The sequence below is a fragment of the Ptychodera flava genome, chromosome 13 (assembly GCF_041260155.1).
Source record: "Ptychodera flava strain L36383 chromosome 13, AS_Pfla_20210202, whole genome shotgun sequence".
NCBI lineage: Eukaryota > Metazoa > Hemichordata > Enteropneusta > Ptychoderidae > Ptychodera > Ptychodera flava.
Genome location: NC_091940.1, coordinates 30470700 through 30614878, shown reverse-complemented (window position 1 = coordinate 30614878; position 144179 = coordinate 30470700). Strand labels below are relative to the sequence as shown.

General features: G+C 38.7%; 4 protein-coding genes and 1 long non-coding RNA gene across 7 annotated transcripts in view; all 5 read left to right on the top strand.

The window, feature by feature from the left end:
* Positions 1–3251, top strand: part of LOC139148561 (cartilage intermediate layer protein 1-like) — a 3494-nt gene extending 243 nt beyond the window's left edge. Inside the window, exons 2-4 of the mRNA XM_070720046.1 lie at positions 1414–1743; positions 1936–2044; positions 2588–3251. Coding sequence (XP_070576147.1) covers positions 1414–1743; positions 1936–2044; positions 2588–2774 — 626 coding nt within the window. The 3' untranslated portion in view covers positions 2775–3251. The remainder of the gene's footprint in view (positions 1–1413; positions 1744–1935; positions 2045–2587) is intronic.
* A 568-nt stretch (positions 3252–3819) lies between these two features.
* LOC139148560 (cartilage intermediate layer protein 1-like) lies at positions 3820–5610 on the top strand. Its single transcript, XM_070720045.1, has one exon. The coding sequence runs from the start codon at positions 3820–3822 to the stop codon at positions 5608–5610; it is 1791 nt and encodes a 596-aa protein (XP_070576146.1).
* Positions 5611–27377: 21767 nt separating this feature from the next.
* LOC139148136 (uncharacterized) lies at positions 27378–31797 on the top strand. Its single transcript, XM_070719446.1, has 2 exons — positions 27378–28636; positions 29403–31797. Exons 1-2 carry the CDS (start codon positions 27581–27583, stop codon positions 29511–29513), a joined length of 1167 nt encoding a protein of 388 aa, XP_070575547.1. The 5' UTR covers positions 27378–27580; the 3' UTR covers positions 29514–31797.
* Positions 31798–44332: 12535 nt separating this feature from the next.
* Positions 44333–134514, top strand: LOC139148132 (metabotropic glycine receptor-like). 3 transcript variants are annotated; one of them, XM_070719440.1, is made up of 12 exons: positions 44333–44467; positions 91303–92312; positions 112012–112138; positions 115269–115435; positions 127576–127747; positions 128756–128824; positions 129220–129329; positions 131024–131238; positions 131680–131818; positions 132337–132442; positions 132552–132731; positions 133854–134514. In XM_070719440.1, the coding sequence occupies exons 2-12, from the start codon at positions 91420–91422 to the stop codon at positions 134073–134075; spliced, it is 2400 nt and encodes a 799-aa protein (XP_070575541.1). In that variant the 5' UTR covers positions 44333–44467; positions 91303–91419; the 3' UTR covers positions 134076–134514. The 3 variants fall into 3 exon arrangements, with proteins under 3 accessions (XP_070575541.1, XP_070575542.1, XP_070575540.1); XM_070719441.1 differs by lacking the exon at positions 44333–44467 and adding an exon at positions 91009–91146 and having other exon boundaries at positions 133854–134230; XM_070719439.1 differs by lacking the exon at positions 44333–44467 and adding an exon at positions 91010–91151 and having other exon boundaries at positions 133854–134230.
* On the top strand, positions 48478–56409 carry LOC139148131 (uncharacterized). Its single transcript, XR_011555885.1, has 4 exons — positions 48478–48814; positions 51969–52091; positions 53341–53410; positions 55614–56409. It is a non-coding gene; the product is annotated as an uncharacterized lncRNA (long non-coding RNA).
* Positions 134515–144179: the final 9665 nt, after the last annotated feature.

The following is a 144179-nucleotide window of genomic DNA, read 5'->3' as shown; positions in this document are numbered from 1 at the left end:
TTTTACGACAATTATGGTAATTCAATATACTATTTAGAAATCAAAAACAAACACACGTGGTGTGTATCCAATCATCAGGGGTGTGTTTCTATTAGACTTTTCATGTATGAATATTCATAAGTAGAGTCCTTTTAAATCTTTGCATTGGAGCAAAGGACTTTTTCGTAACTGAGTGACTCTATATATTCTCTATGCATCATGGACACTGGAAATAGATGTCGAGCTTGATGCAAAACCCGGATCCTGGAGCGGACCAATCACATTTGAGTTAAATGGACCAATTAGGTTACTTTACGTAATTAATTAAGGACCATTCAGAGCAAAGCTATATTCTGTGTAGCAATTTTCTCACGTCGCTTTCGGACAATTTTCCCGCGTAACCGGTCAGAAGCATTTTTAGAGAATTCACTCCGGGAGAGTGCAGAGTTTCAGTTTTCTGTTTGTCGTCACTAAGTTTTTTATGCAATAAAACCTCAAGTGTTTTATTTATATGCTTTTTCTGCTGGTGTCCAAGACTCGTGATTGCCAACAGGCAACCTGCTATCACATTCCTCATAGGCTTACCAAAATTTACCCGATTAAAGAGATTACAACGTTTTATGAGACGTTTTGCGCCACTGATCAAGGAAAAGGAGTTGGATTTCGTGGCTCGATCGAGTAGTATTTAAAATTACAAACAATTCTCTGCATTACATAATATTGAATTATTTTCCAAGGATAGACACTTGCCGCATATTTACATGATTATATCCAATTTCTTGAAGAGATATCTTTTTTTCAGGGAGCACAAGTTGGTTGACTTGGGGTCAATGGTCAGCTTGTGATGTCACTTGCGGCGGAGGTAGTCAGGCACGTGCGAGGACATGTCATTCAAGTGACAAATCGACTCAGTGCCCTGGAAGACCGTCTCAGAGTAGATCATGTGGAGAATGGAATTGTCCGCGTAAGGGTGTTTCAATACTTTACTTAAATTGATTTTCCACAGAGAACGTATACGTATTTGCTTGGCCGTAGCCTGCGGAAAGGGGAGGGGGGTTGAGTGATAGCTGCCCACCTTGAATTTTCCATACTGCCAATATGTAAATTTGTGTACATTTCCGAAATCGTAGCAAGCCAGGTTCTGTCTCTTTGTGATTTCATCGGGTACAACCCTGATTTTGTGGGAGATCGAGAAATTGTGTTACAGTACAGTTTTAATTTTATCGCCTAGAAAATTACTGATTAATGCAAGTTCTTATAAAGCGGAAAACGATCTGAAAAAGTCATAACTCCAGCAGAATGATTTTATTTGGCTCCCAAATGTTAGAACCAAACAGCAGGATAGGGTCAAAACGAATTTATTTGACTTCAAAATTTTATTACTGAACAACAGGATAAGGTCACAACGAAATCTTCTGTGTCTTACTTTCAAAGATTGTAATCAAACATGTGCAGACAGCACCCTTGACGATACGTGTTTGTTCTGCGTATGTGAAAACGACGTAGTTTCTGGCAAGGTCACTGATATCTCTGGAGCCCCGTTGAAAGATGTGAACATATACCGTGCAGAGAATCCCCTGGCTGTGATTGCCACCACTGACAGTAGTGGCTACTATGAAATCCACGATGTCTGCGTCAACGGAGCTGACTTGCTGTTCGTAAAGGAGAAATTTATCACTGCGACGAAGACAACGTCATCTTCTCGAAGAAAACGGCAGGCATTAGGACGTCTGGTTTCAATGAGAGTGACTTTGGAGCGACTTGGTGAGTAAAATAATGTTACGACGGTATTTGAATAATAGAATTAATTAGATAGGTGTAGCTGATAATAGCAGTGCATTGCATGTGCCCTGACCGAATAGGCCATGATTTATTGCGTCTGTTATGTTGTAACAAGTCATTCAATTTTTTGAATTTACGTCGCCTTATTTCAATTTTATAATTTTTTTCAAACAGAACCACTTGTAATGAGTGAACACCCACAAAATAAAGTGAGATACCGAGGTCAGAGTGTTACATTCTGCTGTACGGCGAAGGGAAAACCTGCGCCATCATATTACGAATGGTAAGCTATACATAATTCACGCTCATGAAGATTTTATCTGGTCTATACTAGCCTCATACTCCCACCAATATATCGCAAACGACTTCATTATGTATGTAATTAATCTCCAAAGACATCTGATCTTAGAATACAGAAATTTTTCACACACTGCAACCATCTTGAAACAGGTTTTCCTTCAATTAGTAAATATCCAAGAATGTATATACTCAATACTATCCAATTATGTCCCGGCATGCACCTGTGGAGTAATCACGTATTATCCAGACTATACCGAAAGATACGTCGCTCGAGGGCGCTCTCTACGCTCCCCTTCTTACGTGGTAGGGGAGCGTAGAGAACACCTTCGAGCGACGGATCTTTCAGTGTATAACCAAACCGACGTACACTCAAATTGCAAAATTGTGCTACTATCGCACAAGTGTAATGTTCGGATTTGATAACAGAAATTTCGACCAGAAAAGCCAAATGCTTGACTTTTTGCTTAATGCTGTATGTCACGCAATAACATCTCATTTCATGAAATGTCATTTCATCGGTGAACAGGTTCAAAGATGATGTCATCCTCGACGACACCATTTACGGCTATAATAACACATTAACTTTGTCGGACTTGAAAGACGAAGATGGCGGACGATATAAATGCCGAGCAAATGGCCAAGGAGGATCCCAGTACTCCCAAACTGCATTATTGAAAGTTTTAGGTATGAACAGTGAGTTTGCAAACCATTGAGGCTGCATTGCTCTGTATGTATCTGAAGAATTATCACTCAACTGGAGTAAAAAAAGTAATATCGAAGATGAAGGGCGCCATCAGTGTTTTCAATTGTGAAATCATATGCAGCTATTTTATGAGATTTTCGACAAAATGTCAGAACGTAGAAAGAAGAATTAGTGATTCCGAGGATCAATTTATTATTGTGCGAAGTCTAGAGGAAGCTACCTGTATGTACAAATCTAACAGCAGTTACTGTATTTAATTCAGTTAAGCTCTTTCTCTTAACCTGGTGTGATGCTTGTCGTCCGCCTGCCAGTTCTGTGGGTTTATTATGATGAATTTGTCTAGTTTGCTGATCAGTGGCAGGTGATAGATTAATGTCCTCATACAATAACATTTAAAGTAATTGAGATATTCAAACACTAGCAGTCAGGAAAATAATAAATGATGACGATGAGTACTTGGAACAAATTACAAGTAGGATAAGATAACCTAGTGTGAAATATAGGTTAGATCAATTCACTGTTATCGTGTTTTGATGAAGTGTATGCGGTGAGCGGATACTTTATGTTATTTAATACCTGAGCACTGTAAGAGATTCTTACGGACAAAGAACCCCAACATAGTGCCAAACTAATATATTCGTTATGAATCAAACAACAAAATCATTGTCAATGCTCAAGACCTGATACAATTTACATAATAGTTATAAATACCGTCGTCCAATTAACCATCAACACTGTATCTTTTTTGTCTTGCAGAACCGTATGACCCCATTGTATGTTCTTCGAAGCCAGGGCAAAAACTCTTGAAACTGCCGGATGATTGTCCAGCACATAATGATTATTACTACTATGGTAATGATTATTATTACAATGTTGGAAAGTGTTCCGGTATTTGTCCATACCAAAATTCCAATCAACAATGTATAGACCCTCTGAATTGTTGTGGTCCCCTTTCCACTGAAACAGTCCATTTGTCGTGTCCAGCATTTACTCTTACAGTTCAGGTTATTAAAGAGTGTGGTTGTGTCCCCTGCGGAAGACTAACCATAAATGTTATGGGCAGAGCCAAAGCTGCAGACGATGGGACTCCCGTCGATGATGGGGTTGTTCTTGTTGAAAATGAGGAGGTCGCCAGAACAAATAGTAAAGGCCACTTTAGCTTTGAACTTCCAAAAGGGAAAACTCGCGTGTCCGTAACATTTAAATCTCTCGCAAACGATTTCGTAACAACAACTAAGATCTTCACCCTAAGTGAAGAGACAAGCACTTATCATACAGTGTATTTGCAAAGACGTGCTCCCTCGGTAACACTAGATGGCAGTGTTGATTCCACCATACCTCTTGGTGGTGATGAGGGACAGGCGAATGCAGAGCTTTTCATACCGGCAGGTTCATTTTACAAGGAAGACGGCACACCATACACTGGTAACGTACAGGCTAGCCTGACTCCAACCGATCTAACTGATCAGTCTGCTGTTGACACCATCCAAAGTGACCTTTCCACTCGTGACGCAGAAGGTGAACAAGTACCCTTGAAGACGTTTGGAATGTTTTCAATGCAATTTACAGATGACGACGGTGACCCACTCAGAGTTGATGGAGACATGAAGCTTTTCATAGACGCAGAGAAGGCTAACATTGACACATCTGCGGCCAGTTTGCCACATCTCTGGTTCCTCAACCAGCAAACTGGTGAGTGGGAAGACATAGGGGGTCTGGAAATTTCTCAAGAACGACGAAAAAAGCGGCAGTGGGAGACCCAGGAGTTTGTGGTCGGTAACATAAATTTGGTTGGGTATGATCTTACAAATTTGCCCAGTTGCAACATCGATCAAATTGAACGTGGATACAGAATCTGCCATCTCAAAGTGAGGGCGTACACCGATGATTCATTGACAGAGCCTTTGGAAGGTGTAACAGTAACCGCAATTACAAACGACCTCGTTGTACGAGATAGATACGCACGAGATGTACAATCTGGCAGATTTAGTTTTTTCTACACGGCAACAACCGGGCCAGATGGGAGTGCCTGTGTCTTGACATTTTGCGCTCGAAACGATTCACTGTTTTCCGTGAATGTCAAGGCAGAATATGAAGTGACCACCTTGACAGCTGTTCATCCGAATGACGTGCCACACGACAAACACCCGGGTCAGTGGCCACAAGACCTACTGCAAACGTTTACGCTCCCTCAGAGTGCAGGAGACGAGACAGGATGGGTTACAATGAGAGGGTTGACTCCACAGATGGCTTACACACTGACTGAATATGCAGAGAAATTTTGGTACGGTTGGGATTGGTGGAACTGGTGGGACGACGACTATGAGTGGTATGGTTGGGACTATGAGTGGTACGACTACGAGAGAATCGAATCCAGAGAGTTGGGTCCTTTCTATTGGCAGTGGTGGAATTACTACACAGCAAAGGAAAGATGTATCGATGCAAATCTAACAGAAAATCATTTGGTATTTTTCTCTCCGACTAAAGTGGGCAGCCTTTATGAATATGAATTTGAAGATTACGACATAAATAGTGTCAAAGACCAAGAGAGAAACCGCACAGTGTATTCATGGTTTCCCTTCGAAAATGAAGACAAAAGAACCTGTTTTATAAAGATACTAGTGAAAAGCGAAAGCACTGAGCGTTTTTCAGTTTCCAGCTTTTCCGGGGGCCATCCACGAGTCGGCAATAATACTATGTATGGTTTGAGAATAGATGATTCCAAGCCGACCCACCTGTCGCTGGAATACCGCCAAAATCAGCGGCTTGCATTGAGTTTAAATGCAGCGGGTATTTGCGTGAAGGTGATGCATTCGGTGATGACCACTTACCAGATGCCGACATGACTGTGATAGAAATCGCGCCTTCATCTCGTTCCCGGTCAAGTTGTTACATGAAGGTCGACACCCAAGTCGGCGCAAACGCATATGGGGCCAACGCGCATCTGGTCAAATTCATCACAGAAAATGGTTTGCTTGAACAGATTAAAGTCGATAGCCAGTTGAAGACTTTGCGTTTCCAGATCCCCTATGTTGATATTCTCGACTACAGGACAGGCATCTATGTGTCCAAAGGAGAAGGACGAGACGGGTACGATGACGCATTGAAGAATTGTCAGGCTGGAAGAGACGATGCGTACCTGGATAAAGATCCAAAACCCGATCCCGATGCGGCATGGGCTCTCGCCTACGTATGTACATAGATGCTACCAGGTTGAAGTACGGTACTCATGTAACATGAAGAAAATATACTCAGGAGTGAGTGAAACGCCCAAATACTCGTAGCCATACATAACATAACCATATCAGCTCAAATACCGAGCGTGTCTCATTGCTGTATTACTGTCCATTGCGCGTGCACAAATTTGACTTCTTGTACTTCCTTTATCTCGGCGAACCAGGCCCTTGAGTTGACGCCACTCAAGGATCCGTTAGACGCAAAACCGTCCCTTTGGTCAAGGGAATAAAGTGCTGCAGTAAAACGGATATTCCAGTATACGAGGAATTCTACGTAAACTGCCCTAGCCTGTTCATTGGCTTATGAGCTGGTCAAAATTTGTCTCAACAACTTTCCATATATTATAATGAGGAAAGGAAGGGTGCTATCATGTAAGCCCTCTTTCTTGTTCTCCTTTCCCCTCAAGTCTGGAAAGTTATTTAATCTCTTGATCACTTTCTCTTCTTCCACTTTCTCTTCCCTTGGATGCTAACTTCATGTTTACTCGACTTCAGTCGTCATGTTACCTCGATAGTTGCTTCCAAGAGTAAATGATGACAGAGGGCAAATGCTCATTGCAGGTACTCACACGCAGGGATTGAGTACAAAAATGTTTACACCAGTGTAATAAGCGAGCGTGCAAAAAATAAAACACTCGCGTTTTGACTTCTTCTTGTATGAATTCTCATACGATCCATGTTCCCCTTGAGATTCACTTCACTAAAACTGACCTCTTCCTTGCTGGCTTTTAGCCTGATTTTTCCACCTGTCCATTCCCCAATAGGAGAGACTGTATCCACCAATCCATCTGTCCGTTAATCCAATGATCTTGCCACTGATTCACCCATTAACCCACCCCCACCCATATCAATACATTCATTGTTCGTCCCTTCGCGTCGTATTCCGGTCATCCATTCAGTGATCTGCTCATTTTGTGCTTTCTCGGTGTTTTTATCGGGAACAATGTTAACTACTGTGGATTTTATCTTGTCATTTAAACTACTGTGATTTTTATGTCGGCATTATAACTATGTGAATTTTGTCTGGCTATTCGGTGAATTGCATTTTTCCGCATTTATATTTGGTTCATACTTATAGCTGAAGTTTTGTTTCTGAAAATTGTATCTGGTTTAGAATAGGTTTGATGCAGTGAGAATATTTGATCGTAGCGAATTTTGCCTGTGATTTTGACACTGTACTTTATTCGACCACATTGTGTCTTACTTGGTACTTGACACAATATGAATACAATTATTAATCTAGCGTATACTGTGTGATATTTGTTTCGATTTGGTTCATGTGCAGAGAGCTAAGTTTTATCATGATGTATACACTCTGAATTGTATTAGAACTTGCTGCGTTATATTGCATATTTTGCTTGCAAGTTCAAGTAACAATTCTCACAGTTTTTACATCATATATTTGTATCCAAATTGACATGGTGAGCGGAGAGTTAAATTCGCTCATCTTAAAGTCCTTGTATATAGTGAATAATATCATATCATGTTTATGTTTTGTCATCAGTCATGTCATTAGCTAGTGTTTTTCCATATAATTCTGTATTACATCGCACTGTATGTAGTTCACAGATATTTGCATGAACCACTATTTTATGGTGCTGTAATAGTTTTATGGACAGATACAGAGCACTGTATCTAATTATCGTCTTGTGTTTACTTTCAGAGTTGACACAATATTACATATTTCAATTTGTAAATTGTCTTCAATAATATCTTTGAAAATGGTGTGAAATAAAGTTTTAATATATATATATATATATATATATATATATATATATATATATATATATATATATATATATTAAAACTTGATATATATATATATACTAACTTAGCATTTACGCATATAATTGTCACCTAACGAAATCCTTAAGGTAGAATGCGCCTCAGGGACAGGTATTCAGACTCAAATATTTTCAAGACTTTCTGATCGACCACTCGTTGGGGGGTTCATTATGAAGATCTTTGAGTGTAGAATAGAATTTTCACTGTCTCCGTCCTTTGAAAATTGGAAATTTTATTTTTTTCCAAGAGTTGTCATAGAGATGGCGGCCACTCTGAATTTCAAATATCAGTAATTTGTTTCTCTTGCACCAAACTTTGCACAGTGACATCTGATTTTTATTCATGATTTGACACGACAATTATTGAAAGCTTCATTGAGGAAAATTCGACAGCGAAAGTTTAAGTCTTTTACTTTCAAGGCGCATACTTTATGAGCTGTTCAAGCCGTTCAGTAACCAATGATTTGTCTTATCAATGTTTTCGTATTTTATGTCTTCTTCATTAATATTGAATATTGAATAGATTGCATTTTATCGGTCTATAACATTGCCTTATAATTATTATTCCAAAAATACCTGCTTTGCCTTAGAGCTGAAAATGAGTTTTAATTTTTTTGTCTTCAATGACCGAATATTATAGGGAAAGATGCATTGTGTCTATTTACTCAGATTTTCAGAACATATCTCAGATACATTATTTTTCTGTGGATGTAAATAAGTAGAAAAGAAACGTTATCATCTACAATCATTAATCTCAATAATGCATACTCTTAATACAACATAAATCGCTTTTTTAGTATTTTTGTCCACGAGAAGAATTTTTGCGATCGATGATAATGGGTTGTCGATGTAGGTGATACTTTCATCAATTATAATGCGTTTGTAAAAAAAAATTATATGCGATATTATTTTCAAACAATGGTTTAAAAACGCACCCTCCCCCATGCTAGGAAACAGAAAAAAACCCAACAAGAACAATTATTGATTCAGTTTTGGATAAAACTTCATTGCATTAAGTTGTTCCGATCCTCGTACAGTATTCAGCATATATTGAAGCCATCAACAAACTATGTCTAATGAAACAAATGATATTCCTTTTGCCTATCACTTGGGAGGCCCGGGGGCGCATTTAAAAGCTCTTAGAGTAAGAAAAATTTCACCGTCTTAGTTTTTCGAAAATCGAAAATCTTTTGTTTCCTCATAGAATTAACAAGGGGAATATTATGTATTTGTTTCTATAATACCAAAATTAACACGGTGACCCCTCATTATCATTGTCGATTTGGTATGAGAATGACTGTTATCTTCATTGAGGAAAGAATGAGCAAAAGTTTAAGTCTTTCACTTTCGAGGCGCATAAAGCAAAGAACACGTTTTACTTCTTTGTTAAATCAACGTGTGCACAAGAATAACATGTAACACCATTTAAGAAAATTCAAAGTTTCTCCTCTGGTGTTATCCCAAAGCACAATTTTGTACAAATGCCGCCTAATCTGATCGCACAGATTCGTAAATGGCCAGAAAAAGATCAACAATGCCTTACTTTTGAATCAAATGACTAATAAATTATGATTTCATAAAGCAGTACTGTGCAGATTTTTCATCGCCTAATGTTATATCTCGCAAAGGCCCAGTAGAACTGGGCGACCAAGGCATATGCAGTACTTCTACCAAAGGGCTAGTGCGCCCCAGACAATGGAACTCACCCAAAACCATACGACGTCGCTCCCGTCGCGAGGCTACGTACTGACGCTACGCTGTTTACAGATACGATTAAAAGATTTAACAATCACCATGGGTTCTTGCCTTTTGGAAATACTGCTGTATGTTTAAAGAGGTGTAGAGAACAACAGACAGTAAAATACCAATGACTGTAAATATCTGATATTTTTTCTAGGACAAGAACACATGTAAACAAGCAACGTACAATCTTAATGATGGAAATAAATGTGTATATATTGAAAAGAATGACAGTGCATTCCATATGTATAGATTCTGTTTGACAAGCTAAATAGGTGATTTCTCGCTGTGCTTTAGAGAGTAGAACAAGGAATTGCAATTGGCATACAAAACAAAGCGTGAAAAATGCATTAAAATTTACAGCTATTGGCCCTTTAATTGACCGAGGAAGAAAATGCTCACCCGATTCAAAACGTGCTGCCAAAGAGTAGCTTCCTTAAACATGCCGCTTTTCGTTGGAGGCGAATTTTCGTTTTGCCCATCACTACACTCGGTTGCTCGCATTTTAACATGTCCTTGATCGTTTAATGTACGCAGCACAGTTCCCCAGCTCATGTCTCATGGGCGGCCGGTAAATTATTGTCATGGTTTCCGTTGCCTATGTGACCTTTTTCTGTTCAGACTCTGGGTCGCGTGTGAGCAAGTTTGCAGTACCTGTTACCGTCCCTTGCCAGCTAAGTATATTGGTACCGAATGGTATCAGTTGTGCAAAATTTGAAATTTGCTTTTAAACTTTGTTGTAGATGAAAGTGATGTATAGGCACCAGAGTTTAGCCATTTTGGTATTGCAACTATCGCTTAAGGTGGTATGCGCCTCGAAAGTGAAAGACTTTCGCTCTCGATTATATTGTGAATGTCTATGACAACATGCTAAATGCCTAGGACAGTTTGTTGAATGCTTAGGACAACATTGAAAATGCCAAATAAAACATGTCGAAAATCCAGGACAACATGTCAAATATCAAAGAAAGCATTGTTAATGCACACAACAACATGTTGAAGGCCGAGGACAACACTGTTAATGACCAGAGCAACATTTTAAATGCTTTGGAAGACATGTTGAATGCCGAGAACAACATAATAAATGCGCATATAGACATGTTGTAAAGCCAGGACAACATTGTGAATGCTTAGACCAACATTGCACTATAATGCAACATAATAAATGTCAAGTACGGTGTGTTGAATGCCATAATTGACCCATGACACACTTTAAATGCATGGGGCAGCATGTTTAGGACCCGGGACAAAACTGTGAATGCCTATATTGTAAATGCCTAGGACAAATTGTGGAATGTCAAGGACAACATTGAAAATAATATCCAGGACAACTTTGTAAATGCTCACAACAAAACCCCCGTAGAGAACTATCACAGTTCATTAGTTGATAGACATGGAGGACTGACTTCTCCCTTGCCTTGGAGATCACTCCTTTGGCTTTCTCATAGATACTCGGGTTGAATGTACGAGTCATTCAGATTCGATTGGTACAACATAGTATTTGTTTCGTAGGAGTCAAGTTTACAATAGCCATCGCCAACGATACAGCTTCTCCCATGGCTTGATTGGCCTTGGTATAAAGCGAGGGCTGGGATCGTCTTTCGTCATCACCTTTAAAGCGTGGTTTCAATAATACAATAGAAATGAATTAAAGATAAAAGATTCGTCTAACCACATATACATGCAGTGGTTATTATGCAAAAACGCTAAGTCATCATGCCATCCTCTGTTTGTGAAGAAAAACCCAAACGTCTCATAGTTAGTGTCCCAGGTAGTGAAATGTTTATGGCCAAGTTTCCCGTCGATGGCCAACAGAATAAAAGATAATGCAAATGTTTAATCATTTGATTTCTCAGAGTCCGTATTCCTAATGTAAATCGTTCACACTGCTAACCTGACTTGACTTTTACGCAGAATCAGGAATGAACGGACGCTATTCAAGGTAGAGAACTGTGTTTGTAACATAACACGAACAAAAATGCTTTCTTTTCAACTTTTAATACAGATCAGAACTTTATTTTCACTAATTTCACCTAACGTTGTCAGTATCTTGCATTATGCATTGAAAGAAGCGCTATATAATTAGGGTCAGTGGCATTTTGTATTTTTGTTCCTTGTATCTACTGTAACTCAAAATTCAACGTCTTGATAGACATAGTCAGATTTCGTTATCCCTGTCATAAAAAATGAAAACTTCCTAATATTTCAAATCCAATAGGAGTCATGTTGTGAAACGGTGAAAATCATACGTTTCACTTAGAAGCCTTGATTGACAAAACTATTTTCTTCGCATGACCGCATAAATACTGGCGACATGGCTTGGAGACCCCTTTCAAAAATGTCGGCGAAAATTACTAAACGACAGACAACGTCAGTTTCATTTAAATTGAAATATAGTCGTTTTTAAATGTGAAAAGACAAAATTTTGCACAATTTTTAAAAAATCGAAGGATTGCATTTCCCTTCTTCTAATGACCTCGAAACTGTTTCAAGGTCATTAAGTCAAGTTTATCCACAATCACTGTAGTAACCGCACCAATGCCTCTGTGTCAACCTTGATGATGGATGTTTGTTACTGTTGCGTTCGGCACCGTACCGTCTCAAGTCTTCCCCTGCAGCTACAGTGACATCGCATATTAGCCTTTACTATTATGGTACAGTTTATGGTACAGTCAGTACAGAGTTGAACAATCTTCGAGCGTCTGGTCACACTGACACCTGCGTGAAAGAAAGCTTAGAGGGTGACTTATTCGCGCCTGCATGATGGAAAACAGCAAAAATTTCGCCGATACCAATCGTTCCGTTGATACCGATTCAGCAGGAGGACGTAAGTGTGTGTGTAGAGTGATTTTATACCTCGATTGTAGTTTCGTCATTGTCGTCATCGGTGGATTAGTCGTCGGCTGCTGGTGGAGTACTTGGTCGCTTATGGACCACTTTGTCTTCCCCGACGATGCAAAACTTAGCAGCTGGACTTCATTCTCCGTTGGGGTTTTTTTCTCATTCGTTTTCACCGCCTTGCAGGACAAGCTTGTCAAACTCTGCAAGGCAAAGACGGCAGCTTGGTACGTAGCCACGCGATTACACGTATATCTTTACTCGGTAGCTGTGATTAAACTTTGGCGCGGTAGCTGGGGATTGTTGTGGGAGTATGCCGGCCAAACGCTCGAAGTTTACGCTGTCACCTGGATAGTCACTTGTGTTATTCTGTGGATCTTTCGAATTAGTTACTCTATGGTAACCGCACCACTGGCTCCTCTACCTCTCGACTTGGATGGTGATTATTATTACATAAAAACCAGATACAACAAAGGAGACGCTGGAATTCTTTTTCGAACGCTTGAAATTACAGCGAGTGTTCTACTTCAAGCAGTTGTCGCCCTGGTCTGGTGTTCTGTATGGGGTATCACTGACCACATACTTTACCCCGATGACATTACAAAGTCAGCCTTGGCGTCGTTTACAGCAGCAGCGATTCTTGTTCTGGTGCTCTTCGTCTTCCGTTACCCGGCGATTCTCCTCTCCAAGCACGCCAAGAACCCTGTCGCGCGACTGTTACTTGAAGATACGTGGTTCCTGCTACAACATCTGGCCGTTGTCCAACACTGGAGAGGTTTTTGGCTGCTGTATGCGATATTCATACTCCCAGGGATTCCTCCAGCCGGGCCTGTGATCGGCCATTTGGTTGCCTTTCTAGTTTTGACGTTTATGTTCTGTGGCTATGCCATCGCCATCGCAGGAATGACATGCGTCTCTAAAGACGGCGAAAATGTCGACGGCAGTGTCTTTCAACTTCCGATTTACTTCACGCAAATGGTAGATATATAAATACTTAGTAATGGTGATGGTGGGGGGATTTGCGTTGGGATGATAGTGGTACACTGAATAAGTAGTAATGACGATGATGACGATGACGTCGACGACGATGATGATGATGATGATGACCTTTTTGACAAAAACTGAATTCAAAATGCATCTGTACGCTAAGCGACAAAATATAACACTGAAGCTGCTAACTACTGTAACGTAGCCCGGTTGCCGTGCGATCGCCGTTGCTATCATTGCTGTTATTTCCTAAAGGAAACTTTCAACCATACTCTTTCTAAACCAAAGACAAAAATCAGGGGTCATTGTGCAAATTTTGGTACTAGAGATACCAATATTAAGAATTCAAAATGGTCGCCACCCCACAAAACATATGTTGCAATACAAGTAAATTGAACTCGCCTTGCCATCACAACACACTTTGTTACTCTCTGCAGTGCTTTTGTTCGTTAATGAATTCTAGTCCGAACAATAATTAAGTTGTCAACGATATTATTGAACATTGGACACATACAGGCCGTCACAAAAACGAGGACAGTGATCATTCCGACATGGTTTTGAGAGTCGAACAAGAACATACATCTTCACGGTGACAGACAGAGGACAAAAATCGATAAGATTAATTGAGCTTTAACCAATATTTTCCATCAATACTTAGTACACTCCAAAATGACCATGTTCTCATGTATTCATGAGTTAGGGTTCAACCCCGAATTCGGCTGATCTCCAACCTTGTAACCTCCACCGTAAGATGACATTCTAATTTTTTAACAACGGATATAATCTTTTCTTATAGGTGAAGCGGTTCACATCAAACTCGGAGCCACGAACAGCTTCAATGGAAATAGACGGCATACACATACGTCACACAGACTGAAATAAATGTCAAGTATGAAGCAAACGATGATATTACGTTTCGCTTTTGAAAATAGCGAGAAGATTAAAGTTCATTTGGTTCACATGTTTCAAAGTTAGAGACTAGATTATTATGACAATAAAACATTAAACTCTGGAAATCTGGCCCTGAGGCGCATACTACTTTAAGTTGTAAAAGTTCAGAATGTATCTGTTCGAGATAATCTCAAAACTTTATTATATTATTCCAGCATATTGATGGCCCAAATACTGTGGTCTGCTGGTCGGAAAAAGCACAAGCTCTCAGCAAAAACATTATTTTTACGTTTTAAGCCAATCAAACCCCCCACCCTAAATAGTAGTACAGTCTGTCACTGACCAAATGTGTTAGGAAAAATTGAGCAAAAAGGTGTTTGAACATTTTCAGTGCTCAGAAGGAGCAAAAAATTATTACTTATAACGCAATCCGGACTAATTTCGGAAAATCCGACCAAATTTCGGAATTTCCTTTTAATTTCCAAAGATTAATGTGATCCCCCAAAAATTCAGCTGAATTTTATGCTGATCACGTACTTTTGGAACGGTGTGGCACAAATTCTAGGATTACAAATTTGTACCCCTCCTACAAACATACACTCATGACTCATGACATAATATGGATTCAAGTAAGAGTGGTATTATTTTTCGGACTTCGGAACTCCGAAATTAGTTCGGATTCTGTTGTATGCATACTATTTTATAATATATATTATTTTTGCCTCATTATTATTGTTCAAATATCTAGGGGCGTTTTAATGCGAAAAAAGTTGATTGAATAACTAGACTAAAAATAAATGTTACATCTTTAGGTAGGATTTCTCGTGTGACTTATGTGCCAATTGAAAGTATTTAAAAGACTTTGTAAGAGAAAGTTTTAAACCTGTATTGTTGCTGTTGAATTTGTCTGAATTTTTGCCTTTTCTGTTTGTTTTTTTTTCCCATAAGTTGTTGTCACGTTTGTATTTTGTATTATTTAACGCGGTGCTTTAACTGTTTTAAGGGCTACTGGGAACATTAGTTAGCTAACAGTGCCACCCTTCCTATATTATTTCAAAAAATTAAAGGCAAAAGTTCTGTTTTCTTATTTTCGGATGATTCTAGTTTGAAACAAAAAGTATGTTATGATATTTTACTTGCCTAATGATGTATAACGATCAGTCACTGCTCTTGTACGGTAAAAGGAACATCCTGTCTCATGCATATAAATCTTTACATAGCTATAACCAAGAAAATGATCGTTAGACCCGCCTAGTGGCGTTCATTGCGCGCGCCGTAGGCACGTTTGTGATTTTGCCCACGCGCATATGAAACTACGCGGATTCTAGGTTTCTTCCACGATGATAATGCTGCACCGTAAAGCGGCCAACTTTCATTACGTTTTAACAGCTCTTGTGGCTGTGCCGGTAGCGTATTCGGTGAAGCCTATAAGTATAATCAGCAAAAATGAGAATTATATTTAATTTATAAATCAAAATAAATATAAATTAATAATAATAAAAAAATACAAGTTCCTTATAGCTTTTCCGCTTATAACATACTATGTTCTCTCCGTTTAAGTAGCTCGCGGCCAGCGCCAGGAACTCAAAAGACCCGCAAGGTTACACTGACCTCGCTATGTTAGGCTGTTCATCTTTTCATCAGTAAAGACAAAGATGGAAAATCATAAAAACCGATCGAACTTTTCAGTTTTCTCCCGGCGGGAATACCTAAATTGGGAAATAAATGCTGCTGCTGTTGAGCTGTGCGTATTGTTGTCTTCTGCGTAAATAAGCTGTATATCTATGAGACGTAACGTTTGAACGTGGTGGTTATTTTGAATTGACGGCTTCACGGGGGAACTCCTCTGAAAATCAGTCAAAGAATGACATTAAAGGCTATCTACAGGAATAATGAATTAATGCGGGAAATTGAAAGGATGTTTTAGGAAAATTTTATGGTATTTTTGGAGCAAAAAATACTCCAAAAATCCTGGAAACAGAAAGAGCTTGTGCTGTTGATGATTAACAAATATTGACAAGTTCCGTACACATACGCTCTGTACGACGCAAGTTGTCCATCCTACCTATAAATAGTTTCACACTTCAAAAGCTGTACCTTGCAGTTTGGCAGTTCGACTCCAGTCTCTGACCTGTTCGGATGTTTTACCCATCAATTTTCATTAACTTAAAGGCCAAGGCAGACAGGTTAAGACGTTTAGTTTCATGTAGTGAACAGTGATTCATAAGAAGTTAAGTTGATCCGTCAACCATGGAAACACTTAACTTTTGCTACAGGCTGTCGGGATTTAAATTTCCACTTCTTCTCGATTCAGTTGAGGTATACTCTGTTCAAAATCACTGCGTGACCTTACTGTCAAAGGTAGTCGTTGCGCTCCATAGGCCCTGTTTGTGAGGAATTACAGACCATAAGACGGCTTTCACTTGAGCTGAACCCCATTTTTATCTCTCCATTCTTTATGACTCGAAACGCTGTGTACTTTTAACTACTTTTGCCATTGTTTTGAGGAGCCACGCCACTCAACGACGTCGACATGTACAGCTCAGTGAGCATTGAAAATGTTATGTTGTCTTTGATTGTTGTGTGTATGTAGTACACGCGAACAGAGAGCAACTGCAGTCTACTCTACGCTAATGGGCATTTTCTAACCAGTCCAACGGAGATATGAGCATTTAAGCTCCTGGACACCCCCGAACTATTTTCAAAGGAAGGTAATTGTCATTTTTCAAAAATGAAAAAAGTCTATATAGGGAGTATTTCGATTTATTACCTTCATTTTATCGGTCTTGACGTTGAATTATCTTCAACTTCCTGTTGTTACCTAATTGCAATGCCCACAAATCATATGCTTTAATGAAATTCGGTCACAGTTAACTTTTAACAACCATTGAATTATTGACGATCATTTTTGGCTATACCAAAAGTGCGCCGCCATAATGCTTAGTATTGTTGCTACTATTATACAAGTAAATGTGGCTAACAATTCTATGCTATTCATTCGCCCCGGTCAGTAAATATTAAAGTATTTATTAGAATAAATACATTTTCATAGAAATTTCATAACCTTCAAAACACATTGGAAACTGACCGAAACCATAACTCGTTTGGATTGACCTCTACTGAGTCTACGCATAGGCATTAGCAAGACCAGTTTGTGCCCTTGACCCATTTCTACAGCTGGCCGCGCTGCTAGAGAAAATAAGGTCAGGTATGGGCTAATGTGAAAATGGCTTTCACTGGTCAATAGTAACGAGCGCAGTGGTTGCATTAAAGTTATTTTCAATATGGCCTTACCGTGGAACTCAGATTTCCGAACCAAGTATGCTTTGTCGCCCTTCATAAGAAATTATTTGAGATACCTCAGGTGCCTTTTTGTCCTGATGATGACTCTGGTTGTCATATCAAAATTATTTGCTATGTCTGCTATACCAACAATGGCGCTTGTAGCTTTCCCTAAATTATTTTCTTTTTTTGTTGGACCAAATGTGTTTTATATTTGATTTGATAAGTTTTATAATGTACTCCATCTCTCTATCTACTGGTATGAATGAATTAACCTCACCCTTTTTGTTCACAAATAAACATAGAATTCTTCAAGTGCCTGTCGTTCTGATAATATACATATTTGATCGACTATATATCTGAGAACAGGGAGCGACTGGGACATCCTTACCGGTGCAATATTGTAGACATAATAATTCTCTGTTTATTCTTTGCAGAAGAATACAAAACTTTAAAGGGCAATAGCTACAGTAATAGATCATACAAATTTATCACAATCATGTATTCTTAGATAGTTCCAATATTAATATATCCATAAGTTTATTTTCAATATCAATTTTGCCCAAATAAATGGACACTATTTGTAAGGTTTGGTCATTTTTTTCATAAATTCTGGTTCTACGTATTACACATAGTTACCCTTTTCTTCAAGTCCCTGTATTATGCAAAATGCCCAGTATTCTGCTTGTCAACACGGCCCGCATGTGTGTTATGAAACTTGTTATGGTTGAAAGATGAATTCTTGAGCTAAATTTAGATTCAATATTCAATATTATATTACCATGCCCTGTCCGTCGCATTTTAATTGGTCGAGCTGAACCATGTGGCCGACCACAAATACGCAATTATAATGGTTTGTTTATGTGCCCGTGAATATGAATAATATCATAAACATCGCAATTTGTACAAAGATCATAATCAATCACAAAATAAAACGGAACACTTATGGGCCAAGTCTAGACACTTTTGTTTTGAAAAAAATCTCCGAATTTGCAAAATTTTTACAGCGCGTGCACGACTAACTGACAAGTTCTGGCGCCCCGTTGTCGTTCGCGTGGGAAATTTTCGTAAATTTTGACTGTTTTTAGGTTCGTTGATAATATAATGAAAATAACAGACTCCGCGCTGACCATTAACGTTTATTTATGGGCGCGGGCTCTAGGAAAGGCAAAAAATAACGGGCTCGGCAAGCCTCGCCCATTAATTTTTGGCTTTCCTCTGGCCCTTGCCCATAAATAACGTTAATGGTCAGCGCGTTGCCCGTATTTCTATAATAACAATGCCAACTGTACACAGCCATTGTCATTGTTGAAAGATGAATTCTCGCCCTGACTTATATTGATTTATCAACAATTACAATACTGACTGTATAAATAGAGGCTGTAGTGAAAAGTCAAGTATCGTATATATATGTCAGGGATTTGAACAAATTATTGCAGCTGAAATACAGATAAAATACTGAAGAATAGCAAAACACTTAGACTACAGGTAATGGAACTACAATAGGGTAATGTTGCCAAGTACCATGAATGAAAATGAAAGTCGTTGACATATTCAGCAATCCTGATCATTAAAAACAAACACCAGATATGATGTAAAAATGCTCACCAGTCTCAGTATATATTGCATTTGTCTGTGAGTTTAAATCTTTGCCACATGTTTGCAACTTCATTGAAAGTGTTATGATTAACATCATGAATCATATTTACCACAGATTAATTCTAACTATCATTAAGTAGAAAATATGTAATTAGCTGAAATAAAAACACTGAATTTCTTTTACTGCTGCCATTGTATCACCACTTTGTATAGCAAGTGTAATTGCCTTTGATCAAGTCCTTCAAACTATATATGTCAAACTGTGAAAGCTCATTACATATACAAATAATAAATAAGCTGACATGAAAATGTAAAATACCTTTCACATATACAACATAACTATCCTATCAATGTAAATAACGAATTTCGTAATTTTTTAGAGTCCCCCAGTCTTATATACCCCATTGGGAAAGTTGTTAAATATATAAATTTGAGCAAGTAATTTCCGTAATTAGGAAAGGTCGTTAAATACGTTAAATAATGATGCTAAATGACTTCAGTAATGTTATATCGTATTTATATACACAGCACGTTTTATTTACTATGATTAAGCCAATCCAGATATATATCTCTCTCATTAGCAAAGTACGTTGAATATCCAAATTTGTAATTAGATGTTGTAAAATATCTAAACCAAAAATTGGTCATTATAGCTTCTTCAATGTATAGAGCAAGTTTTGTCAATTTAAGCCAATCATCAGTTCATATATTGCAAACAAAAAGAAACAAGCTGATTGGATATGATGATGTAAACCTTGAAAATCAACGAATCAAAGTACATGATGCACGAGTTTCAAAGTAATGTGTCAATCGCTGCTCACACGGAATGGCGATGAGTTTTGAGGAACTATGCTGCTCAATTATCTTGGCCTGCGAACTCTCCCGGGTAAACGAAGAACGCAAGAGGAAAACTCACGGGCAAATAGAGAGTATGATGCGACTAAACTTAAGAGATAAATTGTTCAGTCACTGCAATTGAGTTTAGAGATTGACTCGTCACTGACGATGGCGCCCGCGAGCAGGAGACTTGTAATTACGGTGAACTGTGTTCACGTCCATGGCTGAAAAACACAACTTGTCTACAAGTACAAAAAATAGCGAATGCTGCATTCATTAAAGGCTCTAAGAATCTCAGACATGAACATCTGAAGACACATGAAACTTCAGAGGGACATTAATATGCCAAGCAGTACTCCACAAATAAAGTTATTTAAAAAGAATGATTATTCCTTCCCATTTCATTTGTTCACAGACAAGGTAATAGCCTATCAGGATATGTAACTCCTAGTTGTATTTGATGGCGTCTAATTGCAAGGAGTAATATCAGTACTGGTAACTTTTGGCATGACAGGCAATTTATTGTAGTTACAAGTCCTGGTGACTGGTTGATATTTTCCAGTAATTTCGAACATGATAATGTAGTATATTCAATGTACATAGCAAGTTTCATCATCTTTGGTCAAGTCCATCAAGATATATAATCCGCCATGAAAGACATAAAGATATGACTTGATAGTTAATTGCTAATTTATATATTTGATGAATTTTCTTTATTAGGGATATATATCTGAATTGACTTAATCAAAATTGACGAAACGTGTTATGTATATTGAGGATACTATGATTTAATATTACTGAAAGTCATTAAGAACTTTTACTTCAGCCAATTCCTTATTTACATATTTAATGAACTTTCTTTTTAAGGAATCTCTGGATGGCCTTGACAAAAATTGATGAAACTTGCTATGTACATTGAAGATACTATAATTTAACATTAATGAAAGCCATTAAGCACTTTTACTTAAGTCAATTCCTAATTTGCATACTTAATGAACTTTTCTAATTAGGGATATATCTTGTTTGACTTCATTAAAGTTGATGAAACCTTGTATGTACATTGAAGAAATATGATAAATATTAATGAAAATTGTTTAGCTTTTTACATCGGCAAGTTAAAAATTTGTATATTTAACAACTTTCCCATTGAGGGATATAACCCTGGAAGGACGCTAAAACAGTACATGAAACTTGCTATTTACATTTATGAGACAGTTATGTTGAATAAGTGAAAGATATTTCAATGTCAGCTAATTCATAATTTGTACATGTAATGAGCTTTCACAGTTTGGCATGTATAACTTGAAGGACTTGATCAAAGGCAATTACACTTGCTCTATAAAGTGGTGATACAATAAAAGCAGTCAAAAACTTTATTGTCTTTATTTCAGCTAATTACATATTTATATACTTTATGACCTTTGGAATTAAACTGTGGTGAATATTTTTCATGATGTTGATCATAACACTTTCAATAAAGTTGTAAAAACGTGACAAAAGTTTAAATTCACCGGCAACTTCACTATATACTGAAACACGTGAGCATTTTCGATTCATTTCTGGTTTTTGTAGTTGTCATTAGAAGAGCAAAAATGTCACTACGTACAGACAAGTTTTAAAACCTAGCGATGAAACTGCTAAAATCAACACGTACGAATAAGCAGAGAATACAGTAATTTTAATAGTATATCTTCTACAGTTTCTTCTGGGTCGAATGTATGCATGTTCTACTAGGGCCAAACAAACTGGTCAATAAGACAAAGAAATGTTGAATTCATCCACCTCTGACGACCATCAATACTTGCAAGATCAAGAGGTGGTAAATTCTTTGTAGGAGTACTGTTGGTAGTCTGCATTCCAAAGAATTCAAGCAGAGCTTCACTGATTTATGCGGTCGAATGAAGTCGCAAATTCTGCATATTAAACACTCTTTACTTCGGCCTTAACACTCCTTCTTAGGATTCGTTACTGCTCAGATCGCATGGTGCCTTTTCCGTGACTATTATCTCCCTTATACAGAACCTTATAGAATTATTCAAGATAGTTCATTTGCACATAGAATTATGCAAACGTAATTGAGCTTAATTGGCCAAATCGTTCACTAGTGGTAGCTCCTCCGATTCTTAGGCGTTTGGTACCAGAAAATCTATCCCAAGTTAGCTGGTCATCACCAATCCGTACTTTAACACTGTCGTGGAAAGGTATCCCGGCCGTGGTGTATATTTTCATAGAACTCCAATATTTGAACACCACCATTAAAGTTCTGCCCATTACAATTTGTCATGACTGGCAGTGGTACTACTCTGCTTTTCATTGCTAGCTGTTTACTCAATTGATCCGGAATGTGTTGTGGTATTACATCCTTCAAAAAATTAAAATCAAACGTGGCAACATGCATACCGTTACCGAGCTATATGGATGGCATATTCTATCTGTAGTTCTAGAGACTCGGCATCAGTCATCAGAAGTGCTTTATGATTGATACCTAAATCGTCGTGTTGTGGTGAAATTTCGCTGAAGTCATTAAAACTCATTAACTGCACCACAGCAGCTGATGCTAAGTTATGTTGCGCATGCGTAACAATGTGTCTGTTGAGACGTTCATCATGAACAACGACCCTACAGTTGCAATTATCTCCAACAACCAATCGTATGCATTTGCCAGTTTTTACGGCATCTTTCAACCCAGAGTTGAAGTGGCCACCAATTTCTTCTAAGACAACTTGGCTTTGACAATAACTTAGGCACACACCAACTTTCTGCAGTCTGTCAAAAATCTGGAAAGAAGAAATACTAATATTGTATCCTGTCAATTTTAACAAGGCGATAATGGAAATCCTCCCACCAAATTGTTGTCCGCATCCTAAAATTGCAAATTACATGAAAGCTTCGTGACACCCGTTACATTTTGTTGCAAATTGTTTGAAATAATTCACACATACGTGGCCATGCCTTTTAAATGCAGAACACCTTAATTTAAAGGGCCACTACAGCTAACTTTTGGTGACTTTTGCAGTATTTTATTTTTTATGTCAATTGCAAGTTCTGATTCTTTTATTTTAAGTAAGTTTTAATACATGTCATAATATTTAGCAAGTCAACAAAGCCTCTTGTACACGTGTAAAATGCACTGTTATTGATCATACTTGAATTCTAGTCCAGACTAGGATACACTTGTTGAGTTGAAAAACTGAATACTGTGTATATGAACATGCTTTGGGCAGTAGAATGAGAAATTATAATTGATATTAAAAAAAGATTAGTGAAAAATCATCAAAAGTTAGCATTACTGGCCTTTAATGGAAATAAATCACTGTTTGCAATTTACTGTACATGTAGCAGACATACATGTACAAATTGGTGTATCATTAGCAAGTTATTCTTTGATACCTTATAGCTGACACACTTGTATAAAATATCTGTCTGTATGTGAAATGCCCATAATTCCTCAAACTGTATCATGATGACTGTGGTATAATGAGAGATACATTGTTTCTGTAGTTAACTTCTGGTCAGTCAGATAGTCCTGTAACACCATTTACACAACACGGTGAACTCTGCTAAGCTGATGGATTCTACTCTGTGCATATATCATTCAAGATCGTGGAATAAATTTCTTAAACGTCTCAAGTACAGATCTTTTTTTCAAAAGGCACTGAACATGATACAAAAAACCAAACCAAGCCAGTGATTTGAGGCTTGTGTAGTCTCTCTTCATTAGACAACTTAAAAAACTATATTTACGGTTTCCCGTATTTCTTGCAGTATCATTTATCTGCTTGAGCAATATATCGATTGATTGGCCGCTACATTTGGAATATTCATTGCAATAATAGAAAGTGATTCTGCAGATTTCATCTTGATGGCAGTACTTAATGCAATAACATCACTGTCTTTCAGAACAGACTGACTTGGTTTAGGACTTGAGCACAAATCTCTGAGTTCAAGAAGAACATCATCATATTCTTGTTTAGTCTTGTTTTTGGTTTTTTCTTGATTCATATTTGCTTTATCATGTACCGATGAATCAATATCCAACTTGCTGCTTGATTTACAATAAGTATGATCCGAAAAAGTACCGCAGGGTGTAAAAATGTCCTTTTCAATATTACTCTTTCGACTTTTGGATGTTGAAGTTAGTGAAGGTTATGTATCGGAAGGAGAAATTCCACGGGGTTTTATATGACGTGGCTGAATTGATGCGTACTATACCGATGAAGTCGGACAACTGATACTGACGTATCGTCTACTTTGGGAACTTGTGCGATGAGGTACTGCACGATCAACAAAGCAGAGGCTCACAAGGAGTTACACTGGTATGAGGAGGGTTTATTGGCTTGATTTTACCTTACAGTAACGTGCCCAGCAGGATCGTGTTCTGCTCTTTCTCATAAAATTCTCCCTTAAAAGAGGGCAATTGCAATCTAATCGTACTGATTTACTCGAATGGTCGTCCGTTGGGCACAGATTGAAATATATTTCCAAACAATGTTAAGGTCTCAAATTTACATCGAGTGATTGGTACGCACTTAATTAAAGCCGGTTTTGTAACAGTCCTTGATTGTTCCTTAAGATATACTTTCTATTTAAAGCAAATATATCTCCAGCAAGATAAACGTTTTGCTGAATTACTGATACTCCTTGAACTCTGCTCATATTGAAGTCCGTTTATGTGAAAGGTGATTGACCTATAACAATAACTAATAAGAGTCCATAATCATTCGATACATAAGAGTAAATAAATATGAATATAGTGACTACATAATTCTTGCCTTGTAACACAACACATCGTCCCTATTCTTGGAACATAACAGTTTTCAGGCTCACTGGACTTGTTAGATGCCGAAGTCCTATCAGGTGTGATGCCGACTATCTTCATTGAACGTTGTTCTTTTGCACACATTTGGGACGTCGTATACCTTTCATCTTACTTATTACCCCGTCGATTTGCGAATATGGTCAGCAAATGTCGCTCGCAGTTCCTGCACATCAATCTCTCAATAACATCCACTTCACTATATCAGAGGATAAGTTTTTGTAAGCTGCTATGTTTCTTCTCTGCGCTTTCATGATTTTTTTCCTTTTCTATCCAACGTTGCAACCAACAAAACATCATGAAGTGTCGGTGCGTACCTTTAATGCTGAGTGGCCCTTAGAAGCAGCCTTCTTTCTATGGATTCTGATCACACGATCTTGTCAGGTCAATCTGCTCGTTAATATGCATTCAAAATTCAGACTGAAATATTAACCCATGTATATCTAACCCTATTTTCTTTAGCAGCGCAGCCAGAGGTAGAAATGGATCAGGGGACCAGACTTTAAAAAGACAACGCAAAAGACAGCCAAAGTCATTAGAAAAATAAAGGCAACTGGTTTATTTCGTGCAATTGTTCGTCCAAACTTCATAGCGCTGAGGGATAATATAAGTCAATTTAGCCCTAAGAAAATAAACATACTAGCATGTAAAATATGTCATATTTTTTCATGAATATTGCTCATCACTATTATTGAGCCGTCCATCAATCTGGGAAGTCTGGGGAGAACCATGGGATACAATGGCAGGAATATGTGTTATTATATCATACCAGTATATTGATGGCGCAAATGCAGCGATCTAATTAGTCGAGACGTGAAAAGAACCGTGGTATATCCACGATATACCACGGTTGGCACACGCACGAGCTTTCGGCTTGAGGAAAAATCCTTTTTTTGAAGTTCCATGCCTGAATTTCATTATACTGTTATGATATAATAGCAATAAATCACACTTAGCGTTGGTATACCACTCGGTTTTGACCAGTTCACTTCATATATACACTCGCTATCGCTTATGGATATATGTCGTAAACTGGTCAAAATCTAGTGGTATACCGCCGCTAAGTGTGCTTCATTGCTTCATTATGATAAAGGGAAGACTGTCAGCCGAACAGAGACCTGGATCGCCTTGGGTTATAACCAATAAGCCACTCTTTAGTAGTGAGTTATGGCTATAATCCATGGCACTATCCTCGCGTGTTTTAGTTGACAGGATGCTGCCACCTGAATAGATGGTATGCAACAGACCATAAAGTATTCAGTTTTGTACAATTTCAACTTTAATTCAAACGATATATCTTCCTCTTGCAAAGTCTCGTACAACATTACCGCTGCAATTTGCGATGTACCTGTTTTCAGCCTCGTGGTCAATCCTAGTATCCTTATGCATGTCCTTCAGGTACTTCCGGAGTGTATTAACGCCGAGAGTTTGCTGCGAAGGCTATACTTCCAGTATCTCGATTTGGTTTTGGTCTTCGATAAAAACGAACCGGAAAACCAATGTAGGCAAGATATTGTTCATATATTAACACAAAACAGCGCTCATTAGTTGGAGCATAACATTGTCTGATTACATTCGGTTTGATTTTCAATCGATTTTATCTATATAATTCATAGACAGCCTTCCTTCATACGGCAGAAACTTTCGCCCGTTTTCATCCAACCCAATGTGAAACTGGTGCGCTGCGAGGTTTGTATGCTCATCCATAGCTCTCAGTCTAAACATTTTGCAAGTATAAAAGTAAACGATATATGGCAAACCTCGTGCTATGTAAGTATTGAATACGCCACGATCTAAAAATTCTCTCCGTGTCGTTTTCTGTCGAGTGAAGGGATCAGTATTTTTCACGTAGGTGCCGAAACCTTCAGACTCCAGCTCTTTTTTCATTTTTCCAGAGCATTTTAAAAATGTTTTGAAGGTTCCATCATGTCTATGTGGTCACACGCATCCAGTAGCTATATTTGTCAATGTGTTCGGGCGATATGGTTTACCATCATTTCGTTTTATTTCGTATATGAACCTTGAAAACCAATAATCAAGGGGCTGCAATGAACAGGATTAAAGTTTAGGTACTAGGCCGATCATGATCAGTGACACTGCGAGGTTGAACGGTCAACCAGAAGATCCATTCGCTGCATAGCGATACAGCCCAACTGTTTGCTTACCTTGTGCTTGTTCTCAACGGTACTCTTTCACACAGACTTTCAAGGGACTTTAAAATCGTTTATCATCGATCTGTGACACCATTACAAAGCTCCTGTGTTGGTATCGCATCCAGTTGCGTTAATGTGACTTTCTTCCACTCAAAAGACCATGGTCACGGTACCTGTTTCAGTGTAATTTACTGGTACAACTGAAAGTATTGACGAAAACACAAATATACAGAGAGTTCGAGGTTGTCATCTGGCAAGGGAAATCAGCATAGAATTCGAGTCTTTGGCTTAGGCCGAGTGATATGTGACATTATGGTCTCGTTATGTCGATAAGGTGTGAAAAACCCACGACTACGACCCCTTGTCTTATATAACAAAAGACGACGAAAAAAAGTAATCATTCAAACTCGTCATTATCTTGTGTACAGAATAGATTAGCCACAGCGATCACACCTGTAATGTGCGAGTCCGTGCAAGGTCTGTACTCTGCTATAGAGTGGAAAGATTCCAGAGTCTTCGCCTGCGGCTAAAGCGTCTTTGCGTCGACTGCACTCTTCAAAATCGCTCCATATAGTTTTCAACAATCTTCGAGCGTCGGGTCACACAGCAGCCACCTGCAGGAAAGGTGAGAGGGTGACGTTTATCTCGTCCGCATGATGGAAAACAGCGAAAATTCCGCCGATGCCAATCGTTCCGTTGATACCGATTCAGCAGGAGGACGTAAGTGTGTGTATGGAGTGATTTCATACCTCGATTGTAGTTTCGTCATTGTCGTCATCGGTGGATTAGTCGTCGGCTGCTGGTGGAGTACTTGGTCGCTTATGGACCACTTCGTCTTCCCCGACGATGCAAAACTTAGCAGCTGGACTTCATTCTCCGTTGGGGCTTTTTTCTCATTCGTTTTCATCGCCTTGCAGGACAAGCTTGTCAAAATCTGCAAGACGAAGACGGCAGCTTGGTGCATAGCCACCCGTTTACACGTATATCTTTACTCGGTAGCTGTGATTAAACTTTGGCGCGGTAGCTGGGGATTGTTGTGGGTGTATGCCGGCCAAACGCTCGAGGTTTACGCTGTCACCTGGATAGTCACTTGCGTTATTCTGTGGATCTTTCGAATTAGTTACTCTATGGTAGCCGCACCACTGGCTCCTCTACCTCTCGACTTGGATGGTGACTATTATTACGTAAAAACCAGATACTACAAAGGAGACGCTGGGATTCTTTTCCGAACGCTTGAAATTACAGCGAGTGTTCTACTTCAAGCAGTTGTCGCCCTGGTCTGGTGTTCTGTATGGGGTATCACTGACCACATACTTTACCCCGATGACATTACAAAGTCAGCCTTGGCGTCGTTTACGGCAGCAGCGAGTCTTGTTCTGGTGCTTTTCGTCTTCCGCTACCCGGCGATTTTCCTCTCCAAGCACGCCAAGAACTCCGTCGCTCGACTGGTACTTGAAGATACATGGTTCCTCCTACAACATCTGGCCGCTGTCCAACACTGGAGAGGCTTTTGGCTGTTGTATGCGATATTCATACTCCCAGGAATTCCTCCAGCTGGGCCAGTGATCGGCCATTTAGTTGCCTTTCTAGTTTTGACGTTTATGTTCTGTGGCTATGCCATCGCCATCGCAGGAATGACATGCGTCTCTAAAGACGGCGAAAATGTCGACGGCAGTGTGTTTCAACTTCCGACTTACTTCACGCAAATGGTAGATATATAAATACTTAATGATGGTGATGGTGGGGGGATTTGCGTTGGGATGATAGTGGTACAGTGGTTAAGCAGTGATGATGATGTTGCTGCTGCTGATGATGATAATGATGACCTTTTGACAAATAAGTGAATTCGAAATGTATCTGTACGCTAAGCAACAAAATTGAACACTCAAGCTGATAGCTACAGGAAAGCAGCCCGGTTGCCGTGCGATCGCCGTTGCTATCATTGTTGTTATTTCCTAAAGGGAACTTTCAGCCATACTTTTTTCTAAACCAAATATAAACATCGGGGGGTCATTGTGCAAATTTTGGTACCAGAGATACCGATATTAAGAATTCGAAATGGCCACCACCCCAAAAAATGTACCTTGCAATACAAAGTACATTGAACTCGCCTCGCCATCACAACACACTGTGTTACTCTCGGCAATGCTTTTGTTCGTTAATGAATTCTAGTACGAACAATAATTAAGTTGTCATCGATATTATTGAGCATCACACACATACAGGCCATGACGAAAACGAGAACCGTGATCATTCCGACATGGTTTTGAGAGTCGAACAAGAACATACATCTTTACCGTGATAGACAGGACAAAATACCGGACATCGAGAGATAAGATAAACTCCAAATGACGATGTTCTCATTTCTTCATGAGTGTGGGTTTATCCCAGAATTCGGGACATCTCTAACGTCGCATTGTCCACAAACAGATAATATTTAAATGTTTTGACAACGAGTACAATTCTTTCTTATAGGTGAGGCATTTCACACCACACTCGGAGCCACGACAAACTTCACTGGAAATGGATGGCATACGTCACACAAACGAAATAACTGTCGAGTATGAAGCAGACGATAGTGCTTAACAAGTATACAAGTATAGTAAAAAGACAAATTTAAAAACGTGAAATGTGATAATCGACAAATGAACAAGGCAAAACCAGAATTCACTTTTACAATAACATATGGCATTTCTCATCGGAAATCGTTTTGCATAGTTTTGAATAAGCGTTTCAATATAATTTTTTAGTAGGACGAGAAATTGTAGCCTTTACAAACAAGAAAAAGCCAAAAGAAACGTTGCAGCTTGTAAAATTAGTATTAAGGGGTAAAGTATAATACTGTGGCAACTCTGTACACGATTTGTGAAACTTGCACAACAGACGACTGAACCAACGATCGATGGTTGCCATCGTCCTTGGCATCAGTCTGCACGAGAACCCTGCCGCTGGAGGCGTGGCCGCAGGGTACCAGTGATTTGATTGCCTACTACCTACATGTAATCACAGGCATTTCTCGAATAGCTTGTAAGTGTATGATACCATTTTTAGGGTGGGCCCACTCTTTTAACATTTGGATAATAGTTTATTATTGTCATCAGATGAACATACTCCATCATATTTTGATACTTTTTAAAGTCTATATGGAGTAAAGTTTTTCATCGACCAAGCTATTGAGACATTGCGTAAAAAGTTGATTCAAAGATTATCGGTGCTCAGAAAGAGTAAGATATTATTGGTAATGCATACTAGACTTCTCTTTTACAATGCACCGGTATTTTTGCCTCATATAGATTATTGTTCGAATATCTGGGGTACTATAACAACTTGATTCAATAACTAGATTCCCCAAAATCGGGCAGCGAGACTTATTCGGGATGTTATATCTTTATAGGTAGGATTTCTACTTATGACGTCTGTGCCGATTTAATAGGTTAAATATTATCTAACGCACAATATTCAATGGAGGTACACTTCTGTGCAAAATGTTTTATAATCAAATTCCTATACACACATGTACCTTTGAGGGTTATTTACAGGTCACTAGGCACTTGATACCAACTAGAGCAAGTTGGAAAGACAGTTTTGAACTTCCCAGAATGGTGTCATTTCAGAATTCATTTTTGAAGAAAATTTGAAGACCTGCTTTCTCTGAAACAAATTTCAACGACTTTTAAAAACTTTTTAAGGGAAAAACTTAGCCTGTCTTTTCATTGATGTATGTTTTTTCTAATTAAGTATATTTGTCTGATTTTCTGCCTATTTGTTTCTTTACCAATGATTTGTTGTCACTTTTTGATTTGTTTTATTTTTAATGGATTTCGGCGCTTTTACTGTCATTGAGGGCAACTGGGAAGATGAACTTTAGTTAATAGTGCTACCCTCGCTATTGTCCCGGTAATTTAATCATTTATACCTTGAAATTACCCGCTTTCCCCGGTCATTCATTGCTGTCAATTTAACTTCGGAAAGCATGAACCTAACCTAAGAGACCGTGAGCTTAGTTTTGGCCGGCATTTCGCCGAATTTTGGGTCGTTTCTTCTTCGCCGAGTACTATAGTCGCTATGCGTGGGTTGACCAGACCACTAGGAACAGCGTGAGTTTCACAAACACATCTGGAGGGGGCTGCAATTGATAGGGGACTTGAAAATAGCAAGGGTATATGTTGGGGCACTTGAAATGACTTTAGGACTTACAGGGGGACTTCAAACAAAATGTCTCTGCTGGATATGGAATATGTGCTGGGTTGTCAATTCAAGCTATAATGTTTGGCTGATTTTCTAGTGGTTTTGATTTCTGTATCCACTGCAGTTTCTTGTTCTGCTCCTTGAAGCGCGATGAAAAGTCCATCGCAGCTAATGTGTACAGTTTTAAAACTGAATTCATGTTAAGACTAGAATTAATTAGGGCAAAATTCCGAAATCATATTTCTGTCCGCATCTGATCAAATTTCAAACAGCCCATTTGAATCAAGTTCGTTTGTATCATGTGTCAAAAACTTATCAAATGACTGATTTAGCTAGTTTAGTATTGTAAAAGATATTCGTACTTTTCTCATAAACTCCAATTTATAGAGAATCAAAAAACGGTGAATTTCCAAAGTCAAATTTCTTGTACACATATGCACTTAAAGCCACCTTTTTTCTAATAAAGCACATTTATATCAATTATCCAGGGTAAATATGCACAAATATTGCAAGTTTTATATTGGGAAAAGTTATTCAGTTTTGTCATAGACTCGAATGTATAGTGGATCAACGTCTTTGGTGAAATTCCAAAATCAAATTTCTTGTACACATATGCCCTTGTGACCACCCTCTTCCAATAAGTACATTTGTGTCAAGTATCCAGGGTTTATATACGCACAAACTATAGAAAAATATTATTCACCAGTTCTGTCAAAGACTCCAATCTATATTGAATCAACATTTTTGGTGAAATTCCAAAATCAAATTTCTCGTACACATATACACTTGCAACCACCCTATTCTAACTAAGTTCATTTATATCAATTATCAAACACCTATGAATGCACAGATATTGACATTTTTATGTCGGAAAAATATTGTTCGTATTTTTATCATAATGTACCATTTATAGTTAATTAGCGTTATCGATAAAATCCAAAAATCAAATTGTTTTACACAAAAACACTTTTACCTGTCATGTCAAGCAAAGTTCTCCACATGAATTATCAAACGCACGTAAATGTAGAGATATAGCTTGGCTTCCTTATCGGCAAAATGTTTATAGTTAGCTTGATAGAATCCCATGTATTATGATTTGATATTTGTGGACGAAGCACTATTCTGGCCACATTTTGCCTTCAGGAGGACTTGAACGCATTGTGACTTTGTTAGGGGCATTCTAAAAAGTCTCAGACCTTTTTTTCGAAACCCCCTCAAGAGAAGTTTGTGAATGCAGCTTAATCTTACAAGGATTTGATCGAGCATGCAAGGCAGTGTGATAACGTTGCGTTTCGTGTTTCAACAATCTTGGTTGCAACTATGAAAAGACTTCCCTTACCGTACGAGTACAGTAATTGGTTGTTATACATCATATAGCAAGCACAATAACATAATGTTTGTCTAAACCTAAAATCATCAAAAAATAAATAGAAAACTCAGAGCTTGTGCCTCTAAAAAGTTATTTTGAAGATATAGTACATATAAACATACTTTTGTCTGTTTTTTATATTTTGTTTGAAATGGCATTTTCAATGATAAAAAGTACATGATAAATGATGCTGAATCGCTCAGTATGTACGCCCAACCAGGTTTACACTCATGTACATTTATAATAAAATGAGTGATAGATGAATTCTTGTCCGGACAGGAACCCCGAGAACTTCAAGCGTGGTTAATCGCATGCGTTATGTGTAGTTGGTGATTTTGCGCATGCGCATATGAAACTGCATAGTTGCAATGTTTCTTACACGATAATAATACCGATGACGAGAGACTGAACGGCGAACTTTAGTGACATTATAACTGCTATGGCTGTGACGGCAAGTAATCATTGTAATCTGCAAGTATAACAAACGAAAATCGGAATAATTATTGTATTTATGAAACACAAATGTTTTGAATTTCAAGCAATATAGGTTTTGCCAAACTGAGGTTCCTTACAATTTTCCCATTTACAGCATACTGCTCTACGTTGAGTTACTCGAACCCCGGCGCCCCGGGACTTGCAAGAACTGCAAGGTTACGCTAACTTCGCTATGCTAGGCTGCTCACCTATTATCAGTCAAGAATAAAGAAAGAGCAACATTAACACAATTAAAACTTTCGACAGTTTTTTGACTGAACACCCTAAACTGGGAAATATATTGCTGCTTCTGTTGGGTTGTACGTTGTTCTTTCGTCAGTATAAATGAGCTGATTCACTTTGTGACGTATGTTAAGACCTAAAACATGTCCCTGACCGGACATGCCACACTAGCCCTCCCCGTTATTAATTCTGTCTCATGCCCTAATCTTACATTTTTGTATCCAACGTGAAGTAATAAGAAGCAATAAACATAACTTCAAAACATGCAAAATGTCCTTATGACTTCAAATGCGCCCCGGTATAGGGTAGGTAATGTCAGTCTTGAGTTTAATCCCCCATCTTACTGCACTGTTAGCAGCGGAACATGGTTGGGGTCTTCATTTATATCAACAACTCTGTGCGCATATTCATCTTGCAACTAATATTGTCCACCCTACATATGAATGGTTACACTGCAAAAGCTGTACCAGGCAATCAATACCTACACAATATCTCTGTATGAAAGCCCGTAAGGGACATTTTTGTGGAGGAAAACAAATTATTATCTCGTGCGCATGAAATACTATCTTGTGCGCACGTGAAAGTATCAGGTGCGCACCAGATAGTATATCGTGCGCACCTGATACTTTCTCGTGCGCATGAAAATGTCCCTTATGGGCTTTCATACTTATGGGCTTTCATACTTATGGGCTTTCATATCTCTGACCTATTTGAATGTTTTACGCATAAATTTAATTAACTTGCAGGTCAGAGCTGACAGGTTAACAAGTGTCAATCATGTAGCGACCAGTGGTTCAAAAAAAGGTCTGACCTGTTTGGATGTTTTGCGCAGAAATTTTGATTAACTTGCAGGTCAGAGCAGGCAGGTTAACAAGTGTCGATCATGTGATGACCAGTGGTCCACGAAAAGGTCACCCGTCAACCATGTACAAACTTACTAGCGCTACAGGCTGCCCGGTTTCAAAAACCGACTTCTGTTGAGGCGTACTCTGTTCAAATCACTGCATGACCTCGCTGTCGAAGGTAGTCGTAGCGTTCGATATGCCCTGTTGGTAAGAAATTACAAACGGCCTTCACTTGAGCTGAACTCCGAGTCTTTTTCCTCGCAATTGTTGTCTCTCCATTCTTCGTTACCCGAAAAACAATGTGTTTTTAGGAACTCTTACCAATTTCTTTTGAGGAGCTACACAACTCTACGATATTGACATGTACCTCTGAGCAATGGCGCTGTTATGTTGTCTTTGATTGCTCTGTACAGCCTATGTCTTGACACGCGAACTGAGAGCCACGTCGTTCATCAAATGCAATCTGAAATGAATATTTTATCACAAGTCAAACGGAGAAATCAGAATTTAAGTTCCGGGACATCCCATCCCCATTTTTAAAGAAGACAATGGTTATTCTTCAAGTTAATTGAAAGCCATAGGGAATATCTCGAGTTCTTACCTCTATAAGGTCTGCTTTGACCGTGCATTATATTCGACTTCCAGTCGTGACCAATTTTTGATCCCCATAAATCATGAGCTTCAAAGAAATTTGGTCAAAGTCACTTTAAATAGCCATTAAATTATTGGCGATCATTTGTGGTTTTACCAAAAGTGCGCCGCCACGATACCAAGTGTTGTTGATATAATACAAGTAAACGTTACCCACACTCTCAGTTGTATGATGTTCATTTCCTCCGGTCACGAAATATTGCAGCATTTATTAGAATAAATAACTTTTCATAAAAATTTCATAACGTTGGAAAATGCACTGATCGCAATATCACTAATTTTGTTTCAGTGGACTATAAGTCGTTTTTGGTGATGATTAACCCTAGAAATCATGTGCTTATTCAAAGTGAGGTCTTTGACCAACAGTTCGATTCAGAATGGTAAAGATTGCGAGTTGGGTTGAACTATCTCGCGCACACCTCCCCGGTACACCTGTACCATACAATTCTGAGTAGAGTGTGCGCCCTCGGACAGTTGCTAACAAGTGTAGAACCATGCCAGCTAATCTGCAGTGTAGTCTCACTTGTCAGACCTCGAACCATGAACATGTTACACGCATGAAGGCGTTTTGGGCATAGGTTGCGAGCGAACGTACAAACTAACGCACTAATAAACAAACAAACAAACAAACAAACAACTTACAAACAAACAAGAAAAATGAATAAATCATTAAATAAACATATAAATGAATCAGTAAAATATAGAAATTAAAAAATTAAAAAATAAGAACTAGATAAATAGATAAATAATCAATTAATTAATAAGCGAAAACAAAAAATGGCCACTGTAATCAAGGATCCAAGTTAACATTTTTGTAATGAACTTGGATGAATATGGGATTAATGATACCTCAAAATATCAACCCTGTGCAGTTGTCGCACGCAGCCTGGTCCAACAATTAAAATTGCTTTCAATAGTGCTGTTTGCAAATGAAGTCGTTGCTCTCTCATTAATATACACAAATAAATATTTGTGCGCAAATTAAGATTCCATTTTTGGAAATTAGACATGCAATAACGACGAAAATGCAGTTGAATAGGCGACTGATAATGATATTAATGAACACTACACAGAAGGATATGAACAGCCCTGACCACACGCTGTTACAACAGCCACGCATTCAAACTGACGGAAATTTGTTGGCATTTCAAGGACCAGTGTCCGATGTGGCGCATGCTTGCAGCTGTACGAAGGTGGATGAAAAGTTTTGACCCTAACTATGAAGGAGCGATGCCAGATCAATGTAGCTTGGTTTGCATCTATTTCAATACTTCAGATGACGAACTGACTGTTTATTTTCAGTTTGTTGCGTATTTGACTGCTGATACAAGACTTACGGGAGGCTATGAAAACAAACAAACAAAAAACCAACAAAAAACAACGAGGAAAGTTGAGAAAAAAGGTGTCTCATTCCATCAGGACAATGCTCCACCCCACAAGTCACTCATTGCAATTGCAACAGTGCGTGACTGCAGCTTCAAACTCGTTCCACACCCACCATACTGACCTGACGTAGCAACCTCAGACATTCATCTCTTCCCAAACATGAAGAAACAGTCAGCTGGAAAGCATATTAACGACGATGACGACGTCATATCCGCCGTTCAGGACTTTTTTGACGACCAAGGTGAAACCTTCTACAAAGCAGGGATCCAAGCGCTGCAGCACCGCTGGCAGAAGTGTGTGGACCGCAAGGGGGACTATGTTGAAAAATAAACAGCATAGAAACTCATTCCAGTAGGAATTCATAGTTAGGCTCAAAACTTTTCATCCAACTCTCGTATTTAGTAACAAACCTGTTTCTGCGAACAGCGCCATTGTTGAACGTGAACTTCCTACAGTGTATAGCCCCTCCCCTAAACGCTGATTATATACTGTAGAATTGAGTAATACGAATTACTATATTACTAACAAGAACTTATCTCATAACACGTGATTCGGTCAGGTAAGCACATTTTAAATAAATTAACCCAAACGCCAATTAAGTGACATTCATACAAGTACAACATGCCATCCGTTCCTATTTATTCTTCGGAAATTATGCAATCAATGTCAATTATGCGGTTCATGAAAGTACCTGACTTCGTCGTCAATATTGTATAATTTATGCTGATCGCCTCCAGACTCTACCTCTACGCTCGCATATGAATATATGCGTGGACAATTGAGTTTGATAAACTGCGAACAGTGCCACGTGCATGGTACCAGCCACAGACGTGTTACTTCAGTCTCGAGACAGTTTATCATCTCCACTTTACAGCCCATTACTGAGCACATGTAAACAAAGCGGGTGCTTCGTACAGTGAAGTGAATCGAGCCATCGCCCATAGATATCTACCAGTGCATCCATGATGCATCCATGATGCCCGTGTAAGACACATAGAAGGGAAGGTGAAAACTGACGCAGTATTGTGAATGCACATCAACTCACGACTACCAACTCAGAGAATTTCAAGGTGAAGAGGGGCTAGGTCGAATGCGTATATCGCTCTTTGATGATATTGCCGAATTTATCGGTGCAAATTGATATATAGTGGCTCTGTGCATGTACATGGCCTATGTCATCAGCTAGCCTTAACCTTTACTTAATCGATTAATTTTTATGACGTCATGACACTTTCACTTCAAAGAGTAATTTGTCTTTCATCCTTCCTATCACCATATGCCGCATTGAATAAAGTGGCACTGCGCAAAAAATTGAAACAAAACATTTCAGATCTGTAAATGTTAGCAATATTAATCATAAATCGAAACATCTCCTGTTCCATAGCGAATTTTTAAGTTATTTGAAAACATGCATTGACATGGAGTTCTTCAACCGGTGGGTTTTCGATTTAATGCGCACGACTGAATCAAATTTCAGATCAGAAACAATAACCAAAGCGGAGCGGATGAGTGTGCGTGTCCATCAGTCATACTACATTGCGTACATCATGATGTAACATTTGACGGTGAATTTGAATCTATATCTTTGCAAATTTAAAAAAGATGATTATAACCAACCCTCCACAGGTTAGTAAGTATACACGAGATATGTATACGATGTACGCCTTACGACACCAGTCACCGGATGAGTGATTTATGGAGCGAATTTTACCCAAATTGTGTGTATACTCGGCGCCTGCAGAGGGCGTTTATGCTACTATAATGTTATATCAATATTTGTGTCTCCATTGCATAAAAATGGGTCTCTCCGTAGTTTTTAACTTTGAAAAGAGAGAAGGCACGTTTTAAAATTCAGCGAGAGTCTTCGAATGAAAATTCTCCGCCTAGATCAATACGTACACGTGGCCTCAGGACTGTGAGTTGAGATAAGAGAGACAACACGTCATCAACATGACAACGCTTGTATGGTGAAGTTCATGGCTAAATGTTCTAATAAAGGTGGTTCTAAAAGAAGCATTTCAAAAAGTTTACAGGGCCTTTTAAAATTATCTCTGTGTATTAGTCATAGTTCTCAATGTCTACAAATAGTCTTTGGTAATGGCCGACATTAACATAATATCTAAGGTTGTTCTTCATTTCTAGTTGAGTAACTCAAGCACTTGTATTATTACTATTCGATGAAGTACTATCATTTATTTCTATTCACCACACTCGGATTGGCGCGCATCAAGCGTGTTATAATACAATACGGACTTAGTCTGATAGACTATATCAAGCAATTCCTTGACATAGCATGTCACCCGTTTTGTCGCTTTACTTGTGTACCACGTCTGTCACAAGAACGACAATTTCTTTCATTTTTGGGAAAGATCTCCTGAAACGATTTCAACGGCAAGAACTCACAGATTCAGCAGTATGATCTGATGGTTTTGTGATTTGAATTGTAAATACTGCGCACACATAAATTGTGTTTTCGTAGATGAACTCATCCCAGAATTACCACGTGTGGCATTAGTGTTAAGTAGAGAATATCAATAAAAATGGGTGTTTAATCGCTTCAGCTGACATGTGTTTCCATCGTTTATTGTGACCCATACATGTACAAAGCGGGTGTCGTCGTTGACATTGCCAATGGCTCTGTGAAAAATGTTGACTATCCACCCTAGAAATTCTGAATGCGGTACGTGTGCGTTCGCCAAACGTTAACTGAAGCGACTGTAATGTATTGTTTTCAGTTAACTCGCAGACATGGGTAGACTTTATGGGGTTGGACTTTTGGATCTTGGGGTGGGGTAATCAGAAAGCCGACATCGGGTTTTCCGCGTTCCAAAATTTGATAATTGTGCAGATTTTGCATGGCGTACATACATTTTCTTTCGAAATAGACCTACTAGGTTCAATCTTCTCACGACCGACCTTCGTATGAATGCAAAAGATTGGCAACACAATTTCTGACACCCCTGCAGTTGTCAAACCATAATACGGTATTATATTTACACATCTTACGCACTTTTCTCACTCAGTAAACTTTATTTGGACTGTGATTTCTCGTACTTTCTTTGGAACACTGTAAGGATCAATAATAGAGGGCGCTATTCGTCGTAAGTCTCAGCAAAAGTACAACTGACATTAGTACAATACAATAGTACAATAGTGCAACTGTGTGCTCTTGTAGGCTTCCTGTTCATTTTAATATTTAGCTTCTATTAAAATGTTACCATATAAATTTATTTTTCGGGCAAAAACGTAATACTCAACTTCAAATAACCTGATGACAGTCGGCACGAACAGGAGTACTAACACCTTGATAAGTGCTGTTATGTCTGATTATATTAGAAAAGACTGTAAATGGTGGGAAAAGGCCTTATCTACGGTTTAATCGATATCCTCGGTTTCTCTAATCATTTTAGAACTGTTTTCAATGCCACGTTTGACTTGATCTGTTGTATTTTTTTCTTTCGATTTGTTGTAAATTTTTTATCAATTTTTTTTCTGAGCTGGTTCTCGAAATAAAGATATCATTATTATTATGTATCTGTAGTCTGCTCACTATGATAGCTGTACCGTTTTATCCGGTAGACCGAAATCTGAAATGAATTCTCATCCACCTTGAATACACGGCTAACTAGCAGGTAGTTCATTGTCAATCAGTTCAATAGATAACCTTCATCACCAATCAGACGATTTGGATGATTGAATTCGGATAAGGTCGTGTTCAACTACGAATTGTTGTTGAAACATTTTCGATTGGCAAATAATACTCAGAAATTCAAGTTTGTCAATGTTAGGCAAATTATTTGAGGCTTTTCAGAGGGTTGCCTCTTTCCTACACGAGAGTTTTGCTTACCACTAACAGTCATTGTACATTTGATTTTGTGTCAAATCGAGTTTAGTAAAATAATTCTGCATGGATCCATAGTGCCACAACTCATAACTATACACCAGTTTAAATTCAAGCTGAAATTTATAACCGAAGATTGGCGTACGTTGGTGCGTTTATCAACTATGGCTACGAATGCATTTGAAAACGAACATGATACAGATTGTGTTTTTAATTTCGTAAGTATGTGACATTGCACATTTTGTTCAGCTGTAGTCATATCAATGCGCAATCCCGGAGCTCAAATTTATCTCGCTGGAAGATGAGTAATTATAGTGCATTCATTAAGGGCTGGTACTGTTTGGACAAGCGAATTAAATGCCAGATGCCACTCTGTGACGACGCATCGAATAATTTACACCCATATTGTGTGGACTCTCTAATAAGATTATGATGTGTAGTTTGAATTACTTTCATGGCTGGTTGAAACACAAGAGGAAAGAAACTACACACCCAAAACACAAATAACACAAATTCTGAACACCATGGAAACTTTGAATGCTGTCTGTTTGATGGAAAAAGTTGCGGCAATGTAGTGAAGGAAGCAGCTAACTTTCGCCACTGTTGCCGAATTCCGGGAGTTTACATTTACCAAATTAGATAGGGCAACATAATTGCCTGAATACATCCATTTGATTTATGTGCCATCCTTGCGTCGGGCAAATTGTCTCCTGATGCGAGGGCACATAAATCCGTCTATTCAGGCAATAATATTTTTATTACATGCCTCTTCACAGTTAACGATATATGACATTTACTTACATGCAGGGTATTCTAAAACAATTTTACCATTATCGACCCGCATCAAACAGATTTTAACGAATGTTAACAAAGCAGTGGCGCATGGATATTTACATCTAGCGTAAAGCGTCTTTATTACATGCCTCGACGTGAGTGCAAATCATTGCATTGATTCGAGTAAGTGTATGAACGATATACGGACCGGTTTCCATAGTTACCCGGCCCGGTGAAGCCCTTCGACGGTTCAACGTTCGACGGTCTTTTAATTTCAAAGCGACGAAATGTGTTCATTGCCAAATGAGTCACTTTCGCAATCCATATCCGCTTGGACATGCTGATATTGTCATTTCGACAGATGGATTTTCAAAGTTGTCTGGATTACTGACAAACTTGTTTTGAACCAAAATATTACTATGTTTTACAAAATGATGTAATAAAACAATGTTCCCTTATCCTGGTCTTTAATTATCAGGTTGTACCATTCCGCAAGCATTAGTTGTCAAACCCGTACACATCGCGAATGACACCATCTGTTACCAAATTAGAACTTTCCTATTAAATGGGCAGATTGTATGTGTCTCTTCTCGGGAAGACGTGAAAAGTGTCAAACACCTGAACTGGGCAAGTCCAAGTACATATATATGACGGTCAACTCAACTCAATGTAATCGCGCGGTAGGGCTTCTAAGATTAAATACGATGTTACTATCGAGAAAGGTGCGGAGAAAGGCTTACAAAACACCCACAGCACATGCGTTAGAAGGTTTTTCGGGCGAGTTCGAGTGATAACAGCGACTATTTTGCCGAATCTCAACGTCTGTCTCCACATTATCGCTATTCAGACACATTTCCACGCAAACATAAGCACATTGCTGAATTGGTCGAAAACAATCGAAAAAGGTCGGGGTTGAACTAGATTATAGATTGCACGATTTTCCCGATTGAAACAGCGAGTAAAAATGCAAATATGGAGCAGAGGGTGTGAAGATAATCCTCATATACTACCGTAATCCCGTACATTGTGTTTCTATATGTTTCTGACACGGGTGCGAAGATTTACTGCACATGGCATGCCCTGTGACATTTCTCCCGTCTGGTCCAGCATTGTACGAACAGTATGAATTATCGTGTTTTCTCGACTCTTTTCTGAAGGTTTGATTAGGTTGTTCTGCTGTGCAAGCCATTATTAGGGCTAATGGAATGGCATTTACAGCTGGTAAACTATCAATGAATACCCGAATAACCATCCATAAAGATGATGGTATTATCTCCAAAATCACAGATGGTGTTTTTTATATCTCTACGCTTGCTAATTATGGAATGTTCGCTAAAATGACCCACCGTTCGGCAACATCCACTAATCTTAGAAAAAGTGGAGTACCACTTTATCATAATTGTGCAATTTTGAGTTAGTTTAGTATTAATAGAAAGTTTACGACTGTGGCATTATGTCCTCGGCCGTCCTTTCTGTACCTGATTAAGTTTACATGATGAACGTCCGAGTGCAAAATAATTTACCACACTTTCAATGACCCCAATGAATGTTTTATGTTAAGTCTGTCACCCAACAACACTTTTTTTTCTCTCCCAAAAGGTACGATCTTTCGCTTATTAGTCCTCGCAGAGTTACTCGCAAATGTAATTATCATTCGAAACATCATAATCCGAGATAGATTTTACTGTAACCGACTTCTGTAGCATTTTGGCGGCTGTTTAAAATAAAGTTTCACGTACAGCATTCATTTGAAAATTCTAGAGGGTCACGGTAGTACGATGGGACTTGAAGATTTTGCTCTAGGTATTAGGGGAGATTTGAAAATATTTTGGTTCCTTTTTTCAGATTTTCAGATTCCTTGCGCAGTTTGATTATGTAATTCAGTAGAAAAATTAATAACATTTTATGTCATCCAACGGTTGTAATATTAGTAATAGCTGAACCCTTTTATCGCACTTCGTGACTTTTATTTCGAAAATATTAATCTAAAATATTGTGAATGCAATTAAACTTTCATACAAAAACCCTAAACAAAATTAGTATCTTGTAATTGGACAGAATCTGTCACTGTTAATAATTATTTTCAATATTTCTATGCAATGTATCAAATACACTTTCTTGTTATCTCCCTACAGCATGCTGAAACACACAATATTTATTCTGTCAACAAAGCCTGCACATGTGTAAAAACTATTGTTAATAAGTGAATTTGAGTCCGGACTGAAATTCATTTAACAATGATACAAATGCACAGTACACATACAAAGCTGTGTTTGCAAGTTGAATACTGGACATACAGTTCAACTTGATGTAGGGGGTAGAACAAGAACGCAGGTGATAAACTGAAGAAATGTATGTATGTATGTATGTATGTATGTATGTATGTATGTATGTATGTATGTATGTATGTATGTATGTATGTATGTATGTATGTATGTATGTATGCGCGCGTGCGTGTGTAAGTGTGTACACCGTCCCTCCACGTGGGTGGAGGGACGGTGGTGTGTATGTACATGTATTTATGTATGTGTGTATGTGTGTGCGTGTATGTATGTCTTTACTGTGATGTTATTTAATACCACATTAACATTAGTTACAAAAGTACAACATAAATATCCTAATATGTCACGATATGTACTTAATCGAGGGATACAATATGACTGTATTGAAGCAAATAGTACCATATTGGACTTAAAAACTACTATGAAATATTATACTACATTTCGTGTTGTTCATTTCACATACGTTCCGCGATGAGAGGTATCTTTGTAATGGTGTACAAACAGCTTGCGACAGATGTTCATATTTGGCTGTTTGTCTTTATCCGCACAAAAATTCTACATTTTTTGGTTTGCAGCGTGCGCGACCCTTGACTTTTGTCTGGGAAAAGGCTGGAACGCTGCACCATGCACCGCTAATCCCCACACAGTTTTAAATGTCGTGCACAGAGATTTCCAGCGGTGTACATTGAGTTCGACGTTCGTTCGTTTTGTCTTTAGTAATGATGACGCAAATACGTGTACATAATTTTTTGTTTGCTTTTACTAGTTACACGAACTATCTGGTAATAAAGAAAGGAATTTAAAAGCAATTGTTTAAAATTGAATTTCATAGGGACAAAGTCGCTGTCGTTTTAAATCATTTCGGCTAGTTTTGTTTCTTGTAAGAAGTTATTTATGTTGTTCTATCAACTGAAAGATGTTGAGTTATATCTACTCAAACCTTACATGGACACACAGCATAAAAGTATGCCGATGACATAATTTCTGGTATGAACAATAAATTGTAATCGATTCATTATTGTTATATCTAAAAGCATTAGGGTTAGAGATCGGACAGTTTATAATTTTGCAAGTCCGAGCAAGCAGAACAAAATGACTGAAACAACAATAACCAAAATAAAAGACAGCGACTTTATTAATAATTTTTTTAATAATTTCACTGATGAACGGAAGAAATGTAGATCAATTTCGGTTCTGTCTTTGTCGGATTGATTGGCTTTAAGTTTTTTTGACAGGGGTAAAATGGAAAAGTTTGTGTGTGAATCATAAAGATGCGACCCTGAAAGCTACTGGTCGCTTGCATGCAAATTAAGTGTACATACGCGATTTATGTAAATACGTTTATACTAGCCGACCAACACATGTTGTGTGCTCTGAATATACTGGTATCTGTCACCTCCCGTGAACAGCGTGTACGAGACGAGAGCTCATCTCACAACGACACCCGCAGCGTGAATAATCGTCCTGGAACGACTGATAGGACCCAGGTGAGCTTGAAACCTAATGTTTTTGTTGTGTACATCGAACGTGTGAACGGGTGACGGAAACTGAAAATTCCCACGGCGTGTAGAGTGATATTGCGGAGCCGTGAGCTTACAGATAGTGAACAGAACGAACATATTATGAACACTGGCTTAATCCTGTGTAATTGCCCACATTCTTAACAATTCGCAATCAGCGGTAAAGACATAGGACAGTGAATTTATGTTGCGTACACGTTATTAATTTTACAGCTCTTTTGGTTCGCGCGCGGCATCATTACTGTTGATATGTAATTGTGTACCAGTACAGTATTTCGTTCAAAGGTATTATTATAATGTGCTTAGTATTTCGAATGGTAAGCTGTCCGATGATGAACAGTCAAATTATTACGTCGAGTAGTCGAATCGAAGTCGTGTCTTCCCGTGATGGGGGCAATATGTTAGAAACTGATACTTTTTCAAGGTTGTAAAATTTATCAGCGGCATTAGCCATGCAAGAATAGATGAGTATTACGTAAAGATTGCTTACTCACTCTTGTTACCTAATTAAGGCTCTGTAATTATGAACGAACATTGTAATTAAGCATACACGCCGGTATTCAGTTTTGTTACATGAAGCATAGTCTCATCAGCAGAGGTAGAGGGACTTGCAATTGAACGGGCGACATTGACCTGTGCCATTTCTCGCCTGACCAATTAACGATTGCAAAGTAAGTAATGAAAGCTCTAATGAGATAATCATGTTTCGGACGGAATGATTCATCAAAATGTTGCTGAATTTGTTAGATGGAACCTATTAGTGCTCTTGAACTCTGTAGTTTTCTTTCATCAAAGGTTGACCTGCAGAATACGGATTTTAATATGAGGAATGATTGTCCTGGAATTAGTGGAGTAATTTAAAGTAATTGAAGAAACGCTAATGCTGAATTAAGGTTCCAAGACAAGAAATTGACCTTTTTAAGCTAACAATTCTCTAGTGGTCAATAAGCTCAGAACTCCCGTAAATTATATATTTTCGGAAAGCTAGATATAGAGGAACATTTTGGTTACCATAGTTTCACCATTGTTTACATAACTATCACGTGACAGATGTTTTGCATAACCTTTCAAAAATCGGTTTTCCCTAAGTTTTGTTTCAATGCTTTGAGATATTGGCTGAAATTTGTGTGAGTGCAAGCTGTCCTAAGGATCTTCCAAAGCGTGTCTCAGAATTTTTTAAAACTTTCTTAATCAACTTTATGCCTTAGACAGCTGTGATACATAACTATCACGTGACAGATGTTTTGCATAACTTTTCAAAAATCGGTTTTCCCTAAGTTTTGTTTCAATGCTTTGAGATATTGGCTGAAATTTGTGTGAGTGCAAGCTGTCCTAAGGATCTTCCAAAGTGTGTCTCAGAATTTTTTAAAACTTTCTTAAACAATTTTATGCCAGGAAAACTTAGACAGCGGTGAATTTGACCCTAGTTGAGTTCTTTAAAATTGTGCTCAAATAAAAACTAAGCAAGATATAAAAAATCTGAGACAATCTTTTGAAGAGCGTCGTGACAGCTTGCATTCCAGAAAGTTTGAGTCAGATATTTTGAAGTATTGAGACAAAACATAGGGAAAACCGATTTTTGAAAGGATATGCAAATTACCTGTCACATGATAGTTTTGTAAACAATGGTGACACTGTGATTACCAAAACCTTTCCCTATATCTAGGCTTTCAGAAAATATATAATTTACGGGGATTCTGAGCTTATTAACCACCAGAGAATTGTTAGATTAAAGAGGTCAATTTCTTGTAATACGATTGGAACTATTTTGGGATAATTGGATCTTCATATTTTTCAAATTTCTCAAAACGCTTAGATGCCCTATAGCTGAATGTCTCAATATTACAAATTTCTCATAAAAACAAGTGTGTAACGTAAAAAGAAAAGCAGGTTAGCTTACATTTGCAGATTTTAAAGACATTACTTCACCATCCAATTATCCCAAATAAGTTCCAATCTTGTTTTGTCTTGGAACCTTAATTACGCAAGACACGACTATCAAATTCCGCAAAATATCCTCTTCCGAAAGCGTTAACGCAGCTTACAAGATAAGGACTTTAGCAAATAATTGATTTTGATGCTATCTATATTTAATATAATGTTCATCTCATTGCACGGACGTAGATTTAGCAAAATGCTGAAAGCGAATTAATTTTTGATCAAGACAGTTTACGATTTGTTAAATAAGTAATGGTTTTTCGAACGGGCGATTTCCATTGGTCGCTGTGAGCATGGATCCATTCGTGTGTGAATAGACTTGGATATCTGTACCCCATTCTCATTGGACAGGTAGTCAGTTTAGATGCTAAAAATAATTTTGATTAACTTTCATATCGCTTCCATCTCGTTCAATTTGGAATATCAGTTCCCAAGGAGTCATTCCACTGCCATGGGTCATTTTCACGTGCGAATAAATTCCGAATAAGTGTTATCACTGACAGTAATTTTGAGAAGCGACGCCGTCGGTTTCTTTCTTTTGCGGGAATAAATGAGAATGACATGGGTCATTGCCCTTTGTAATATTTCAAACTAAACTAAATTGAGAATTAAACAGTATCGTAAAGTCGGTGAAATGATGATCCTCCGATGACATTCCGGGAATATAATTGGAGCTGCATCAGTTATCTTTTATCCATTCTCCGTTGTTTCTGTATGTAAAGGATAATTCCGTGCCCTTCTTCCGAAGCCATTTCATAAGTGGCTTGTGATCAGTATGACAACGCAGCCTACATTGGTATGATGTCCATTGTTATTGTCGACGACTCACTAAAATTCAGTCCTGACTAGAATCCACCTGTCTACAATGGCATGCCATACTGGGCACAATGTCTTGTGTTTTTCAAGTACTTCAATACACTTTAGGGAGAAGGACAAGATGTATTTGGTTTTAAGAGCAAAATTATTAAACAATATTATCAAAAGCAATTACCGCCGTCCCTTCAAATATGGGTGAACCAGGTTTCACGAGACCATAGAGAAGGAGAGGTTGTGTTGCCATGGTGACTGCTTAATGTGATAGCGGCTCTGACATCAGTTTAATTTTGACGTTTTTACGAGTTACTGTGATGAATCGGGGGAACCTTCGAATGGAATTAGATATAGCAAGTCATTTCGCTCTCGGTGTCATTTTACAACATGAACTAGTTAGTTAAGACGTTGAAGTAAGACCTAATTACGAGGCGAGACCGTGAGGTGTACAATTAACACCTCGGGTTCAATTTGTTGAGAAAAACAGAACAAATTTGCGAAGATCAGGATTCGTTTACAGCTCATAGTCATCTATGCCATCCATGTACTAGCTCAGCACCTGGGTGGCGAATGATGAGCTGTTACGGAGAAAATTCCAAAGTTACGGAGAAAACTTTAACTGTTAGAACCAACAGCCCTATGTGTCGAGGGCGACATAGTTAAAACAGTGACATGTAAATTACGAACATCGACACCTTGTGAAGGTGATAAACACCAGCCTTGACAAACAACATTGGGTGGCATAAAAGTCACAAGAATTAAGCAGATGAGATAAGCAACGATAGCATATAGAGTCAAGTGGTTGCTTTTGGAAGTTAGCCTTCTATCATCAGCGAGTCCTTCTGTAAAAGGCTTTGTTAAAGAAATATCTTGTGAATCATCCAAAAGCTATTATACTCTTATTGATATCTGGTGTCCCACTCGCAAAGAGACCCGTCAGAAAACAGCTGTAACAGAGCCTCACATACGTGTTGTCGAGTATACCTCCATATTGTTTCTTTTCATTTTGTCCACAATTACCAGACCGGTATATAGACTGACAAACCATCATATTGAGACATTTTAGTGTTCTCGCAAAAAAAGATTTAAAAATGCCCCTTTTGTTTATGTTTGTAATGTCATTCTTGTGAATACGATAGCCAAAGTGATATGAAAGGGTTAATACAAAAGTCCTGGTTGAAGGTCAAAATCAATTATTGCATAATATGAGGCACGATTCATTTATGCAAATGAGATTTTGGGTAGCGAAGGGTAGCGGAGGTAGCGGACCATAATTTCAAAGTTTCATCTATTTTCATCTACTTAGCAATTGTTTAAAAATATAGTAATTGCTAAATGTCAAACAATTACACCAAACTAGCAACCTTTAACGTGTCAATCAAGCGCAACACGGCACGCACTACATTCTGAGCTCGTATGGTTATGTCTGCCATGTGTGAGTAACTAGTGCAAACAACTTCAGCCAGCGGGATCGACTGTACAGCCACGGTCCCGGAGAGACGTGGTACGTCTACCGAACACTAACTACGTTCCTGGTTTTCGTTCAAGTTAGAGAAGGATATAGTGGTAAGTGCCCACTGCTTTGTATTCCTATATGACACTATGCGGCTGTTATGAAGCTATAACCTTTCCCCATTTTTGTCGCGGGTGACTTGTGAGCTGCAGCGGCTTCTACAAGTCACTCGACCCTAGGCCTCTGACCGTCTCGACCACTTCGGTATGAATGAAACTTGTATCATTATCATCTCGAAATTATGTCCTCAGAGTTGTCGATGCTAATAGCACTTTGAAAGACTTTAGTTGAATCTTGTAACGTCTGGAACGCACCTGAATGGGCTCGACAGATACATTGTATACGGTGGGACGCCGGGAACACACAGCACGGTATTCAGGGCACAGTGTGTGGTTAACACAGCGGCCGCCGTTGTGCATACCACGGCGGCCGCTATGTAATTCTTGATGCAGGGCCAGGCCGGGCCGAATAAAAAAGAGGTCGGCCAGTTGCGAGTTCGGCCATTAGGAGTATGGTTATATGATGAGACTACAGTGTTCTTCTATTTACTAGGTCTCGCTAAAATTATAATGTGAAAGCGATGTCAATGTCATTCAAGAGCGCGATGTTTGCAAACTTCCTTCCCCATGGAGGTTACCTCGCTTCACGCTAGCTACAGGATGAAAATCGGCTGCGCAGTGTATGTGGTACATCGTGTTTTGCTTTCCATTAAAAAACTCTACGATTTACTACCATAAAAACCATAGCATAAAACGTTATTCATCCAACGATCAACGATTAAGTCATTGTTACTGCTTGCTGCGAAAACGAGCCCTGCCAGTCCTTGGCATGTTCTTTTGGGAATGACCAAGCTACCCGAGTGGCAAAGGCTACGAATTCGCAGCAATGTTTAACTGCCAATTTGTACCTTTCGATCGTACGCCCTACCCGCGATCTGCTGAAAGGCTGAGGGCCACCAATGTGTTTGTCAGAGTGGAACGTCTTTTCGTTGTTTACTGAATGTTCAACAAAATAACATCATAACATCACTGTTGAATGTGAAGAGAAAATGTACCCAATCATATAAATGTAAGTGGCCGACCTCTCCCACTGGCCGAGTTGGTCGGCGCGGGCACTGGCCGAGCTCGCAACTGGCAGACGGCCGGTCGCAGTCCTAGCCCAGCGTACGACGCTGTTTGTTCCCGGCCTTATACGGCCTCCCCGGTCCGTATAACTCTGGGGACACACAGCATTGTACACAGGGCTAGGGCCGGGTCTATCAAAGTCACCAAACTCTACGAACAGCTGTCTGCGCGCTGCGCTTGGTCGTAAAAGTGTCTGAGCTCTGCATTTGTGTATCGAAACAGCTAAATTGTTTGTTCAGAAGCCAATTTTCCCAGGAAAGATGCATGATATATTCAGTAAAACGTCATGAAACAAGAAAGATATGACAAGGTAGAGGTGAGCACAATTAGCGACAAGAGAGTGTTGGGGTCGAAACGGACAGGTGTCGAGGTGACTTACTCCGAGCCCGGGACTCAGTCCTACTGCAGCTAACATTATGAGCTCTGTCTCCAAATATCTCTAATCTTTCAGTGGAAGCGCAAACCGTGCGCGTCTGGGCCATGTCAGACATCTGCTTCCAAAGGAAATCTGGAGATATTTTGAGACAGAGCTCACTCTTCTTTTGTTCAGTTGTCCCTTGGTCCTTCGCTATGACCCTTCGTTTAGCCCTTTCCCAGTGAATGTAAGCCTTTACCATTGGCGTCACATTGCCTACATGTGCATTCAAATCCAGCTTAGAATACCTAGGCCAGTCCAAACATTCAATAATTGTTGTATCTTAAGGAATGCTCTTTCCCCTATATATTTCTCTTTGCACATATATTGAAGTTTTTCTATGGGCGTGGGTGAAAGAGATTTTATTATATTATATCATCAAGTGAAGTAAGAATACTTAGATTATGTGTTAATATTATAGTTGTTTGAAACTAAGTCTTGGCTTATAAATATAAAGTTCACGAGCATATCCTTTGGGAAAAATTAATCAGAAAGTCAGCAATGCTGAAGGGGTAAGCCTAATTTATGTTTCACATTCCATAATCATGTACCAAGTTCCCATGTCTTATGGTTTGCGATTCACTCAGAATTTAATTCAGATGCGTGTCTGACTTTGCTGAGAATAAATCTACATGGAAGCATGAACAATCTTTATTTCCTGGCATGCTGTACTATCAATACATTTTCAAGATTTCAGTGTGTTAACGCTCATGGCATGTTTCAATTCCCAATAACAATCAAAAGCTATGTTTCTTGTACCAAACTAAACTAAGGGAGACTTCAGTGATTATGAGCAATGGGTCGGGGGTTGATTGGTATGCATGAGATTCAAGGAGACACTCCGATCCTTTTTTTCTCAAATTCTGCCCTCCCCAAAGCTTGTATTCACAAATCAAATGAAACCGTCCACTTCTTAACATCAAGGTGGCAAATTCTCTGACATATTGGGGAATAGCAATTCTGTTTACATAGTAATATAATAAATCTTGCAAATTGCAACATCAATGGTCTCCACGATTGGATTGAAAAATTGTGCTGCCTCATTTCCACATTTTAGCATAACAATATTAGCATACTATTTGCATAAAATTTAAGTACCTGTCACAACTTTCCTCAATATGTCACTCTACACAGTAGACATGATGATCACATGATAAATACACTCTCAAAAAGCAATCGAGAATACTACATGGAACTTCACTGTGTATCAAGTGAAGTTACATGAAGCATAAAACCGGTCAGTTGTCCAGAAAAAAATGTCCTTTGAAGTTGAAACACTTCGTAAGAGTATTGACAATGATAAATACTGAAAGGTTTAAAAATACAGAGTTGAAAGAAGAGTCACATCCCAAAGTGGCCTTACATGTCTTATACAGTATTTTGTTACATGTTTTTGTTTTGTTACATGTAAGTGGGTAATTCCAGCACGCTGCCACATTTAATGGGCCTGTGGAGAACTGTGATTATAAATACAATTTTATACTCTTTTAATGGGGTCCAGTAGCTAAATTAGTGACAGAAGTTGCAGTTTAGGGCTTCATCAACTTGATTTATTTTGAATCATGGGGGGAAAAAGTGCCAAGGTTGTAGAAGTGGTGATAAAGACTTAGAGTCACAAGCTTTCATTTTGAACTCACTTCGGTGTGTATGTGATTTGTTCTTTTAAAGCTATAGGAGTTGGGTGAAGATGTTGTCATGGATACCTGTCCTAGGACACTACCATGGATCCCAGTCCTGAGGTCGCTGTCATGAATTTCTGTCCCAAGGATGTTGATCATAAAAGTGATAATTGTAAGTTATGAATAATTTTCCTAATGCAGTATAAATATATGCCAGATAGACTTAGATGGTATCATGCACCTAGAAGTCATGTTATCATGGTACAAATACTGGGCAACAGTATGTGTGTACATATAGGAATAAATATGACCATTTTATGCATTTGTTGTTGTTACTTCCTTGTTTTGTCGTAGTTGAGCAAAGGCACTTCTGCAGTTGTGGACTCAAATAACCATTGGCTCATTTGCATATCAACCAATCCGATCACTTCAAAAAAAGATAAACAAGATCAAAATCAAACACTCACATGATGAACTACATGTATACTATACATAAATTTCATTCCAAAGTATCACTTTGTTTGCTTTTCAATCTTTTAGGCCAAAAATGAAGTTGGTTTCTCATCATCAATTTATTAATATAGACCAACTGCATCAACCTCCCTCCTAAAATATCAGGGGCTGTACGTGCCATATACATGTACCTGAAACTATCAATTGCCAAGAAAAATTGCAAACATGATAGCGTGTGCATGTTTGGTAAATAAACTTTTTCCCGGTGCCTGGGATTCATCAACTGTCTCAGAATGCTGCACATGCTCTTGTTCTTGCATCTTGCAAATTTCTTGGGGGCATGGTGCTCACAGAACATGAAATTGATAGACTGGAAGATCAGGCTTCATTAAAGTCTAGAGTGTTTTAACTGAAGGATATTTGGCATTGTAAGTAGATCAAGTCTCCCGTTCAGTCATTTGAAATATGAGAATGAAAGTTACTTTGTTTTTAAAAGCTTCTCATTTTTAGCCTTCTTTTTCCTCTATCATGATTTGGGAATATTCTCCTTCTTAATTGTTTTTTTTACCTAAAAGGTAGTAAAACTTGTGAAGCAAAACATGTCCCATACATTGCATTTTAACATAGACTTGAAGATTTGAAGGTCCCTGAAGACAGAGATACTGTACACATGATTTTCAGACTAAAGCTGTTACAACATATAAAGCCAAGTGGTTGAAAATACATATAGTTATGGCTCAATACTGCTTTTTACTGACTCTGCAGGTGGGAAAGTGATACTGTCTGGCAGGTGTTCCCAAGTCATGATTGAGTAGTGCTCATAAGTTATCTCTTCTTCTGCAATGTCAAATACAGACAATATTCTGCATTTCTAAGATGGATATTGAGTTACATGACTGCAGGTAAAAATATTTAGTTTTGCTAAATGATTTATACATGGTGTATGCTATTTTTTGCTTTGCTTCAAGGGAAAAGATGCAAAGGAAAAGAAAGCACCATGTTCTTCTGAAAATGGGAAAGAGAAGCCATATAAAACTGGTCAGTGAATTGTTAATGATATACTGACGCCTTGCCAGTGTACTGAGTGGTTGTAAGGACAACACAGTACATGTACATGTGTTTGCCTGTTAAGTTGTGAGTTACCTGAAATTAAATAATTTCCTTTAATTCTTAAGTTAAGGGGAAATTATTTTGGCAACTTGCAGTCATTAGGACCTACAGCAAGTCAGTATGTTTCTAGATATAGACCTCATTTATGCACACTAGAGGGACACAGTACAATAATTACCCACAATACTCTTTGATTTGTATCCTTGAAGGTAACATTTCTAAAAACTTTTCAGTTCTGCATGTAAGTACTAGTGTGCAGCATCAGAATAATTTTTAAATAATATCTAGTAAAAGTATGTTTAGATATTTCAGTGAAATTTTGAAAATAACCACTAAACAACCATAAATGTCACATTCTGCTGCGGGTACTACAAATGCCATACTTTTTAGGTAGCAAGTTATGACAAACTGAAGGAGTCATTCTCTCAGAAATCTTAGCATGCAAACTTCTTTTGTCATTTTCATTGCAAAAAATCAATATCCTTTTGTTTCATAAAACAGGTGCAACTAGTCTCCCTACTTTCCATCACATTATTCTGTACGGCTGAGGACAATCTCTGGCAATTTCACAAAAATGCTATCTCCTCTCTCAATTATGCATAATTTTCCAAATTATTTAAATGAGAATTGAGAAGAATGGTGTGCATAAAAGTACGTTTTCAAAATTTTGATAGATAGTCTGTGAATTTGTCTACACATGGGAGACATAGTAGACTTCACTCAAGTATCTCCGAGGATACAAATCGCAATGAATTATGGGAAATCTACAGTACTGTGAGGGATGAATGATCATCGATAGGCTTTCTTTGTTCCTCTCACTCATGGCAGCTTGGATGTGGCCTGACGTTGAAGTAATGGTGATATTAAACTCTGGAATTTTATTCTCCTTCCCAGTTTTCTGCAGTAATACCTCTTCTTGACCTTTATCCTGTCCTTTCTTCCTTTTTAAGTGATCCTTTTGTGAGGTATAAACTGCTTTTGTGAAAAGATCTCCACCATCTCTGAGTCTGATCCTGTCACATCCGAGTTCCATTAGATATGTGTATAAATACATGTAGGTTGCATATTTCATATTATCAAAACCAGATTCTGTGGTATCCAGGGAAATTCAGTGAAACCATTTTTATATTGACCATTTTTCAAAACAAACTATACAAGCCTAGTTGACTGCAACCTATCTATTCAGAACAACTCTCAGACACTGTGTTTGTTCTCTCAGAACAGTAGCTGTAAGTTTTGATGATTTATTATTAATTTTGTTCTCAATTGTACCAACTGTACTGTCTTCTTCTGTTGCGAAAAGCACGTTGCATGTCCAGTGTTCAACTTGTGAAGACAGCATACATCATATATTAAATTGTGATTGTTAGCAAATTAATTTTAGTCCACACCAAAATTCACAGTGCACTTTGATGAGGTGAAAACTTGACATTTCAAGGGAGAAGAAAAGATAGTTAAGTTGGTACAAAACAAAATATTTTTACAGGTGTATTGTACTGTTTTAAACTTAAATTAGACTGTCTAATGATGTGTGTTTTTGTGATGTCTACACAAATGTGTAGTTTATGTATTACAGCTAATCAACCAGTCTCAAAGTGGCCTTTCAGTTAGGATGTAGTGGATGCTAAATGTAGCTTTTATCTATACTGTATTGCATTATTCAAGTTAAATTCCATAGAAACTATGTCAGTTAAGCAAGTGATCTCCCTCCATTCAACCCCAGTGCTTCAAAATCTGAGACAGTACCACAGATTTCTTCGCTTTAACAAGGTATATCTGTGTGATTGTTTGCTTTGAATGGGATCTTTAAAACTGGTTCCTTTGTAAGAGTCATGCCATGGATTTTACTTGGGAGGGCTTGGGAAGGAATTATCATGGGGTAGATAGAATATTAGACAATGTGAGGGGCTAATACTCAAGTGTAGGCTATCATTGAACAACACTAATTTTGATGCATGGCAGTATCTTGAATCCATATAATCATCTTTCTACCAGGCTCCATAGACAAACCATAGAAATAAATACCACCTGGGAGAAAGAGGATGAAACAAACTGACATCCTGAGCATGTTCAGTGTCCTCATGTCTCTAATTTTAAATTGTTCAATTTCTCATTTCTTACCTTTCCATAGGAAGGAAGCATGCTACATTCATGGATGAAAAGTACCACTGACTGAGGCTGCGGAAGAAGCCATTGACAGGCATTTTTGTCACAGTGACAAAGTCTGAAGCTGAAAATTACCTAGTACAGGGAAAAGTTTTGTACAACAGGGACTGGAAATAACTGAAATGGCATGTTAAAAGCTGAACCATAGCATTAGGAAAGCAAACATTTACAGGAGACTACAATTTCACATAGACTACTCCCAGGCAATGCAAATGCAGGATCATATTAATTATCACACTGGTATGATTAGTCCAACCCCATGTGGACTGCATCTTCATATAAATGATACATACATGTACAAAGGAGTAAAATTGATATGATGATGTAATTCTCACAAACTTAAATAGCTTTTTAATCCCTAGACACAAGGACAATGTATTTGAGCATACATATATGCAATGTTACTTTCTTTCTGATATTATCAAAATTTGCCAGCCATTATTATTTTATGTCTGGAAATATTACTTTGGCAGGTGTGAACTGAGGAAAGTGCACCATGACCCACGTATGTCCAGTAATTTTCTTCAAATGTGATAAGATCTGAAATGTCAATGTGATGGCCTGCTATCAGTTTCACTTTTTATCATGCAAAGGGCAATACAGAAAAACAGCAACTTTGTTGGTGATTTTGAGTCTTCTCACTGAATTGCAAGCACAAACATTGTGAATTTCAAATAAGATTTCATTCAAACATATTTCTTTTTATCACATGCAAGAGGTCTCTATATATTTCAATTAAAGCACCTATTTACCAATTTGAACTGTATCATCTTTTGTGAGTTCTTTTTCAGGGGGTGTCATAATGTTAGTTGCATTATGGGTGAACAAGTTCAACATCATCTTAGAGTTTGACGATGTTGAGTATTGTGACTTTTGATGGAAAAATGCCTTTACAGATATTTTCTTTGCATGTGTGTTTCATCTTTCATGTAGTGAGAACCGAGAATCAGTGCTATACAATATCTTCCTTTCACACTAATTTTGCTCCTGAAGCACAACACTTCTTACAGACTGCTTCATAAGTGAGATTTTAGCCTGCTGTCAATGACACAGAGCTTTATTCAGATAAGTGGATTGTCTTCAGTCCTCCATCCTCTGTGTTCCATCAACATTCATCTTCTTTTCAGTAACTGCTAGTTCAGTTGCAGGTTCTTAAGGATAACTGAAGTTCAATTTTGGATATTTGTATTTTCCAGCAATTTCGTTGGTTTTTTGTCAAAAAATCTTCGCCTCTGAAATCATTTGTGCTATTGGTCTGAAATTTGGTATGTGGTTTGCTGGAGGTAACAAGTTTGTTCGAACAATTGTGGAATTTGTAAGTCTGGGACAATTCCCATTTTTGGTAAAAAATCTCTAAAAAGAGTTGTTGCACAAGTTTGAAATTTGATGTGCAGGTTGCTAGGGGTGACATGTCAGGTTTGTCAAATTGCAGTGATTTTGCATATTTTTATTTTGGGTCGGTTTTTTCCTGTTTTTGGTCAAAAATCTTCGCTGACTACCAACTTTGAGCCAAAGGGATTTTTTGAGTGACAAAATATTAGAAACCTGTTTCAAGCTAAATGATATTCGAGAGTATGCAGCTCCAAGATTTCATTTTTTCTGGAAATTTTGTTCTGTTTATCACCTGCTCTGTTGGCTAAAGTATGTCAAAATGTTTGTATTTATCTGTTAAACACAGCCTGTATGTATATTGTCAACATTGTTACTGTGAAAAAGTGAATTTCAGTTCAGGCTATCCAGACTGTTTAGAAAGCTGAAAGCACTTCAGCATAATTAGTGGCAAGCAGGTGCAGTTGACTCTCACCACACTATAAATATCAAAATTATCATGAGTGAGCTATTATACCTCTACTAATCTTCCTGTAATCTTCTTATGTCCGTCACATTCTTATTTCAATAATGAAATACTTTTCATTGAAATTATACCCTGTAGGTGCAAATTAATGTTTTTATTTTTGTTGTTTAAAATAATTTGCTTGATTGTTTGCTAATGAGAGACAGATGTCTACAAATACACCATATATACGGCTTAGTTATCTATGTGAGTTAAGCAAACTATGTTGACATCACTGACAAACATCTAGGCTCCTGTCGTTATTACAAGTAAATCAGTTGCATAGAAAGATGGTATTTGAACATTTTCCATTGCAGTGTATGGCTGCGTTCACAAAAATGAGGGGGAGTCGAAAATTTTTAGGGTAGTAGAGGGGGGACTTGAAAATTTTGCTCTGCCTGAAGGGGGATATAAAAATATTTTGCTTCCCTTTTTTTTACAATTCCAAGGTTTGGTGGGTAATTCAATGAAAATTGAATAACATTTTAATGTCATCCAATTGTTCTAATGTTAGCAATAATTAAACAAGATCTGGAAGCATTTTGTCGCATTTCACTATTTTTGTCTTGAAAAGATGTACACTGTACATGTATGTATTTTCATAAAAAACAAACAAGTAGGCCAATTAGTATCGGAGCACTGCTGCACCTGTTAGCACCTGTTGATAATTTTTTCAATATTTCTATGGCTGTCTCCCTACAGTATGCTGAAACACACAATATTCAGTTTGTCATCAAAAGCCTGCATATGTGAATATTTGGTGGTAATTGAATTATAGACTCCAGAGTAAAGTCATTTGTCTGTGATACAAATGCAGGATACATATTCACAGACTGTGTTCGCAAGCTGAATACTTGACAGTTCGAATTGCAATATGCTGTAGGAAAAAGAGCAAGAATGCAGTTGTATAAACTGAACAAAATTATTGTCAGAATTATCAAAGTTAATACTGCTCCTGCCCTGCTGCTGCTGCCTATGGACAGTGTGACTGTCACTGCATACCAGCAGTGACAGAGATAGCTCTGACTATGAAATAGCTGAAGGAGAGTTTGGGTCATGTGACGCTCATGGCAGGGAAACATACTTGTACATAAGATCAGGCCAGAAAGCAGCACATGGAAGAGTAGGAGACTTGAAAGTTATCAGGGAGTTTTGAGTTCTGGCATATGAGAATAATCAGATATTAAAGAAAAAAGATGGGGGTTACCATGCTAAATTTTCTAAATTTTCACATTCTCATAGTAAAATAAACACAAATTAAAGTAAAACTTTGTTCAGTAAAGACTAATTTAAATGAAAAATGTGACTAATTGGTTTGATTTTACCAAATTTACCATTGTTACACCACGTTTATTTGATAGAATATTTTTACCTACAGTATTGTCAATTTTGTAAAACCTTTAAGCATATAATGTATGCAGAAATTCACAATTTGCATACTCTCATGATCGTCATTTTGTGTGTTCTTCAGCAGGTGCCATTGGCATGGCCAGAGTTGGATTTAGATAAAGTTGACTTGGACTGATAAATCAAAAAAGTCCACTGATGTGGTTAAATATTAGAGAACTTGCCTTAGGAATATGGCTCTACAAATTGCTAATAACAAGCAGTGTTGTACATCTTTGAGCAGAACTGCCAAATAAATGTTTTTTTTTCTTTGAGTGCATACCTAATAAATATGTGGCTCTACGAAATTTTTTTTTTTGGGGGGGGGGGGGGTGAATCAGAAAAAATAAAATTTTAATCGCGATTCCTCCAGCCCCCACTAACCGTTATATGTGAACCAAGCCTAAGGATAGTCAAATTTAAATGCATCATTTTAGCTCATGTGTTAATACATTAGCTTATGTCGCAGCGATATCTGTGTGTCTATTTATCCATCTGTTGGCCGTATATCTCAAAAACGGCTCATTAGATTAGAATCAAATCTGGTACATAAATTTAGTTAGCAAATGGCAAGACTGATTAGTTTTTGGTGGGTGTGGCTTGCATACTTTTTGCTAATTTGCATAATTAATGATTAAAATAACTGATATACATTGAGAATGACTGTACACAATTTGATTAGATTTGCTACAAATGTTGATCACACAAGGATATATCAGCTCTGAATGATAGTAAGGGGTTACATGAAAGATTATAGCCAATTTGCATATTTAATGAATTGTCCTAATTAGGTATATATAGTTATATGGATTGACTCTACAAAAGTTAACAAAACTTGCAATGTATATAGAAGATACTATATAACATTATTGAAAGTTATCAAGCATTTTTACTTCATGGCAATTCCTAATTGCATGTTTAATCAACTTTTTAGCTCCGCTGTCAGTCAAGCGGAGCTTGTCAAATAGGTTGATTTTCCGTCATTGTCCGTCGTCGTCCGTCAACAATTGCCTCCTCCTCTGAAACCGCAAGTCCAATTGCTTTGAAATTTTATATGCAGTTTATTTGGGGTGACCTCACTTAAGTTTCTTCAAATCGTGGTGAAATTTGCATATTTGTATTTTTGGGGCATTTTTGTGTGTTTTTGGTAAAAAAATCTTCTTCTCTGGAACCACCTGTCCGATTGCTTTGAAATTTGATATACAGTTTACTTAGGGTGACTTCAGTCAGATTTCTTCGAATCGTGGTGAAATATGCATATTTGTATTTTAAGGCAATTTTTGTCATTTTTGGTAAAAAAATCTTTAAGAATCTCCTTCTACAAAACTACCAATCAGATAGCTTTGATGTTTGGTACATATGTCCCTTGAGATGATCTATTTCAGATTTGTTCAATTTGTGCAGAAATATGCAAATTTGCATTTTTAAGGCAATTTTTGCCATTTTTGGTCAAAAAATGTATTTCTCAAAAAGTAATGGTCTGATAGTTTTGAAATTTGGTATACAGGTTTCTATAGATGAACTAAGTAATACGTATTGAATTTCTGATGAAATCTGTAATTTTGTATTTTTGGGGCAATTTTTGCCATTTTTGGTCAAAAAATGTGTATTTCCAAAACTACTCATCTGATAGCTGTGAAATTTGGTATACAGGTTCCTATAGATGAACTCAATGATATTTGTTGAAATTATGATGAAATCTGCAATCTTTCTTTTTGGGGGCAATTGTTGGTCAGAAAATTTTATTTTCAAAAACTACTCATATCAGATAGCTTTGGTTGGCATGTTCCTAGGGATGATCTGATGTGATATATTCAAAGTATGATAAATTTTCAATTGTGTATTTTAGCAGCTATGGCCACTGAAATGAGCTATCAAAGATTTCCACCTTCTTCATCAACATGTGTCAAAAATAGTTATTCTCTACATAAATACAGCGGAGCTATATCGGCCGCTAGGTCACTTGTCTAATTAGGGATATATATCTTGATTGACTTGACCAAAGTTGATGAAACTTACTAAATACGCTGAAAACACTATGATTCAACAATATTCAAAGTCATTAAGCATTTTTACTTCACAATACCTAATTTGCATGTTTAATGAACTTTCCAAATAGGGATATTTATCTGAATTGACCCCGAAGTTTACAAAACTTGCTATGTACATTAAAGATACTGTGATACAACATTATTGCAAGTTGTTAAACATTTTAAATCAGCCAATTCCTAATTTGTATCTTTAATGAACTTTCCTAATTAATGATCTATATCTTTATTGACTCAACCAAAGTTGATGAAACTTGCTATGTACATTGAAGATACTATGATAAAATAATATTAAAAGTCTTTTAGCAATTTTACTTCAACCAATTCCTAATTTGCACACTTAATGAACTTTCCTAATTATGGATAGTTACCAGGATACTTGATCAAAGTAGGTGAAACATGCTATGTACATTGATAATACCCGGTTAAAACAATATTGAAAGTCATTTCGCATTTTTATGTCATCTAATTTGCATATCTAATGAGCATTCACAGTTTGGCATACGGAACATAAAGGACTTGACCAAAGGCAATTACACTTGCCATATAAAGTGATGATACAATGAGAGAAGTCCAAGACAGTATATTTCAGCTAATTATACATTTGTATACTTAATGACCTTTAGAATTAATATGTGGTGAATATTATTCATGATGTTGATCATAAAAAAACTTTCAATGAAGTTGCAAACATGTGGCAAAAGATTAAATTTACGCAAAACTGCAATATGTAATGAAACATGTGATCAGTTCATATATGGTCTGCTATGACATAAAGATGCATTAACACTTGTCTCATGTCGAGCGGTGCTTGTTGATTATTTGGTCATTTGAATATCCATTCTTTGGGCTATATGTCCAGAATTGTTTCACCTTTTTTTATCAGTCTATCATCCAACGGGCGTTAGCCCAATTACAGGATGAGCACAACACTGTGTTATAGACTTGAACTCACCGTTCTCCAACAGTGAGTCATTTACTCTGGACCTACCCGCTCTTGAACCGGGTCTCGAACTCACCATCCTCAGATAGTGAGTTCATTACCCTATCCACTTGTCAAAAGTGTCTCCAACATCGAGGTAACCTTGCATTTCACATGTACTCTCATCATACTGTAGTAAATAGTACTATACGTACAGTTTTGAGTGCTGAGCCTGCTATGTAACTGTCCATTTGTATCTTTAATGGATTATCATTTTTTCCGCCAAAATCAATAATTACTCAAATTAAAATATTCACCGTATACTACTAGTATTAAAGTACTAAGTATGGTTTGTGGAGCACAATATGCCATATTTCAGGATTTGCTCAAGAAGATGTCATGTGCATGACTTTTCAGATCACAGTCATACCTTTCAAGATGTGCACCACACCATATCTTTCAAATGCATGCCCATTGAACATAGTGACCACATAAGTCTACTTTGATTCATCAATTGAGTGTCTGTTTTTCCTCATTCAGCAAATCGTGTGAACAGCATGGTTAATTCTGTCACTTTTGGATTTTTTTCAAGTAAAGCAAATGTATTTAACAACTTGTTCATCTGTACGTGTAATTACTTAAATAAAAAACCCTGATATCATGAACTTTGGACTATTTTTAGCATTTTTATTCCTTGTAACAAATACAGTCACTGTGTCTTTTTCAATTCCCTCAAGATAATGAAATCCGGAGAATTTGTCTTCACGACACAGTGTGTACAATCAGCACTGGTATCACTACAAATTGAATTGAAATGTGGACTTGAATTTGACAACAATAAAAAAGGTTATTACTAATATGGTCGCTGTGTTGGGATACTAAAGAATAGGTTTTTCATAGTGCAGTAGGAAATAGAAATCCAAACTTGAAACACTGAACAAAATTACTGAAAATCATGGCCAACAATCACAATTAATACTGAATTCACGATGGTTGAATTTAGCACTGGTTCTTATTGTGCAAGCAATCGATGCTGCACTCAACAATTGAAAAGTACTCAACATGATACTTTGTGAACGTAGGAAATTTCGCCTGAAATATCAGCAGTGCTTGCCCTTTATTTGTCAGCACAAGAGCGAGCTGAGTAAGAAGAGCAAGTTTGAAAAAATTCTACTTGTATGACTTATCTCAGAGTATGCTTTCTTCAATCAATTGCAGAGTGTAAATCCTCTTGAAGTATCTCTTTTTTCCTTTAGTCCTTAGTTAAATACAACTTTTCTTGCAAGGTCTTACTTTGAACTATATTACTGTATGTATGTATGTATGTATGTATGTATGTATGTATGTATGTATGTATGTATGTATGTATGTATGTATGTATGTATTATAGTATGTGCGGATGTGTGTGCATCTACATCAAAAACTCCAAAACCACATCACCTACCATCTTATTACTTGGTGTACAGGTGCACGCGAGGGTGGAGATGTGAATTTGTTGACATGAACATGTCAGTATCAAATATATGCAAATAACGTAGAAAAAGGGAAATCCTGTAGTAGTATTCTACCTACCTCATCGTACTTTCACTGGGTAAAATATACTCGATATACGTTCTTGTATATATACATATATGAAAGTATACGGAACACCACATTAGACTTTAACGACTCATTAGCTGTAACTTTGGTCATTTTTTAAATTTTGTTTGTTCTGTGTATCATCTGCAGTTTCTGGTTTGAATCCCTAAACCATGGGGAATTCCTAATATTTAGCTCATAAATATACCCTATATGAGTATAACCGATATCTGCATTGTTATTGTTTAAATTGTGTATTCAGCTAGATCCGGATTACAATTCATTTATCAACAATAGCAATGGTCATTTCACATATACAAGCCGTGTTGGCAACCAGGACACCGAGTATTGGTCATGATGATCGGATTATAGTAAAATTCTGTAGTTGATACATTGAAACAGAGTAGTGAAAAATTAGTCAAAAGTTACAGCTAATGTCCCTTTAAGGTAAATTTTGTCAATTTTGGTAAAAAAAAATTTTCACCAAAATCACTTGTCTGACAGCTTTTGTATTTGGTATACAGGTTCAAAGGGATGGGCAAAATGTGAGATATTCAAATTATAACGTAATCTACAATTTTAGAGTTTGGGGGCACTTTTTGTCATTTTTGGTCAAAAAATGTTTCCTAAAAAGTACTTGTCTGATAGTTTTGATATTTGGTGTACAATTTTTTACCGGGAATATTGTTGCATTGTCACAAAGGATTTTTAAAGGTTATTTAAATTTTCCGTAACATGATACTTGAGTAAGCACTTGATACAACATAAGCGCAGTTGGTTTGGTTAATATATAAGCTTTCGAATATTAAATGGTTCATATGCGTTTCTAGTAATTATTTATCAGAGATTCTTAGTGTGAAAGGGGGCCGTTTCCTCTCAGCGACACTGAAACACTGAAATACCTCATTGCTCATGTACTTGTCTCTTCTTTCATGTGTTACAGCTCGCTTTTTTATCGTGGCATGATCTTTAAGTTTAGAATTGCGTCTTAAAGTAATTCAACGCTTAGTGTTTCTCGTCCTTAATCGTGGACTACAATTTGTTTCGTCGGGGCGTCATCTGTGGTGATTTTTTTATGCCTGTGTAATAACGTGATCCGTCATATCACTGTAGCAGTGATTTCGTCAGTCACAGTCGCAATCTCATTTTTGTCAGTCTGTCCTCTCGTCATGGTGACTTCGAAGACGTCAGTATATTTGGCTTGACCAGTCTGCAGATCTCATTCGCGGCTTACAGATCCACCTTGGCATATTACAAAGGGTTTTGGTTATACTCGAGGTTTATTCGAATGGAATAAGAATGGGGACAGATATTTGATGTATAACTTTTGCACCGTGTTACACGAGGCACAACTCTGGTTTCGTGGAAAATAGTGAGACCTTCCCCAATCTTTTGCATGAAAAATAGTGGCCTTGCCCTAAATTAATGACCCCCACCGTCCCGATTTTAATGCCGGTACATATACAAATAAAGTGTTAATTATGATTTTCTAACAATTATTATTAATGCAATACTGCCCCCCGTCCCGGGCCATAGTGAAGGAAAAGAAACTGCACAAATAATGTCTGATATGAAGCCGATTTAATTATTGTCGGGAGGGGTACCATTTATAGTTTTGACAGAAATGTCCGACAGCTATATCGATTAAATCCCGTCCTGGCCTATGCGTATCAGTCAGTAAATCACAAATAATGACATAGTAACATGCACAGAGTGATTTTTTAAATAATTACAAAGTAACTTGGACATTTTGGGTTTGCCAAAGTTGTTATGAACACGTGACCCGAAGTGACTAACGTGTAAATGACAACATACTTTATTTAGGTGAAACACTTTACTCAGTTAACCAAGCGTACAATAAACCATAGAAACAATAGAAATTGCAGCGACGAGTCAGTGTAGGTACAGCGACACTGGAGATTAGTATAAATTCATCAATCCAAAGCACGCGTGCTGGGAATCGCCCCGGAAAATATAAGTGTTTTATAAGCATCCCTGTGTATTCGAAAAATTTGCCTGTTTCCCTAAATTCAAGAGGGGGCGGGGCAGCTGTCCCCCTTCGTCCCAACCCCTTGCAGGCTACGGCCATGTAGTTTTGTTTGGTAACCTCTCTGCTGCCACAGAAGAATGATAAATCACACTTTGGTAGTGATAATATCTCCGAAAATAAAACTAAGGACTTACATGGAAAGAGCCTAGATTCATCTTTGAAAAGAAACATGACCATGTCATAAAGTTATCGGAGATCAAAACCTCATTCAGGAGTTTCAGCTTGCAACTGCACTGAGAAATAAGGTCAGATACTCAGCTTTCTGATAATATTGTGTGTTCGTATATCGGGGGAGTTGTGTTCCGGCAAAGTTCAATATAGCGTAATACAGGCTTAAACATGCTATGTAAAGAGTGCTGCTCTACCTGTGGAAAGTGACTTTAAATATCAATTTCTGCAGGTTTAAATTGCACTTTGACTTTGAAAAATTACAGCGCTGTATTGCTCAAGCATTGCATAGATGGCCTAATTTTGTAGATAATTAGACTGTGTTTTGTGCATTTCATTCCAAAGGTATATGATATAAGCCATAAAGCTTTTCCTCCTTTTCCCTAAAAAAGTTTTTTTTCGACAGGGCACTGCCTTGGCAACGACCCTAAGTAGGTATGACTATGACCTTCAATGACCTATATTGCGATAGCAATTAACTTGCCAGCTTCAAATACCAACAAATACATATACCTTTAGTGTCATGGTATTTTCGGAGATGTCAGATTTTAGCTATTGCAGTGTCATGGCAAGAGGACCAACACTCATACCCACCGCCAGATTAATGACAAAAAGCATATTATGATAACCGAATATCCTAGCTCACTGGAAAACATAGTGATGGGAAGATGGTATTTGGGAGACAATAGACTGTGATGGCCCATTGACTATATTGGTTATACAATAGGCGATCCCACACCATGCTTGGTATGACAACATTTCTGCGAAGCTTTTAGTCAATGCAGCCGAACATATTGCAGCTCCATTTTGTCATATTTTCAATTTTTCTTTTGCAAATGTAAATTTTCAGATGCTCTTAAAGTTGATAGAGTAGTACCCATCTTTAAAAAGGTCCAAAAGAGATTCCTGCAAAATTTCCCTATTTCAGCGTTACCTCTTATTAGCAAAATTTTGGACAAGACTGTCAATAATCGGCTTGAAATTATTCTAACAATCATGACTTGTTATAAGCATCAGTATGGTTTTCGTAAGAACCATAGTGCAGAGTTGTCTCTTATAAATTTACTGAGGCACCTGACATCACAAATTGACCAGGAAAATAGTACAATAAGAATCTTCCCAGATTTTTCGAAGGATTTTGATACCATTGACAATGAAATCCTCTTAGTAAAGGTCCTATATTATGGTGTGAAAGGGGAAATCCTTTACTATCAGAGATATCAACATGTGTCTGTAGATTGTATTAATTCAGTTCATGACAATTACCTGTCGCATGTGGAGACAGGGATCAATACTTGGTCCTACACTCTTTTTTCTTTACATTAATGATCTTCCTAATTCATGCGATTACTTCGACTTTCGTCTATTTGCAGACTCAACCCTTTTTCATACATATTCTAATGGCACTGTTTTGATCTTTCACCAGTAGAAAATCTTTTGAGAAATGTAACACGTTGGTTTGACGCTAATAGGCTCACCTTAAACATAAATGAGACAAACTATGTATTTTCCATCAAAAACGTAGAGCGGTGTATTTACATGGTTATCTGTGTGTGAAAAATCAACCTCTAGTTCAGATTCACCAAGCATCATTTGTCGGGGGTAATTATTAATAAGCACTTTACATGGAAACAACACATTACAAAGGTAAACGCGATGATAAGAAAGAAGGCCGGAATATTATTTAAATTAAGACACGCTGTACCACAAAGTATTCTCATTTTGCACTATATATCATTATTCAACCCATGTAACATATGGCTTAGAAGTATGGGGGAATACATTTTCATCGTATCTAAATCCAATTCATATCGCTCAGAAAATGTGTATGCGCAGTATAATATTCTCTGAATTTAGAGAGCCATCTTCACCTTTGATCCAAAATCTACGTATTCAGGATGTTCATAAGCTCTGCAAGTTGCTAAATCTGTACTTTTATGTTTGATTTGCTCCATCAAAATGTTCCTTACTACTTATCATATTATTTTCATATTATCAAGAGTGTTCGCGTTTACATGCACAAAAATGCGTATTCACGCATTGGAATTGACTCTCTCTCTACGCATTTCTTTCATTGTTATGCGTTTTCTATTCGCAAAGGAAAACAGTAAAATGTTTCCGAAAGCACTCCCTGTGACTGAGCTCTTGTGAGAACCAGAGGATATTAGTGCCCGCTTGTCATTAATTTGTTGCAACGTTTCTGTCAATCACTCATTCGTGTGGAAATTTCGGATTCTCTGGGCGTTGTCTGAAACATTGGCATCGTAGTTAAAAGGCACGTTATCATATCAACTGTGTCTATGAACTACGTATACGTTGATCATTTTCAGGCGAGCGATAGTTTCTGAAACTTATGACGCAAAGTGAGTGACTGACAGAAATGTTGCAACAAATTAAATGCCAACCGTTCATGATGATCGCATCTCGCTGTCCCCAAATTTGATCAAAGAGTCCGTGAAAAAATGATTCAGAGGATCAATCGAAAGACACTTCTGGCAACCCAACATGGAGAACACGGAGAAGCGCAGTGAAATTGAACCCATGTCGGAATCCACGACGTATTGTCCTGTTGTCGGCGATACAACAACAGGGGATCAGCGCCAAAGTGAAGCCGTGAGCCGTGATGATAATGCACCGGTTACCAAAACAATTCCATCCACAACCACACCCAGGCTACCAAGAGCAGTGCAAGACTGAATATCCATAGTTACGTTTTGATGTATAAATATAAATGTTTACATTTCGAACACTGCTAGTGCCTGAATTAGCTGCAATACCTCTAACCTTTGGGTTGCCCGATGTGTTTTGACGGCCGCATGTATACCCTTCGCTGTTACGTTTCAGCATGTTTGAAACACAGCCCAGTTGTTCAAGTTGTTCGTCGAACTTGTTTACATTAAATAATGTTACATGTACATCGTACAATCCGAATTGGTAGTGTAGATTTATTGAACGGCTCATCGTATTTTGTAGTCAGTTTTCATTCCATCCATCGAGTGCGGAAGTGAAATTACGCATGCATAGGGGCCCTACAGCCATTACGCAATTTTAGCACACTATTAAATGCGTATGCCGCACATGTATACATCTGCAGGTCATTCTTCAATATCTTACACAGGTGCAAAAATATAGAACATATTGTTGAATTTTGTTAAAAATCAAACTTCTATGTGTAAGTTCACAAAAGCTATCTTTTATGAGAATGTCTTGCTCTATGTTAATGTGCTTAAGTACATGTACGAAGGTAAAACGAATTCTAGCTGTAATCATCCTAACTTTGTGGGATTTTTTACTGTCACAGTTACCATCTTCTCTTCACAAAATTACATGTATCAATATATATACATCAATACATTTCAATACAATGTACATATATAAAGTTAACAGGCTAGGCTCGACTAGCACAAGACTATATTCGTAGCTTCTTATTGTCAATGTATTCTGCGGAATTTGAATTGTATTATATTTCTTGAATATTAAATATGGCAATAAAATAATGATGAAGATGATGACGATGATGACGACGATGATGATGATGATGATGATGATGATTGACTTGTCGCCTGAAAAACCAACGTGTCGGTTTTCCACGCGGCGTCGCCTGACCTCATCGGACGACGCGACGATATCATACAAACGAGGCAACTCCACGGGCAACTCGAATTGCCTACCGCGTTGCTCGTCGCGTTGCCTACCGAGGTGCCTCGTGTAACTCGACCATGCGACTGTTAGGTAGCCGTCATTATTTACGGTCTGGCGGGGGGGGGGGGGGGGTGGGTTGGAGTAATTTCATCGGAAACTCCGAAATTTCGAGTACCCCTTGCAAACCATGATGAATTTGAGTAACCCCCCTCTCTAACTCAGAAATTTTGACTGACCCCCCCCCCCTCTTAGAAGAGCTAAATACCAATACACGTACTTGTAAAATTTACAAAAATAGAGCGATAGTAAAGACCTTTCAAATCCTGATGTACCCTGCTTTATTATTGTCGGTTATCTAATGACGGTTGAAAAAGGTGAAACAAACTAAATGAAATTCAAAGTGACAACGAAATATAGATATTAAAGCTCACGCTATAACCAGTATCTAACCACATAGTACTGTTTAATTTGGATGGTATCATGACTAGGTTTTCACTAGGATATATGACTGGGCAGAGTTTGAAAGTAAAAGGGGAATAACATGTGCGAGGCTGAGGGGGAAGTGTCAGAGGGGATATTCACGATCTTGCGTGGAAAACTTTGAGAAATTGATTTGTTCAATGGTGCAGCCTGGTGCAATTTGAAAGCCTCAAAGGTGTTTTTTAATTTGTTTTTAACTAGTAAAACTGTTAGAACGCCCTAAGGGAGAGCACGGGAGGGGTGTCCCCCTCTCGCATCGAAAATTTTGAGAAATTGATGGGTGCAACCATGGTGCAATTTGAGAGGTGTTTCAATTTATTTTGCTTAAAAAATTGAGTAACCCCCTTCTTCCTCTCCACATTTTGAGCAACCCCCTTGAAGTTTTCAATTTTTGAGTTACTCCCTCACAGGCTTACGATCCCCAGGCCGTAAATAATGACGGCTCCCTTAGGTATACTAGTCCCAGATCGGCCTGAAAGTTCTTATAAGGTTCCGTGGTGCATTGCGCACAGTGAACGTTCATAATTCTAATAAACTCAATTAAAGGTTTCACCCTGACAAATATTTTCGTGGCCGAATTATGAAATACAACATTCATTTTGAGTTTCATTGATATATACCAGTCTTGTACGCCAATACGTTGTACAACATAAAATCTCATAATTTGGTTGTTTACTGTACATATACCTACAGAGTTTGACACGACCAAGGAAATGCTCTATGGGATGACCAGGAATAGGCGTAGATCTCTTGCGTGGATCGCTCCGGATCACTGTTGTTTCTACCAAGAGTATAATCAATATTTTGGTCAAGAGCACCAGCCTGAGGGCATGTGTTGTTAACTTTATTGCACCGACAATTTGAAATCATCACAAAATACAGTATTTGTACTGTGCGTATGTGCGCTACCAATGGCGTTCGGACGGCTTGCCGGCAAGAGGGCAATAGCAATTCAAACCACGTTATATCACAGTTTTTTGGAATGTCACGTTGCGGAGTTGCATCCAATCACGAGATCAGTACTGTAGTTGAGGTGTAATATTATTATAGCTTTGTCAATACCAGTGAATTTTGTGACCTCATACCCTCAGATACGTACTGATAATGTATCCAATCATCCATCATTGCTATCAAAGATGTTTTGTACATCTTCAAAGTCAGTGACATCTCAAAAACTATAAAATAACAGCATTAATATATCCCCGTCCTCCCACAATTGACTCATCAAGCAAACTTTGCGCTCCATCATGTACTCGGCTCCGCCTTGTTGTGCAAATTTTGCTTTCGTCCATTATAAGCTGGGAGGGTACATTTCTTTAACCTGATTTTTCACCATTAAAATGAATCTTTAACCCAACATGTAGTATATGTTTGGGTAGGTCGACAATTGAAGATTATAAAAATTGTGAGAATATTTCAAAACCTGTTTGCGTGTGTTTGTTTTGCTCAAAAATGTGTGTTTTTGAGTTTTTTCACTTAAAAAAGTGTAAGTACGAGAGGGTGATGGCAATTGGTGAGCCGTTTACTGCAATCGATAGCAGGGTAAGGTGTGTAAAAAACCGTGTCTTGGATTTTTGATACTCCGCTTTGTTTTTGCACAATTAGCCTTGAAAGTGAGAAGTGGTGGATTCTGAATAAATTAACGGCTTTTGTCCACGTTTGTCACGATATCTTTCGTTTTTGGAACATTATCGGAATTCTGAGACATGGTTTTGTAGAAACAGTCACTAACTACAACCTGTGCAAAGATAAGGCTAATCCGTCAACGCGGCGCCAAGTTACACTCTCCAGAAGTTGCGATACATTGCCACAAACGGAACGGAGTAAATCGCAGAAATGTGTATTGCGACCCTTCGAGTCGCACAAAGTCAGCTTAAATTCCGGTTCGCTCACATTTTCGGTGGAAATTCCCAGCCCACAATGAAGCACAGGACTTTTTACACAATTGTCTGAATTTGTGGTATGAATGAAATTATACATGACGTGAAAATTGGAAGAAAATGAACACTGAAACGGCCAGTTCGCGGCGTAGCGTTAGGCTTTATTTACACAACTGTCATTCCGAGCTAAATCTGGGGATAATCTTCTAGCTAAATACAAACTAGCGTATTAACTGTGCACTGTAGTGTACCAGTTAAAATTTGATTATCAAGCGAAGAAATGGCTGGCTGCATATATACTTCGTAAACTTATGTGAGTTTGCATGCCAAGTCCGATGACATCGTGTTTTCCTCTCTTTTGGTTGCGCAACCGTCACGGCGTTTTCAGCTTCCTGCCTGGAGAGAGACACGTGACCATGAATTTACAATGTGGTACATACCGACAAAGACGAATTCATTCAGACGCCGTGTTGCGTACGTTAGCTTTTACGTTCCGTACTGCATGTTGAAGTACGACCACAGTCCGCCTTGAACATGGCATGGAGCTAAAAACGGACAGCTACATGAACGCGGTTTCCGACCTCAGAAGCACCAGTGCCGGGCTAACTTTGTGTTGTGCCATGTTAGAACCCATCGTTAGGCTAAACTAAATATAACACCTGGCAATATCTGGTATCTAAAACGATTTCCTGATAGAAAGATAAAAGTGGCGAAAAACTGAAATAAATTGAATCTGACACGAAACTTGAACATTCTAAAAGCAACTAGTTTTGGCTTCGCGAGTGCCATGGAGGCGAGTACCTAACACAGATGTGAATCTCTGACCACGCTGATATTAAACTGAATGCGTCATTCTAAAACCGCGACGGTCGAATTTTGTACAAGTAATGAAATGCGTGAACTTCAATCAAACAGTTGAATATTGCGTTGGCTGATCTGTGGAAACGAGCATTCGTCGTTCTCCGGTGGCGACTGTCCGTTGACTATAATAGCGACGATAGACAGGCCAGCAGCACGCTGTTTTTCAGCGTGATTGAGTTTATCCACAGGAAAAAGTAGTTGCTGATTCAAAAAAAAGCACGTTCACGGTTGTTTATTTTTTCTCAAATTCATGGAAAGTATTCTCTCATTTTCAATTTTGGCTTCTTTAAATTTATTGCATAAGTTTATAATTACCTAATAACAATTCAATCGCAATGATTTTAAAGCTATACCGACATGAATTTGTGCTGTGAAATATCGCATACTTTCAATCGAGATTGATTTCGACCCTGGACTTCGACTCACTTCATGAGCAGTCCGCCAATAAAAGTTCAGTTGATCGAGACAAATTATGTATGCTCTATGATTAGCTCCGGTACAGATTGAAAAACAAATGCTAGGTCAACATTGCGTTTACATTGTAAATCACGGCATTCTAAACTCTACGTGCATTACCCGCATCACGTTCCCTCTGTGTCCGCATAGAATTTACAAAACAATAAGCTCACGTTTCCAAACCGGGCAGAGCAGACACAGGCGCGATTTTCTCGTTAATATAAAATTTCGAACTGTTGGCATATTTCTAATTTCTGCTGAGAGGAATGTTGCTCGCCCGACTGTCGAAACAAAAAGACGTCGCAACCATTTTCACAAAAAGATAGAAAACTTGTGGTGACGTACAGGAACGTAATCTTCATTGCATGCTTTACGTGTAAACCGTAACGTAGCGGTAACAATTTTGGTTGCCGGATTTCACTGGGCATTTGCAGACGTTAAAAATCATCTGACATTTTTATCATCAGTCGCAATTAGTTCGGAGCGGGATTAATTTTGAATGTCGGCCTTCATATAAGGTGCAGACAAACATGTAAACTGTTATCAGAAAAAGACGTAATTTTTGGATTTTTGGAGTAGCCTGGTTTGATTGGGGCGGGGTCAGTTTTGAATGTCAGACTATACTTTTCATTGAGTCCACGTCATTTGTTAGCGGGCACAAATGTACGTTTATGTTTTCGGCGGCGATTAATTTTGAATGCTGGACTTTATTTAGCAAACACGTAAAGACAATGACCTACTATTTGGATTTTCGGCCGTTATTGTTTTGTACGGGAACAGTTTTATTAAATACGTGTTATAGGAAAACGAAGTAAAAATTACGTAAACTACAATGAGCAGCCTCTCTGTTGTGCGCAAGATGTATCACCAGTTTTTGTTCGAAGCTCAGTTTAGTCACGGTCCGGACCGTGGTTTAGTGTTGAATGAGTAAGCGTTCTGCGTTACATTCCTCGCTTGCGACCATTTCCAGTTGACATCTTTTCAACGCATCAGAAACTGGAGTTTTAAGCCTGACTGTAACTCTGACAATTTTAACTGTTCTCTCATTCCCAGCCATATGCTTGATATTTCGCTTTTGTGGACCATGCTTTTGCAATCGACGGCTACTAAGCTTCAGCATGTTCAGTAGCCACGACATACTTCCTGCCGGCAGCTGGGAAGAAGACTGACGCATGCGCACTCCTCCGGACGTAATTAGCGTAATCTACTTATGCTCTTGAGATAGCCTTGACTAATCTGGAAACCGTTAAGACACAAGAAAAACACGGCACGCGAACTGGCCTACAATGCTCATTTTTGTTAAAATCTAACTCATTTCCGAGTATGTTATGGTTTCAAACTTATCGTCCACTCAAAGGCCATATTAGACAGATTCAAATTTACCATAAAACAAAAAATGACCAAAATCACTCAAGGAAGGTGGGTCTGAAATGTAATACATGCGTAATAAATTCTATAGGAGTCGGCATGCCGTGGCAATGAACGGAATGTAAAGTGTTGTGTCTATTATGGGTTACCATTTGTGTTAAGTCTTAAGCTATGTAGGAACTAATGTCGGCTCCCGCCCGCACCATGTGTTGTAAAGGATACCGCTTATGGTCACATTCATGATGGAAAATATGTTGGCCAAATGCGCTCTACCCTTACTCTATCCTAGACTACCTTGGATCCTTAGGGCTACTGTTTCACACAAAATTTGCACGGACAAAATGTCGACTACACGTCGGCTACCCTCCACTACCTTGTCTCCTATGGGCTACCGATTTTGAGCATATTCTGGATGGGGAAAAATGTCCGCTACCCTCCGCTACCTTGTCTCCTATGGGCTACCGATTTTGACTCCTCCAAACAATCTTTTAGTGAAAATAAAGTCTGAAACTTGTCCGCTACCCGTCGCTACCCTCCGCTACCTTGTGTTCTATGGGCTACCGATTTTGAGCATATTCTGGATGGGGAAAAATGTCCGCTACCCTCCGCTACCTTGTCTCCTATGGGCTACCGATTTTGAGCATATTCTGGATGGGAAAAATGTCCGCTACCCTCCGCTACCTGGTGTTCTATGGGCTACCGATTTTGAGCATATTCTGGATGGGAAAAAATGTCCGCTACCCTCCGCTACCTTGTCTCCTATGGGCTACCGATTTTGAGCATATTCTGGATGGGGAAAAATGTCCGCTACCCTCCGCTACCTTGTGTTCTATGGGCTACCGATTTTGACTCCTACAAACAATCTTTTAGTGAAAATAAAGTCTGAAACTTGTCCGCTACCCGTCGCTACCCTCCGCTACCTGGCTTTCTATGGGCTACCGATTTTGAGCATATTCTGGATGGGAAAAAATGTCCGCTACCCTCCGCTACCTGGTTTTCTATGGGCTACCGATTTTGAGCATATTCTGGATGGGAAAAACATGTCCGCTACCCTCCGCTACCTTGTCTCCTATGGGCTACCGATTTTGACTCCTGCAAACAATCTTTTAGTGAAAATAAAGTCTGAAACTTGTCCGCTACCCGTCGCTACCCTCCGCTACCTGGCTTTCTATGGGCTACCGATTTTGAGCACATTCTGGACGAGAAAAAATGTCCGCTACCCTCCGCTACCTTGTGTTCTATGGGCTACCGATTTTGAGCATATTCTGGATGGGAAAAAATGTCCGCTACCCTCCGCTACCTTGTCTCCTATGGGCTACCGATTTTGACTCCTGCAAACAATCTTTTAGTGACAATAAAGTCTGAAACTTGTCCGCTACCCGTCGCTACCCTCCGCTACCTTGTGTTCTATGGGCTACCGATTTTGAGCACATTCTGGACGGGAAAAAATGTCCGCTACCCTCCGCTACCTGGCTTTCTATGGGCTACCGATTTTGAGCATATTCTGGATGGGAAAAACATGTCCGCTACCCTCCGCTACCTTGTCTCCTATGGGCTACCGATTTTGAGCATATTCTGGATGGGAAAAAATGTCCGCTACCCTCCGCTACCTTGTCTCCTATGGGCTACCGATTTTGACTCCTCCAAACAATCTTTTAGTGACAATAAAGTCTGAAACTTGTCCGCTACCCGTCGCTACCCTCCGCTACCTGGCTTTCTATGGGCTACCGATTTTGAGCATATTCTGGATGGGGAAAAATGTCCGCTACCCTCCGCTACCTTGTCTCCTATAGGCTACCGATTTTGAGCATATTCTGAATGAGAAAAAATGTCCGCTACCCTCCGCTACCTTGTCTCCTATGGGCTACCGATTTTGACTCCTCCAAACAATCTTTTGGTGACAATAAAGTCTGAAACTTGTCCGCTACCCGTCGCTACCCTCCGCTACCTTGTGTTCTATGGGCTACCGATTTTGAGCATATTCTGGATGGGGAAAAGTGTCCGCTACCCTCCGCTACCTTGTCTCCTATGGGCTACCGATTTTGACTCCTCCAAACAATCTTTTAGTGACAATAAAGTCTGAAACTTGTCCGCTACCCGTCGCTACCCTCCGCTACCTGGCTTTCTATGGGCTACCGATTTTGAGCATATTCTGGATGGGGAAAAATGTCCGCTACCCTCCGCTACCTTGTCTCCTATAGGCTACCGATTTTGAGCATATTCTGAATGAGAAAAAATGTCCGCTACCCTCCGCTACCTTGTCTCCTATGGGCTCACCGATTTTGACTCCTCCAAACAATCTTTTGGTGACAATAAAGTCTGAAACTTGTCCGCTACCCGTCGCTACCCTCCGCTACCTTGTGTTCTATGGGCTACCGATTTTGAGCATATTCTGGATGGGGAAAAGTGTCCGCTACCCTCCGCTACCTTGTCTCCCATGGGCTACCGATTTTGAGCATATTCTGGATGGGAAAAAATGTCCGCTACCCTCCGCTACCTTGTCTCCTATGGGCTACCGATTTTGACTCCTCCAAACAATCTTTTAGTGAAAATAAGTCTGAAACTTGTCCGCTACCCGTCGCTACCCTCTGCTACCTGGCTTTCTATGGGCTACCGATTTTGAGCATATTCTGGATGGGGAAAATGTCCGCTACCCTCCGCTACCTTGTCTCCTATGGGCTACCGATTTTGACTCCTCCAAACAATCTTTTAGTGACAATAAAGTCTGAAACTTGTCCGCTACCCGTCGCTACCCTCCGCTACCTGGCTTTTTATGGGCTACCGATTTTGAGCATATTCTGGATGGGGAAAAGTGTCCGCTACCCTCCGCTATCTTGTCTCCCATGGGCTACCGATTTTGAGCATATTCTGGATGGGAAAAAATGTCCGCTACCCTCCGCTACCTTGTCTCCTATGGGCTACCGATTTTGACTCCTCCAAACAATCTTTTAGTGAAATAAAGTCTGAAACTTGTCCGCTACCCGTCGCTACCCTCCGCTACCTGGCTTTTTATGGGCTACCGATTTTGAGCATATTCTGGATGGGGAAAAATGTCCGCTACCCTCCGCTACCTTGTCTCCCATGGGCTACCGATTTTGAGCATATTCTGGATGGGAAAAAATGTCCGCTACCCTCCGCTACCTTGTCTCCTATGGGCTACCGATTTTGACTCCTCCAAACAATCTTTTAGTGAAAATAAAGTCTGAAACTTGTCCGCTACCCGTCGCTACCCTCTGCTACCTGGCTTTCTATGGGCTACCGATTTTGAGCATATTCTGGATGGGGAAAATGTCCGCTACCCTCCGCTACCTTGTCTCCTATGGGCTACCGATTTTGACTCCTCCAAACAATCTTTTAGTGACAATAAAGTCTGAAACTTGTCCGCTACCCGTCGCTACCCTCCGCTACCTGGCTTTCTATGGGCTACCGATTTTGAGCATATTCTGGATGGGGAAAAATGTCCGCTACCCTCCGCTACCTTGTCTCCTATAGGCTACCGATTTTGAGCATATTCTGAATGAGAAAAAATGTCCGCTACCCTCCGCTACCTTGTCTCCTATAGGCTACCGATTTTGACTCCTCCAAACAATCTTTTAGTGACAATAAAGTCTGAAACTTGTCCGCTACCCGTCGCTACCCTCCGCTACCTTGTGTTCTATGGGCTACCGATTTTGAGCATATTCTGGATGGGGAAAAATGTCCGCTACCCTCCGCTACCTTGTCTCCCATGGGCTACCGATTTTGAGCATATTCTGGATGGGGAAAAATGTCCGCTACCCTCCGCTACCTTGTGTTCTATGGGCTACCGATTTTGACTCCTCCAAACAATCTTTTAGTGAAAATAAAGTCTGAAACTTGTCCGCTACCCGTCGCTACCCTCCGCTACCTTGTGTTCTATGGGCTACCGATTTTGAGCATATTCTGGATGGGGAAAAATGTCCGCTACCCTCCGCTACCTTGTCTCCTATGGGCTACCGATTTTGACTCCTCCAAACTACTAGTATCTTTTTGTGAAAATAATGTCTGAAACTTGTCGGCTACCCGTCGGCTACCCTCCGCTACCTTGTCTCCTATGGGCTACCGTTTTTGAGCATATTCTGGAATGGGAAAAATGTCCGCTACCTCATAATGCTCAATAAATCTGTAAATGTAATTATATTATTTTAAAAATTTTGGGCAAAGTTGCGATCGTTTAGGAAAAATAAAAAAACGATTTAAGATTTCTTACTTGTACTAATTTGAATCTCCGGTCAACCAAGTGCATCCCTATAATTTATGCGTCGTAACCGACACCAATTTGATTTATTTATTTGATTACAAACGCTGCAAATTTCATTTTACAGGTTTTATAGACACTTTGAAAGTAGGTGCTCATTTATAAAAAAAGTTCCAGCTGTCAATAATGTCAAGTGTAAGATAGAGAAAAAAGTCCGGCTTTTCTATTATGTAATACAATCGTTAAAACTTGTACCAGCGTACTAATACATCATTACGGCTTGTTATCTATTTATTTCAAGATTATTTGGTTTCCGCTACCCCCGATACCGATCGATACGTAGCGGAGACCTCGGCGAAAAAAAAATTGTGCCCCGAATCCTGCATTGTATAGTCAAAATTGTCAAAAAAAACATAAAAAAATTATTCTGGAAGCAGGATAGCAATTGTAAAAGTGAAATTTCTGACCAGGTGAACAAAACTGCCGAGGGTATACTGTTTTTCGTTCACTGTACTGTTTATTTCTTAGCACTGCAAACCCCGAATATCGAAAAAAGTCATTATGTGATATGACGCCAATTGCAAAGGAGATGCTAGCCACAATTCAAGTGATTAATTGGAGAAAAATAGTCTCTTGTGTAGGGAAAATATGAAATATTCTTCGAGTGGTGTTCCAATTCGCATATCGACTTACAAGTCATGAAAGAGCATCTTTGTAATTTAGAACTGAAAGCTCATGCGTGACCATGTTCCAGTGTTGTGTATGCAAGTTTCTCATATTTTATAAGACAGCCTCTGACATTGACCGCGAGACTCTCCAGCCACGTGTTAATGCTTTCTCGCTTGAGGACATTCACCTGTTTTTGTGACACTAACATAAACAGCCAGATCGTTTTACCTTCAACAAAACAAGGTCTAGGTAGAAAGATAATAATTGACTTCTATTATTAGACGATGATAGCAAACTAATCGTACTGTAATCTGACTTAATACAGCAAGAGACTCGGTCCATAAACATTTCACACAACCTTATAGATGTACTTATTTACTTTAATAGGCTCGGCACGTGTTTATCACTTCGTTCGGCATGAGGTTAAGTATTTGACCCTCCCAGCGCATCATGTATGTCATTCAACAGAACGCTCTTCAGACACATCGGAGTGTTAGAAAAATTACCTCATCAATCAATCTGAACACTTCATGCTAGCCCACTCTCGCTGTTATCTCGCTTATGTGTTGCTGTGACAGCCATGCGAGGTATTAACGGTACGTATCAAACTACTGAGAAACCGCCATACACAATAGACGTGTTTGTGTTCCGTCGATGGGATTTGTACGACATCGGCGTCAAACTGTAACGAAATAGACGCTGTCTGTAAAGGAGCGTTCAGTTGTTATGGCCTGGATTGGGTCGGCAAAATCCAGGGGAGGGGTTATCTAAAATTGGAAAACTGCAAAGAGAGGGAAGGGGGTCACTTGATTTTGAAAAAAAAGTTCTCCCTGCCAAAGAGCCTTATTTCACTGTACGAAATATACATGGAAATAAAGGTGATTCTCTGCGTGTTTTCAATTTCTGAAGTCAGTACACTATATGTTCTGAATACAAGTATACAAAAAGGCTGCATTCACAAACACCTCGGGCGGGGGGGGGATTTTAAAAACGTTCGCAGATTTTTTCAAATGCCTCCCTAACAAATTCACAATGCGTTCAAGTACCCCGCCCTCGTTTCTGACTTGCTATAACCGATATAGTTCCTAATTCCTCTAAAAATATCAAATCATATTACATTGGAGTCTATTGACAAACTACATATATTAACAATTTTCCCATTAAAAACAAACGATGTTTGATAATTCAAGTAAATGTACTTTGGTTGAAGTGCAAGATAAGAAGTACATATGTGAACAAAATATTGATTATTGAATTTCATCGATGTTGGTTTCCTATACACGGTAATCTATAAGAAAACTATGAACAATAATTTTTACGATATAAACTAGTCATATCTATGCATTTAAAGACTTCTAATAATTGATATAAATGTACTTGATTCGCATATGGTGTTTACAAGAGCACAAGAAATTAATTTTTGAATTTCACCAAAAATATTGATTCACTGCGGGTCTACATGGTAATCCATGACAAAACTCTAAATAATTTTTTTCAGTGTAAAACTAGCAATATCTGTGCATTTATAGGCGTTGGATAACTGGCATATATGTACTTGATTAGACTAGGGTAGTTAAAAGTGTATATGTGTACAACAAATTAAATTTGATTTTGGAATTTCGCTGAAAATGTAATGTTGATTCCGTGTACATTGGAGTCTATTAGAAAACTATGAATATTTTACAATACTAAACTAACTAAATCTCTGCTTTAATAAGTCTTTGACAATTGATATAAGTGTACTTGATTCAAATAGGGTGTTTTAAAGTTCAGATGTGGACCACAACTATGGTATTGGACAAAATTCTGTACACATATAGCCGTGCTGAACTTTTCTTCACACTTCATTGAATAGAACAAGAAACTGCAGTGGATACACTAAACAAAACCACCAAAAAATTAACCAAACGTTATAGCTTAAATTGACAACCCGACACATATTTCATATCGTAAGCGAAAATTTTGTTTCGAGTCCCCTTTAAGTCTCCTTTTCCTCTCAAGTGCACCAGAAACATACCCTTGATATTTTAAAGTCCCCACGTCAATCTCCCGCCCTCGCTTTAGAGGTGTTTGTAAATGCAGTCTAACTCCACGGTCTTGGTAAGTCTACAGGACTTGTCTTACCACAGCCCATTCCGGTTGTAATTCGAATTACCAAAGGCTTCCTAAAGACGATGTAAAGACTGGAACATCTGAAACACTAGGAAACAGCACTGCTAATGTGAATGGTCTTATCTTTAGTGCGCCATGGGATACCAAAAAGCCTAGTCAATTTTCTGACAATGTGATCAAATCTGCTTTCTACATCGATGCTCTGAATTAGCATCTGTCCGTACATTTCTCTTTCCATCCCTCCGTCCGGTCTTCCCTCCTTCCCTCCCTCCCTCCCGCCCTCCCTCGTCTGTCCGTCCGTCATTCCATCCGTCCTCCCTCAATCCCTCCCTCCCTCCATCCCCGTCCGTCCGTCCCGTCCGCCCCTTCATCCATCCCTCCCTCCATCCCTCCCTCTATCCATCCATCCCTCCACCCTCCTTCCCTCCCTCCCTTCCCCCTCTTTCCCCCTCTATCCATCCCTACCTCCCTCCCTTCCTCCATCCATCCTTTCATCCATCCATCATGGCACACTTTTCAAAATGCACAGGAACATTCATCCCTGAAACTTCGCAATCAAAATATACAAGCGTATTTCAACCGGTGAAGTCTCAAAGGCCATTCTGATTATTCCCGTCGCATACGAAACCTATACAGTTAGGAATAAAACGTAGACTTCTGTCAGTGGCACATGTACAGTATACCCTGTACGCTCCCTAGTGTACATGTGTGGCGTTAGTTCTCTACCTTGCTTTACTCATCAAGTGGAAAATTGCGCAGGAATTCAGCAATGGGCATCCCTTGTAGAAATACTTCCGCAGGCGGCTATACACGAGATTTGGATACGGCACGCGTCATATCACACGGGTCGCTTGGCGAGTGCTGTAAGGACCAAAGTGAACCCGAACAAAGCGTACACTCTCCTGTGGGGTTTATTGGTATTGTATAGATGGCAGGTGTTTTGAAGTGTGTGTTTCTCTCCGCAGTTGATCACTCAAAGCAGATTTCCAAAATGAGCGACCGTCGCTATGACCGAGCTTTGAAAACCAAAAGGGTTTGAATATGGTCATGTCACCCGAGTAACACGGCTTGCAACGACAGAATTTAGGCAGACGACGAAAAGTGACAACTTTGTTGCGGCGAAGTGTATACAAATTTTCAAACCTGAACCCTCAGACTGGCACTTTCAAATGAACAGACTAAAACGTTAATGCTACTTTTGAAACATTCAGTGTACATACATACATACATACATACATACATACATACATACATACATACATACATACATACATACATACATACATACATACATACTATTTCTACAATAATACAATACAATAATACCACCAAATCAAAGAAAATCCCAATTTTGTTGTGAAAATTTTGTGTGCGAAAGAGAGCGGTTTTCACTTGAACATGGATAACCACATGTGAAATGCACAGACAAAATTACCTTGTTTGTGTAAAGACTGTGTACGCAAACTTTTGATTCTAGGTTATCATATTTGTTCACTCATTGGGTTCAACTTGTCTCTTTATTTGTAGAAGTCAAGAGCCAATAGTGCTCCCATGTAGTGTCAGGTCGACCGCCCTTCTCTAAATTGTTAAACACCTGCCTTTTGCGTGCCTTAGTATCTTGGAAGAGGAAAGAACGCAAATTGTAGAGCCTGCGATATTGTGGAAGCCATGGATCAAGTTTTCAAACAATACGTAAAAAGTTCGGTTGCTATATATATATATATATATATATATATATATATATATATATATATATATATATATATATATATATATTATATATATATATTTAAAAACTATCTACTGTTGATTGACCAATCAGAGTGCTCAATTCAGGGTGTTTATTTACTCATAAAGCCTTGGTCACCAAATTCCAATACGAATGACAGCGCCGTAGTAAAGTACTGTCCAATCACAAGTGAACATGTCATATTCTGTAGACATCTGGTACATTTTAATATTCAAATTTGGTAACACAGCGGAAACCAGCTGAAAAACAAAATCTGCTGTGCCCTAGGGCATTTATATAATGTGCACTAGGGCATTTATAGGATGTTTCATTACATTGGAAGGCTATTTCACAAATAAAGTTTTAATTCATATCCTAAACATGTTACATTGACAAAGGGGACGGTTGACGTAAACCACTTTGAAAACGAAAATATATCAGTTAGGGGCGATAGTTCTTAAGTCGGATAAAACCCTCGTACTCGGGCTCTTCTGGTATATAAAGTCCAACCCCTACTATAAAATGTCTCGGCCTGCGGCCTCGACATTTTATCGTTGGGTTGGACTTTATATACCAGAAGAGCCCTCGTACTCAGGCTTTATCCTATACATATATATATATATATATATATATATATATATATATTATAGATATATAATATATATATATATATATATATATATATATAATAGAGCTCTCAGAACGTTACGACATATCGTCGTTCTTGACACACTAACATTGTATAACATTGATGATATCCGCTTGCATCATCAATAAATTAAATTTCCAAGAGAACTCGGAAACTTTTATTTGACAACAGATTGATTTACAGCGTTGTCTGTGTGATGATGGATAACACCGTTGGAATAATGGACTGTGAAATTATTCATAAAGGAAGCTTGAAAATTGTTAAAGCAAGACGTCATGCTGACTTCAGAAAATAATGACGTTGTCTTTGTCACTTGAAACAAATACCGTCAATTTTATAGACTACTTTGTTGCGAGGAGAGAAATTACTTGCGACTTCCATTTGCCACTGACAGAAAATATAATATCAGAGTCGATGGATTTGTGAAAACCGTTATAGTCTTCATGCTCAGTTTATTAATAGCAGACTGAATCACCATAATATGATCCTATAAACAGCACGGGATGTTTTCGTTGAATTGCTCCTGCATTCAACGCGACCATATTATTGCTGTTCGGTAAGAGACAAGGTGGCTAAGCTTGTTCTTAATAATACTCATTTTAGTGTTTGAGTAACTCCTTTTTATTTGACAAGATAACACAAAATTTGTGTCTTTTCATACTTGACTTACGAGGCACCGAATCTAAAATTGTTAATTTGCATTTCTACGGGTGTACAGTGAAATAAGACGGGTTAGGTATGCACATATACATGCAAATACAAAGTACATACATACATACATACATACATACATACATACATACATACATACATACATACATACATACATACATACATACATACATACATACATACATACATACATACATACATACATACATACATACATACATACATACATACATACATACATACATACATACATACATACATACATACATAGACTCGTTTAAACAATTGAAACGTCGTTACCGTTGCTTTATTAATTGAATTCTATTCTCAATAATGTTCGATAAAATTTCAGAGCAGTTCCATATGTTTTACGACAAAGCTGGCGACTTCTCCACTGACTTTCAGTGAATTGCAGATATTAAGCTGCAGAATTTACATGTATCGGCTATTCCATACGGCACGGTGATTTAAAAATCCCACAAAATGGGTTTTATGACATCTGGTATGAAAACAAGGGCTTATCGCAGCGATTTCTGCACACAACAAATCGCTGATAGACTGGAAGGCAAAAATCCAAGTTATGTTAAAATGACACCAGTTTCATGAGAACTATGTTTTTTGTACAACCTGCGGGTACCGTGTAATACCTTACAAGCTCGAGCTCTTCAATGCTTCTATCTTACATGCGAGACAAAACAAAAAATAATCGTGAGCCTCGGGCGATTTCCTAGCGAACGAGTGTAAATCGTTAGGGGGGTGTTGATCATATTCCGTGTAATAATTTTTTTCGCTCGCGGCCATGCGGGCATGGTTTTCCGGGAATTAAATACGCCCACGTTTGTTGTTTTCAATTGCAGATTGATCCAAACAAATCGAAAATCTTCCATCTTATCACTCACCGGTCCAATGTATCACTAATCCAATATAGCTAGTTTTTTTTTAGATTTTAATCGTTATAAAAGTTAAAACGCTGCAAGATATCTTTTTCAGGTTTTCGAGTGAAAAGGAATTTTTGCGATATGTTTCCCATGAAAAGTGTAATTTGATTGGGCAGTCTGTAAGAGCAGGTAGTCGTTTTACTGGTAAAATGATGTCGTTGCGAGAAGAAAATCATATCGAATGGAGGATATTGTTCGGAAGGTGTTATAACTTTTACGTTATTTTTGCCATATTTTCAAACACCAGCTCTCTGTTCAAGTTACTTGAACAATGTGTAATCGACATCTTCAGTCAAGCGCATCTAAAGCGCGAAAATAATTTGGTGCGTAATTAAAACATTGCTTATGTAAGTAATCCATGCATACCGCTATGAGCAAGTTAATATGATACATTATAGCATTACCGTTGGTTTCGGCCTGACTGTCAACTGATGGCTGCACGTATAGGCTGCCTTCGTACAAATCTACGACATGGTGCCTGCATTTGCAGCTTTGACATTTCAATGTACGTGTGGCATTCTCACAAGCTTACTTCGACAAGACGAAGTTGGGAATAGAGTATTTCAGGCAGATTTTAGATTTTACGAATGGTACACCGACCTTTGATAGGGAAATAATGATCTGTACTAATCACGGTCAAACGGTTTAATGGCAATGCATAACAAAGGTATGCATTACGCATAGTTCACGGCTATCAACTGTTTCAACGTACAATGAAACATGATACTTGGGAATGACTCGTCCCAATGATTGTTGAAAGTGAATATATATCTATATTACTTTTTCAGACATATTTTAACCTTGCTAAATAGGGTTACTTGATAATAACATAAATAAGAGATTGAGATTGTCCTGAATCGGTGTTTCTTGACTACTTCTGTCTCTGTCTCTCTCTCTCTCTCTCTCTCTCTCTCTCTCTCTCTCTCTCTCTCTCTCTCTCTCTCTCTCTCTCTCTCTCTCTCTCTCTCTCTCTCTCTCTCTCTCTCTCTCTCTCTCTCTGACGAAGAAATGAAAAATATCAAGTCAACCTAAAAGCCGTTCAGTTAATAAGATGTTCTTGCGCTGGTTGTCGGGGAAATTTATTTCGTCATGGGCGGGGAAACGAGGCGTTTTATCTCATCATTTGAGGAGAAAACCTATTGTTTTGCTTTGCAAACAAATTAAAAAACACAGATGATGGCTAGTGACTAGCATTAGCTTGTTTGTTATGCTGCCTGGGGAAGACAAGCCCCTGTGATTCGGAGAATGCTGGTGCGGCGTTTTACCTTTGGGGAGTGGCGACACCAATGGGATATAGGAAAATATTTCAAATCAAGATTAAAGGGTAGTGCGGAGAAACATGTCTTCGCTCAAAATACTTAAGATTAGTATACTTAAAAACACCTATTGAGATTCCCAACATCAGCTGCTTTGCTGCCCGTTTAAGATTCAAACATATGTGATCGACGTAAAAGTGGATGTTTGTGTGGGCCGAAATGTCACGTACACGATCATCTCGTTTTGCATACCAGGAATGCACCGGGCCACGTGCTCCGCATGGGCGAATCTAGTGTTTGTATGAGGGTACCTTTAATGGTTGATAAATGCCAACATACGTCTAGGATAATGTTGATTTGTACTACTGCGTAGCTGGGTCCAGTCTCCTTCAGTCCACACACTCGATCTATACCTGTCATATGTTTGGAACTTCATCTAATATCTGAAATTTATAAGAAATCGATTGCAGTGTGATGCATGAATAATCAATACCTTGCTACTCGCTCCAGAGAGCAAGATTATTGGAATTTGAATGACTTATTCAGTTTAATGAACCAGTAACTCATTTTCTATGAGATGATTTAGATGTCTGTCATTAATAATGATAGCATTTTTCTGAGAACTCAATGTCGAGAATAATCTATGATGCACAGTATACCTACTGGACCATAGGGAAGACTGTGAAAGAAACGAGTCAAATTTTATTTTCATCGTGCTTGAATTAGGTCCCTTTATGTCTTTAAGAAAACATTCGTGCACAAAAGTAAAGTTGATTGTGTAAGGGTAGATCCGAGTGATCAAAATGCAGGGGCGTGAAGCAAGTTATTCGATATATAGGCGGCAACCAAGAGTCTATCAAGTACCCCTATTTGCGCCTTCTGCCTCGGTTGTAGCAATTTAAGTAGAACAGCCTTGGCGATTTACCGCCCTCTTTCGTCGATACTCAATTGACATGATGCATGTACCATTGGTTAAGGTGGATGTCGCTGTTTTTTTAGAGATTACGTCGAACTCGGAGAATGGCTTAGAAAGGCAAGAAATAATTGGAAGATTTTTAGCCGACGGATATTCTTCATAAAGATCATTAACATTTGGTTGCATTCTTAAACAATGCTCCTTAATTACACCCTTCATAACGTATAATATATTGCGCAAGAAAACCTAGCAAAAGATCCGTAAATTAACTAGACGGATCGAATTGATTTGCGAGCCAGGTACAGAAAGCCAAAGAACTAAATCTACACACACCTGGCCACAATTTTTAAAAATGTGCAGACTCGTCTGCTAACAAAGCGTGATAGCAGAGTCCAATTTGGAGAAATATGACGTCATCAGCCGAAACACGACTTCCTCTAATCTGTGCAAATGAGGTGTATTCTATTCCCGTTGACTTGATGACGTCACACGCTTATCGCGTTAATGGCTTTCAACGCAAGGGCATGTGACTGTATCCGCTCCTTCTGAACGCATGACACCCGCCAGAGAAATTAAATGACGTGCGACGGCTATCGACACATTGTTAGACGTTCTGCCGCCGATTAAATATCGTACGCTGCCCAGATCCCCTTGGTAAACGCTGGCTGGTTATAGTGTTCAAGTCATTTTTTTATGCCAGAAATGAATCGGAAACCTTTTTATGGTCGTTGTTCAAAGGACGACACTGAGCGGCTCATTTCTTGATCGCTTCACAATGACGTTGATTTTTCCTGGAAGTGGATCTGAAAATTACTATATTTATGCATGTGTCTGACACAAAATATCGCTCCCAAAGAAATGCCACCAATTACATGTCAAAAACAACTGTAGGGTTTCCTTTGCGCAGCTGTTGTTGAATTTGTAATGCCGTTGCAATTGAACTTCAAAGGAATCGTCTGATTTTGCCAAGAGGCGAAGGTTTATTCTTCGTTCGGTTAAAAGTGACCTTTATACTGTTTGGCGCGCAAATTACGGCGAGAACTCGTTATAGGTTCACCTTGAGACGGAGCATGTTACTTATTATATCGCCCTCGCTTATTAAAAGCCATAAATAAGATTCTAATGGTGCAATAAGTCATATTTGTAGAGCATCGTTATAAAGTAATCGTGACGGTGATCTTGTAGGAATTCTGTGAAAGATCTTGCTCTGACAGTGTATTGCTCATCTAAATCATGCAGAGAATACCGCTTGTCAGGTCTATCGATCAATAAGACAATGTGGAGGTCGTTTGTACTGTATAACTTTGACTGACTCCGTTGGATACAAAAGACTCCGCAGGGACTACTTTTCCACTACAGTGCGAAGCTTCGTAGTACATTATCTATTTTTAGGTATGGGCTATTTCATTTTGGGAGAGGGTGGTAGTAATAAGGACATGTTTTTTTTGTTTTTTTTTTGCATTCCAAGATGATCTGATTTCTATTTTCAAAGTTGGCCGCGCAAGCGCACCTTTTCAAGAAGTTCCACGCCGATCAAGTTTCTAAGGAGAATACTTTTTTAGCAATGAAAGCGACAGGGCAGAAAACAATTTTGGCAGTTTCTTTGCCAGGCAAAATTTCTTAATTATGATGACCCCCCCCCCACTCCAGAATTTTTAGTCGACCCCGAATGCAATTTGAACTAGGAATAAACCTAAGTTTCATAGCTATTCGTTATAAGGGAGCAGGCAATCATTTGATAGCTACTGAACACAACGACGGCAGATGGACTGAGCATAATGTAAAGGTTCGATGGCAAACACTTTATTAAAGACGAAAAATATCCGTCCCGGAACGAGTAGAGCATTTTACCAGCAGTAGCCAATGCAGCAATGGATTTAAAACCAGCGAACAACATTTATAGAGTACAGAATAGGACCGCTACCCATGAATTTATAAAACCAGTCCCACTCTTTGCGATGAATGCGTCATGGTGGACGGTAGCTGCAGTACAGCAGCTCGAGGTATTGCCTGGGTATTTGGGTCGGATGGCAATTTGCCGCATACCCAGGCAAAACCTCGAGCTCCTATATAATACGCTGAACCTAATTGTTGCGCATGTATTGATAATGACTATTTCGCAACACAATGATGACAGTGACGACGACGATGACGACGATCATTATTATAATCAGCACCTTAGTCGTCATCTTCATCTTCATCATCATCATTGTCATCACCATACCTCTCATGTTTGCGACCGTTTTAATTGTCTTTCCATGCGAAGGTGATGCGTCTTTTAGACACATAGGACCAATACCCGGTTTGTCACTTCATTAAAATTCTCAAACTAAATGCTAAAAATAAATCATGAATCATATTCAAATATATGCTGAGCCATTAATGTCAGAAAGTGTAAGAATAACATTCATATATCGATGGAAGAATTTGCTCAATATTCTCTCTCTCTCTCTCTCTCTCTCTCTCTCTCTCTCTCTCTCTCTCTCTCTCTCTCTCTCTCTCACACACACACACACAACACACTAACCTCAATAAAAGTCACATTAGCCTAAAGTCTCTTCTGGACGCACTGAAACAAGCTTCGACCGTATAGATTATTTCATTCCGGGCACCTCTGCGTGACAGAATGACAAGTAAAAACGTGACTTGGTAAAGGTGTTCCGTGACGCGTTTGTGGCTCAAAGGTAAATTCCACATAGGGTAATTACAGTTTATTAAGATGAAGTGAATGCCCCAAGTACTTAAGTGGTAGGACAAGATCCCGTTGATCCTTTTGTGTTTGAATTTGGCATACATGGAGAAAACCTGAGGCGCTACAACTGTCTACTTTTTATCGATTTGATAATTACTTGTTTTAGCGAGTGTGTTGAAGGGCGTCCAAGCATGACAGTGTGGGCGGGCAAACCATTGTTGAAATATATTTTATCAGTATTAAATGAATTTTGTAAACCTGAATAATTCATTTATTTTTACTTTATATGTTATGTCATCCATCATCCAACAGCCAAAGGCTAAAATTACAGAGGATGAGCTACCCGTTACAAATTTGTAAAGTGCACTGCTCGGCCATGGGCGGTTGATGCAATCGAGCTCATCCTCCTATATATACGCCAGCCGGTTCGTTGTCATATCCACTGCGCAATAACGCTTCCGTGTGTACATTTCAGAGCACCGTCATTGTTGAAAAAAAATTATGTTTACGCAATTACACTTAGCTCGTTGCTCAATACGCTGCCGCACTGTCAAGTCCCCGACTGCCGAGCCCTTGTGTTCACATGCTTTGCGCGTCTCGCGTTTCAAATGTCCAAAATGACAAATAAGCCGGTGTGCTGTATGTTAATCACGAATGGACCTGCAACAGAGGACTAACATATATACTGTTGCAACTTGACAACGGGCAAGTTTCGCCTTTTAAGTTGATAGATGTGTAACCGTCTTGACATATTCTCCTGCGCATGCTCCGTCTATCCGATATTGAGTTTATAGGTCGTGTATACTCATCACTGCTCATTCTCATGATTCTGCCCGGCGCAAATGAAGCGACAGAAAACAGCTGTGCCACAATCCATGGTCGGCTACAAGTGGGAAAAGTCGCTGCGTAAAAAAAATTATCTTTCCGATGGGTGACGATTACCAGGATGAACTCAAGACCTGTTGCCGAGCTTCCTGTACGGTAATGCATTCTATCATTGCGCCTGGTGAAACAGAAATACTCCGATCCATACAAGAGTTTTGACTCCTGCACAAGCAGCTACTACCAAACACATCCTTGACGTTCCTTTTTTCAAGAGACATTCGGTTTTTTTTCATTTTTTTTTTTGCAGATTAGCGTCAAGAACATGGTACAAAATTTGTAGAAAACCATCGTATACACCGTTGATTGTCTATGCCGAAGTCTTGTGGAAATCTGGCTGCGAAACTGACTGAGATAGGAAAGCGACATGCGATCTGAGCGACGCCTTATGACGATCTCATCTGCTCTCTTCTTGCTCGTGTTTCTGCTGTGTACAAATCAAGTGGTCGCTGACTTTGAAGTCGCTGAAGGCGGGAAGGACACAGGAAACACCACCGTCCTGACTGTAAATGGTACTCGCAGGTCCCCAGAAGACGAAGTGCAGGCCGCCCTTGAGTACGTCGCCGAGGTGGAACGGACGCGTGATAATTGCACTTTCGGGAAAGCCCTTCCGCTGACCTACGACGACTCACGCTGGGAGCACGAAGCACTGGTCGCTGTCAAAGCGGCTAACTTGCTGACGGATCTGCTGACGACCGAGACCGATCACATGAAAGGGCGGGAGCCCGAAGACGACTACCTGTTATACTCTGTCGTTCGATCGAACGTCGAGGAATTCCCAACCATCGTCGGATCTGCCATCGCGTTCGACAAATACTATTACCGCCAATACGAGCTTTTCTGTCCGTACGCATGGAGGTACACCGGGATCGTCAACACCAAAGACCTGTCCATCGGCTACAACTACCATGACCCGGCGGCTGACTGGTTCAGCGTACCCTACGAGTGGTATAAAAACGTGTCCTCTGACATCACAAAGTCGACGGAGCAGACAGACAATGCGACGAATCCGAACGACAGTGACGCAGGCAATAAGGCAGGGTTTCCGCTGGTAGCGATCGATCACGGATATTGGACGTATCCTTACTTCGATTGCGGCGGCGGCGACGTATGGATGATTACCTTTTCCGTTCCGTTTTTCCGAATCGTTAATCGCAGCGACAGCTCACCGACGAATGCAACAAATGCGACGGACAGTCTGTACGGCGGCATTCCAGCCCAGCTCGTAAACTACACACAAGAATCCTACTTCGAATTTGCGTAAGTACGTTCTATAAATCCCGTTCAGAATGATCGTGCATGTAAGAGAATTTCTATCGTGTTAAGGTGCTGACGTCAGTTTTGCCGTGCCTACAATTACTACGAGTATCGGATCACCCCAAATTATATTTCTACTCGGTTAAGGACGGACCATTAGCATTGGGAAGGGGGGGGGTCAAAAACAGAAAAAAAAAATTTTCAGAGCAGAAAGTTAGGAAAAAAAATCTTCAAACTAGTTTGCAAAATAAAAAAAAATAAATAAGAAGACAAAGGCGTAAAAAAAAAATCTGCAAAAGTCTTTAAAATTTTGAATTTTTTTTAGATTTTACCGACAGTAAGCAACTTTCTGTATTTTTAATACATCCTCCTCCCGGCACATTTTTAATTTTAATTTATACATTTAGAGTGACTGTATCCCTTATACTGGAAGTTGTGATTATCTTATCTTTTCAGGACTTTTGTATTCTGATCACTTGAAAATTATGAAATTATAGAGCCTGTTTTCTACTTGTTTCCTGCGTACAAACCAAGCAGGTACACTAGGTAAAACATTGAAACTATGGTATGGTTGTCAAGACAGAAAGTTGTATTTGCCTTTTAAGATCAAGGTAAACAGATGCAGGCCACATCAGTTTCATTTTTTTCACAGCATTTTATTACAATGATGAATGCAAGAATGGGTGAACAAGTAGAAACACGTCAATAATGATAAAACAACATATCAAGTCATTATGTATTATTTTGCTTTTAAAAAGGCATTTTCAATTCTTTTTTCTCAAAAAACAGCCTCAACAACAGCAACACATGTTTTAACATTCAACAATACACTACGTAGAATGCCATCTATCCAACAAATCCCAACACAAAAACACATAAAAGGGTTGAACTTTGAAAGTTTCTCGATAGCAAATACTGAATAAATCTGCATGGTTAATCGTTTTTGTGTAGCAAATTTCAAAGAAATTGGACAAGCCCTTTCAGAGAATACAGATTTTTGACCATGAATGGCATAAATTGCCCAAAAAGACAAATATTGAAATTTCAACACATCTATACACATCCAATCAATTTGGACATGCTGCTACAGAGAAATAGATGTTTTGATCAAAAAAGGGCAACAATTGCTCTAAAAACACAAATATGCAAATTTAACTATATTATTTAGCTTATTTTAGCTTCTCAGCTTGTCAAAATCAATTGTAAATCATGAGATATGCATGATGTTTGGTGGGGTGAATGTAGGCATTTCACCACGCAGTAGAAAGGGAAGCCAGGAAACCAAAATAGTCAATTTTCAAAACTATACGAAGCTACTGAGGAGCAAGAAGACCATGTTTCAGAGGAAGATGTGTAATCCAAAAAAAATGCTCCCAAAGTGCCACCAAATAACACCATTTTTATCTCTATTTTTCAAAAGCTCCAACAGCAGGAGGGGGGACACCCCCCTCCTGACCTCCCCCCGCAAAAATACTCCCCAAGTGCCACCAAATAACACCATTTTAATCTCTATTTTTCAAAAGCTCCAACAGCAGGAGGGGACAACCCCCTCCTGACCTCCCCCCGCAAAAATACTCCCAAAGTGCACCAAATAACACCATTTTAATCTCTATTTTTCAAAAGCTCCAACAGCAGGAGGGGGACACCCCCCTCCTGACCTCCCCCGCAAAAATACTCCCCAAGTGCCACCAAATAACACCATTTTAATCTCTATTTTTCAAAAGCTCCAACAGCAGCAGGGGGACACCCCTCTCCTGACCTCTTCCCAGTGACCGCTTGCGTGGCCGCTTGTGGTGCTTGGCACCACATGTTTGCCCTCTTTATCTTCAGACAGCGACGAACGAAAAAAAAATTATAAATCTGAAAATTTACTCTGAAAAAAAAAAATTTGCACAGCTAATCTCAATTGGAAAAAAAAAATTTCAGAAATTTACAATAGTAAAAAAAAAATTTTCACAATTTCATTGTGACCACCCCCCCTCCCAAGGTCTAATGGTCCATCCCTTAGAAGTTTTCAGTCGTCCACATGAGCTGAAGTGAACTCAAATGTAATTCAATGTGCGTCAACTGATACATGGCATTGCAGCGGGGACGCGCGTAAAATAAAGAAAAATAAGGTAGATCGCGCCTCGGGGACAGATATTCGGACTCTCACACTTTTACAATTCTTTTCTGATCTACCACTTGTGGAGGTAAATTTGAAAGTCTTAGAAAAAGAAAAAAACTTTCACCGGCTTACTTTTTCGAAATCTAAAATTTTACTTTTTCTCCATAGAGTTAACACAGGGATGGCGGCCATTTTGAATTTCAAATATCGGTAAATCTTTGGTAATTTGTTTCTCTAGTACCCTGAGAATTTGCACGTTGACCCCGATTTTCATTCTTGATGTTGAAAGAGAATGGTTGAAAGATTTCTTAAGGAAAGTTTGAGCAAAAGTTTAAGTCTTTCACTTTCGAGGCGCATACTACCTTAAGGAGAAATTTTGGCAAATAATGTTATGCGTTTTTCATCTGACGTGCTTTTTTCCAATATATGAAACATTTTCCTACAATCTTTTTGTTCTGCAGCTTGATGAAGCGTGCAGTTTTTTCCGAATGTTTTGTATTTGGAATAGGCTAATTTGATGGGTCGGCAGGTTCAACTACGGTACGTATATAGGCGCACCGAAACACAGGAACTGACAACTTTTTGTTAGTTTCTTCACAGGTAACTTGACCTTGTCAGTGACATCCAAGGGGAGGGTTTCTTCATTAAAGGTATACAGTCACATGTAATCTAAATATTCCCATATATGGTCAAAGGGGCATTCCTGAAATGCTCATGTGAGGACGCTGTTTTTAAAAAGCGGCTATCTGCTTAAAATCTGTGATTGGTTAGATTTTCTCTTTCCATGGTAACTGTGGCAAAATTTGAACAGGTGACAGTATACCTTTAATACGTTTAGATAAATTGTTGGGCGCACTCTCGAAACCCGACGCACGACGTTATTTGGAATGAGATAAATGCGTTACATCCACCTGCTCTCTTTTTTCACTTTCTATGAATCTGTCATGCTTACCACGTGTTACCCATCGATACACTCGAGCAGAGAATTATCCCGAAGAGGCGACTAATATCCACGCGCCTTTTGATGTTCTTGTAGGACGTGACTATGAGTGACTTCGGTGAATTCTGGGACTAGCAGTGTGGCAATTAAAATAGCAAATAACCGTATTGCCGGAGCGCTGACCTGTGAAAAGTCACTCGCACTGAATCAGCTGAATGGCGCATTACACTTTAATTACGAACGTCCGTCAAGGAAATCGCGTAATCTGTACACGCCGACGCCATACTCCTTTCGCGTACGGCTATTTGAATACAGTGTCAGTGATCACACACACGAATGCCACAAGACGTACGGCGGCAATGCCAATACATCATCACTAAAGAAGCTTCATGCAAGCATCAAACATAAGGGGCACTAGGAACTTATAAACTAAAAATGTTTTCTTTGGCGTCATTGCATCTCCTGATCGCTGCAGACCTTAGCATGCCTGGACGCAAGTTTGAACTCGGGTTGCCTACACAATATCGATACACTCGCCATTGTCAGCTTTATTTAATTTGTCGTTACGATATTTGCAGGCTATTGTTTTTCACCATACGCATGCTCAGTAATATCTTCATATTTCTCGAGCAGTAAATTTTAAAATCTTAACAAACGAAACGACTGGGGATACATATTAAATTTCAAAGAAACTCATTTTGGCTGTATGTTCCTTCTTTGCGACTTCGTTTACCGTTTACAAGCTCATATTTCTTGTCGGCCCGAGTAGTCCCTTCGATAATTACTATTCTTAAAAAGGTGATACCGAAAGAATTATAACCTTAGTGACATTATCGTGATACAATTCTCATTATTACCCTTTCTAAATTACCAAATTAAAAATTACACAAATCCAAACGAAATGTCAAGACATTCAGTAAATGAATTGTAGGTCGTATTTCATCGTGAAACATAGTGAAATTGAACCCGGGGGCGAGTTGGAACACATGTCGGCCCTGTAGTGAAACTTGTAAACATAAGAGTACGGGGCACGAAACCTAGAAATAGAGTCTCGGAAACGGATCAAATGTCTGTCTACACCAGTCGATTCGCAATCATCAAGTATTGCGTGACCTGTGACCTCCATCTCACACATATTAGTCCAGTATTCAATCGCGCTGTGGATTAGTGAAAGCCAATTAAAATAGGATTGCAATTGGCAATAACAACGTGAGATATGAAAAGAAAAAAAGGATGTTGGCCTTGCCACGGAGATGTTCTAACGGGCAGCATTAAAATAATAAAATTGAACACTACAAGATTGGTTACTATTGATTGAAAAGGGCAAATAAATCTGATCTAGGCCTACTGTGTGTTTTTTGGATAGCCAAGCGGTCAATACCAACAAGTGCATTCAACTGTGCTCTTACTTGGCTGAAATTTCACGCACACCCTTCAACGGATCGGAAGCGGTCCACAGAGGTAGTCAGGCGTTATTGATGTTGGTCTCAGCATATATACAAAATTCAATGTTCCGTATTTGTTGTTGTTGATATGCTTTGTTGTTTCGACATCGTTGTCATTGAGGTTGTGTGTACTACACTGTGAACATCGCCCCCGTCGAGATTCCGTGACTGACCCGTGCTCAGGGCCATTCTTGGTATACACGTAGGTACTCGCGCTCGTCGTAGTACAACTTGTTTTCCATGCAGTGTGAGCATGACGACACTGCACACAGCGGCACCTACACGAAGGCGATTAAGGAAGCCAGATTAAAAAACGTACACTCGTGTTGGTGTGTTCGCATTCCAAGAAATCAATATTGATCGGAAATAATGGAAAATATAAATGCAACGACAATATATCTTCTATTCCACACACACCACATAAATATTGTCTGTGTCTCCTGTGATATCACAGAGTTAACTGTTTACTTTGTACCTTTGTTCAACTTACACGACCTGACCTAACTCCCGTAGAGTAGAGCCCGCCAATCACCGGCGGATTTTCGCAGTATAGTAAACTGTTTGTGGTCGGTAAATAAGAAACTCGCGCTGCCCACATATTGAGCATCCACAATTTGAACAAAACATCAGTACGCCTATTTGAAAAAAAACCACAAAATGGCCTTTTCTGTCCATAATTACGCTAAAAATGCACACAATTCTGAAATAGCATATTAATTTAGGGACTGGACACAAATTACAGGGGGGGGTGGGCCGGTGTTTTTTGGGGGTGGGTCGCCATTTTTCGCGCAAGCATTTTTGAAGGGTCATAAAATTTTGTGCAAGCCTATGGGGAGGGTCACCTTTTTCATGCATCAAAGCTGAAATTGCATGTGCACGTTATGGAATACTGAAAAAGAAAAAATACCTCCTGGCACTTTCATTTTCTGCCATTACCATTTTCGGCGCGCCCTTCGGGCGCAAATTTCAGGTATAATAAACAATGTATTGATGATCCAAGCAGCCACATTGATTTAAGTTGTCATGATTTCTACTTATTCAACACTATTGTGCATAACTGTCCCCTATAATGACTCTTTCAATAACAATTTGGGAGATTACTTATTTGACATCATTCTCCCATTGACAATACATTGGGTATAGGTCGGTGTCAAACGTTCATGTCGCTGTATGTACATTTTTTAATTTTTTGAGGACATTGACAGAATACAAACTGTTCAGAATAGTGCATAGTGTCATCAATAACAACTGGAAGCTTCAGGTCGAACAACTTTTGAATAACAATTTAGGATCAGATAACCTATGAGTTATTTGTAGTTTCCTCATAGCCTACAATGTATAGTGAATCAACATTTTGGTGAAATTCCAAAATCAAATTTCTTGCACAACCATTGACTTGAAACCACTCTAGTCTAATCATGAATATTAATACTAATAATTAGGTGTACATAAATGCACAGGTTTACCAAGTTTTGTATTGGAAAAAAATTATTCATAGTTTCATCATAGACTGCCATGTATAGTGAACGGACATTTCAGTGAAATTCCAAAATCAAATTTCTTGCACACCCATTGACTTGAAACTACTCTAGTCTAATCATGAACATTAATACCAATAATCAAGTGTACATAAATGCACAGATTTTCCTATTTTTTTATTGAAAAAAATTAAATCGACATTTAAGTGATATGCCAAAATCAAATTTCTTGCACAACCATTGACTTGAAACCACTCTAGTCTATCATGAACATTAGTACCAATAATTCAGTGTACATAAATGCACAGATTTACCTATTTTTGTATTGGAAAAAATTATTCATAGGGTTTCACCATAGACTGCCATGTATAGTGAATCAACATTTCGGTGAAATTCCAAAATCAAATTTCTTACACACACATGGACTTGTAACCACTCTAGTCTAATCAAGAACATAAATATCAATAATCAAGCATACATAAATACACAGATTTGCCAAGTTTTGTATTTAAAAAAAATTATTCATAGTTTCTTCATAGACTACAATGTATAATGGATCCACATTTCATGCGAAATTCCAAAAACAAAGTTATTGTACACAGATGCACGTGTTACCACCCTCTTCTAATCAAGCACAATTATGTCAATTATTCAGGGTCATATATACACAAATAGTGCATATTTTTAATTCTGAAAATTTTTTTTTACAGATTTGTCATAGACTCCCATGTATAGTGGATCAACATTTTATGCGAAATTCCAAAAACAAAGTTATTGTACACAGATGCACATTTTACCACCCTCTTCTAATCAAGCACAATTATGTCAATTATTGAGGGTCCATATATGCACAAATAGTGCAAATTTATAATTCTGAAATTATTTTGACAGTGTTTGTCATAGACTCCCATGTATAGTTTTGTCATAGACTCCCATGTATAGTGGATCAACATTTTGACAGAAATTCCAAAATCAAATATCTTGTTCACATGTGCACTTGTAAACAACCCATGCTAATCAGGTATATCTATATCAGTTATTAAACATCTGTATATGAACAAAGATAGCTAGTTTTATACTGGAAAATACACGTTCGTAGTTTTCTTATAGTCGACTACATGCATAGTGAATCAACATTATCGATAAAATCTAAAAATTACATTTTTGTACAGGCATGCACTTTTTACCTGCCACTTCAAGCAAAGTACATTTACATGAATTATCACACACATATGATTTGATATTTCTTGGACAACGCGTTATATCGGCCACATTTTGCCTTCCTTTCGGGAGGGCGACTTAAAAAGTATAGCAGTCAGAAGGGGGTCTTTAATACATTGCGGGGTTTTTTTGGGGGTATTGAGTAACAGGGGAGGGTCACTTATTTTCATGCACGGATAAGGGGGAGGGTCACTAATTTTTGTGCATGAACTTTTGAAGGGTCACTATTTTTACGCAGCGGTTTTTCGAAAACACCGGCCCACCCCCCCCTGTAATTTATGTCCAGTCCTTAGAGCCGTGTATCGCTCTATGATTTCGTTTAAAGTTCAAGAGTTCGATAGTTTGCTCGAGGGGATTTCTCAACTCGTCGTGCAAACAGCGTTATTTCCTCGGCTATGTGATGTTTTGCTTGAGGTAACTACAAAGTAAATATGGAACTGGATAATGGTTTTACTGTTGTTACATGTATATTGCATTTCAAATGTTGAGGGAACACGTAGACAAATAGGTTAAGGGTCACCTTTAAAGCGGCAGTTCTCAATTCCTGGTTCTTGCATTACTGTTTGTTGACAAAGTAGTTTTTGCCCCTTGTTCTCCTTGGATATCTGTGTCCTGTCAATTAATTTCTTTAGAGATAAAGCTAATGACAAACCCCTCCGTCTTTAAGTCTTGACTAGTGCATAGTAGCTCACAGCTTTTCTTCTTTTTCGAACTTAAAATCGAATCTCGGGATCACTGTGCAAAACGATGTTGTTCACCTCTATCAGGAAAACAGTATATTAACCAATAACCAAAATTCAAGATGGCCGCCTGTTCTATGTTAGATATTTTGTAAAGAATAAAATGGTTCACGTGTTACAAGAAGTTGAGACGATATATCTTTTTTAAAAAAACTATAATTATAGAGTATTTCTCGAGGGTCTATGTCCAAACTCACCAGAGGTAGAATGTGTCCCGTGACAGATTTTCTTACTTTCGATTAAACTCGTAAAATTCTTTCTGGTCCATGTTTTGTGTCGTACGTCTATACATACAGTTTGTTTGACAGTTGTTGAAAAAACTCGATCTTTCAGTTTATTGAATTTTCTTGGTGAAAATCGAAAATCCAATTGGATTTTGATACAGAGTAATGACAAAGAATCGTGACTATTTTCAATTCTGAAGAGTGGTCGACTTAACGTAATTTGCTATCGTAATGCAAAGACAACACTTTGTAGCCCTAGATTTTCATTCTTGATCAAGCAAGAATTTGGTTGAAAACTTCCTTGAACAATACCTAAGCAAAGGAATCCGATCAAAACCTTTAATTTTCTTTAGGTAAGTAACATTGAACCTTGGAGAGAAATTCCAAGATGTACAAGGCAGGCTAGTAGACCGTCGGACGGTTTTCCAGGACCCAGGCGTTGTCATAATTCATGTCGAAACGAGTGACTTATATGCGACGAAGAAGAATAGTGTCTTAAGACAGAGTTTACAGAAAACGCAAATCATACCACTACTTCAGTAACACAGATTATCAATATTGTCCTCTTATTGACACGTCAGACGAGATATGGGAAATCGTTGCTAATGCCAAGTAGTCACGCTTTGGTATTTATTGCAAATCTCACATATCGCTTTATCGATTTCAATGGTCGCCGCTGACCTACTTTTCTGGGTCCCGTGGAGCTGGGAGACCAATCCATCGTTTGCATCGGGAGATGTGATTGCAAATCTCTGTGAGCTTAGAAACGGTCGCGTGTGGAGAACCAGTAATCAGAATGCTTTAAATTTATTTTCGCGGTGGCAGGTGTGGGTGCAAATTATCGTGACGTGAAAGCGCGGCTCTTCAGCGTTCGTAAACGTTTAACAGAATTCCGAGTAAATTGAATCAAAATGCTTGTAAGGACTTCTTGCATCGTGTTTGAAAAAAAAAGCATAGCGATATAGTTTCATCGGATTTAACTGATAACACGTGATATGTTTTTTACTTTCCTTTGAAATTTTCAGAATGGCATGGTTAAATGTTAATGACTTTTCCGAAGTTAATAACCGGAATAAAACACCATAAATAGTGTTCTACGAGTTAATTGTCACTTGATATTTTGACGGACAACAATCACTGCCTAATTTTGAGTTTTTGCTTCAAAGTTAACTGAATTACTTTTATATCTCGCTCGATGTTCACCAGCCTTTCGCTGTTTCTATTATTGAAAGAATATATTGACATGGCACTTTCACTCGCGCGGATAAGCTTTTAATCTCCATGGTAACCTTCCCTTTTAGCCCGAAGGGGGGAATTATTGGACATTATGAATCGAAAAAGAAATCGTTTGTGTTGCTATTTTGAGGTATAATAGTTCAACTCATCAGTGGGTCGTTGTAATTTAGTGTCTGGATAACAGATTTGTGGTCGTATGTTGGGTTTTACAGCACAGTCGTTTACGGCACAGCTCGCCGGGGTTGTTGACTCGAACCATCGACATTGAACACTTCCTTTGTCAGAAAAAATAGTTTTTAGATGACCGAGTCTTGTTGTTCCAATTGTGCCATAAATAATGATTCGGTGTGCGAGCATCATCGACAGAAATGTGCCGAAATTCTTACGGTTGGAAAGCCATATCTGTCTCGTATATTGCTTGCTACAGCGTCTGCGCCGAGGAACTGAACAACCACTTAGTACGCGCCTCGACAATGAAAGACCTCAACTTTCGCTAGAACCTTCTCTAGCGAAAATTTGAAAAGTTCCCGCTTGAAATCAAGAATAAAAATCTGGGGTCCCCATGCAAAATTTGGCACTATTTACTGACACTTGAAATTCAAATTGACCGCCATCCGTATGTTAACTCTATGATAAGGATTACATTTTCTATTTTCACGAAAGTAAACAGATGAAGTCTTAGGTCTTACTTATAAGGATACAGTCGTCGGAACTGCGCATAAAGGTCGTATGAGAACCATATGACCAATGTAAACACTGTATCCAAGGTACGATGAAAGTTAAATCATGTCATAATCTACATCGAATAAGTTAAATGTTGCAACTATGATGATGAGGGGTATCTAGATATCGTGCACGAAATACATTGTTTGTAAAAGAGAAAATCGCACAGGCGCAGTTCCGACGACTGTTTCCCTTTAATGAGCTCCAAAATGAGCCACACAAGTGGTAGACGAAAAAAGTATTGCATAAGTTTGGTCGCCCGAATATCTGTCCCCGAGGCACATCCTGCCTTTAAATGAGGACTTTGTCATGAGTTTGACAATGACTTACTTCAGTGACTTACAAGCGGTGACGATGCAACTTCAAGCATTTACGATTCGTCGACACAGGCAAGTCGGAGCCATTTGTTGTTGCCGCTTTACGGGCTGGCTTACAGTATTGGTCTCCTAATAGAAGACTATGCGATGTGTATTTTGAAATTGTTTTCAGGACCAATACAAGTTTCCAGACGCCGTAAACCTGTAGCAGGTATCTCTATTATTGTAGGGTCTTGCATATTGCACAAAGACAGCTCAATTTCTACCGCAACGCGAGTGTACAGGATGTTGTCTACAAAGTGAATTGAAAATCTGCGGTGTTCGATGGAAGAGCATACATAAACGGCCCAAGAAGGTGTGAGATAATAATGTACAACATGCTGTGCTCTGTTTCCGAACAACCATAGGTATTGTACCATGGACTGAGCACCATAACACCGCCACAGACACATAACACGCAAATATAGAACGAACATGGATATGCCCACGTGCAGACTGAAAGGAAAAATAATGTACCACATTTATCATTTCTCGTTATCTTTTTAATATTCAAGGTCCCATTGATATCATTTGAGAAACAACATTTATATTCTCGAATACCTACGGTGTCGGTATATTTAACGACAGTCGTAATGCTGCTGTCCATTTCCCCATGTACAAATTGCCTTCTCTCTCTCACATATCAATTTGAAACTGGCGCATTAGTCTGCATGAAACAGGGCCTTCAGCACCTCATTGTTACGTCCTATAAAATATTCATATCGGAAAACTATTCACGTTATGGTTGCTTTTACACAATCGACACGAGGGTCGCGTAACCGACAATTCTACCAAACGCATTAGGCGATGAGACGAATCCAGGGCTCAGGAATAAAACACAACCACTTCCAATGTTCCTCCTGTCAACATCTCAACATTTATACAAGGGAACTTCTTGTGTTTTTTTACGATCGAGAATCCCTTCTAAAGGGTAGACCATCAGACAAAAGTTCATGGCGATTCGTTTACATATTACAAAATATGAAAATGTCAGTTGCTTTTAAACATATTAGTATCTTACTATTGAGATTTTCAAGGTCTATGTATCGTCATAGCGATAGGACTATCATATATATATATATATATATATATTATATATATATATATATATATATATATATATATATATATATATATATTGTTGGCGGGTGATTAGACTGCTTATGGACATACATTGTTTGATCGTTTGGTTTACGATACGGATAGAACTTGCCGTCATTCAGATTGAATGTCACATCCAAGAAGTTTGCTATTTTCTGGTTTGTCTCAATTGTGATTCTCAGGCAAATCTCACGAAATACCTTTGTGATTTCCTTTATGATCTTCTCCGCCCTGCTGGCCGTGGTATTTTTGAGTACACCAAATCCGTATACTTCTTGGCGAGTGTGCTGAGCATATACAGACTCACCAGTTCGCATATTTCATATATATATATATATATATATATATATATATATATATATATATATATATATATATATATATATATATCTCGAAGTAAATATATATATATATATATATATATATATATATATATATATATATATCTATATCGAAGTATACAGATGTCCTCGTGGGATATTACAGTGCTAGATGTTAAGCAGAGCGTTATAAATACACAAATTACCTTAAGTCTTCTATCTGAGAATTGCAGGATGCATGAAACTTAAGTAATAGATTTCATTACTTTGTGTATATATATATATATATATATATATATATATATATATATATATATATATATATATATATATATATATATATATATATATATGCAGCGACATTGTGAAGAAATGCATTGCATTATGACATAGGCTGAATACGAACGTGATTATCCTAGCTTGTTTTATGTTTTAAAATTTACTTTGAATGGCTGAAGTTTATTTTAAATTGTAAATTTCCTCTTTGCCGAGACTGACAGCCGCCAAGAAAACACCCCGCAGAGCGGGACTTACGGACAGTACATATCAATTAAGGTTTCTACGTCACGATTGTGGACGTGAGCTTTATCTGATACGGTCCTTTGTTCTGTTGTATGACTTTTGGTGTGTACAAATGATCCACATTGTAAGTAAGGCCTGATTTGAGGTTTTTTTTATGACGGTTGCAAGTCTCGGACAATCTTGCTGTCATTGATAAATGTTGTAATTTTCAGCAATTTCAAGAAAAATTCAAAACACTCCAGCCGCCTACACGACGAGTCGCGATAATAGCTGAAGTATTTCGCAGTTTCAGGCATACCATTAGTTTAACAATTACAACAGAGAAAAACGCGAGGACATTCTCTCAGTGTCATGCCATCAACTAAATTGCTGTCTTTGGACGCCATCAAGTATATTACAGATGTTTTTGTTCACACAGCAAGGTCTTCTGCAATGACCCTTAAATATATTGCCTGTGAATACTAGAAACAAAGCCTCTACAAATAATATTGCATTCAGTGATGTGCGCTTTCAGAACAAAATCAATCATTATACATCTACCAACGAGAACAATAGAATTTGCGTTCGCTAAAAAAGCCGTACGGAACGCCCGATCCGAAACACGTACGGTTTCAAGGCGCCCCATTCCCTGCGGCTGTATCTGCGCGTTCACTGTCGAACGGTTTCAAGGGACCCATTGGACGAGTGCCAGAACAAGTCCAGGGCGCGCTCTGAACGTCTGTGTAGTGCACTGACTCCAAAACTTGCAGAAGCGCGTCCGAGATAGCGTTCCACACTGGCGCGATAAAATCGGAAGAAAAATTGTTGACATTGCACGAAAACGGTCATTACTCTGACATTTTGACGCCCCAGTCACGAAAGTAAGATGTATAATAATAAGGTTATCACGAAAATACCGCAAAGGATGCACTCGGACATTGGCGCCGCTGCGCCAATGTCCTCGTTCATCCTTTGCGGTATTTTCGTAATAACCTCATAGTACAGGTATTTGAAATTTTAAATAACCACACACACATGAACGTTCGCATATAAGTTCATATGTATGTATGTACATACGTATGTATATATGTATGTATGTATGTATGTATGTATGTATGTATGTATGTATGTATGTATGTATGTATGTATGTATGTATGTATGTATGTATGTATGTATGTATGTATGTATGTATGTATGTATGTATGTATGTATGTATGTATGTATGTATGTATGCATTATTTGTCTTAGATTAATACAGGCATCATAACATCGTTCATTCGATGTAACTCTGATATTTTAACAATGGTCACTACTTTCAGTTACGTTGTTGATAGATTGCCACGCTAACTTTTGACGAAGCTACACGAGACTAATTGTGCCGGTGTTTCATAGAGTCTTCAATTAAAGCGTTTTCCATTACACTATCATATTTAATTTCAAATTGATAATTAGTTCAACAGAAATTTGAAAGTTGAATGAATCTCATCTGCGTCTCGCGTAATGTAATTAGTCTTCTTAATTATCACTACATTGGCGATGTCGTTATGGCGATTGAGGCCCCTGCCATGTTGTTGATTGGGTCATATAGTACAAATTACATCATACAAATTACATCAACATCTGAAATTCAAAAATTGTCAGCCCAGGTTGACGTACAGAGGGGGTATGGTACTGAAAACTCATTGCATGGTGTACTTTAAATTGACCCGCTCTACATCTATTTTGGGTTTCGCTCGCGAATATTTTGCTGATTCGTCACGGTCGACTTTGATTAAATTTGAATAAAAATGCCGTCAAAAGTTGTTTTTAATTTTTGATTTTATTCATAGAACACCGACAAATGATTGATTTTAATATTTTTAAAGGAATGGAATCAAAACTAGATCAGCGGGAGTTGAAAGAAATATTCAACTTTCATATTTTCTGCCTTTGCGAAAGGTTGGTTGAAATATCGCCCAAAAGGTATCATAGGGTATTGGGACTATTTGATGGCTTGAATGAATCAGGTGGGGCTTGTTTGATGCATTTTGTGGTCTAAGAGATTTGCAGAATTAATAATCTGAGCTTTCAACAGTTGTTGTTGCTCTCTTTCTGAAAATAAACATTGCATTGGAGTATAAAAATTGTGAGCCGACCGCAAAGGTCAAATTTGGTGACCCCAGCTCAAATTACCTGCTCAGTACATCACATTTGATCATGTCAAACATTTTCCGCCATCAACAGATAAAGCTATTTAGAGGTTATAAACGGCAAGCGAGGGTATTTGGTTGCGGATATAAGACCTCTGGGGTGAAAATTAGCATATTTGGCGGGAAATAATCACCGAGCGAAGCGAGGTGATTATTTCACCCAAATATGCTAATTTTCACCCCAGAGGTCTTATATCCGCAACCAAATACCCGAGCGCACCGTTTATAACCTCATTATAATATGCTAAAGTTAAAAACAAGTGGGCAATTTCGTTATTTAGGGCCGAAGTTGGAACGAGAGTTCAGGAGCGCCCAGCCTCATACAAACTCTAAAAAAGAACGTTTCAAACGCGCGCGCGTGCACAGTTGAATTCATAAAATACGGTTACGCAACGCATCGATATCGCGATTAGACATCGAACTTGAAGAATTTTACTTAAAAAACGCTCAAAAAACTTTAAAAAATCATGTTGTTGTTACATAGCCTCCGCTCCTTACAGAAACTCTTAATTTGTTGGTTCGTCAGGCTGCACCAGACTAAAATTTAACAATCAAAATCAATCTGAAGCCATAGACTTGTTCGACATTATGGCGCGTTGAGCTCTCAAGTTGGCGTTCGAAATTTGCGCGAGCTCAAAAATGTTACGCGGCGCGCAGGTCTTCTTGTTGAGAATATAAACCCCGGCTCCAGCCAATCAGATTGCCGGATTCAAGCTGAGCATATTATATTCATTATTTGATTGAAATTGTAATTGGATTAAAATCTGAATAAATCATATCCAGGAAGATAAAAAGTTTTAACCGTAATAAGTTGATCTTATAAAGTAGAATTATTCGGTATATGCGATTGGCGATAAACACTGCTCGTCGCTCAAGATAGATAAAGTACTATGTATAGTGAAACTGAAAAAAATTTTGAATTACACAAGTACCTTGTATCCTCAGAAAAAACTTAGGGCATACAGTCACATGCTATATCAACAGCCTTTCAGAAACAAACATCTTTTTAGCATGACGACGTGACTCGGGCGTGTTGCATGAAATGAAGCAATTTACTAACCATAATAGAAGATGTTGACCAATTTCATTTCTCAATTATGTCGGTGCATTAGAGAAAATGAATTTGTGAAAACTGGCAATCGAATAAAGGAGGTGGTAAATATTTACTCAGGTAGAGTTAATATCGACTGGCGGTAAAATCATACCGTTTAGTAACACACAGTTTATATTCTACGTAGGGAAGGAGTGATATTAATTTTTTCCTTATTAATTTAAGCATTTTAATTACACAGGAAATTATTTACCAAGAGTAACACGCCTTATTCCACTACGTTTTTAGCTTAAACTAGTTATTTGAAATGGATCCATGTGTAACATCTGCCGAAAGACTTGGCAATTTTAACTTTTGTACGTAAAATGATTAAATTTTATGTTTGATGTGTAGTCCTTTATGAATCAACAAGCCTACGAAGCATTAAATCTTTCGAATTCTAGGGTTTGCAAATTTGTTGTTCTCAGTTGTGTAAAATTCTATGGAGTCAACGTCAAAAGGGCGATGAAAACACCGGCAAAAGCGGGGTATATTGGCACATCCTTCATGCGATAGTAGTAATCAGACCTTTTTGTCTGAGGGTACCTTTTATGAAGAGTAAATACAAGCAACCCCCTAACTTCCAGAGAATTGTATTATGGGTCCAGCTTTCCCTATTTCTCCTTCACTTGTGCCTGTCAGAATAGCTTTGCAAACAGTCCAGCCCTGTGTGAAGAAGCATTTTGTTGTCATGTAACTCGATGAATTAAAGGATGTGCAATATCCTCACGTCTCAAAAACTGAATGATAAAAACCTCACTACTTTTTATCCAACTATGCGTGGGTATCTTTTAAAATTTATTAAGTGCTGCAATTCTCTTACATCCTGATCGTGTCGGGACTATTTACCCACGCGGATAGATATGATTAGCCATAGGCAAAGATCGGAGAGACGCCTAGACGAAGTCTCAATTATGTGCCGTATGAATTTGACGAATCGTTGTTGAGTTGAAAGGTAGTAGTGAGGAAGCTGAATCCACGGATTCAGTGAAACATGATAGCGAAGATACCCTTTTCAGATGATGTGTGTTTAACGAGCACTGTTTTATACAAGACAGCCTGGAAATAGATCATCTAATATGCATTGGCAGATAACGCCGACAAGGCATATCACAAATATCACTGGCATTTGTGGTCGGTAATAGTGTATCGCGTGCTCATTCTCCAAGTGATAGCTTTCAGCAAGATCGACAAATTCAGAGTCTCATTGATCATAGCCAATGACTCTACATCATACTCAAATTATGATGATTTATATCAACAATTGAAAAGAAAATCCCACAATCAATGAGAGTAGCCAATTGTGTTTAATACGCGCACAATTGAGAATACTTATACTGGACAGGGTACGAGTCTCGTTAAAATTTTTATATCTTATACTTGTGTTGCATTGACATATCTTTAATAGGTTTTGTAGCAAGGTGGTGATGTCTTTCAGTGATTACGATCGTCATGATAGAACCCAGCGTTTTAGAAATTGCATGACATTTCGTAATTCTTGAATCAATTGAACCTGCCTCTACTCAGTGCTTACGATCGGTTGAGAGTCAATCAGAGGGCGCGATTTGAAAGGTCAAGGAGCGGGGAGCTACACTGATGAGTAAATTTAAATATTAAATTTTCGTCATTTTGCAGAACAATTCTTTCATGCGTCTTCATTGTTTAGAGATATTTCATCGCCGTGACGTCATATCATTTACCACGATGACCTAGTCAGGCGTCATATCGCTTGAAGCGTAGTGATCGTCAACTGAATATTTACGGGTCCTTGGTTCAGGTAGTACACACACCCCGTCTAGCTTGCATACGGCCTTCACGTCTAAGAACGTTTCCACTTGGGCGATACAAACGTCGAGGAATGCGCACTCACTTCGACAGGCCATTGTCAAGGGCAGATTAACAGCGAATCCGCGGCAATTGTGATTACATTTCGGGTGAATGTCAAAGGATCAATGCACATTTTCCAGACATGTCGATCTCTTGATGGTCTCTTTTAAAGGGTATATTAGACTGAAATCTCATTTTATGAGCATATTAGACTTATCCCGCAGTAATTTTTGTTTGAGTGTTCCTTGAAACGGAAAACAATTATTCAAAACACATAAAAACAAACACAGGCACGCACAACCGAATATAACATCAAGATTCCACGGCATGGCAACAGTCAAAGTGAGATATTATTAAAAGTCTCCATATCCACCGGCATGCTAAAAAAGGAACGTATCCCACTCAGACATATTAGCAGCCTACATTTTCCAGGAAAAGGTCAGCGACAATGGAATGGCCCCGGCTTCTGCTGTTGCGGGGCCGTTAATTCACTCCACACCAATTAGAGCATTTCAGCGTTACATAAAGCGTTATTATACCCGATGGATGCGGGATTCATAAAAGTGTTATTTATACCCGATGGAAGCAGGATTGACGACACGCATAGGAAGGCTGCGTCATCCGTTTGAGAGACTAAGCGAATTGCGGTACTAGCGGCGTCCGGGCACGGAAATGGCTATCGACGTGAACATTACGCTAGCACAAAAGCGCATCGTAGCATCCCTTTTATCGAAATGGAGCGAAAGCACCGATCAGAATATTAGCACAGCGATGGAATCGACGTCTATCAACCCTGATTTTAGTTACAATGTGCCACAACTGTCTGCATGTGATTGAACTTCAAATGGTTATCAAGGAGAAGCCATTACAACGAGTATACTAACGATGTATACACTGTGTGCTTTTGCCCGGGATGCACAAGCAGACTTTTGACCAACATCAAATTCCCTACACTTCTGATAGGTGCTTTCGCGCTCTTTCGACGAAAGGGGGTTACAATATATTATATTACCATGCCCTGCCCGTCGCATTTTGATTGGTCGAGCTGAACCATGTGACTGACCACAAATACACAGTAATGGTTTGTCTACATGCACGTGAATATGAATAATAAGATTAACAACTTAAAGTATCGTAACTTTACAGCTCAAACGTAAATCATAATCAATCACAAAATAAAATGGAGCACTTGTAGGTCAAGTTGAGATACTTTTTTCTGAAAACATTTCCGGATTTGCTAATTTTTCATAGCGCGTGGCAGTGCGTCGCGTAATGCTCAGTTTCTGGGGCCCAGTTGTCGTTCGCTCCATAAAATTTTCGGAAATTTTAACGGTTTTCTTGGGTTCGCTGATAATATAATGGAAATGGCAGACTCCGCTCTAACCATTAACGTTTATTTGTGGGCGCGGGCTCGAGGAAAGCCAAATTAACGGGCGAGGCGCAGTTTAAACACGTTTAAACTGCGCATACGCCAGGCACTAAAAAGTAATACTGTATTTTAGTAGAACAAACTCAAGATTAGAAACAATACAGTACCGTTATCAACGTAAAGTTACCGATTCTGAACTGTTTGCAAGGTAGCACATGTACTGGCGTTCTATACAAACCAAAGTCTCATGACTACAATATGAAGATTGCTTCATGTAAAAACACAACAGAAGATGCATGGGTAGCATAGCGCTACATACATGTAACAGCATCATGAGACCTGCGACAGAAAGCTGCATTAAAATAAAACCCAAAGTGCAGCACTGTCGTATGTCACCGTCAGCAATAACAGGTAGAACGCGCCTCGGGAACAGATATTCGGACTCTCAAACTTTTACAATTCTTTTCTGATCTACCACTTGTGCGGTTCATTTTAAAGTTCTTGGTGTAAGAAAACTTATCACCGGCTTAGTTTTTCGAAATTCGAAAATTTTATTTGTCTCCACAGAGTTAACACAGGGATGGCGGCCATTTTGAATTTTAAATATCGGTAATTTCTTAGGGTATTTGTTTCTCTAGTACCAAAATTTACACGGTGACCCACGATTTTTATTCTTGATTTTGAAAGAAAATGGTCGAAATATTTCCTGAGTTTCAGCAAAGTTTAAGTCGTTGACTTTCGAGGCACATATTAGGCCTACGGTAAGTAAGAGTCCGTCAGGTGTTTAAGATCTATGTCAAATACTTATCTAGTACACATATGCCTTTCTTTCAGAGGTGTGACGACAATAGATGTGGACTTGGACCAAGTTGACATCAATCAATGCGATGTCGAAGACAACGCTGATGTTGACTTTGATCCCTTTGTCAACACGCACAAATGCAAGACTGAAACCACAAGGGTAGGTCCTATCATAGGTACCTGTAAGGTCTATGATCTTATGGAGAAATTCAAGCGCGCCCAGGCGACCAGATTGACGGACTCAACCGTTAACCGTTCCGATCCGATACAGTCTTCGAAGTTGATGCCGAAAAAGTGTATTTTTCAGGGAAAGGACAGAAATTACAGCATACTCACATCTCTGACTAATATCGTCTCGGTCAGTCTGGTATAAAATAATTAAGAAATACAAACATAAATCAGAGAATACATCGGAGTTGGCTTAAGGTAAACGCGTCTCGGGGATAGATATTTGGACTCTCAAATTTCTACGAATTATTTTCTGATCTACCACTTGTTGGGGCTCATTTTAAAGCTCTTGGAGAAAGAAAAACTTTTACCGTCTTAGTTTTTAGAAAATCCAAAATTCAATTTGTCCCCATAGAGTTAACGCAGGAATGGCGGCCATTTTGAATATCAAATATTGCAAAATGTTTGGTAATTTGTTTCGCTAGTTCCAAACTTCACATCTTAACCCCGGATTATTATTGTTGATTTGGTAAGAGAATGGTTGAAAGTTTCGTTTAGGAAAGTTTGAGCAAAAGTTTAAGTCTTTCACTTTCGAGGCGCATACTACCTTAACGATTTCTTCAATACTGGGCAGACGTAAAGGGTTTATACCCGGCAACAAAGACGGGTCTCTTATGCGTCATTACGCTTGAAAATAGACTATTCAATTACCCAACCGACGTTGTTTCCTCATAATCTACTGACTAGCTGCGGGGCTCAGAGCGAAAGATGGGTTTCTTATTGGCTAAATTGGCTAAAATCGTCGTCAGCGAAATGGTCGGGCGAATAAAATATTCAGGAACGCAAATATTGAATTCTGGATGGCTACTTGAGAATTCAGGGAGGACTCCTACCGTAGAGTACATGAGTTGGCGCTCTTGGGACGTTTGAATACGTCAGAGGCTTCAAGATGTGCTCTTGACAGGTCGTCCGACCGGCGTACATTCAAATTTAGCACACCATATAATTGTGCCAATTTAAACTGCACCATGAAAGGCTTCCGCTTTTTTGGCATCTAATTACGGCCTGTGTTGGTGAAATCGAGATTAAAATCGGATATAAAGCGAGGCTAGATTAGATCATGATTTGTTACGATAATTATCTTCCTACTCTTGCTATCATTAATCACCATCATCAGGGTACGTTTCCGGTGATAAAATTTTCTGAAATTAATAGGCAATTAGTGCTGAAATGAGGTCTTATATAACATGCGGAGAAACACTGTGCAGTAAGCGAGGCTTCATCGACATCGTAGCGGCATGGAAAGACTGTTTGACGCGGCACTGCTATAGGGCCCCTACATTCAAACACGAAGTTTGTGAATTGAAGTGCTTTGAAGTATTTCAAGCATGGCTGAAACTATCGGTCATAGAATGTAGCCAAAACTGACTTTCTTAAAACCTTATGGCGACTGTGATGAACAGCACTGTTGACAGTCGACAGTATATTTTTATGAAAGAATTTGCGCAATATTTACAGAGAGAACGCATATTTCGACTGTTTCGCCCCAAATCATGTCAGCAAAAACATTGTTTTCAATTTTTAGCCGTTCAGATTATTCGCTAAGTAGATTCGAACAACTTTATGCCCACTTTTTAGAGCAAATAAATCTGAGACTGAACAATTTTTTCCTGTCCCCATACGTGTTAACGTCGGTACAAAGAGTTTTCATATTCTATTTTTCTGTGCTTTCCATGCAGTACTGTGTTTAGAGAGAACGTTGAGGACGTGAAAACAGTGGCCATCCAGGTATAGTCTCTTAGCGCCAACGCAAAAACTCGCTTCACGCATACATTCTATTGCCCGCTCTTCCATTCTGCAGAGATTATAAAGTTGTTCATCATATTCTTACCTGTAGTGACTGATATAATGCGTGACTACTTAAAAAAGGCTATCTGACTGAGCTCTATTAGAACAGATACGTGACGAACCGAATTCTTTTTTGTAACGCTTTCCTGCCCTTTAGGAAATCACCTATACTCAATTTATGGCTGAATTATTGACGAAACTGGAGACGGTCATTTTGTTTTCATAGCACGTCAATTTACGCCGACTTTGGATTTGATACCGCTAGCTACACCGGGGTTTATAACATTAGGGTTGGATTGACATTGTTCACAAAACGACAAAAATGACACGATTGAATTCGAGACGCGTAATTAACTTGGCATTGAGATGCCCGCAGCGCAGTTTCGCAGTCAAATATCATATAGAAGCCAAAACGTCGCGTCGTGAAAAAGTCAGGAAGTGGTAAATTGGTGACAGCGAGCAGTACGTGCATGCACCGGTTACAAATGCCCAGCGTCGTGATTCCACGGGTATTATGATGAAAGCGCTGTACGGTGCACGAATCAAGGAAAGAATGACCCGCTGCTGAGTGAGAAATTCGTTGTTGAACATAAGCTGTTGATGTCAGAGCTCTCGTTTCTCACGACTGCACCGCTATCGGCAACAACAGTTCGTACTTTCAGGCAATTTCAGCCAACTATACTTTCACATTGGGCAACTTGATCTGTCTCTTTTACGAAGGACGCCAGCGTTTTCCAATTAACCGTTTTTAATAAAGTGGATTTCCAAATTGAAACATCGATGATGAATTGATAGCGATAAAACACAACGTTGCCATGGCTGAATAATTATATATCCATGGTAACGATCTGATTGGTAAGACCGCCTTCGTAAATCGTATCAGATGACTTCTACCGATTATGGTACTATTACATCGGCCTTTTTGTGAATTGTCGAAGTTGTACAGAAAATGCAAGACATTTGATCTGTGAGAATATTGAAATAAGCTTACATGTATTTAAATATTTTATATCGGTTGGATATTCAATGCTTATATTGGTGTTCTTTGAATGTGGAATGAAGCCACTTGGAGACATGTTAGACTATATCACATCTTGGGGGCGGGGTATATGAAACAGTCGGATACAGTTTCGGGCGGGGGGGTATTTGAAAGAGAAAGATACGGTTTCAGAACCGAGTCTTCGATTTAGTGACAATTTCTTCATTGCCACAACCCTAAGGGACAAACGATCTAAAATGTCACAAAAGAATATCTTCAATTTAATTCATTACAGTGCCAGTTTATTCCCGGACAGGGCTTCAGAACCGGAGCCTACGTGTGTCTATGCAAGCAGGGGTACTATTTCCCCGACCCGTCGACCGCGCATGCGTGGTTCAACGGCAGTGAAGTGGAGGACCAGTACAAGATGAAGCTACACGGACAGGAAAATAGATATGATGAGTAAGTCTATCAATTAACACTAAAATATCGAACAGCGCAATTCGCCCGGGGCTCTTTTCGACATCTGTGTACATATACGAAGCAGCTATCCTGGCCGTCAGGGTACTCTCTGTGTTTGTGCAGGTGGATTTTAAGTTGACCGAGTCGATCGCCATTTTATGGGACCGATGTTCTCCTCTGTATGTCAGGACAAAAGAACCGCGATTGTACACATAAAAAACGGACCTACGAGTGTCCGTAGTTTGACAGATTCCTTGCAATGATTCGTGTTTATTCACTTCTTTTTCTTTTTTGTGCTCTACCGTAAAAAGTATTATGCTACACTCTGAAGGCGACGAAGGTGGACGAAGGCCGAAAACGACGAATAGGGTCTAGGCTAAGGTTAAAGGAGTTAGTCAGCACACGCTGCACGCGTTTACCATATTAGAGAGGTTAAGATTTCGTACAGGAAGGAACGCGAACGATACGTCATCACTTTCTGCGCGCTTCTATCATCTGATAATGTCACACATTGTCTTGTCGTTTGGCAGTCGTTTTCTACGTGAACGGCCACTTTTCATCAAAACTAGTGAGACAGGGATACACATCAATAAGACTCGTTAGGACTTTCAAAAAGTTCTTCGGTCAACATGACGACATTTTGGCCAAATATGACACCTCGGTCACTCAAATGATTAACGACAGCATTTCCGGCTGTGACTTATTATAGTGATTCATATACTGTATTGTTTCATACAACATTAGAGAGGTTACGGGATTACGGGAACGGAACGGGAACGGATACGTCATCACTTTCTGCGAGCTCTCATCATGTTCTAATGATGTCACACGTTCCCTTGTCGTTTGGCAGTCGCTTTCTACGTGAAACTGCAACTTTTCTCGTACACCTTTTCCGAGAGCGATTTCCACGCTCGCTTCGCCATAGACTTGATAATCAAAACTGACATTCCTTTCGTTTTGTATTGTTGCTCTTGGTTTTATCGATCGCCGTCTGATTTTGAGATATCTTAGGTTGCAAAAAGGAAAAAGTACCTCCTGCAGTGCACTCACAGACGACGGCACACGCGCGGCAGGGCAGACGTCGTTACACTGCACTGCCGATAACATTCAGTCTAGACCGAAATTAACATTGTCATTTGTTTTACTTCCGTGGCTTTACACGGTTTTTCAAACATATGTAAAATTTCAGTATTTTCAAGTCTTTATCTCTGTTTTCTATTAACCTGATATCAGAGCAAAATCCTTTAGACAATGCGACTGTGTGAGTCGGGTGTGTGAGTCAGCACGAACACGTCCTAATCTAGACTTGCTTCAAGTCTATGGGCATATAAAAATCAAAACAGAGAGAATTAAATGTATAAACTTCAGTAGACTGTCGCATTAGTGATAGGCTGTTACGTAAATCGTGAGGTGAACACAGACATATGGACCTTGCTCGGCTAGCCAGTTACTGCTGCCGTGGAAAGCAAATGGAAAGCAAAGCGACGGGGACAGTCAAGTCTTAATCCGAATATGTGCAGAACGTTACGCATACGGAACGCGTAAGCCACTCTACGTTACGTTCTCGCTACGGATGAAATCTTAACCTTTCTATTGAGACAATTTTTGGACCAATCCTGACTGGTATAGCATGCTGTTAGGGTACGTTTACCCATTCCGGACACCTGGTACCACCACTAACTACCAGTGGTTCAGGATGGTCCAACTTAAATTTGTAAATCACAAATTTAATGTCCCATGGACCTGGTAATGTATTATCTGAATGGAAGTGATTATTGGACCAGTTTTATGTCATATTTTCACGTACACCTTTTCTCCGAGAGCGATCTTCACACTCACTTCTCCATAGACTTGATGTTCAATACTGACATTCCTTTCGTTTTGTATCGTTGCTCTTGGTTTTATCGATCGCCGTCTGATTTTGAGATATTTACGACTATATAATAGAAGTTCGCAGGTTGCACACTGTCGCCCCAGATTTTTCGGCCCGCCGTTGTCGGATACCAGATCTCTGAAGGATATAGATTTTGGCCCCCTCGTTCTCTTTACGGTCAAGGATACGGTGGTGCACAAATTAGATGCCAAAATTTCATATTTTACACGGAAAAGCGATTTCTTCAGTACTCTCGCGAGATCTCGCAATTTCACGCATTGCTTTTAATCGTCTGTGCCGCAGACACTGCATGAAAACCCAAAAATACTTACTGTATTAACATGGATTATTGCCTGTATTTTAGCTGAAGAGTGCATATACAGATGAATACAGTCAAGAATCCATTTTTGTATTCAGCAAGCCTGTATTCATGTGGATTCATGTGAATTCACGTGTATTATACTATAATACAGGCAACTCATTAATGTGAATTTATCTGAATAATTGGGTTTTCATGCAGTGAGACAAATCTGTCGACGGACAAATTATACAACAAAACGATATTTTCTGGGACAAAACTTTAACGTGCGTTCTCTTGAGAGTCGAAGAAGTGACATCGCCTATCTTAATAGGCTTAAAACTTTTTCTATCAGGTAATATTGATTCCGAATTTTCTGTCCCTGTGGGACGATCGTGTATGGTGCTAATGGAATACACGATGTACGTGTCCCCGGCACTTACCCCAATTCTGTACTCGAAGGAAATTCGGCGAGATGAAAATTACAAATCGTCGTCAGTTTCGTGTGTCCATTGCACCTAGATATTTTCATTTAATCCAAATACTAAGAAGTATTCTAACCATGACGTGAAAAGTCCGAAATACACGTGAATCGGTGTAATTTAAAAACTGTGAAGAATGTTAAGAATGTATTTCGTGCAGACCTTCAAGGCAATAAATGTATTTCGTGCAAGAATAAATGTAATAATGTAAAACGTGCAGAATTCTTGACTACTTGCTATGAGTGGTAAAATTGTGAGAAAATACAGACCAGGTTATAGGTGTTTTATAACACAACACGCCCATGTTGTATTATGTTATATAGTTTTTAATGTGTTTTGATATTTTGCACCGCAACAATCCATTGTGTCATGATTACTTGGCGATACACACTCAGTGTGACAGTTTTCGGACAGGGTAGTGAATTTCGCCCAAAGCCGTTTCATAAATGACGAACAGTACGAAATCTTATTACCATACCTTTCGAAACTTTATTGTGTTTATCCTCAAACTGTTAACACAACGGAAGTGGTATTTAGGGGTCAAAGTTGCAAAATTTTTGACCCCATGTTGAGGGCGTAGTAATCGGACTCCTATCGCAGTAATCGGACGTCGTATTTGGAATATGATAACAGGGGCTAAATATTGATATTTTGAAACTTAAAACCCCCGATTTTCAATTTCGATGTGTTTAGAAAACTGTATGTAAATATTTCGTGATAAATTAGTTACGTTTAATCCATTGACGACGCAACTATATTTCGACGTGTATGGCGCTTTTATCGGACATGGGCTGTCTCTTTGTGTTGCTTTCGACACCTTGAATTGTACCGTGTGGCTAACTTCGCCAATTTTGTAGCGCCCGAAATAGCTTCTACCGAAAAAAAAACTATCCAAAACGGGACAGCAGCATCACCTGACTTAATATGCTGTCACATGACGTGTGAAACGCTATCAATACAGAGCGAAGTGAGTACAATGAACAGCATGTCATTAAATGTCCGAAAACTGAGGTCGTCCGAAAACTGTCACACTGGATGTATTTCCACAGCGGTTACAGTTGTACATGGTACCAATTTCTTTCAAAAATATTCTAAGCATACCAGCAAAATCCTTGGTTGTACTTGAATCTTTTTCGTCGATGAGCTGTTCAAGTTCCTACACTGTTGGAATGTTTGGAAAATCTGCTTTAGAGGGAGGCTCGTCGCTCATCCCGGACGCACATAACGTTCTAGTCACCCGCCATTTTTGCAAAGCTGCAGACGACACTACGGTCACGTGACCGGGCACTTTTCCAACTATTTCCCTAGGGAAATAGCTTTTCAAAAAATACCCTTTGACGTCACTTTTGTCGATTCAGTGGGGACCAGAACTATCTATTTTCTCATCACGTGACGTGTTCTGGCGAATCGCGACACGGAATGAGCATGTGGCGTGTTATAAAACAAGCTAGGTGTGTCTCACAAGTGTCAAAGGCCTTGATGACACGAAAGCAGTATTGGGTGTAAACCAAAAGCTGTTTTGCAAAATTTTGATAAGGAGCCTGAGTAGGTGCCATAAGTTAAACACTGAATTTCCTCCATATTTTGTACGCTGCAAACCACGAGCGAATGGCAGCGGATTTTACTCCGGGATAACGAAATTTTAAAATTTTAATAAAACCGTAAAAAAGTCATTATGCTTGCTTTACTGGTCGCGTGCATGACAACGCGTTTTTCAACGACCATTATTTGCTGCTTGACTGCATATTGTAATAGTTTCCCAATAACATCAGCAGCTGTTTTATTACTACAGTATAGCTTCTAAAATAGAATAATATTGACCAGGCATATTAATATTATAATATTAAAACGAAATATAAGCATCCATGTATTATATTGATTAACTTTTGATGACATAGTGAAATATCGGATAAATGTTTTAAGGCAAATCGATTTTTTCCCTGACAAACATATCATATATTATTATGTACCGGTAAGAGAAGAATCAGATACCCATTTTAAATTAATACTTGGTTCAGGAAGTTTTCAGGAAATTTAATGTGTAAAGAATAGCGAGTGAATTCGAGCCCGGGTTTCACTTTTCTTGACATTGTCATAAAATGAAAAAAATGTTTATGATTCGTCAGAGTGGCTGATTATTAACGCTGCTCAGCTTTTAGTCAGGTACCGACTTTCCAAATGATCCCCGGGGCTATGCATTTTCAAATACCAAACAGTCTTGGACAGACTCAGACGTTCAGTGTCTTCAAGTTCGAATTCAGAAGCATTTTCGGGCACATTTTAACATAACCTACTTACAAAACAGCCATATGATCAACCTGTCGTTTGCATTAAATTGTAAACATCTTTTAAATATATTACAACAACACGACTCGTTTCAACCTGAAGCAAATAAACATGATATTTTACGATTCCATCGATCAGGACAGGCAGTGAAGATTATAAGAAACACCACACGGCGCAAAACTGATGATCTCAATATTCCCAGTCGACGCCAAATATGAACTGGTAATTACGTGTTAAATTTACAATCCAATTTGAGTTCGAATTACTCAAGGCCAAATTTATGAGTACACATTGGATTATTGGTAAATTTACTTTGATGGATTTGTAAGGCCACGTCAGATAGTACTCTGTTAAGAAATCAGCTGAGACCGTGAGTTGAGAACTCACACATTACCAATTCGTGCCGTTTAAGGTAGAACGAACCTTGGGGACAGATAGTGGGACTCTCAAATTTCTACAATTCTTTTCTGATCTACCACTTGTGGGGGTTTATTTTAAAGCTCTTGGAGAAATAAAAACTTGCGCCGTCTTAGTTTTTCGAAAATCCAAAATTTAATTTTCCACCATAGAGTTAACACATGAATGGCGGCCATTTTGAATTTCAAATATCGCAAAATTTTGGGCAATTCGTTTCGCTAGTTCCACACTTTGCTCGGTGACCCCCCACTTTTATTGTTGATTTGGTAAGAGAATCTTTGAAAGTTTCGTTGAGGAAAGTTTGAGCGAAAGTTTAAGTCTTTCACTTTCGAGGCGCATACGTCCTTAAAATGACTTTAGCTGGAAGAGGTTCAGTGAAACCATTAAACGGCCTGCAGAACCGGCGTGATAGGACGACTCCGATCCCGGCCGAAGGTCGCGCGTTTCACAGTGTGGTCTTCCCGCGGAATTGCAAAAACACTTATCGTATGTATATGTTGAAATGTGTTTGCAGTAAAATTGTTCGCTGTGTCTGTGACCAAAGTTGTCCTATTATCATCTAACATATAGTCGACTTTCAGTTCAAAAGTTACAATGGTTTAACATCTCGAAACTGGACCTTCCGACAAACTGAACAAACTAATACAACTCAGTGCGCATGTCTTTTGCACGCATGCGCTGCGCGAGTTATAGCTTTTTTTGCTCAGGCTGTCTCTTGTCTTGTGCTTAGTGACTTTTATAACGTTTTTTCTGTACCTTGTAAACTGGCGGAAAGAGAAAGGAAGTTTCATGTAATACCATGGCAATATAATGAATGCATGTCTCCATTGAACGCTTTATTGATAAAATGTGACGAAGCATGACGTTGGCAGAAAACAGGGATCGACATGTCATTCATTTATATTATAAAGCAATCGATTTTTATTATTTTTTCTAGGTTATGATATCGACAGTCGATGTGAATTTGATGTCTTAATCATGAACATATAAACTATACATGGAAATTATGCGAGCACAGAAGAGCAAGTCCGAACATTTTACGATGTCCTTGTCCTTTGGGGTACAAATAAAGTCCGAATATAAAACCATAATTATTATTTTTTAATCGTATAGTCACAGAATTCTCAAAGTTCATTTCATTCAGGATGCAACCTGTTCGTTTAGCTGCCTAGAGAACAACCCAGATTGACGGAAAGTCACAAAGGGGTCAACCTTTCACCTTTTTCGGAGCACAAAGCCGGTGACGTCACTCAACCATCTCAGAGTCATTAGACCAACTCGCTGACTGTCAACATCCGAAGGTAACACTGTCAACACCGGGCGGCTTCGGTCAATATAGAGATTAGTCGTCGGTCAATATGGCATCATGCGGTTAATATTGACTGAGCGAGGTGTCAATATTTAGTCATGCAGAAGCGCTGCCGGTGTTTGAGTTTGACAAAGGCCATAGGTAGGCAATTCTCTTTATTTGGTGGTTAGAACACTTCACACCCGGAAAAAATGTGTGAACAAAACGCTGAAAAAGAGAAAATAAAACACAAGGACTAGGTCTACGTAATATTTTTATTTTTAAGCAAGTATTACACCAGAGACATTTTCTTTTGTTTTTTAAAACAGTAGCTTCATTTATTTTTGAATTTTTTTCGAAAGGAAAAGTGCCTTTAAATTTGACCCAAGTTATTGAATGATACAGCCTCGTATTCTACATCATGTCACTGAAACAGTCGGAGAGACAGCTAACGTCGAATAACCATGGCAACAATTGTTTCTGTCTTATGAAATGGTGTTCAGAAACTGCGTGTTTTTACGCAAGCGCATAGTAGAACCAAAAGATTTCTTCCCTGAACTCTTCGAAGACCGCCAAACCGTAAATGTCGTCTATACAGACCTTGCTCTCGTAAAGTCGGGTTAGGGCGTAGACGTTATAATGCATTACGCATCTGTGCCTTTTCGCTTGAAATCACTGTTTTCTGCTCATGCAACGTGTTGTCGGACACTCCAAAAGTCAACCTCGTTCCGGTCACCTGGGTCATCCCATAGTTGCAATGGCAATTGTCTTCATTTATTATCATTCGTCGTCTTACTGTTAAATGGTTTCTGTACTTTATCTTTTATAATTTATAAAACCCATTCGAAGCAACTCGAAAATGCCGGAAGATAGAAAGGGTTTTGTAAACTGTGGTTTGTAAACGTTTGAAAAAAAGCTTGTCTGGCTGTTGAGGAATCTACAAAGTTAACATTTAGAGCTCGTATAATGCAAAGACAGCTACTAAACTCATAAAAGTTCCAAACCAGAAGACATCCATGCCCCTTTAATATTAAAGAACTTTTCACAATACCACTCGCTGTCATGGTGACAAAGTAATTCTCACGCGGTTTCGCCCACCCCCTGATATCACACTCAACATACCTTTATTCGTGTGTATTTTGTCATTTGCCTGAGAAAAACACTTTGTGAAAAATGATGAAGCGAATACGTGGACGTCGATATGGATGTAGGAGCCGTTTACGCTAGTGCTGCCAGTGTTTGCTTGGTGCTCACAGTATCTATGCTATTCTTTGGCGCGTTTCTAATTCTCCCCGGAATCCATTCATCTATCTTCTCAAAGCAATTAAGCATAATACCAATATTGACTATCGGGTCCTGGCTCTGTACCCGGAACTACACAAATAACCCCAGCTGTTGGCGTTCACACCGCTTTGTGCGATCGAGAACAGCAGTTTCAATCAATTCAAGAAAATATTGATAATTGCGTATCGACGCAGCACGGTGCGGCTGTCCGCTATTACGCGGCACATGTTGATGTTAAGATTGTTAGCTTGGATGGATGCGCATGACAGACGGTTATTTGCAAGTTACTAGTACGTGTGAATGAGGCAGAAACCATCAACCTTAGAGTTCCGTATGTTAAGGTACTTTACTTTAATATATACATATCACCTCGCCCACTTTTTTTCAATGTTTTCAATTTTGAATAAAGACTTTTTCTATTAGTGCGGGGACATGATTTACGCTGCTAATAACATGCCGTTCTTCATATATGTCCTTTTTTACTTAATATTGTAAATGATTTAAACATTCTGACACGTTGTCAATGTACGGACAAACTAGACAATGGAGAAATCGACGCATCGCAGCAGCTCGCGATAATTAAGATGTAGAAATTAATCATTGCCACAATAACCTTATAATTTCACTGCCAAACTTCTAATATGTTCCTTTGTTCGGATGTCACGAGAAATCGACGACTAATTGTACGGATGTCACGAGAAATCGACGACTAATTGCCGCTTGCCTTGCTCGTAAACGTTCTGCTGCCGCAGGAAATCAAAAACTTTCATCATGAACGCTTTCAGTCAATATTGCATTTGGCTTTTATGTGCATCTGCTATCACTGTTAAAAATCTGTGTAATCATGTTCTAGTCAGGGTCTGTCTGCCTGCCTGCCCGTCTGTCTGTCTGTCTGTCGGTCTGTCTGTCTGTCTTTCTATCTGCCTCTCTGTCTGTCTGTCTGTCTGTCTGTCTATTTGTCTCCGTCTCTGCCTGTTTGTCTCTGACTGTGGGTGTCTGTCTATCTGTCTGTCTGTTTTTCTACAAGTCTAATACTCTGACGCGCACATCCATAGACCATTCACCATATATCGTTGATTGCTTTCGGGACCATTGACACGCAATAGGTACTCATCCGGCGGTGTCCTCGCGTCCTCTGCTTTTCATACAATTCATATTACCAAGACAACAGCCAAAGGGTATCACTTTTTCTTATTATTTTCCTGTCAGTGACGATGTAGTGACGATGCATTTAATCAGTCTGAAAATAAGATATATATAATAATCAGCGCCAACGAGTTGCACGGGTGACAAGAAATATTAGCAGTTCGAAATACTCCGCGAATTACCTCATTGAAATATAAGTTTTAAAGCTTTGATGACACAAATGAAAAATGACGACCAAAATATTGACTGGTTATTAATTTCACATCCAATATAGACTTTCTATGTCACTTGCACGTGGTTTTGGGAAAGCAATATGTTTGAGTGATGATATATTGAAATGCGGTAATAACCTTACTAGCGGATAAATAGAGTACTTTGTATGTAGGCTTATCTGTTGGATGGGAGAAGCAATGACGCAACGTGCTCCGACGATGCATGACGGATGTCCTTCAGTCATGGGAGATCACGTGATTGTGGTAAGCTCCGATGGGAATGCTTAAAGACTTGGTCATTCGTTTGGAGAATTTTACGGTGCAGTTTTTTTTTTGCATAAAGTCATCCGTTTCAATGTTCCACATTCGATGCTTAGATCCCCACAAGGGTCCCAGGAATTTATACAAATAGATTCCCGTGGTTTTCCCGGTAAAGTCAGTTTAATAACGCTCAATCTGGCATAAAGCTCATTGTGACTTTCAGCGTTACTCTTTTGATTTTAGCTATTAGTTTCATTGGTCCGCATAACTCAATCCGGACAAGAAAGTCAAGGTCTGCTAAGGACTGTAGGGCTATACAGAGTTGCAAGAGTGTAAATCCAGAAAGATTTTTGAACAAGACGTTGATATTGAGAGACCGAGCCTCGCTTTTGTCATATATGAATAAGGCGTATGTGAAGTAAATGTATGTCACGGTGTGGTGGTGCGTATTTCATGATATGTGGATACCTGTCACATCGGGCCCTACAGCTACAACATGATGGATAATCTGATTAGAACGCCACATATGTTCCTTAGCAAACATCATTTATCAATATCACTTTTCCTGATTCAAACTATCAAGTGTAACAAGAGAACGCACATCACTCCGTATAGTCTGTAATGTTGAGTTGGATCCTGAAGGTTTCAATAAATTTTGGGGAGTGGAGGTAAAAGAACTTAGTTTCTGCACCTAAAAGGATACAGTCGTCTGAGCTGCGCTCAAAGGTCGTATGGGACCCATAAGCTTACGACTAACGTAAACACCGTATCCAAGGTATTATGGTGATTGATGAAATTTAAACATCTGTCATAATCTACATCCTATAATTTAAATGGTGCAGCTATGATGAAGAGGTGCATCTGGATATCGTGCACGAAATACATTTCTTTGTAAACAAGAAACTCGCACAGGCGCAGTTCCGACGACTGTTTGCCTTTAATACACAAACCACAAAATTACCATGTTGTTTCAGTGATATCTTGTTCAGTTGTGGTGAAACATAAAGAGATTGTTTAAGTATGCCGATGGCTGTGACCCCATATATCATTTTTTGTTCATTGTGGTACTAATCAATATAGTCTGTATCCTTTTATCCGACAAGTATTATGCTACCATATGCTATGCTTACAATTTGTAGATGGTGGAACGTAATATTATGCACATATATTGTTGTGTGAGACATTGACCTACTGGTAAAGATTGCACTATGAATGAATGAATGAATGAATGAATGAATGAATGAATGAATGAATGAATGAATGAATGAATGAATGAATGAATGAATGAATGAATGAATGAATGAATAATGCCATCAAAAATTTGTTTCAATATTCTTTGCTGCAAATATTCAAAGCCTCTGATTTTATTTTAAATTTCAACAATGTGAAAACACTTTGCTCTTCACGATTTGCATAATCACAAATCCTGATAGCAAACGTATATACAACCTTGGTAGGGCATGATGGTATAATAAGGTGTGAATACGAATATTTATATATGTGGCGGAACTCTTGATCCCACGCCATTTATATTGAATTTCTTTCACGGAGTTTGCTTTATGCGGCACATTTCTGAAAAAAACAACAACTTGGATATCCCACAGATCTGCTTCCAAAAAGGTTCCATACCATAATCCTTTTTTTCTGCAAATGACCGTCCAGTCCCCAAGGGTTTGTAATTTCCGTTCATTCAGTCTGTTATACGAGAAATTCTCCCATGCCAAAATGTGTCACTTTGATCAGTTGACGGGTACATCGCTGCCTACACGTGCATGTTTTAAGGTTTTGATACGAATAGAGCCTGTCTTTTCCTTGGCGGGATACCCGCCGAATTAGTGATCATGTACAGTGATCACTACTCTGCATTTCAGACTCCCCTTTAATATCAATTATACAGTGACATTTCCCTTTGACTGTCTAGGGCATTTATTTTCAGATCAGACATTAAATTATATATAACAGCGATTTGCCTGACTTACAGTATTTATGTCTAAGTGTTTCGAAAGACAAATGATGTAGTGGGAAACAAAAAGGCCAGATTTGGCAACGTTAGTAGATCATCCTCAACGTTAGAGTATGGAAAATCTCTTGAGCGGTTTGTGGTAAATTTGAAAATTAGTCATCCCATCTTTCAAGGTAAACCAACAAAGACGGGAAGACTCATAATGGTGTATTGGTTTTTAATACTCCTGATTTTAATTTTTTCCCCCTGGTAATGGGAAAATTGCAATAATTCTACTATTCACTCAGAATTTCTTTTGGTAAAAAAGGTCTATATGCCTAAATTTGCGACGTACGAAATAACTTAAAAGCCGATGCCCCTCGCAAGAAGCGTGATGTGTATGTAACAAGTGCTACACTAGCGAGCCATTTGAAGCAGCTGAAACTACCTATATTGCACTTTACGAAAACATCAGAATGTTAAACGTTTGCGATTGTACTTCATTTAAAAGTTTGTTCCAACTCTATTAATATGTTATCTGAATATTAGAATGCGAGAGCTCTTACGGGTGTTGATGAGACCACCACGCATCTTTTGAAAATAATTTGAAACTGGCAAGTTACAAAAAAAATTTCATCTTGTGCCTTCTAGCTACTTTGACTGTTTGCCGTGCCTACCTGGATGTGAAGAGTGCGTGGATGGAAGCCCGTGTTTCGTGGAACCCAACACCTACCTCAGAATCGCCATCGTAGCTATAAACGGGCTACCCATGCTTCTCTTGGTCGGATTTGCAGTATTCACGTTCAAATATAAAGAAAACAAGGTCAGTTTCGCTGAGCATTTCAGTTCACTATTTACACTAGACGTCGTTTTAGCGAATATTGTTCGCAAGATACCGGTGATGAATGTGCCAAGTGATTTTACAAAGTAGAGACCCTTTTTATCTAAAGTGATCAAGAAGAAGTTGTTTTAGTTGACTGGCACGCGTAAAGGGGTAGGTTTGCATCACTTTTATCTACTAAACACATTGATTAAATGGACCCAACTTTCAAAGGTGAGAAAACGACTGTAGCGTCAAGTAAAAGGTCAATGTCAACATAGCACTTATACGAGAATCGTATTGAGAACTACAGCTTTGCAGTTAGTTATTGTAAGTAAAATTTGAATAAATGAATTCTCTCTTTGCGTCTGTCTCTTCTCTGTCTGTGTCTATTGTCTGTCTGTCTGTCTGTCTGTCTGTCTGTCTGTCTGTCTGTCTCTCTCTCTCTCTCTCTCTCTCTCTCTCTCTCTCTCTCTCTCTCTCTCTCCAACTTGTTGCTTTGATTATTGGGTGTTTGATCGTCATTTTCGAAAATATGTTTCCAAAATTTGGTGACCATGACGTGGTGACTTTTGTATCGAGGAAAAGTGATTATATTTACGAGGGGATGAAGAGGGGGAAAATGCCATTGGCGAGCATTAGTATTTGTTCGCTGACTGTTTTCTCAAAGACGACAGTTTTTATTTAATGGATTCGTTTACCTCTGGAGATGTTGCAATCGCTCCAGGAGCAAAAAAGTTGTGCCAATTTGTGTGAAAAGTAGAGTAGAATTTGGTCAAAGATGTCAGTGTCGGTCACTGTACAGCAGTCTAGTCAATGGGACTGCTCCATCTTGTTCGTCTAAATATTTGCTTTCTGTCGTGAAGTCATACAACGCATTCAATCAGCGTTGACTTATCGGAGAAAATCAGCGTATTGTATGTGCTGCTTCACAGTACTGTCGTTTTTTGTGCAGTTTTTGGCCAACATCATAAATATGAAAGCAACGAATATTGTTCTCCTTGATTTCAGGTGGTGAAAGCAGCCAGCCCCGGTCTCCTGTATGTCATCTTAATTGGTGCCTTTATTACCTACACAGTGGTAAGATCGGAAACACATATGGCATTATTAAGGTGGTTTTACAAATATATTGTGATTGACTGGACATTATTATTGAAACGAGAAATATTTGATAAGAATTTTTAAAGAGGCATTTTATGCAAGTCTTTATCCCTTTACGCTGGTAGAAAATCATCATTACGTATACCTGGCACTAGTAAAAGATTAACAGGTGGGAAAATATTTGCATGCCATTCGCCATGATGCAGATCATATGATAATAATCGCAGAGCGACCTCTTGAGGTGGTGCTTAATGTACTTTATTTGTATATGAGAACTCGCCAGTCTCTGAACATATAAAGTCTCGTATTAGTAGTGACATCTTATTCAGTGCATTATTAAAATCAAAATTTCCTCGTCTTTTTTACAAACACAGACAATCATAGAGTATTTTCCGCCAAATGACGTCACGTGCATGACGAAACCATGGGTCCGCCATATTGGATTTGCCTTAGCTTATGGTGCCTTACTCTTCAAAACGTGGAGGTAGGTATGGAACCTCAGCTTCATTGTGTGGCCGAAAGTTATTTGATCCAGTTGACATTTTTATACGTTTTATCCTTATCTTTACGGTAGATTACTACGCAGTAGTCAGAATGTTTTAATTTTCCCTACAATTACAAATCTTCTGAGCATCATGAGCATGTGGGTAGCCATGACATCTAAACTGAAAAATTGAAGTTCTTCACATACTTTTTCAGGTACATAGCTTTGAAATGTATCCAAGGATTTGAGTTTATCCAGGTCATAGTGCTTTATGACAAATTTCAGCTGCCTAACAAGTTTGGAGATGATTCAGATTGAAGCGTCATCATTTCCTGTCAGCGTATTGTGCAATATCGTTCACCTGAAATTGAATGCCATACATGAACTATGGAGTCAAAACACCTATAGCACCATTATATCATTTCTTGAACACATATTTGGATATCGCTGCTATATTGGAGTATTTTGTGAAAGTTCGAAGAACTCGAAAATGATAACACAACAGAGGCATTTTCTTGCATATCATTATGCACGTGGATTTGTCTGTCACTGCAAGACTCTGAGCACGTTTCTGTCTCGGTAAGTTTCTTGACAAGATGTCTTGGAACACCTGCCATCAGCAGACATGTTTAGACACCTTAGATATTGTCTGCAATTATTTTTAAATTTTTAAAGGCTTTCCGGAAATGATTTGGAGAATTCATTGTCCCTTTGTAGGCGTTAATTTGAAAATACTACGACTTTTCAGATGATCCAAAGCCTTAAAAACGACCAGCTATCTTTTACACGGTTAATAAGGAAACGGTGAAACAGGGAGAGCGGTATAAACACTCATAAACATAGAACTCTTTGTTGATCCAAATTATGCAGGCACCCTTGTTTCATTTCTGCTCTAATTCACTTGGTGGCTTTTGTGGTCAATCCGATAAATACTGGAGCTCATGATGATGGAAACTGACGCACGACCAACGCAATTCCTTCGTTTCAATTGAGATCCCTCCATCATCAATTAGGCCGAAAGTTTTTTATGCGAAATGGAAAGTCAACTTCTCTAACATAATTGCCCGTACTTATACACACACACGCTCCCAAATAATGTAAGTACAGTCAAGAAAGTACCGAAATTACAAAATAATAAAACTCGGCTAACTATCCACATTTCAAAGTAATAGACCTGTCCGTTATGATTCGTTGCCGAACATATATTGACCGGCCATCTGGTTTACATCGTACGTTTGTTTTTCCTCAGGCCTGAGAGCCGCCAACTTAACAGTTTATTTCCGACGGCCTCGAACGGTAAATAACAGCTCGTTCTCGGCGATTCTCAGGCCCCCGGGTAACAAATGTACGATGTTACCCACAATGTCAGTTTATATGTGTATGATATTTCGCGCGATCAAATGTTTCATTTGTCATTCATTCACTTTGCAAAGGATTTTAATCGTGCCCCGGACCAGCTGTTCTGCAATTTTCTCCTAATATTGCCATACGGCCTAAAATAGTAAAAAAATTGATTATTCTGACGCTCGCAAAACAAAATGAACTATTACTTACAATCCCGAAACGAAGGATAAGGTCACGGTAGGTTGTGAGTCAGCTTTGAACGTCAGACCGTTCCCTTATTTCCCCAAGTTTCCACATTTAAATCTTGAGATATTTAAAGCTGAAGGAATTGTGCCATTTTCCCAAACCAGAATTACAGTAATATTTCGAGTTCGAAGTGCCAAACCAATCCGTATCAGGGACACTCAGCTGTACGGCAAGATAGCAATAGTTCTGGCGCTCTTCTGCCTCTACTTGACTGTTTGGACTGTGGTTAGTCGCGTGAGGGCGGTAATCAAGTACAATAATGAAGGGTTGAAATTCTGGGACTGTACGCTGGACGGCTGGCGCTACGGTGGAATGGGACGTAAGTATGTTTAGATGAATGCAGGTGTTAATGCGAAATTTGAAACTTTGTATAAAGTGAAGTCAAACTGAGCTATACAGGTATAGGAAGGCATATTGACTACTCGTTAAAAACAAACCAGAATTACCACTGACACGGTGCCGTATCATTATTGAAACTCACAAAAATCAAAAGTTTTTTTCCCCATCAGACAATGCCGAGCATACTTTTGACACGCGCAGGTTATAACATTGTACTCTGGAAAGGCTTTACATGAGAAAGTGCATGTCTTTATATATCAAACCAGTGTCACGCCATCAATGTATAATCGTAACCTTTTGCAAATGCAGCTTTGACAGAGAAATACACAGATAGAAATCGCACCCTAACAGCAATGAAAACACCACCGGTTTTAGATTCAACTCTAATACATGCTTTTCCAAACTGACATTTTCTCTTAAGTGGAGCTGGCGTTTCTCATTTGGGGAGTGTACCTGTGCATCAGGGTGAGGAAAGCGCCCTCTCAGTTCAACGAAAGTAAATACATCAGCCTTGCGATCTACAACGAGACCTTGCTGTCGCTATTTACGTTGGTTCTCAGGTTTGCAACTTAGGATTTTCTTTTATTAGAAACTGTCAGAGTCGAACAGTCAAAAATCGTACCGACATAGCTGCATTTTAACCGATATAGACAATGACCTGAGAAAGGACAGCGAAATGCAAATTGCAATACCGAATAGCAGTGAGAAAAAATAGTGATAACGTTTTTAAAAGTTCACAACGGCAACCGTGACAACATCGCTATAATGAAAGGAAACAGACAGACAAATAATAAATGCAAGAAGCAAATAAATCAACAAAAATGCAACATTTGCCATAGCAGATCTAGATAAGATAATTGCGTTCGGGTTTTTTTTGACATCTAAATGTATCATCTGTGATATAGAATGGAATTCTCTGAAAGTTTCAAACATTATGAGAGAGAAAGCGTGACTTTGATCATCAAATAAAAAAACATATCCAAGTCAAGATGACTATGATTGACAACTGACGCATTGAAGATATATATGTATTTGCATATTAATCTCTCTGAATCCGTTTCTTCCCCATGTCACTTAGCGTTGTCTTACATGGTACAGCACAAACTGATATCATGTTCGTGCTATCCTTTGCTCGTAATCTACTAACGGTGACAGCGATGGTCGTCCTGCTGTTTGTTTCAAAGGTACGTACATGTATTCTTCCAGCCTCCTCGCCACCCGGCACACCTCTTGCCCCCTTTCGTGTTTGAACGTAATGGTGAAAGTTTACATTCCACATTTCTTCATGATCAGATATACCTTGTGAGGAAAAATGCGCGAGACAAGAGTGATGACAACAAGACAACGACTGGACACACAAAAGCTAAGCGAGCAGCGAAGAAGGCACAAGTTGTATTTAACGTCGATGTTTCGGCCTCCATGGACAAGACTGCGGAACCCATTGACTTCAAACGGGACAAGAAAGATATAAAGGCATGTAGAAACTTTTCTCACTTGCTGTTCGCATCGAAAGTGATTTCACACGAGTAAAACCTATAGTACTACTAGTAGAGTGTTTTGTAGGGATCATGTTTGGGAATTATAGTGTATTTTACAGGCCTCTTTGACTGTCATACGGCAAATTTTAGTGGAGGAATATCGCTCGTAGACAGAGCAGACACATTTTCTTGTTCGGGGTTAATTTCACGATGTTATGTTCCACTTAAAAGGTCAAGCTCACTTCACAATTTAGCTTCTCTTTTTACCCTTCCTGGGCGTCAAAGGTGCTCATAAAACGAGTATCGAAGGAGACATTAAATGCGCTTAAAACAACAATATAATACCAACGAAACAGGTTTTGTCCGACCATATTATTCATGTATGTAGCTGGGCAGAGGATACGTTTCGGTACGACACTGTACTACAAAAACTTTGAATGAATAACCATTATGATTTGCACCTTTAGGTAGTTGTTCAAATACTTATCACGCTGTTCCTGAGAATAACTTGTTCTCTCGCATCGAATACTTAGTACGTCTAATTGTTGTTCTCATAATGAAAGAGAATATAAATTGAAAGTTTCCTCTGGAAAAGCTTGAGCAAAGGCTTAAAACATTCCGTTCCGAGTCGCGTATCACTTTAAAGGGAAACGGTCGTCGGAACTGAGCCTGTGCGAGTTGCTTGTTTACAAACAATGTATTTCGTGCACGATATCTAGATGCACCTCATCATCATAGCTGCAACATTTGAATTGTACGATGTAGATTATAACAGACATGTTTTAACATTCATAAATCACAACCATACCTTGGATACAGTGTTTACATTAGTCGTATGGGTCCCATACGACCTTTGAGCGTAGTTCCGACGACTGTATCCGTCTATACTAAGCTCTATTATAAAGCAGGTAAAAACATTCAGAGGTTGCCACTCCCTAAGACATTGGTTATTTTGTTCAGACAAGTTTAATATAACCATCTTTGGCATTGTTAATTTTGTGAGTACGGTGTCCCGGAAACACTGAAGGAAAATGGAGTGTCTTTTGAGTTTTAATGTTTTTTTTAGACCAACGCCCAGCAACAAGTCGTGCTATATGTCTCTCTTATCTCCCAACAGGATGAACTGGACAGAATCTACGCAGAGATGGAAGGCTTTGCAACCGATTTGAAAATAGTTTCATCTCAAGCTGTGTCTGAATCCCTCGAGATTGGCGCCAAATCGCCGTCGCCGTCGACTACTACTAAACGGAGAAAACCAAAGTTGACTAGATCGAAAAGCATTGAATCTGCCTCCGAGTCGATTGAGAAGCCGAACTGGACGCTGAAATCTAAAACTTAGATAAACCAAGCCGTTTCAAAATGCAGAATAATTCGTGCAATTTAACAGCACTGTTGGAGCAGTGAACTTTTTTCATCACAGCGGCCCGTGAGGGCGCTCCGATGATTGGCGCATTGCCGATGATAGGACGTCAATGTGGATATCTTCTTGTGCGTCGCGACCTTGTCACTTCATGATTGACGCACGTTGAATGACTGCCTGTGTGTATCAAGACTACAACCGACGACTGTCACTGCTCTGTCGTCATCCTTGTGACGTCATGAACAGAGCTAATGAACATTTACATATCTAGATTCGTCCAATCAGACTATTTCTCTGCCAAATTATGGGTATTTTATATCTTGTTTTGAAATGTTATTAATTGTTATCACAAACCGATTTTGTCTTTTATCTTTTGACAGAAAAAAATAAATCTGCGAATCTATGCAACCTATGAAATATAAAAATACCACTGTGAGTACAAAAACTATGGAACCAAAGTGGTAAATAATTTTGAATTAGGAAGAATTAATGATGTGATTGCTGTATGTGTGATGTTTTTGAACCTTAAACAAATACCAATCGGCATAACAATTTATTTAGAAATGGTTCTCTTTGAAACACCCAAAGGACTGTTGCAATGTTATAAAAATTCCAAAGGCAGTAGCGAGGTCCGAGATACAGAGTTAAGGTAGCTGTGCGTGTTGAAAGCCTTTTCGAAACTTTGGCGCCAAAAATGTAATCCTACATGTATTAAAAGTTGCTGTTATCCCTTAGCTTCCTCCAATGCTAGTAGAAACGTTCATAGGGCAACCCTCCAACGTCATGACTGCTGCTCGTCTTGTCACAATTTCACGAGTACTAATAAATATTATGCAGTCGGCCATCGGCTTATAGGAGTAATCGAACAATTGGAAGCCGATCCCTGTCATTGCCGTGCTTGATTAGATCTCAAATGAAGCGACATCAAGGTCACGGTAGTTCTGATTGAAATCGACAAAGTCATCCGGTCCACCTTGAATGCCACCATGACAATCTCTGCTCGTCGATGTAAATATTGCGAGTTCAAATTGTCGTCTATGTGACATGACCATTGTCCCATGGTTACATTCGATTGAATTACGTTCTGCGCTGTCGACTTATTTAGCTGATTCATGCTGTTTCCGTCTATCGTCCGTTGTGGGCAGCTCTGAGTGATTTGAAGTCAATCATCACGTGAACAAAAGGTTGCTTTTAGTGCGCGCCATCTGAAGGTTCAATGTCCTCAGCGTTGAATAGAGTGGCGCGCCACTGTTGCTGTAAGCAAGGTCGGGTTCATTGTATTGGTAATTGATTTAATTAGTTTTCCATAACACCAATTTTTATCAATTGTTCGGAACTATTAGAATTTTCGCACCATTTTACAATTTTATTTACTGAAATATGATTGACAGCGCTCTTTTATACTCTCGTCACATCTGAAACCTTTCAGTTTGCAGCGCTGACTCTGGCGGGGAAACTTGTGATGAATTCCTCTCCGCCTTTTGTTTCTTTGTATTTCGAAAACTAACCAGAGTTTATGAATCTATGGTTCATGCTGTCTAAAGTTTGTCTTTCACAGCTGTTCAGCTGTTGTTCCGCCGTGCGAGTACAGTATATTCAGAATCTGTTAACTAAGGAATCAATCTCATCACTGGTATTTAATCCCGTACTTGACTGACTTGACTGTCATCTTATCGGCCGGTATAGGCATATCTTTCAGATATGTATATATATATATATATATATATATATATATATATATATATATATATATATATATATATACCATTATATATATATACCATTATATATATATATATATATATATATATATATATGTAAAATCGATGCGATTATAGATTACTGATATATATACATTTATATGGATATACATTTATATAGATATATAGATATTAAATATATATATTTGATCGTATAAAGTTTTACATTTGGTATTTGTCACCTTTGCAGAACTCTGTAACATGCAAAACTAAATAAAATTTGACAAAAAGATTATTCACCATACCATAGGCATGTCGAAAAATACTAAACACCGATATTATTGTTAATTCTGATATTAAAACAATCCACTTAAAAAATGTTCCGTCTGCCATTTAACGTTATAATGTATTAACTCCGAAAAGCGTCAAGTTTTGAAGTGACATATTTAAATTGATGACTTGTGCTGAGCGCAACAAACGAAGTTTTGTCCGGACCTAATTTTACCGTCTCATTATTTACACTCACTTAGTCAAACAAATGTAAATTTCGTAAGATGTCCTCATTTGAGTATTTCACTGTGTTATGTCAGGTCACCGGGAATTCAACTTGTGATATTAACTAATATTAAGTAGGAATGCATTATTGTACACAGCCATCACAAAAAAATCATTTTTGCAAGTTTTTATCGTCGCTCTGCAGTCGCCTTTAAAGTCAAAGACAATGTTATCTCGTGAACTTCTAGTACCCGACCTCATACCTATCATACCTCACACTGCTAGCTATTAACTGTCGAAAAAATCTATGAAACAAAAATAAACGTCGAATTTGTTCTATTGTCAGTATTAAAAATCAATTTTATCGGCCATTTTACAAGGAAAGAAAAAGCAGTAGGCCTACGACATAAGATTTTACCGAGCTAACTGTAATAACGTACTTTGCTCGCATGAGCTCATGTATGCCCTCGAAGACACCTCAGGGACAGACATTCGGACTCTCAAACTTTTACAATTCTCTTCTGATATACCACATGTGGGGGTTCATTTTAAAGCTCTTGGTGAAAGAAAACTTTTCACCGGCTTAGTTTTTCGAAATTCGAAAATTTTTATTTTTCTCTATAGAGTTACACAGGGATGGCTGCCCTTTTGAATTTCAAATATCGGTAAATCTTGGGTAATATGTTTCTCTAGTACAAAAATTTGCACATTGACTCCTAATTCTTATTCTTGATTTTGAAAGAGAACGATTGAAAGATCCCTTGAGGAAAGTTAGAGCAAAATTTTAAGTCTTTCACTTTCGAGGTGCATACTACCTTAAATTGTTTTTTGATAACCTTTCCCTGTATGCTTCGAAATAGCAATATATATCTTTACTGGATAATTTATATGGGCCGGCGAGTGATGGCGCTTCGGGGGCTTACCAATGAGGAATCTCAAGATCATGTTCGAGGTTGACGACCTATCAGCAGTAAAATTTTGCATCACTTTCATGATTGTTTGTTTATTGCTCGTTTTTTTTTCTTTGACGTGCATACTGGAGAATATGTATACCAGCATGAACTGCGTGTGTAAGTTGTAAACTTGTGCAAGCACCGTCGCTCCACAAACTTTTGTACCGTGGTGAAAGATAGACCATGCACAGATGGCAACTCAAACAGGGCTGCCAGCATAAAAATATGCAAATACGGTGCGCATGCATATGCGCATTGATATCTCAACAGGAACAACACGTTGTCATCCGCCGGAAGACAATGCACTGAATGTTGTATTCTCTTAATTTTATTTTACAACCTTTTGAAAAACTGAAATGAAGCGAAAACTGTTAAATTTACACTACCTATGCAGTTACCATTATATGTTTTCCAAGGCAGTAAAAAGTCATTTCCATAACTAGGTGGATTCAAATAATACCTGAGAAAATTGCAAGTCACGGGTTCATTATTATTGCCATTGTATATCTCATACTCAGAATATTGGTTCTAAACTTCATGAAAAGGATTTTTCGACAAATTCGAAGGCGCAAACTAACCCCTTGATAATGAACACAACGTTTTGTGACGCCTTCTTCATAAGTGACTCCGAAACAGTAAAAGATGTGCACTTGTAGCAGTCACAAAATACTTATGATTGTCACTTATACGATTCTTAATATATGCACAGATGCCACCAAACCGGCGCCCGAAAAACGATAGGTAGTGCACGATGTGAGGGAGACAAGTGAACTCGCGTGCGGTTCTTATGTCCACTCTTGCACATGGACTTTGTGTTGTTTTGATCAGGCTTTTTCACAGGTATTGATCTCAATTTAAATTAAGTCTCTTGAAACCCATATACTCAGGTTATTGTGATTCTGTTGTCTTGAAATTTGGCATGAATTTAATAAACCACTTTTCAAATGTAGTTAATCGCCTTTTTGAAAATTCTCTGTCAATATTGAGCTTTTGTCCAGAAACTGTTCAAATTAATCATGGGCTTACCTTTCTACAAAGTCCGTATATGAAGATTTTTTGTTATATTTTACTTTGTGTGGCTGAAGCACTCACGAAACTTGGTGAAAAAATTTGCATTTCTTTGACATCACGCCGATGTGGATCAAAAATTGTGCGTGAGGACATTTCACTTTGTTGCGTTTGTGACCACCTACTCCCTCAGACTTGTTCCATGCAGCAGCTTATTATTGTATGTTTGTGACTCCTCTGTGTGCGTGCCTTACTATGTCGATTTGATTCTATTGTCTGTACAGGATTATATACTCTAGGTGTACCTTGACACTCTGCCAGACATAAACCTCCATTACAAGTTCTTCAATATAAAATTTATGCCACTAAAGTGACCTAATTGGAACCCGATTGGAACGAATTTGGGATATTTAATTGGATGGTGAAGTAATGTTGGTTTAATCTGCAAATGTAAGCTCATTTGCTTTTCTCTTTAAGCAATGCACTTGCTTTTATGAGTAATTCGTAATATTGAACAATCGGCTATAGGGCACCTAAAACTTTTGAGATATTTGAAAAATATGAAGATCCAATTATCACAATTTAGTTCCAATCGTGTTTGTTTACATCATGGCACTTTATAACCATATAACGAAAAGTTTTTTTGACTTTGGTGTTTCGGTGACCATGCTCAACTTTCAGAAGGAGTACATAATTTGAGAGAACTGTCAGGTTTTTATACAATTCATTTTCAGGAAATTCCACGGGTGTAAATATTAAGTGGGTTATATTAAAAATGAAATCATGTTGAATTTGTTAATCCTGCTTAAGGAAATCCTGAATAAAGGTTTCTTGAGAATATCAAATTTAATCATCGTATTTCTATTAATATCTAATTCGTATTATGTTCTGCTCGAAAGAACCCACCAGAAGAGGCTGGATAGAGTTGAACAACGGTATAGAGCCAGGATGCCAGGTTCAGAATACGCCCCATGCATTAATTCATGTAGCCTGTGACGAACAGCCTTAAACAATAGGGGTGGCAAAGTTATGATTAGTGTAACGTCAAGTAAGGGTTAAGCTTAACATGATTGGAACTAATCTGGGATAATTGGATGGTGAAGTAATGTCGATTTAATCTAAACATGTAATCTCATCTGCTATTCTTATTGTGTTACACACTTGTTTTTATGAGTAATTTGCGATATTGCAACCTTCTGTTGTACGGCACTTAACACTTTTGAGAAATTTGAAAAATATGAAAATCCAATTATCCCAAATTAGTTCCTATCGTGTTGCTTGTAACGTTTACACTAATCATCGCATAAATCGAATTCTCGGTGTTTAACTTTTTTGTGCCTGGACCTTGACGTATATCTACAAAAAAGGAATTATTTGATGCGCTCAGTAGTCTAAGGAATACCGGGCTGACGCCAAGCTGAAGTTCAATTCAAAATATTGCCCTCAATCGATCTAAATCCCTTGAAGATTTTAACATCTGCTAGTAATGTGGTCAATAAGTTTCCACGGAATTGTCAATAATAACCTCCGAATAATAGATCAAACAAAAGAAAACCTCATATGCCTTAAATTTGCTCGGACTCCTGTGGGGAGTGTTGAAGTAAGTTTTTTGATTTCAGTCACGAGTCTTGGACACAAGCAGTTGAATTAAAGCATATACATGATATATAACATTGCAATTTGTGGTTTTATTGCGTAAAACTTACGAACGACAAACAGAACATTGGTTCTCTAAACTCTCCAAACTCCACTTCTCTACAACTACAGTGGCCGTCCGGTGGCAATATATATATATATAGACCGTAGATGAATTAATAAAGGCAAACTTACAGTATGGGTTATAATATAACTATATATATATATATATATATATATATATATATATATATATATATATATATATATATATATATATATATATATATATTTTATAACCCATACTGTAAGTTTGCCTTTATTAATTCATCTACGGTCTTATATTTAATTTAAAGGCTTTTCAAATTTAGATGAGATGTTGAAATCAATCTACCCTCAATTAAGTACGTGTCAGTGAACAAAAGAGTAAAATTATAATAGTCGATTAGAAAGTGAGAATTGATTAGAATGACGACAAACAGTATGGCAGTTACAATTTCCTTTGTCGAAAGAAATTTCAAAGAGGACATAAATTATGTAGGGACAGTGTTTGCTGATGCCAATCACGTATGTGAAAAATAATGCAGGTTATTGATATTGAATTATTGGTGCGGGGACTGATGGGAAAAACTGACCCTGAGCGTAGATTAGAGTAATTTTAACTTGTATGCCTCGCAACAACTCCACCTCGGCAAAGACGGTTTGTCTGCCAAGAGGTTGACTAACTCCTGGTTTTGATAGTCCAGCAAAAAAGTTACAGTGGTCGTTGATACATTACACTTATGGTGCCAGGAGTTGGCATTGTTCCAAATTGGATAGTTTGGCAAGCAAGCGAGAGGTTAGTTAGTACTACGTATTGCACATCCAAAGACTCGAAGCAATATCGGGATTACTTACTGGCGCCCACTTACGGGCTTCATTTGTCGACGTTAAACTTTCCGATCAGCGTGCAATTTTGACCCCTTCCAGGGTGAACACGCAATATCGTAAAACCAGTATACGTTTGGTGTGTCGGGAAGGCGTTGACAACCAGAACTCACCAACTTAAACCGAAGCACACATTTGAAGTAGCGGAGATCGAAGATATATTCATTGTATGACATCATTGTATCATTCGAAAGGTGTGAATTAAGGGTAAGTGCTCAGTCTTCTTACAATGTAATTGCATGCAAATTGAGAGTAAAAGTTCTAAGTACGTACGGGTTTTTTCTGACCAGTCTATACACTCTGACGTAGAACATTTCGACAATACACAGTAATTTGTAATGGAAATTTATCAGGCTGAGAGCTAGCACTTTACAGGCAGATGCAATTCATCCAATGTTCTGTGGGTACATAGAACTTCCTTGAATCAGTGGAGTCACTGGTGCTGATTCAGCAGTTTGTTACAGCTTTATTTCCAGCGTCTACTTTAAGTATACAAATTTAGTATGACGCGTCATACGATGGGTCCTGCTTTGTGAGATTTCTTTGAATACATTCATGAATTGAAGGGACAGCGTGACGAAGTATCGTGAAATACCTCTTCGAAGTCAACGTCATTTCAAATAATGCCATATTATATGTACATTGTTAGGTAAAGACACGGTCCCTAAAATCTCCCTGGGTAACATTTAACAAGTGGTATAGCCACTAACTGATGACGTAAAAGTTGTGTGTACTTATGGAAGAGGTCAAAAGTTACGCTCTAAAAGGGCCGATAAATTATTTTTTGGGTAAGAGTTAGGAATGGGGGCTTGGAAACTCAGGAGAGGGAATGATTGAAAAGAAGGTCCCAATTTTGACTTTCACTCAATTCCCTCTTATTGTGGTATCCTAAATCTATCCAAGTCTTCTTCAGCTATCCTGATACCTATATAGTATATGGAAGGAACAGTCATTTAAATACGTGAAGAGAACGTTTTATTTATAAGTAAATTATACTATTTTTAAAATAACGACCAAAGCTGCTGCCGGGGCTCGTACCCAGCACCTTCACCATGTGACGTACTACTAATAACCTTTAAATTGATTTAGAAATTTTGGGTTCCTGTTTATTCAATTTTTGGCCTTGTATTTATTTCTTTTCTTTTATTTTGTTCTGTATTTTGTCTTCATTTCCGTGTTTGTTGTGCAGGTTTATTATTAGTATACTTAAATACCATATGTCGCGTTGGCACAGTTACTCAAAAGTGTGGTTCTTGAGGGTGAATTTGTCGTTTGCTATTTTTTTACAATGCCCAAATTATGTGTTCGCTTTTTGTCATATTAAAGCTTTTATGAAAGTTGTCATCACTGAATACGTATGAAACGCAATATTTTCATTGCTATAGAAGATAAAAATGTTAACAATCGTGGAAGCTGTCACGAAAATAACATTATGAAAGTTCTACCAATTGATGCAGTCAGATAAATACAGACGCGAACAGCTGCCCATGTGTTATGAAGGGTCCGTATACTGTCACTAGCAAGGATTCATTTGTTCGTCTGGTTTGTGCATTCCAACCTGAGCAGTAAACTTGGGCGTGTCATTAGTTTTCAGACCGTCCCAAAACTTTGGCACAATGTGCTATTTTGCCAGCGTTTGGATGATGAAAGGGGATGTTAACTCACAGGATTAAGAATTGAAATGTGCTGAACAAGTGACTTCCACGCCTTGGCTTTAGAGTCGCCAAAATGCTTCCGATATAAATATAACTTGCTAATAAATCTAAAGATTCGCTTGGCACGCAATCCACATGCCTTCCATGGTGTTGGTGCGGGCGAAGGTCTGAAGATAAACAAAATGAAAAGAATGATTGACGGTCAAACGAGAGAAGTGGTGAGACTTGGATAACGAAGAATAAGGCCCTCAATTCATCACAAAAATAGTGGAATCTGGATGAACAAATCTATCAGGCATTAGCATCACGCCGGTCAACAGATAAAAAGCAAGCAGAAGTGAATCAAACACCCATCAACGGTCTGTCAGGGTGTCAACCCCAGCTGTATTTGGACTTTCCGAACTTGGATTCATCATAGATGTTTTCCACATCCGCGGATTCATAAATTTCCACAATGAAGCTGGGCCACCTTTCTGTTCGGAGGCATGATCGCAAAGATGAAGGAATCAAATTTATCGACAAAATTAAACCAATCAATAACAGAGTTTGAGCTCATGTAAAGGTGTGAAGTCATGCGAATGAAACATAGTAAGTTTTTTGACCGTTATATTGATTGCTATTTGCATTTGAATGTACCCTGACTTCTGTTTCGTAACAGTGTTGTGTCTTTGGCAACTTCTGTATTGAAAAGGGATCAATATGGCCATTGCCGTCGGGGTCAGTTTGTACATGGAGATAGAAGGACCTCCATGGTGTGTACATGACAACACATTTGATAAATAAAATGAGAGATAGGTGATATTGTACCCGGAATGAGAGAAAATTATTGCCGCAATGACATGAACTAACTAACCATAACCCTAAAAAGTCTGTGCTGGTCTTCATTTGCTTGATTTTGTGACGGATGAAAAACAGTTGGAGCCAGGAATTTAAGTTAGTGACCAAATTATCGGAACTTCGCCCGCTTACGCTCGCACCATTCCGACAATTTGGTCAGCTAACCCCAATTTCTGGCCCCAACTATGTTTCATCCGACTCAAACACTAAGCAGTCGGAAATTGTGAGTTATTAGAAGAAAGTGGAAATTCATTTTATTTTAACGTTATTAGTGTACCAGTGCCGTCATTACAAGGCGTGTGTGTTTTGTGTACAGCGATTTTGACGCCGTCAGTTTGTGGCCATACCACTTGTGAAATGTTGCCCCTCGCTGTGCCCTACCCACATGTATACGCTGTGAGATTGCAGTGTGAGAGCGTAGTCGTTTACTCAGTATCGTGATTTGCCAAAACGGCAATTTCGACCTGCCTGTTGAGGCTAGGGTTCAGGAATACAATTACGGTGAGTACCGTGACGTAAACCATCAGCCCACTTGTGCGTGCTAGATACATGACCAAATATCATGTCATCGATGTCCGTTTTGTCTATCAACGGTGTTGCATTTTATTTAAACGTATTTACTCATTTCAGGGGAAATTTTGAAAAGGGAAGCGTTCCGTCCTCTTTTTCGAGCGGGCAAAAAGAGAATAATTCTGAAAATGGCTAAATTCCAGCAGAATACATTGTATATACTGGGATCTGTTGAAATAACCATTTCATAGCACTTGTTTCAATCAAGAGCCTTTCGGCTGATGCATTTTAAATTATAGATTTCCTCCCCTAAAGTCCGCACTGTCAATGATTGTAATTTGGCACTTCTTGTCATCGCGGAGC

Excerpts from the sequence above, each read along its gene's own strand:
- LOC139148560 (XM_070720045.1), top strand. The coding sequence starts at position 3,820 with ATGGGCAGAGCCAAAGCTGCAGACGATGGGACTCCCGTCGATGATGGG.
- LOC139148132 (XM_070719440.1), top strand. The coding sequence starts at position 91,420 with ATGCGATCTGAGCGACGCCTTATGACGATCTCATCTGCTCTCTTCTTG. Across the intron at positions 132,443-132,551 it reads TCCTGCTGTTTGTTTCAAAG|ATATACCTTGTGAGGAAAAA; the intron begins GTACGTACATGT and ends CTTCATGATCAG. Across the intron at positions 132,732-133,853 it reads GGGACAAGAAAGATATAAAG|GATGAACTGGACAGAATCTA; the intron begins GCATGTAGAAAC and ends ATCTCCCAACAG.
- LOC139148136 (XM_070719446.1), top strand. The coding sequence starts at position 27,581 with ATGATGGAAAACAGCGAAAATTCCGCCGATGCCAATCGTTCCGTTGAT. Across the intron at positions 28,637-29,402 it reads CGACTTACTTCACGCAAATG|GTGAGGCATTTCACACCACA; the intron begins GTAGATATATAA and ends TCTTTCTTATAG.